We start from the raw sequence: 134,382 nt of genomic DNA, 5'->3' as shown, positions 1-134,382 counted from the left end.
AAGTTAAGCAACGTCGGGCGTGGTCAGTACTTGGATGGGTGACCGTTTTTTTTTTTGCATTTTTTTTTTCCGTTTTTTTTTCATTATGGTACGGAACCCTTCGTGCGCGAGTCCAACTCGCACTTGCCCGGTTTTTTTGAAAGAGGGAGGAAGGGGTTAGCGAGGTTGAGACTGAGACTGCCCAATTCGAACTGGCATTTTGATATCAAATTGATGTAATTTTGTCATCCTTCGCGCGTGTATTTCGCTAGAACTTGTTCGTATAGTCAGCTACAGAGATAGTTGAGCCCCCAGCCGGCGTATTAAGGATGGCTTTATCCATCTTTATCCACGTGATAAAATAACTGTCACTTTTTAACACCGTGGGGTAGAAAGTGACGGACACCGTTTTTTCACGCTGTCACGTAGACAAGAACGACCATCATATCCGTACTGGATAGAATTTTATTTTTATTTTATTTTTATTTGTAACTATCTCTGCAGCTTAGATATTTTGAGTTAATTAGATAATTTAGATAGTCACGCAGTACTTGCGCCTCAAACGACATTTATTGCAATGTTAATGTCGTCTTGCTTGTTACCAATTTTAAGCAATAACTAGTAAAGTTTTTGACCGCATAAAGTAAAGCAACTCCGAATCGTTACCATAAACTAAAAAGAAAAAACACTAGATAGAATTTACTGGGTCACACTTTTGAATACAGAGAGGCAAACTTAGATTTGTTGAACGTAGAACCAATTTCATTTAGGTGGCGTAAGATGAATATGGTTTATGTTGCTCGGGGCAAGACAAAGAGTATGAGGATTCCATAAATTGTTTGTCTTGCCCCGGTAATTCTTATCTCACCTTACCTTACGTCATGCAATTAGGTCAATATTGTTTTATGTGGTGATAGAGGTGATAACAGTAACTCACACTTGTTAGAAAATTACATGATTAAAAAGATTTAAGGAATGAACTCAGAAATGCCAATTTGATGCAAAGGAATCCTTTATAATTATGGTTTCAATTTGTGACCCAGGAGACGTAAACATGGCAACCAGTTGAGCAAAAAAGTTGTTTAAGCCATTGATATTTTAGTTAGTCAAATAAATCTTAATATTATTAGGGCTTTCTTTATATAATAGCCTTAATCTTAATTTGGGGGAGGCCTATGTCCAGCAATGGACGTCCTCTGGTTGATATGATGATGATGATGATGATGATGATGATGATGATGATGATGATGATGATGATGATGATGATGATGATGATGAATATAATACCCGATTGTGTACAAAAAATTCTCAAGTGTGATGCAGCTGTCAGAAGTTTTATTTCAGGTACATTTCATAACGTACGTAATGTACTTTTATATAAAAATTGATTAAAAATATATTACAGTTTTTTTAATTATACTTTCCTGAAGCTTTCATAATCAAGTGTAAAACGGAGATTATGTAGATAACGGCTAATTAACTAAGTATATACACCTGTAATTAATGGTAATTATTTATTTTTATTTTTAATACGTAAGTTTCTTGCCTTATAATAATTATGAGTTCAATGCTCTTTTAAAGTACTTTCCACAGGTTCCATAATAGTCATATCAAGTTACCGTTGGTTATTTTTGCAATTTTTATTTGGGTTCACCACGGGTACACGCATATACACTTCCTCTGACAATTATAGGCAGTTAGTAAAAAAGTTGTTTGATGATGTTCAATTGAAATATTAAGGTATCAGATTGCGTTCCACATTGCTTCTTAACATCAAGGTACTTAAACTTAATGTTTCTTTTGAGGCGGATTGCTAAAAATAATACCGTCAAGAGAGCTTAACAATATGTTGAGTTCAAAGGAGCTATATGTATTTATTTTTAGAATATACCTAATATTACCTTTTATATTTTAATGAATACAGTATTTACCGAAAACAAAATTAAGGATTAATAATGGTATATAGGTAGTACTTTATAAAATAAGTGCTTGCATTCAAGCCGATGATCAAGGCATATAAGAGCTTTATCGCATTAGCATTGCCATTCAGCGAGGGAATGCTGCTAGCATTTTTGGCACAATGCCGCGGGGCCTTATTTAGACCAAAGACATATGTAACTTCGTATAAGACGAATAAAGTCTAAGGAAAAAACGTGCCTCGGAATTCAAGCAAAAGTCATTCTCGAATAGATGGCGCACACACCTTTAGCCTATCCTCGGCTAGATGGCGTGACGACACCGTTTCATATTTAACAATTTTAACACATGAATGTCAATGTAACATCAGTGAATGAACATGGATCAAAAAGATATAAAAATAATAAAATCATTTATCCATATATATACATTTTTTGATAACTTTATACGTTTTCATTTTCAGTTTTAGTCGTGTGTCCATAGATGGCAGTAAATTTACAGTGACTACAAAATTTACAATGACAGGACCCCTCTATACTATCTATTCTTTTTGTTTAGACGTACCTATTTTAATTTAGATTAGTTTTGTTTTTAATTTTAGGTACCTATTAACTTTATTATAAAGTAGTTTTATATAAGAGCTAAATCGTGTCCGTATAAAATTGATGTTTAAAACCTTTAGGGGGTCTCTACGCAACAATATACATAAACACGAATTATCCAAAAATATACAATTACTGATACAATTACACAGTATCAAGATATTAACCAATTTCCAGCCATTTTCGTGTGTTGCATTGCATCAATCAACTTGTACACCTATCAACATACATGAATCATTATGCATCTTAATTAGAACGGAATAAGGGCTATCGAATTGCTAATGTAAGTTGTAGACTGTACGTCTGCAACGGTGTTATGATGACGTAATCGGATTTTAAACAGTATGTCTGAAATGCTTACTAAATATAGTAGTACTGGCTTCAATAAATTCATACAATTTTTACGACCCGTATGTCCATATGTACACTTTTTCTGTGGACATAAATTACAAAAATGATTTACAAAGTTTAAAAGTATAGAAGCTAAACGCAATACAAAGGCTAAAGGAAGACTTTCTATCGAAATGTACATTTTGAGTTCATTTATAACAACACAATTTATTTACAAAAAAAAATATTTTGTTACTGATGTCACACACATGTATACACGAAATTCACAGGGAAATAATTATTTTCATACAATTGATTATTATAATACGGAGCTACACGAAACTGATTAGAGTCGGACCCAGCTAAGTTTTCAGCCAAGTCGCTGGCCCAATATTACAGGGTTCTATGTTTCACTTTTATCGAACTGAAATTTGAACATTGTCATAGTCGAATTTCAACTATCTTGAAAATGTAACATAGAATTTTGTAATGTTGAGCCAGCGAAGTGCTACGTCAAGTATGGAGTTTATAAGCCCCGTGCATCAAAGACATATGTAACTCCGTATAAGATGAATAAAGTCTAAGGAAAAAACGTGCCTCGGAAATCAAGAAAAAGTCATTCTCGGATATATGGCGCACACACCTTTGGCCTATGCTCGGCTAGATGGCGTTGACGACACCGTTTCATATTAAACAATTTTAACACATAGGTATCAGTGAAAGAACATGGGTCGATATGATATAAAAATAATAAAATCATTTATCCATATACCTATATAAAAAAATTGATAGTTGTAGGTAAACATTTTCATTTTGAGTTTTAATCGTGTGTCGATAGATGGCAGTAAATTTATTGTGTCTACAAAATTTACTATAACAGGACCCCTCTATACTATCTATTCTCTTTGCGTGCATGAACTATGGATAGCAAAGGAACCGTCAGATTTTTTGCGCCAGGAGTAAATGTGTCGTTTATGCTTCCGATGGCAGAACCTACTACGCACAAAGGAAACATACCGACAAGAACGGTTGATGGTAGCACTTGCTTTGGCAATGTACATGTGCACATATGTTTCCTATTCAGGCCACAAGATGACAGACCCTTCAACGCGCACGGTCTCTATTGGGTTTTTATATTACTGCCAGGTTTGCCAAACTATATTAAAATTCAGAAAGAGTTGGTCACCCTACTGTCATTACTAGTGCGCGACGCGTTGCGTGTGGCTCCACACTCGCCGATTTGTCGGATTCACCAACATAACTGTTTGCTTTAAAACTTTTCTAAAACACCAGAGCACTCGCAGGTATTTAATGAAGATCATTTCGGTTTGTGGGCTCTGTTATTATTTCCCCTACTAGAATGAGAGTTCGATTGGCCAATCAGCTAGCATTTGTACGAATCTAATACCTTTAAACGAGCAATTCTTGTTTATTTATTTATATACTAGTGGCTCTGGGAGCTGTAGACCTCGCGAGCATAGCTTATTGGGACCGACCACGATGACAGCGCCAGATTTTATATATATTTTTAAATATATATATTTCGGGGATTTCGAAAACGGCTCTAACGATTTCGATGAAATTTGCTATATGGGGCTTTTCGGGGGCGAAAAATCGATCTAGCTAGGTCTTATCTCTGGGAAAACGCGCATTTTTGAGTTTTTTATATATATTAGAAACCTCAATATCATTTTTGAAGACCTAACCATAGATACCCCACGGTTTCAGTTCTAAGTATGGGGAACCCCCAAAATTTATTGTTTTTTTTTTTTCTATTTTTGTGTGAAAATCTTAATGCGATTCACAGAATACATCTACTTACCAAGTTTCAACAGTATAGTTCTTATAGTTTCGGAAAAAAGTGGCTGTGACATACACGGACCGACAGACAGACATTACGAATCTATAACGGTTCCGTTTTTTGCCATTTGGCTACGGAACCCTAACAAGACTTAGAGTTAAACCAAGAAAACCTGGGACGATTTTGATAGCACACGCAGTGAAGTGTTATTTTAAACGTCAAACTTCTATGAAATTATGACGTATAAATAACACTTGCACTGCGTGTGCTTTCAAAATCGTTGCAGACTTCTCTTGGTCTAGTCTAGACAAGAATAAAATTTGTCGTTTATCTTATGATGGCGCTATCATACTCGGCTTGTCAAGTCAGTGCAGAGCTAAATGTTAGGATGCAAAAAAATGCAGTTATGATGTTATGATGTGAAAGACAAAAACATAAAAATAACAACAAAAAGTAAAGTTTTTGACACTTGCATATTACCGATTTTAATGTATGGCAGTCAAACATGGAACATAACAAGAAACAATATTAATAAATTTACCATTTCTCAACGAGCTATGGAAAGAAGTATGCTAGGGATCAAGATGATGGACAGAATAAGAAATACCATTATAAGGAAAAAAACAAAGATCCAAGATGTAACCCTAAAAATTAAACGGCTAAAATGGAAGTGGTCCGGTCACATGATAAGAGGAAAAAACAAATGGAGCAACATAATCACTCAGTGGTACCCAAGAGAAGGTCAAAGATACAGAGGCAGACCGCTGAGCAGATGGGATGATGACATAAAAAAAGTTGCTGGGAGTAACGTGGCATCAAGTGGCAATGGAACGACAAGAAAGGAATAAGTAGATTGGAGGAGGCCTTTGTCGAGAGACAAACGGATCTACAGAAAGTGGCCAAGGCCCAAATGATATAATACATATAATGGAATAAGAAATGTTCACTGTAGACTCCGAAATAAAGGCTATATATGATGATGATGATGTTATGCAGTTGTGAGATCTGTGCCCACTGTAAATTAGCTCAGTACGGTCGGTTTGCAATTTCGTAAAACTGCAACCAATATGCAATATTTCGGTTTCTTGGCAGTCGAAATGTAGATCATCTGATTTTATCTTTAGTCAAAGTATCCGGCTCATCTTGGCACTTTCCCAGTTTCTTTATAATGAAGACTGGTGCCTTCTTCTTGTTAAAAAAAAAACAACTGCAATTGGCCTTATTGCGAGTACATAGATCAATTTCCTTAAACGAAATAAAAAAAACTGGACAAGTGCGAGTTGGACTCGCCCACCGAGGGTTCCGTACTCTTTAGTATTTGTTGTTATAGCGGCAGTGGAGTCTTAGTAATAGGCTCCCGTTTTTACCCTTTGGGTACGGAACCCTAAATATGGTAGCTAATGCATCTAGTATTTTATACCTACACCTTCAAATAGTAAACCTTAAGTATGAAGATTAATTCTAAATTTTATGCCTACAGTCATGGTTATAGCTATCGGTGGCGGTCCTATTGCTAAATGCCGAACATAAGTTACGAACGTAAGGGCGATTGTGCACTACAATGAATTTTACTGTCCGGCAGTCTGAGTTTTGCTAAATGCCGAACATAAGTTACGAACGTAAGGGCGATTGTGCACTACAATGAATTTTACTGTCCGGCTGTCTGAGTTTTGCTAAATGCCGAACATAAGTTACGAACGTAAGGGCGATTGTGCACTACAATGAATTTTACTGTCCGGCAGTCTGAGTTTTGCTAAATGCCGAACATAAGTTACGAACGTAAGGGCGATTGTGCACTACAATGAATTTTACTGTCCGGCAGTCTGAGTTTTCGTGGTCCGATATGGCATGAAAAAAACGGATGATTGGCTTGTGCACTTGTCCGTCTTTTTACTTGCAGGTGCGGCGCAGTGGCATGAGACACACACCCCCCCTAGCCCGCCCCCCCGCCCGGCCAAGTCATGAATAATACTAATTCCAGACGCAGTGCACAAGCATAAACACGTTTTTCATAGCTGTCATCTCGGACCGGAAAAAAACGGTCCGGAATGCGGAAAAGTAAAATGTCGGACGGTAAAATTACGTGTAGTGCGCAAGCTACTATATACATTGAATGGCGTGCCATATCGGACCGTAAAAACTCGGACTGCCGGACAGTAAAATTCATTGTAGTGCACAATCGCCCTAAGTTGGTGGACCCACGATGTTTGTAATAAAACCGCACTGTATAGTCAGCAGCAAAATTTGCTAAGCGGGCGAGGTTTTCAAAATTACCTTGACACGCTCTTATTCTCTTTACAATAAAGTCGCGTCAAGATCATTCTGAACACCTCGCCCGCTTAGCAACTTCTGCTGCTGACTGTACCCCTAATGTAAATTTCATTCAATATCGTTACGTGACGTACGCGTTTGCGTTAAGTGTAACTTTGTATGGGATTTTGAGTTTCCAAAACGTCCCGCTTGGCGCGCTGTTCAAAATCCCATACACAAATAGATACAACGCAAACGCGAACGCACGTCACGCTATCTAATTTATTTAGTTATTTAGAAATTTAAATCGGGCAACAAGGCCCATATTACAAATACTGTACAGACTAACATACCTATATCCTATAGTTTTAAAGTTTATAAAATAGATATGTATGTATTTTATAAACTTTAAAACTAAACACTATTTAGGCGACGAAACGGCGTGGCTCCGTTGCATCGGCTTCTCTTGTGTCGGATTCGGCAGTTTGCCCCGGAACCTCCGAAACACGACACCTTGCGGCCAGAAGTCTGCGCAAAAGCAAAGTGTGCTGTGAAATTCACACTAGGGTTTCTGAACCACTCTTCCCCCGCTTGCTCAAAAGTACTCGCTGTTATATTCATATTTAAGCTAAACAAACTTTGCGAAGCATTGTTGAACGTGCACGTAAATAATGGCCGTTTTCTCTCGTCTTTTCAATATCGCGAATAGAAAGCGCGGTCAGAGCGGATCAGCGCTCATTATCTCAAATTGTTGCTTTTCCTGCGCACGGCGATTGGTAGAAGTGTTCAGACAGACCAGTAGATATAGTATAAGTTGACTAAGTTGTCTTAATTAGAGGGACAAACTCGACAAGGCGATACGACAGAGACGGTGACAATTGCAAAGACAGTTACGACAAACGCTTATACTTGTCGCTGGCTAGTAGAAGTATACAGACAGACCAGTACAGTATACATAAGTAGTAAGTTGTCCTAACAAACGTGACAAGTCGACACGACAGAAATGGTGACAATTGCAAAGACAGTTACGACAAACGCTTATACTTGTCGCTGGCTAGTAGAAGTATTCAGACAGACCAGTACAGTATACATATATATAAGTAGTAAGTTGTCCTAACAAACGTGACAAGTCGACACGACAGAGACGGTGACAATTGCAAAGACAGTTACGGATGTAGTGCATAATTGTTTTCCATCGTTTTTTTTTTTCACGGAAACGTATACGAACGTGTCTTGCTGTTTCAGTCAGTCTGACGTTGACTGAAGTAGCATGACAATACGAACGTTTCCGAGAAAAAATGATGAAAAACAATTATGCACTACATCTGTGGAGGAACAAACGTGACAAGTCAACACAACAGAGATGGTGACAATTGCAAAGGCAGTTACGACAAACGCTTATACTTTGTCGTTGGCAATTCATAATAATTATGATGTTTTAGACTAGGTACGCTTACCTACTTCGTTAAAACCCAAACTACGAAATCATTATGTATTTTAATTTTAAACGATTAATCTCACAGCTGATTTTTACATATCTAAAATTCGAGAAACAGGGATTTCGTCTCCGTGGAATTCAGTGACCTTTAAGAGGCCGTAAAGCCAGGAAATTAGAAAGGAACAAATGATAAGGCGCGCCGCACGAAATTTGCGATGGAAGATTTCACGATCGAGCGCGTTTTAACGTTCTTCCTCAATATACTTCTGTTTAAAAATACCTAGTTATACTCTAGTAAGCCAACTTTGTTACAAAATCGCGAAATTCAAAAGTTTTACGGGAGAGCGATCTTTTGCGCCTACTTTTTTAAATTTGCCGCCTTTTCCTACTGACAAAGCTGGCTTGCCAGAGTATAAAACCCATTGTAACGAAAAAAAGTGGTTCCACTGTAAATTGTTACGCTGCGCACCACTCCGCAGATTTATCCAGGAGCGCCTTACACTTTCAGAACTGTTTCAAGCATTCGAGATAGCATCAAACTTGCCACTCGACTGTCAGACGTTAATTGGATAAGTTTCTACGGCGGCTACTTGAAAAATTATACCCGTACATAATGAACTGAATATTTTGGTGCGATCTACGTTTTATCACGAGAATCTGGGGTAGTAAGTATTAGCCAGACCAGAGTTAAGGGATTCTGGAAATACTGCGAAAACTTTGAAAAATAAGTAGGTAGTGAGCGTGCTTATTTTCCTGAGCGTTTTCACTTTATAGTAGGTTGAGTAAGGTCATTTAGCATGCACTTTAGTCTCAGGTCAGGCGATGCCGTTTGGCACGTTTTTTCCTTAGGTCAAACAAAGCTGATCTGGCCCGGTAGCCGGGAGATCGTACTATGCAGACCCCCCAAAAAGGGGGGGTGAAAGGGTCGGCTCCCCATGTCCAATTTATGCTATATTCCTTCCTAGTCTTAGCAACTAGGGCAAGTTATATATCATTTTCGTATAATTTAGTGACGGGGAATTCATTTTAGAAATAATTATTACACCTTTCCATACAAAAAAAAATATTTTTGTACAAAAAATTCAAATGTTATGTAATTTTTTGTGACAATTTTGGGTGTTACAATCACAGTGTGGCGATTTGCACTAAATAAAAAATGGAACGATGTAGCCCATGTATTCTTTATTCTGAAAAATATCACTGTATAGTAGGCATCATACATTTTATTTTCGTAATAAAAAAATAATTTATAGCGCGTGGCGGTAACGATTTCCATACAAATGGAACTATGCCCAAAGTCAAAGATTAAAAATGTTTACTAAAACACTGAATTTGGCATTTTAAAAGTTTAAATATAATGTTTTATTGATTTTTCCATGCGTTTTTGCCGTTTTTTGGTACAAATTTGTTGGTTTTATTTTTATTCCATACAAACTATCTCCCCCCCATTTCCCCCTAAGGTATATGAAAATTATATATAACGTGCCCTAGCTCCTAGGAGTAGGAAGAAATATAGCAAAGATTGGACCTGGGGATCCGACCTTTCCCCTCCCTTTTTGGGGGGTATGCACGGTACGATCTCGTAGCTACTGGGCCAAATCAGCTTTGTTTGACCTTAGGAACAATCGTGCCAAGCGGCATCGCCTGAGTCAAAAGTGCATACTCACTGCACTCACTTAGCTTACGAGCTCAATTTCAAATAAATCTAAATTTTGAAAGCCTTTATCTCGGAAACTATTCAATCTACAGAGACAGTTCTAATCTCGTATTGTAGCAAATTTAGTCTTCTTTAAAAACGTTTCAGGAAGGTACTATTTAAAACTAGTCCTTTAGGATTAGAATCGCCCAAAACTAATTATAAACCGAAATTTTCGCATGTTTTTAGATTTTTGACAAAGTTGCGTTCGGCGCTCAAGGTCACAAACTTGGATTATTAATTGGGCCAATATCATAAATGAGTCTGCAAAAAATCTGAATCCGGTAGTTCTGTAGTTGACGCAGAAGAGCCACGTTACAAAATTTTACAATTTCACTGGATTAACTAGCGAAGGTAAGGATTTACGGTATTGCTCGAATTTTATTGTAGGCGGTGAGTGTGAGAATGATAATCATTTTGTTATTTTGGATTTTTATCTATATCTATATTCTGTATCTTTAGGTACTTAAACAAAAGTAAACAAATTATTTGTACATTTTCGGATAGTTATAACATTTATTGATTAACCAACCAAATACAATACCACCTGGATCTGATACTGAACGACCTGACATTAACCTACATTATTTGATCACGTAATGTTTTTATCTACCCTCAACTGTCTTAAGAGGCCATTCCGCAGTGACTTGGTGTATACTGTCATGCTGTGTAACTTATTTGAATAATAAAATAAATAAATAAAAATAAAATTTGAGGGTAGATTTTGTTTACTCTTTTGTAACTAAGTACCTAAAGATACAGACTATATGTAGGGAGGTATAGTCAGCAAGCAAGAGCAGCCGATGCAACGGAGCCACGCCGTTTTGTCGACTAAATACATGGTATAATAATATACTCCGCCTGGTACTCCATTCCCGACTTTTCTAGGTCACCTAACTGACACGGGCCTACGTCATCATGCGACAGCGCTATATGATAATATGCGATAGCGCTATATATAGCGGCCATGTTGTTGTGACGTAGGCCCGTGTCACTCTGGGAATGGAAGACCATGTTTTATTAGACTATGGACTAAATAGTGTTTAGTTTTAAGTTTATAAAATACATATGTATGTTAGTCTGTAAGGTATTTGTAATATGGGCCTTGTTGCCTGATCAAAATTTCTAAATAAAATAAATAAATGCTACAAAAATCTCTGCCACCCGGGAATTATTTTCCAAATACAGATAGGTATATTTACAGTTCACGTCCTAAAATATATGTCATAGTCTAATTGTTCTACATGCAGGGACTTTTATAACAGTTTTTTAAGTTATCATGAAAATGCTAATACAGCTAGTAGTACATGTAGTACATAGTTTTGACACTTACAGGCCTATTCGGATTTCGAGATAATCACAAGATCTTGAGACGATTTAGAAATCAACTAGATCTACATTAGATATCGACTAGATGTGACTTGGATATCTAAGTCATAACTTGTCGAAATCCTACAAGAGGACCTCCAGAATCGCGGAAACGTCAAATTTGACATATCTATCTTACAAATATCTTAAATTATCCGTATCGTAACTTTTTGAAGTCTAGTAGAAATCTAATTCATTTTCCGAATCGAGCCGTTACGACGTGTTGCCTGATCTGTTACTTTTGGATCTGACGGTAGGTAGACGTTAATTGCCAATTGAATATTTTCTGATAATTTGTCACTATACCACAGAATAACTAATAAACGAATAATAATAACGAATAACACAGACCTTTTCTTCTTAATAAACTGTCGCTGCAACAACCATCTGCCAAGATGCTGTGGCCAATGATGATGATTCCTCTGCGCTTAGGTGGCGTTTAGCCTATCCAACTGAAGTGCATTTTTTTACATGCATACACGTTATGTTAGTTGAACGAGGTAGGTATAAAATTAGTTTTAAAATGCAAATACAGATGCTGAAAGCAGTAGCATTAGTTACGACGCGTGGCACAGGTTGTGTTGACAACTTGACAAGGATAAATTGCTGGGTAGAAGATTCATTGGGCGTGCCGGTGTTTGGCTATACTATTGCAGACACAAAGGTAAATAAGTTTTTGGCAAAAATTCCCTTGTTGGTACAACCTTTTATCGCTGACAGTACTTTTCTTTCCACAGATAATAATACTCATAGAGACCATTCTAAAAACCCCAAACACAATTAGGTTGCGTTGTTTTATCACGGAGTTCTTATGGCCACCTTTTGTCTCCATCATCAAAATCAGCTCGATGGACCATAATATTGCATTGTCATCCGACTTACATGTATGCAAATATTCAGCTTCATTGGAAGTCGGAAAATGGGTCAAATTTAGCCTGCAAGATTTGACCCGTACAAACATAGTTACATAACTACATATTTACATAGGTACATTGGAACTTAAATAAAAGCTTGTAAAAAAACACAATATTATTATTAACAGCATCTTTATCCTTTCTTAGCATTGTCACAAGGTAAACTGAAAACAATGTTCATGTTATAAAATGTTATAGCGTTAATATTAATGCATATTTATTAATCAAAACAAATATAATATCAGAATATCACAATGTTAAACGAGTAACTACTCGTAAAACCTTTACAACGTGGAATTATATTCAATTAAAATAAATCTATAACACACACTTAGTTTATATGCGTACGTACCTACCCTCTGACCTCCCGAGACCCAGAAGGAGTTGTTTTGATTTTGAATTTGGAACGCTTATTTACACAATTAAAGTTCAAAATAGATTGAGGAATATGTAAAAAAAAATGTACGCAGGATCTTAGGAGGTTAAAGATAAGAATGAGTATCAATTTATAGTCTGACCTCCATTACATAAGCTTTAATTTATTAAGGTTTGCGACCATGTATAAAACAATTAACTACTTACATAAAGAACAGGAAATAATATAGGTATATAGGATACATGTAGTACCCGTGGAAGATAGTAATAATATATTTTGTTGTTCCTTACGGTATTGTTTATTTAATTCTGCCAGCTAGACCCTTTTTTATTTTGTGCCTATAAAATAAAATTTTGCAGGAATTAAAAACGAAAACGATATAGGAGGATCTTATCATAAATGAGTAATTACAAATACATATAAACTCATATATTAGAAATGAAATTCCCATAGTTAAAAGATCAATTGGAACTCACATTTTTCGTAAAGATATAAATAATAAGGAGAATCAACAAAATGTAATTATGAGTAGCTAGTAAAAAATTTAAAGTACCAATATTATAAATTTACGTTTATAAATAATACATTGCGGTTATCTCATGGATAAGTACGCCAAGATATCAGTTACCTCTAAGTCCTCTAACTGTGCCACTGTGTAGTTTTTTTTTTGCAAACTAGCCTCAACTGGATTCAATATCCTTCAAATAGTAGCCAATTAAGAAAACCTTTATATAAATCACACATTGAACTCCTTATCCGTTCTAATCCTCAAGGTCCGATAGGCCCCATAGGTCCCCTCATCCAAGTCGTCATGTCGGTGCAAGGATCGGCAGGAGTGCGTGCGCGTGATCATGTCGTAGGACCCTATGTTGCCGCGCACGCGCACCGCGCTCTTGTGCCGCGTTCGCGCACGTGTTTCGGGCTTTAGGACTGTGTCGTAGTATTTCCGTTCTTGAGATTGCAGCCACTTTGAGTTTGAGAGGAGCTTCTTGGTCCATTCATCTGGAAATCATAAAATAACTTTGTAAAAAACAAGACTGACAGACATAGGACGCCCACACTTCACAGACTATGTTTACAATTTGATTGCGCTTTGCTTTGAGGCTTATTAAATTGAAAAGAGAAAATACATGGACTAGTCACTAGAGATAAAGATACTTACCTAAATCGAATATAAAATGTTGGACAAAGATATCGAATAAGAGCAAGACTGACGTTGGTATCAGTGGAATGTTTAACTATAGTATAAGCTTTTTTATTCTGTACATACGAAACGATTACGGTATTACAATAAATTTTTCGTAAATTAATTAATGAAACTGTAGGTACTAACCCTACTTACATATACTTTGGGAAAAAATCAACTTATTTTAACAAATCAGTGTTTTGAAGTAGTCACATTATATGTATTTTAATTATAAACTGAAATAGACGTTATATACTACAGAAAAAGTGACAAAGCTCTCCACAAAGCATAAGCTATACCAAAGTAGATTACCATTTAAATCCTTCATGGCACCCGCCTTCCCGCCATACTCATATGGCAGCCCTTCATCAGGGAAGTAGTCCACACCCATGGCCGTATTGATCTGTTCATCGCCCGAGTGTATCTGGACCACTTTGCGTCGCCAGGGGTACAGGCCCAGGTGGAGCAACAGCAGTGACATGGTCTTCAGGCGCTGGGTGTTGATCACGTGCACCTCGGAAAAACGGGTGGGGTAGGTTGACTGAAAACAATAGACGGCCGATTTTAGTAGGTAGTGTTTCTGACTATAGAGGTATAGTAGCGGTTGTAGGGCACTAGGGCAAATACCGGTAGCAAATATATTTTTGAGGATGCGCTTGAACTTTTGTTCCTTAACTATATTTATAAATCTACCTTTAATGTAGTTTAGTCATGTAAGCCTGACCTGTAATTTATATTATCAATAAAATATGAGTATGAGTATATCTGAACCAGTTTGGTGTTCGGAAATTCTAAATCTAATAGTCTGCTTATCGAATTACAGGATTTACAGGTTCGTAGCATAACAGAGCGATACTAATGTTATTACGATTAACAAATATTAACCGAACCTGTGGCAATTTTTATCATATCTTATCTATAGATTTTGTTTCGATTAAAGTGGTCCCGAATAAAGACAACGTCTTGGCTTTAATATCTACGCAAATGTTTCCAAAAAAGCACTTCGTGTATACTTCTATTTTCATCGTCAAACTGCGGTAGCAGACGGCATCCAAAGAAGAAAATAAATTGTACTTATACTGGTCTTTATACTAGTGTAGTGGTACCACAATCAAAACCAATAATTAAATTCCGTTTAACAAACATTATCTGTTACAAGTTGCGCATGAGCGGTAGACCCATCTCTCTGGCGCATGGCAATTATGGAGGCATTCGAGCGAGAAACCCACAGTCGTGTGCAGGCAATCTAATTGGATCTCATCTACGTGCTAAATATGTCATACGGCGCGATTCGGGAAATGAATTAGAGATTCACTAAATATGCAATAGTAAAGATATGTGACGTTCCACGGCAAAAGGTACCTTATGGCGGTTGGCGCTTACGCTGTTATTAACGCCGCTCCAATATTATTGCGGCCGCCATAAGGTACCTTTTTTCGTGGAACGTCACATATCTTTACTATTTCATATCTAGTGAATCTCTAATTCATTTCCCGAATCGCGCCGTAAGACGTGTTCTAACACTTCTAACCTCTTCTAAGTTAAATTAAGAACCCTCTCCAGCCGGCGTATTATGGATGGTTTTATCCACGTGATAAAATTACTGTCACTTTTTAACACCGCGGGATAGAAAGTGATGGATCCGTTTTATCACGTTGTCACGTAGACAAGAACGATCATCATATCCATACAGCAAGGAGGAAAGATGTTGAAAAGTTTTCGACTGTTCGTTGAAAAGGCGTAAGTATTTTTGTGAATTAAGTCGCAGTTTGACTTAATAGAAAACATTATATAAGTAAGGTGTCTTGCTGTTTTTGTGAATACTTTACGATTTTCGGTGAAAACACAAAAAAATAACAGGAAATTGCTAATTAAAAAAACCGGACAAGTGCGAGTCGGACTCGGCCACCGAGGGTTCCGTCCTTTTTAGTATTTGTTATAGCGGCAACAGAAATTCATCATCTGTGAAAATTTCAACTGTGACAGACAGACGGACAGTGGAGTTTTAGTAATAGGGTCCCGTTTTTACCCTCAGGGTACGGAACCCTAAATATGATGAGGGATTTATATACCTTCATACACCAAATGAAGTCCTTCCAGTAGGTGCCTTTAAAATGATTCTTGATATGAGCCGGCTGTAAGTCACTAACATCTATGAACACCACTTCTTCTCCAGGGGTTGGATCTTCCCGTAACCTGAAATGATTAGGCATAGGTTAATTTGATTTATAAATTGGTATTAAGGTCGGCTACAAACGCAACGATGAGTTCATCTTTCATTTCCACTCTATGAGTTAAAATATTAAAATTGAGTCGCTAGAATTTTAGTTAACGTATAATTAGGGTTTGCAATCCGGATCCGAAATGTATGAAATTATCCGGATCTGGACCCGGATCCGCGGATATTCCCATACATTTCGGATCCGTCGTGCAAACCCTACGTATAATTATACGTATAATGGTATTTTTGTAACAATTTAATATGCATCCTATCCAATTTATTAGATATCGCTGGTGCGACATGGTGGAGGCGATCTGCGCGAACTTCGGGTCAACATTTTATTGGCGAGAGACAGGTCGCACAGGACCGAGAAAATTGGCACTGTCTTGTGTCGGAGGCCAAGTCTGATGTTGGGTTGCTGAGCCAGCGGAGTAAGTAAGTAAAAGTACCTATTAACTTATTATCCATCAAAGTAGCCCTTTTTGTCTACAGTGATTTAAGTTGGCAAGTTTGGCACATAAATTCTCTGCCTTTCGTTAATTTTACCCGTCCCAAAATAACTATGCCATTAAATCACCAAAGTACCAAAATAATTGAGATAGACTCAATCTATTTCAACCAACTAATATTAAGTTACGAAAACAACATTTATTCAAACTGTTATTATTTCAAAAAGCTAATATTATAATGTAAACAAGCTACGATAGGCAACAAAGAGACTATTGTATCTTTTGTCTGACCGTTGTAATAAGCGAAGCTATTGGAAATTCGCGATAGAGAAACCAGACTTTTCGCACAAATAGGTTTACAAAGGATATGTACAGTCAGGATAGGACTAACGGCACCGTATTTACAAAATGTAATAGTTCATTAATTTGCCGTAAGACGAGCTATTTTTTAGGGTTTATCCAATGACTGCTAACGGGATCTATATAGTTATTCGGCTTCTTATACATCACCTGTCTATCTTTTAAAAGGGTAAATGTTTATATGGTACTTTAAAAATTTTATATAGTACATTAAATGTAACAAAAACGGATCACTTTTGTAACTTTTCATAGAAATTACAATCTACTCCTGATTAATTTCAAAAACTGTTCCCAATGTTTTTATTACGCATGATATTATGAGCCCACAGATTACCAGTTCGCCGGACGATATCAGCCTGTCAGTTAAATGCAAAAGGTGACAGTTCCGAACAACTGACAGGCTGATATCGTCCGGCAAACTGGTAATCTGTGCCCCTTTAAGTCTTACGTTCTGATCAAAATGACAACATTGTGCTCATTGCTCACCGTATATCTAAGACCATGAGCCAGCGGGCCAGCAGCGCCCTCGCCGAGAGAGGCCTGTCCAGAGCAGTCGGCGCTGGTAACCGCACCAACGTCATACGTCGTCCGCCGACGCTGCGCGCTCGGAGAGGCACTATGTAGCTGGAAAAAGAAACAGACAAGTTTTTGAAGTGAAAACTTTTTGTGATGGGGAAAAAATGTTAAACTCGCGACAGGTCACGTGACCGTAAGGTTTGTAAGACGTAAGACGGACACGTGACCTGATCGAAAAACTGTTACAATGTCATTGAGTTTTCACTTCTGCCGGCACTCCCGGAGTGCAACCCGTTGTTTTTTTTTATTAATTCATTCATTCATAATCATCATCTCAGCCGAAAGACGTCCACTGCTGGTCAAAGGTTTCCCCAAGGATCTCCACAACGAACGGTCATTCGCTTCCCTCAACCAACGGTTTCCCGCGACTTATTCATTTCTTTAACACAATATTTGTATTGCTTGCTTGACGTTCAAAACTGAAAATCAGAAAATTAATTTTCGCTTCAATACCTGTTCGGTTAGTTTTTAAAAGAGTCGGTAAATTTTATGATGCTCCTGGAGTTACTAGCGTTCGTAAGCTACTGTAACCGCATACCATTAGATGGTCCCTATCCCTGTTTGTTACCGAAATGATATTGAAAATAACAATTTCCAAAAAAAAAATCGTTCATAATTCAAAGAAATCATAGATAAACTACAAATATGACATAAACTTTCGCTACACTATTCCAATATCTTTATGAAATGTGCTGGTTCGCTCAAGTATGAAGCTCTTTGTAAATGTTCTACAATAATGGGAATGCAAAAGCAATTTCATAGCAATATGCTACGACGCTTGTCATAGGCGAGTTGAGACTTCTACGTGCATATGTATGCTCCGTTCATCCGTATTTACTGAAATGTTACTTTCAAAGAGTCAGGGCACCACGCTTTAAAAAAGATTGGGATAGTTTTGGAAACAAGATTTGTTTAAAAATATAAAAAGTACCGTAAAACGGGGTCAACAGAAATCGCGGGGTGAATAGAGAAATTTTGAACTTTTTCTTTCAAGTTGTTATATTTAAAAACGTACATCTCTAAAATTAGATTTTTTGGAACACGTATATAGTAGACTATTTATTCTCTAATTTCTCTACAGTGATACCAAGAGAAGTTAATCAAACTGCCTAAAAGTTAGATTTTTTTGACTCTAAAGTAAGGCTTCACCGAGGTAAGAAATGAAGCCTGTCTGAACTTTGTTCTAGCGGTAAATGTAGTGACATTAACGTAGTTAAAGACAGTTAGCTAACCTGGTAATATAGTATCTGTAGTACCTAATAATAAATAATATCATCAATTTTATCTATAATGAAGCATTTTTTTGCAGAAAACAATCAACAAGCAATATTACGTAAAAAGGGGTCAGTGGACACGCATATGGGGTGAATAGTTACGTAATAGGGGGTGATTAGATACTAGGGGTGAAAAAACACGCCTTGCGGGTTAAAAGACACGAAAAAAATTTTTTGTATCAAAAAAAATTTTTGTATCAAATAACTGTTTAACAGATATACTATTTGCCAATAGAGTATCAACATAATAATGACCAAATTCGATGCCTATGACAACTAAAACTTCATATTTCTATTCACCCCTTTCGTGTGTCTATCGACCCCGTTTTAAGAATATGGAGAAAACAGGTAGTTTTCTTTGATTTTCTCTGAATTGGGTGGGTCAAAATTGATTTCACAAATACAAAATTGAAGAACTAACCAAGACTCATAAAATGATGTAAAAATTTTTACTTTTATAATTTTGATTATTGGTGAAAATCATCCTTGAAGTTAGAAATCGTGTCTTTTCACCCCGTTTTACGGTAGGCATTTACACCGACGTATTATGGATAAATTTAATAATTTTTCCGGTTACTTAAAAAGTAGTTTTAGACATGTAAAAATATAAGAAGAACATACATAAGGAAGTACAGTAGGAACCTATATCTTAAAGTTACGAAATCAAATAATAGTTGGTTGTTACTGTCATTATTTTCATGAATAATAAACACCTATTGGTGGAAGAAGCGAGGGGAGGCCTTTGCCCAGCAGTGGGACACTTAACCAGGCTAATATAAAAAAAAAACACCTACATCTCTAGCTTTATCACAAATATGCAAGAAAACTGGGTCGACCACATACTTTGTAACCAACTTCTACCTACATTATGGAATGCTTCCTATTAGCATATATACTTAACATTCACGACAAATGTCGAGTAAAACTTAAAAAAGCAAGCTCTGTTAGTGTTTGTTCAGTTTTCAAAGCTCGTTTTCAGCCACTTCTCATATTTTATGATTTGCAGAATATCTAAGGGAAAGCACTGAGTTTGGTCATTCGAAGTATATTCCGCTATGCTCGTATCCTATCGTAGTTCAGAGATATTCATAAAGAAAAATGCAGGCAATATTCGATACGCGCACCGAGTGCTTGAGTATTATTCTTATTGCTTATCAAGCACAGGCGATATAATATTTAAAACTTTCGCGTTTTGAACACATTTTAACTCACATTTATAGACGGGTCTATCAAGAATTTATTTTATTACCGTTATTTACCGACATTTCGACACAGGTTTCACTAAAACTACCAACACTACAATAGGTAATAAATTAAATTCGCGATAGACCCGTCTGTAAATGTGAGTTAATAAGCACTGGCGAGTCAAATTTATGTGGGAGGAGGAACGGTAACTGATAATGTGCCCAGTCAAAAAATAAACTTTAATTTTACTTTGGCTACGTCTAAACGAAAAACAGGAATATTTGTAAATCATTGTATGACCTAATGTGTGTTCTATATAACACATTGGGTCATAATAACTTATGGCTTATCCGTACGGATTTCTACTTCACTTCTACTTCATGTCATCACTCATAATCACTTAAATAAAGTAAAATAGTAAAGATAGCTACACTCTGTATCGAGTGACACTTGAAGTTGCTGCTGCAAGAGTTTACCCGATAGCTACATACGTATTTTTTAACCCATTCAACTCCCACTGGTGGAATCGTTGGCGATATCTTTTCTGCAGAAAAGTTACCCTGGTCTCTCACCGTCGTCGTCGCAACACGCGATTTTTTAGAAACTATACATATTATAAAGGAGTTAAAACACCTAGCAGTTTTTGAAATTTCGTTCGATGTTTTCAAAGTTTTAATGAGTTTAATGTTTTACACGACTTAAGTCGCTGCCTAGGTAAGATTACTGAAGTAATAAGGTTTTCAATTTCCCGTGCTAAATTACAATGGTTTGGTTAAAAAGTTTAACTATCGCGCTCTGATAGCAACCGTACAGCCTTGTCTCCATACTTAAGCCCGAGTCGACCATTACGATATTCCCGAGGATATTTTATACTTAAATGGGACTAAACTTATGCGTACTTGTTTTAAACTCTTAGAGAGATTGTTGCGTAAAGTTATATCATACAAAATGCACAGTAAACATTATAGCGAACGGAAACTGGAACTTAGTTGAGTCATTAGTCTTTAAACTGTCGTAAAAGCGCCGTATCATCCGTGATATTAACAATTGTAACTTTGTGGCTGCTACCGGGATAGGCATTGTTTTAATGAGGGCCCTACAATTTAACTTGTCAGGAATGTGGTACACGTATGGTCGCCCCGAGTCTCATCACTCAAGCGTACTTAGCGTTCTTGGAATAACTCCAACTTAGCTAGTTAATCAAGAAATCTAGCAGAGATGTGGTAGTTGACCAGCGTTGACCAGTTGTGGTAGCATCATGACAGCTAGACAGAATCTCATCATCATCCAGATGTAGCTTATGCCATAGCTCAGTTAGCCCACACGCCTTTGGCCTCGTAATACCGTCTGACACGCTTGGTAGCCTCGCGCTCATCTCCGCTGCAGGTGGTCAGCAATAAGTCCAACGTAGCTAGTTTGTCAAGAGACGCATTAAGGTTGTGCATTATTGTTGACTTACGCATCTTGACAGCTAGATAGAATATCCTCGTCGTCCGGATGTCGTTTGTGCCACAACTCAGTGAGGCCTCCCGGGCCTCTGGCAGCATAATACCGCCTGGCGCGTTTGGCGGCCTCGCCTTCATCCCCGCTGCATGTGGTCAGGAATAAGTCCAACGTGGCTAGTTCGTCAGGCGAGGCGGCGCGTGTGAGGTTGTCGCGGGCCCATCGCTGGGAGAACGAAGCTGCCGGCGACATTATGCTCCTGGAAAACAAGATTTATGCTAAATTAAATATTGTTCACATTTTTAATCGACTTCATAAAAAGGAGGAGCTTATCAATTATCATTCGATTTTTTTGTATGTATGTTAGGTACCTGTAGGTACCTCATAAATCCGTCATTTCTGAACCGATTTGGGATTTTTTTTTATTGTTCACAACGCTATTTATTTTGTTATTTTTGAAGTCGGTTTTTAATGTTTTAAGAGATAAGTTAAAATTTTAATAGTATTACATAATGACTAACCTCTTCTACCTCTCTGTATTTATAGTCATGAACAGAAATCCTCCTATTAGTAGATACCAAGTTTAAAATATCTATCCCTGACTCTATATGTCACTTATTACTTGATCCAAAGGTTGTCTGGGAGAGATCGCTCTTCAGCGATAACACCGCTTTACCTCTAATTTTACTAATAATTGTGACTTGTACTGTTTTTCTTATTTGTTAAGTGTGTGAAATAAAGAAAATTTAGGTATGTTCATGTTATGTTATTACCAAGTTATGAATTTACATAATATACTTCAAATAAAGTATAATAAGAACATCCTCTTATATTCTACTTTAGTCTGCAGTGACAAAGTTTGTCGAAGTTTAAAGTTTCTCAATACGAATATTTCTCATAGTTTGCAAGTTCTGTTTGCGTGCTAAAAACTTCTGGAATGTATTTCAAAGTAAAAGAATTAAAAAGCGGGTAATAAAATGTGTACATATTTGTGTTCCTTTAAAATAAATATCTGGGAGACCGAGTTTTGCTCGGAAAATATATAAAAACTCAAAAATGCGCGTTTTCCCAGTGATAAGGACTAGCTAGATCAATTTATCGCCCCCGAAAACCCCCATTTAGCAAATTTCATCGAAATCGTTAGAGCCGTTTCCGAGATCCCCGAAATATATATACTTATATGTACATAAATAAACAAGAATTGCTCGTTTAAAGGTAAATTAGATATTTGTCCTCTTAACCCTTTACTTTATGATAGGCATTTATAGGAAAATATTAATTTTTATAAATATTTAAATACAAATCTTAAAATAACGTTTAAATCTGTTTATTTTTTAAGAGTAGCCTCAAAATATGGAAGCATCAGGTGCTTCCACGTTTCAAATTGGTTTTCTTTTTGAATATAAACGGGTACCTTATTTGCTTCCCCGTTTTAACCGACTCTCCCCTTTATAGTTATTTCGCACACAACTTCCCGCAACTGTACCAAATGGAAATATACGACAATCTGCCGTATTCGAACTTCAAGATATTCACAAGAGACGACACGTACTAGATACGTTATAGTTTAGATATTAACTAGTTCTCTTTTGCAGCGCAATTCGCGCAACCAATGTCACTTTTACGTTAGATAGAGTTAAGATATCTAATAGATGTGAATTGGATCTCTAAGTCATATCCTGTGGAAATCGTTCAAGGGTATCTCCAGAATCGCGCAAATGTCAAATTTGACAGGTTAGATCTTAAACATATCGTTATCGTATCTTGGTGATGTCTAAAAGATATCTAATAGATGTCTATTTCAAAATCCGAATCGGGCCCATAGACGACGCGTTCCAATATTTGCTCCTCTTGAATCGTGGCGTGTACAAACAGCAACACTTCTAACTGTACATCGGTGGACCTTATTAAAAAAGGCATAAGGTCAAAAGATGTACAGTTAACAGTGTGGGCGATGGTGCCCATTTTTTGTGGGGAAAATGTAATGCATTGACATTGCTTCTAAACCTTGACGCTTCTTTGGTTTTGGCTAAAGTTTTAAGAGTCAGCGTTATTAAAAATATTTTATTAAAATAAGTAAAACCCATCATAAGACTTCTCATAAATTACAGTTCAATGAGTAGTGTTTTAGAGTCCAGCAGCCAAAAAAAAATGGTGTGTGTTTCTATGACAGTCACCATCTGTATGTGGGTAACGGTGTTCACAAATATCAGAACAAAGGCTCTATCTATTATTAAAACGCTTATGTGCACGTCCAGATATTTTTAAACACCTTGTCAGCAACACTCCTAACTGTACATCGGTGGACCTTATTACAAAAGGCATAAGGTAAAGATAAGGGGTAAGATGTGCCGATGGTACCTAAAATGTTTCCAGACAGCTTTGCGAGAAGAAGTTTATAACTCAAGATATAAAATTGATGAAATTTGAACTTAAAATAGAATTATATAAGGTTAAAATTTCTTCGATACTTCTTCCCGCCGTGTATGTAATTAGACTGCAAATACTTGTCAATCCGCAAATTTCTTATATCTTGAACCTGTATTTACCACGTGCCGGTTTTTACGGAGTCTGTCCGCCTTTCACGGCTAGTGCCTTCGCCCTTGGGTTTGGCTTGAACGGTCTAGCGCACCCAAGGGATTTAGAATATATGGTTTCATCTACAAATTTTAGAAGGTAAGTCCAGAGGGAATCAAGGAGCGTGTGTATGACGGTTTGGCGTTGCTGTACCTAGAGTTACATGTAACTATTAGTAACAGGGCTCTGAGATGCACATTGCAAGCATAACAGGGATGTTGTTAAGCAATAATGTGTCAACCCACATTTATTTTGCAGTATGATCATACTCAAAAAAGACGCTTAAAGTTGTAATTTTATTGCAAAATGGATGTGGGTTGACTATTATTATTTTTTATATCAAGATGATTTTAAACTTTGATACACCTGGTTGAAAGTAGAAGTGTTCATTCATAAATGTAGGTATTACCATAACATTTAAATAAAACAGCTTCATGAATCACTCGCTAGCCATGGACAAAAAATATTTCCTTTGTAAAAACTGATCACGAGATTTGCTAACACAATTGAAATTAAGTAGTTTAATTTAAACACCTTTAAATGGTGATGAGGTCATTTTTGTTATAGAAAAAGTTTTTTATGAATACACAATCAATTTGGTGCAGTAAAAAGATTTACCAGAACTATTTAATTGTTTGTGGGATGTTATTGAAAGGTTAAATACCTACTTTGATAAACGTTAAAAAATACGATTTTAGGTAGTTATTACTCATTAATAATAATTATCTTGGCATAACGGATTAAATTAATTACGAGTATAAAATATTGAGTAGGTACTATATTTTTTAACTTACTACATATTTTGGCTCAGCGATCCAAAGAGAATCTTGGCCTCCGAAACGAAAGCGTGCCACCTGCCCCGATCCTGGGCAACTATACTACTATAAACTGAAATAAATGTCATATACTAAGAAAAAGTGACCAAGGCCTCCAGTGCCCCAGGCTGGAATCGAACCAGCGTCCTCTGCTATCGCGGCAGGTGCCTGAACCACTCGGCCACCGGGCCACAGCGACATTAGTCAAATTTTCCAAGTATATGCACTTCCTACTGAAGGCTTGTGGTGGGAAAATATTTTCTGAAAAAAATAATTTAATTTGTTCAAATACTTCATAGTAACTATACTACTATTTATGACTATATTTTATAAAAATATTATTTAATTGCACGTTATGTTTATTTATGTCTGTCTATGGACGGGAACCCGATTCTGATTTTGATTGAAACTGTTTTGGATTTGATATATCTTCTCGTCTCTCGTTGTCTTCTGTCGTTGTTATCTGATTTTAATTAAAACTGTTGTGTCAAAGACAAAATAATGGACAAGAAAAAATAAAAATAAGTTAATAATTTTATATTTTACCACGTCTCATTCATTAAATTATATTATATTTTGTTGCTCATTCATTCATCATAAATTTAATTTAAAAAATAAATGCGTGTTGTTTGTAGTTTTATTGTTATAATTAATTAGTATAATTTTTAGATTTAATTGTATAGTTTTAGGTTAAGTTTGATCTCACTGCAATGCTTTATCAATGTTATGTATAGTTGAAATTTTTTAAATTGACCATTTAGGACTATGAGAGCTCATAGTTTTAAACGGTCAACTTAAAAAAAATAATTATACCTACTCCATAATTGTCATATTGTATGTCATATCTGCCGTGTCACGCGCATCTCATGTAACTTTAAAAGGTGAGTTTCGAGATAATTACGTTTAAAGTTTTAAAGATTCAATGCTGTTATCGTTGACGGTTCATCGTATTTTATTTATTTTTTTCTAATCTACATGTAGGAAATATGGTCACAGAATAGGCCCTTTAATTTTTTTTTCGCATAATTGAATAGTTTTCATTTTATTCGAATTAAATGGTTCCGCATGATCAACTCTTCCATACTATAGTGGTCACACGAAGTCATGTAAGTCAAGTTACATGACATACGCGTTATCAAACGTGACACGTATTACTTGACCAATATTGTTGTCGTATAAACCAAGCGCTCGGCCAGTCATGCCTAACTCCGGCAACTTAAGAAACGATGGTGATATTTTGGTTGTGTCAGTCATGCAACTCAAGTTAACTGAGTTGTGCCTGACGCCATCGGCAAAAAAATGAAGTTACATGAGTTAGTCATATGCTTTTCTCAGTAAATAATGAAGATTTTCAAAATTTTCTTTTAGAAGATATATCTTTAATGGTTTTTAAGACGATTTAGACTGGTTATCCGTAACTCATGTAACTCGAGTTAACGGAGTTAGGCATGACACGGCAGATATGTATCAGTATTTATTACCTTGTAAAATGTTTTTAGCGTAAGTTATAATATGTATGATGTGGGTGTACTTTAATAAATAAACATAAACAAATCTATAAGTTTCCGATCAAGAAATCACAATCAGGCTTCAGAGATCTGCATTTGTTTTGAGGTTGGTCAGTATTAGGTACTATGTTAAAATGATACAGTTTAAAAGCCGGTTAAATTGACTCACCAAACAAAGACTGATATATAAAAACACATTGAATGACCTTAGAATAACAATAGGAAGTCGAGCTCTTAACAGCACCATCGGCTTCACATAGATTTTATCGATCACAAAACTACGCATTATTTTGTACTTTAAACGCTCATGATATCTACTCGTTGAATTGAAACTTTAACTTAACAGTACATATAGTGTTAGTTTACCGCCCTAGTGCGGTAATTAGCACTATACGTGCGTATGTCAAAAATTTAAAGGGCCATATGTACTGTTTAACATTGTACAATACCTGTGCGAAAAGAAAACTCGCAACTCATGTCGATTTAAAACACTCCCTTCGATCTTGTTTTAATTTATTGCCACTCGTTTCGATTTTCCTGTTTTTCGTACTTGTATCGTAATTTACTAATTATTGCCCGAAATATTATTTACTATTATCACACCACCAGTAATCGAGAGCTGGTAGCTTCCTCGCACAAATAATAAATATTACGATACAGCGACGAGGAAATGCTGCCAGCATCTACGGTACCATGCCGCTGGGGAATAGTTTTTAGTTATATTTTTTTTATTTATTTAGAAAACAAACAGCCTTTTACAAATAAGTCTTACAAAAATTACTAAAAGTAGGCCTAAAATTTATTTATTTTAAGATTCGTTTTATTTATTATTTTTAGATTTTGTTTTTGAGTTTATAGGTAAGTTATTTAATTCTGTTAAATTTATAAGTATATAATAATATGTTGAAGTGTAAAAGAGACGTTTTACTAACGCTCTTTTGGACTGTGAGAGTTCTTCTATCGCAATAGCACTAATTTAGTTAATAGAATTAATCACTGATGCGATGCTCCTATTTCAATGTTACAAAAGTTAACCCTTTTCTAGGCCTCACCAATCTACAAGGGTTTCCCAAAAAATCTAAATATATTTTAATTAATCCAGCTTTGATGATTCATTTGAAGGCAAGTCACATTTCCCGAAAGTGCAATCTAATTTGAACCTTAAATCGGAATGCTAAAGTTGAAATTCTTTTGGCGCGTATGTGGTCGATATATCGTACTATGCATGGAAAAGGGTTACCTAAATATTAATCCTGAATGAAGTCTACAGATTCGTATTGATCATAACGCAACCATAATAATTATCAACACTAGCGACCCGCCCCGGCTTCGCACGGATTAACAAATTATACACCTAAACCTTCCTCGAACACTCTATTGATAGGTGAAAACCGCATGAAAATCCGTTCAGAAGTTTTTGAGAGAAATTGAGGACAAGTCAATTGACGAACTAGGATGTTGACGTACTGGGAAATGGACGAACAGAAACTGACTAGACGAACGGGTAATAGGACGAACTGAGCAATTGACGAAATGGGAATCAGACGAACGGAGAAACTGAAGAACCATGATATTGACGAACTGAGAAATGGACGAACGGAGACCGACTAGACGAACGGAGAATCGGACGAATGGTGCAGAATTGTTTTGAGTTTATCGTGAACATACAAACAAACACAAACAGACAGACGAGGCGGGGGACTTTCGGCCCGATTCTAACTTTAAGATACGTCAATTAATAGATCTAGAAGCGATATGGATTAGATGTGTCAGAATCGAATGTGACGTTTATTCAAACAAAAACGTCACTTTTGACACTGACACATCTAATCCATATCGTTTCTAGATCTATTAACTGGCTTATCTTAAAGTTCGAATCGGGCAGTTTGTTTCATAAGATGTGGTGATGATAATATCGTGTCGTAATTATCTAATTATACACAACATGACAGCAACACATGCGCATAATCACAAGAACGACACAAATTTGACACTTGACACTCAAATTCCGTGGCTCAAATTAGCCAATCCGACCTTTCCGTGTTGCAACATCCCGGCATAGACGTGTAATGTCAAGGGAATGAGATAGGATATGCATTGTTTCGTGCTCTTTGCATTTCCTTTCCAATTGCGGGTATTTAGGTCGGTTTGTTTACTATTTACAACGGTGGAAAACAAGCAGCCTGACAGCCTGAGCATAGTGAAAGCATCCATTTTAATTTAATTATGTCTTAGTGCCACTTGCACCATCCTACTAACCCGGGGTTAACCGGTTAAACCGTTACCCCAGTGCCAAATTGTACGGGTAACCATGGCAACTCTAGGTTTAACCAGTTAAACCCGGGTTAGTGGGATGGTGCAAGTGGGTCTTAGTGCGTTAAAGCCAAGTACCTATGTGCTTTGTTGTTTTAAGTTCCTTTTTCGAAATATTTAGGCCGTAATAATGTTTCAACAATTTTCTTCACCATGGTAATGACAACTACTAGAAATAGCTTATTTACCAGGTGGCCAGCGGAATTACCATTCCATTCACCTCCGGTGACCGTTGAGACTGCTGATTACACAAAAGCATAGATCACTCACCTACTAGATAGAATATCAAAGGTACCCACCGATCGTTCGGATTTAGAGTAAGTAATTTCCTCGACAAAGCAGCGATTGCTGAAACTAAAAGCAATCGCTGCATTGCCGAGAAAATTACTTATTGTTCTAGAAAAAAACGCTTGTTGACGAAATTTCCCGCATAACGGATTTGGTCGCATTGATCTTGTCTTACACCAGTATTACTGCAGCACAATTGCAGCGCGATAGTACTAACGACTCCATGGCGTTGGCAACTGTCAAAGGTTTGCATACATGACCTCCTCATAGCTTGATGCCCCTTTCTCTAGTTCAGTTCTATGAGATTTGGCTTAAAAGGGCATCCAGGGCATAAAAGACCATTAAAAAACAAGAATTTGACACTATTGTAGGGATTGTTAGGGCAAGCTATGCTGGCGCCATCTGCTAAATACTTCGGCCGGCCAACTCAATTACAACCGCAAATTTCAAATTCCGGGTGACATCGATTTTGACATTTTCAGCAGCACAGTAAAGGCGTGCGCAAACCGGCGGAGCGCAGCGCAGATCACTTTAAAATTATTAATGTATTTTCTACCCTATTTCAATTACCTTCAAGTATAAATTTAAATGCTTTGAAAGCGACCTCGGAGCATCACGGAGGATTGTTACTCCGCGGCATCGGGGAGCACGTTAGAGGATACCGCTGCGGTAGGCGCCGGCATGCCGCGGTATTCGCCGAGGCCTCCCGAGTGCGCCGAGGTAGCGCCGGGTCGACGAGGGAGAACTCGTGCACACTAATCACTAATCCCTTTTGATAGAGTGCACGCGACGGCATGCCGCGGTATCCCCCGGCCTGCGCCGAAGTGCTCTCAGGTGTGCCGGCCGCCAGCGCCGGGCTGGCGGCCGCTCGCGGTATCGCCAGTATCAATCGTCAGTAATGCCGCGCTGTATTACTGTTGCAGTTATGCTGCCAGTCGGCAATGCAGTGCATTACTGCAGCAAATGGCAAAATTACACTTCCAAACTATATTATTGAGTAAAAACTAAAAAAAATAAACTCAAGACCATTCACCATTTAAAAGTTCAACCGGAAAATCTCCTTGTAACTCTTGACAAAACTCCGTCTATTGAAGGTAGTCTACGCACAAAAGTCAAGAAAACTGTCATGTCGCTCGTTTCGACATATTTCAAGTCATTAGACGAAAATTGCACAATGAGTCATGGGCTTAGGTCGTTGTCCTCCGGTCATTATTGCCTCTGTCATGTTAATCCTTCAAACATCACATAGCTGTTAATCTACGCTTGTAAAGATTCAGGTTAATGGATCGTGAAAAAAAAGCAAAAAAAGGTAGGTAGAGTTAGACCAAGAAAAGTCTGCAACGATTTTGATAGCACACGCAGTGCCAGTGTTATTATAAACGTCAAACTTCTATGAAATTATGACGTATAAATAACACTTGCACTGCGTGTGTTATCAAAATCGTTGCAGACTTTACTTCACTCTAGATGGTTTTAAATATTCATAATTATATTATAATAATATCTGGGAGACCGAGCTTTGCTCGAAAAACATATAAAAACTAAAAATGCGCGTTTTCCCAGAGATAAGACCTAGCTAGATCGATTTATCACCCCCGAAAGCCCCCATATAACAAATTTCATCGAAATCGTTAGAGCCGTTTCCGAGATCCCCGAAATATATAAATAAACATGAATTGCTCGTTTAAAGGTATTCTATAGATGTATGTATATTGTATAAATATGTATATAGTATTTTTTTTTATTGCAATGTTAAAAAATACTCTAATTAGGTATGTGTTAGAAATCCGCAACGCAGGCTTCGTCCGGTGGTGTATATAGTTAGCAGTCGTGTCACCATTATCGCATTAGTGATAGGTCAGAATCCATTAATCCCAGATAATGGGCGAGTTACTCCGTCTTATCCTGCTGAGGTCACGTTTATCGCGGTCACGTAATCTAATGGTCAGCGGTGTACCGAATATTACGGCTCGATTCGGAAAATGAATCAGATTTCTACTAGACTTCAACAAGTTACGATACGGATAATTTAAAGATATTTGTAAGATATGTCAAATTTGACGTTTCCGCGATTCTGGAGGTCCTCTTGAACGATTTCGAAAAGTTATGACTTAGATATCCAAGTCACATCTAGTCGATATCTAATGTAGATCTAGTTGATCTCTAAATCGTTTCAAGATCTTGTGATTATCTCGAAATCCGAATAGGCCTGTGTGTGTCGTTTAAAACTAGTCTTCTGAGTTGAATGATGGAAGTCCCTTTCTAACAAAAGCTGTCAAAAAGGGACTTCCACTTGTACTACAAGTTACATGCTTTTGATAAAGCACAGGGGGTGATATTTGAATTTCGATCGCTCGATTTCGTCACTTGAAAATAGGTGGAAAACGGCGAAAGGCAAATTTTTCGGGTTCCGTACCCAAAGGGTAAAAAAGGGACCCTATTACTAAGACTCCACTGTCCGTCTGTCTGTCACCAGGCTGTATCTCATGAATCTAGACAGTTGAAATTTTCACAGATGATGTATTTCTGTTGCCGCTATAACAAAAAATACTAAAATACGGAACCCTCAGTGAATGAGTCCGACTCGCCCTTGTCCGTTTTTTTTTAATTCGAGCGATAGAAATTGGGAATCTAGTGGTATTGACCACTCGTTTTCAATTCTATTAGTAGAATTTAAATACCTAGTAAAAGAGATATTGTTGAACCAATTCATTATTAATCAACTGGTGCAGGAAATCACCTCGGTCCGACCTTCCGACTGGTACTTGTTTCGCGTTGGACGGCTCATATAGAGAAAACGTTGTTGTTGTGACATAATTTGTTTTTAATTTATAACATTACTAGCGACCCGCTTCGCACGGGTTACACCAAATAACAAATTACACACCTAAACCTTCCTCAAGAATCACTGTATTGATAGGTGAAACCCGCATGAAAATCCGTTTAGGATTTTTCGAGATTATTGCGAACATATACACAGACAGACGCGGCGGGAGACTTTGTTCTATAAGGTGTAGTGAAGTGATAAACTATTTACCACAAAATTGAGCAATTAACTCTCCCGTAGCTATTATTCATAGTGGAGTTTTGTTCTTATAGTTGCTTATTTACGAACATCATTGAGACTTTTTATTTAATTTGTCTGAATTAGAAATTTAATTTTACAATTAGGTCCACTATTTACCTATCTACCTTACCTTAGGTCCTACAATTAGGGTAGGTAGGTACAGTCGCCATCAGATATATCGGAGCGGCCAAGGTGCTCACAAATATCGGAACACGCCTCTATTGTCAGGGCGTTAGAGCGCGTGTTCAGATATTGTGAACACCTTGGCCGCTCCGATATATCTGATGGCGACTGTACTTCACTTTTTATTTATTTCGAATACCGAGCTCCTACTACACTGAAAAAAAAAAACGTTTTAACAATTTTATTGAAATTGCATTAACGTTTAATGCTTTAAACAGTTCCATATGAGCCTATCGAACCAAGCAGTAAAGGTTAGGTACTGTTCGTACGTTACGTACGTACTGTACGTACATTAGTTGATATTGTATATAGCAGTTAATCTTAATTAATGCTCTTTAATGTGTGCTCGATAGATCAAATTTTTTTCAGTGTAAAAAGTAATATTTCTCTAAATACTCCGTTTACATGATTAAAGTGTTAAGATGAGACAAAGATTTGGCATTGGGTGCCATATTTTAACATGTAAACATACTAAATATAGTACGTAACCTAGTAATACATTTCCCGTAATTATACAGCACTCAAACAGAGCGATATGTAAACAATTATCAATGCCTCAGGTGCTGCCTTATCGATCAATGGAGCCCTCATTTGGATACGCTAATGATCACTAATTTGTGTACACTATTACAGAGTTCACTAATTAGTACAGAGTATACCTACATAATACACAACACTATTACATAATACCAAATTAAGTATTTCTAAGTAAGGTAAACGTACTGGTGCTCGACGCGGTCCCAGTACCTACTACATGTCATCTTGAAACTTAAGTTATTGTCAATAGAGGTGACAGCAAGGTATCATCTATGGGCATTAGCATGTCGAGCACTAGTAAGTTTACCTTATAGCAAAATAAAATGAAACACGGAACAAGTGTTCGGTTTTCCCGGCGCGCCTTTTCTGGTAGGTATTAATATCTCACATAATAACACTGGCAAAACATATTCTAGTCACGTATCAGGAAATATACCTGTTTCAATTGAATTTCAATTAGAATGCACTCATAAAATACGTATTTTTAAACTCATATGTATTTAATCAATAATGAACTAAAATCGCAATAAACCATCACCATTTCACCCCAAAATTATTTAAATCATAAGTTATAATACACAAAACAAAGGTCCAAAATCACAAAATACTATGTTACCTATTCTCATTCAAGAAATCACGCTAAGCAAAACAAAACAAAAACAAAACAAAAGAACATACCGAAACGTGCGTGCGCGCAGACGCTGCGCTCTGAGCACTACTGATCGATAGTCACTTGTTCCACTCCTGAGTCACTCCGCCCTTGACCTTACCAGAATTGGTGCATTTGTAGTAGAGCTTAAATAACACAATGCTATTTTTTACTATCGTGGGTCGTGAAATCTTTTATTATTCAATGTTATTTTATGCTTTGCTTAAGCTATGATAAGAAATTAAGAGTAAAATAAATTAGTAGGTACTTACCTATTTTTAATTTTGCTTTCAATTGTATCGGTTGACATCTCATCTTCCTTGCGTATGTTACCCAACTTGTATATTTCTCCAGTTCCTCAACTAAAAGAAAGCTAAAGTGTTAATCCAAGGAACACACAAAAAGTTCCCCGTAATTGGTTTCCACAGGGAAACGAATTTGGCCTTATTTTATGACGGCCAGGAATCGGCAGGCCATTTTCTTTGATTAAATTCGACCGTCTCTTGGGGATCAGCTCTAGCATTGGAGGAAAAGAAGTACCTAGTTGAAGTTCGAAGGTCAATTTGAACGCTCATTTTTAGGGTTCCGTACCCAAAGGGTAAAACGGGACCCTATTACTAAGACTTCGCTGTCCGTCCGTCCGTCCGTCCGTCCGTCCGTCCGTCCGTCCGTCCGTCCGTCTGTCACCAGGCTGTATCTCACGAACCGTGATAGCTAGACAGTTGAAATTTTCACAGATGATGTATTTCTGTTGCCGCTATAACAACAAATACTAAAAACAGAATAAAATAAAGATTTAAATGGGGCTCCCATACAACAAACGTGATTTTTGACCAAAGTTAAGCAACGTCGGGTGGGGTCAGTACTTGGATGGGTGACCGTTTTTTTTTTGCCGTTTTTTGCATTATGGTACGCAACCCTTCGTGCGTGAGTCCGACTCACACTTGCCCGGTTTTTCTACCAGTAAATGTCATTTTGTAATCATTTTACGCGTGCGTTTCGTTCGTAGTTGTTCGTACATGTATATATGCGAGCGAGCGAGACGCACGGGCGAATGAAAACAAAATGATATCATTTATATACTTAAGTATATCAAAATGTACGTTTTAATTGTGCTTCTGAGCCTTATAAATAAATACCTACTCTAAATAATGGTAAAGTATTATTTTTCAACTACCGTAATTTAGTTTCAAAATCAAAAGTATCAACGACTTTGGCATGTAGATGGTAAAATAGAAAAAACCGGACAAGTGTGAGTCGGACTCGCCCACCGAGGGTTCCGTACTTTTTAGTATTTGTTGTTAAAGCGGCAACAGAAATACATCATCTGTGAAAATTTCAACTGTCTAGCTATCACGGTTCGTGAGATACAGCCAGGTGACAGACGGACGGACGGACGGACGGACGGACAGCGGAGCCTTAGTAATAGGGTCCCGTTTTACCCTTTGGGTGCGGAACCCTAAAAAGGAACATATTGTAAACATGACTCAAAAACTTAACAGAAACTATAAAAATACCTGAAGGCAAATATTAATTTATATACTTAATGAAGTCTGTAGTGTCTGTACCCGACAAGGGGCACTTCTTGGGCTATCCAAGGTGGATCCGTGAAGTTCAATGAATACCTTAAGGTGTATCTGATTATCTGTCAGCATTGAGGTCACCGTCCGCAGATCAATAAAACTGCCAAAACTCGAACAGCTGGCGGGACCCGGGAACCTGACGCGCCTGCGTACAACGGAGTTGCCAGTGTAGAGTCGTTGAAAAAACTTGAATATATTTTTTTATGTGAATACTCGTTTTTATGTGGATATTCAGAATTTTTACGGCGGATTTATTTTATTTGTTATCTTTACAGCAAATATCTGTACATGAGGTAATATCCAGGATTTGCAATTTTTCCTTTAATCGTTCTAAACATTAAACAAATCACTTGGTTGGCAGTCCTCAACTGTGCGTTACTCCAGAAACTTCCTGTCTCGCACAGCTAAACTGATGATACGACCTTCAAAGTTTCAAGTAAAAGCGTATACTCTGATCTTATAGTTAAAAAATATTATTCCCTTATTTTTTACACCGTTGATTCCATTGTATCTCTAACCAATATTAGGTACTTACTATGAAATCGGTACGAGTATAACAATATTTGGGGCTGATTTATACGGCGCGCGAACTAGCATGCGATTTTAGTTACATTGCGGACTGTTGGTTACGTCCAATTCAACCGACCGACCAAAACCCGCAATGTAATGAAACTCGCATGCGAGTTCTCTAGGGTGATTCACTTTTGTATGGAGAAAAAAAAGTTGTAATATTTTTCCTGACTTTGCTCACCAATGGAGCCTCCCCACACTAAAAACTATCTATTTCAATTTTCAAAAGAATCGAATAACGTTTAGAGGTTGCACAAGTTGAAAGGGTAGAGTGAGAACCCCATACATTGCGTGAAAATGAACTATGTTCTAAAATGACAAAATATAATGAACTGATACTAAAATCGAATGAGAAAACTGAATTTTGCGTCTAAAACACGATAAAAGCACTTTTCCTTTGGAAACAGGTGGAAAAAATGAAAAATCTTAATTAGAACATTTACCGAGTAACCAAAATCCAAGTTTATTACTAATTTTAAAATTTATTTATATGTAGAAGGTTCAGTATCACACTACTCTCCGCTTTGATGGTAGCCGCTTAAACCATTTTCTACCCTCCGATGTAGAGTCGTTGGTTATTTGAAAAATCTTTGTTGATGTTGTGCAACCTCTAAATGTTAACCGATTTTAATTTCTTTTAACGTATAATATTTTTTTATCAGTTAGAACAAGAATTCGAGCAAAGTCAGATGAAAATCGAAAATTCGGAAAAATGAAACACCCTAGAGTTCTCGTATCGTCTAAATGAGCCCTTTAATTATGTTTCCAATATAATCAGAAATGCAAGAAATTACGGTTGCCAGCATTCGAAACTCCAAGATTTTGTAAATGGTCAACGTGGCAACACTGTTTCAAAGTGTCAATGTCGCGAAATATGGAGCGAATCCACTCCAAATTATTTTGTATTTGCATTTATTTATGAATGAAAATGGAACATTTCTGACTTAAGTCTATTATAATACACCGTGTTAATTCATTGTAAACTATTTATTATAACCAACATGAGTGAGACTAATTTTTCTGGATGTTGATAAACTATGGTTAATAATTGTTGTTGTTAACAGTAATTGTTGTATTAGATTGTTGTGAAATTGTTGTTGAATCTAGTCTTCCGCGAGTTTTAGTGATTTTGAGCTTGTTACTTATAATATCAAGGCAAAGAGTTGTGTCGTAGGTTGTGTATTAAAATAGACATCGGTGTTATTTTTAAAGGTGAGTTATAAACTTAGGTAGGTAGTTAGATTACCTGAAACCCTTTGCTTCTGTAATGGTTTCTGAGACTGAAGAAGTCTTCTGAAAATATATTTTCTAATGTTTTCGTTCAACACAAACAGACAAGAACCTAAAATTTTAAGATTTAATTTGGTAATTTTAGAATTATTTAAAAGATTTTCAGGTGCACAAATAATGTATGTTACACATAAGTAGGCACATTTTTTAAAATATCAATGTTAATTTACTTATTTATGCTAGCAGGGCTAGAAATGTGTTGTATGCTGCGTGTATCGCGAAATAGTTTAAAAAATAAGAAAAATAAAGATTACCTAAGTAAGATACAGAACAGCAACAGTAGAAAAAAGATAGTTTGGCACTTTATTGCCAGAAAAAAATGTAAAGTAGGTATATGTCTAATTTTTACTCTTCTGTGACTCGATAGCGTCAGTTAACATAATTCATGGTCAGCTAGCTAATCAACATGTAGGCAGTTTGACAGCCGGCTTTGACCCGACACCCATAATCCCCCGTCTCGACCAAAATATAGCGTGCCCTCTGAGCTGGAAGCAGTCTGTATGTATTCAATCATTAGACCAGGCGGTCTAGCATAAGTTGCGTTCTCGCGCGCGAGTCGCGAGAGAACGCAACACATGCTAGCACGTCTGAGATGACATACAAAGAAGACATCTAGATGTTTCAACTTGCACAAAATTGACATGCTTTCGTATACCCAGCTGTTCTCCTCTACAAGCCGCATATTTCAACCGATTCTCGTGAACTTTTGTGAATAGGTTTCGATACTGACATGGGGTTTTCCTGTCAATTCAGATTTTGGAAAAACTTCAAAGTGCAAGATTGTCCATTTTTTATTATTATTTATATAGCCCTTTATTCTGAACATGTTTGTTGATTTAATAGTACCTACCTAGTATTTTTTAGTTTTGAATGTTTAAAATATGAAGTCTTTTAGTTCAGTGTGCCTGTCGGCAAATGTCTCCTCCACCTCCTTCCCGTATTTCCTCTCTCTTGCCACCCTTGTCCAGAGTGGTCCCACTGTGAGATTATCCTAATGGAATACTTATTATTACCAACCTGAGCCTCGCTAGCGTGTGTCAACATAGCTCGCGATCGGTTAGCTAATCAATATTGGCAGCTGTGTTTGGCAGCCGGCTTTGATCCGACACCCATAATCCCCTGTCCCGACTATACCTAATCTAGCGTATCTGGGCTGGATGCAGTCTGGATTTATCCGTCAATTACTCGTCAATTAGATCAGAGACAAAAGTAAAGATTGTCAATCTGCTTCAAAAACCGTTTTCCATGTTATTGTTATGTATGGGCTATATGTCTTATGCAGAATTTCAACCTTTACTTTGCTATGGTGATGAATATTGAGTTAGAGTTTTTTGTTATTATTTAACCAAGTGTCATTATCGCTAATTAAGTTACTTTAAGTATTAACAAAACTACTAAATTAGTTGTTCTGTGAGCCGTAGACCTCGCGACCCCTCGGGGCTCCGCCATTTTGAAAAACTTCCAAAAACTGAATCGAGAAAAAACCATAGCGTTGAATTGAAACTACTCAACCGATTTTGAAGAATGATTTGTCAATCGATCATTACCATTACCAGGCTTTTGAACCGAATATCAAAATTGAGGAGGCCCTATACGAAAAACATCCGTAGGCCGGTTATAGTTTTTAAACTCTCTACTTTTGATTCAGTATATTTAAATGTAGATTTTTAAATTTGGCGTTTTATTTAGCAGCAACTGCAAATTCCCGAGCGCCTGTGGACACCGGAATGGCAATTCTGCCCGCGCGGAATCTGTAATCAAGCCAATTGCCCGTTCAGGCGCAAATTCTATTGTCTACCAAACGCGGCTGTTAATTTGGAGCAGGCTGCCAAAATAGTCATCGGGTTACAATATATTCACCGTAGCTCGCGAAAACAAATGAAACGACTGATTGAAATGTGTGGCAGTTAAAATTATTCACCCCCTTATTTCCTAACGCGCTACAAACCTCGATTAGCTAATAATCGTTTGTCTTTATCTGTCATTTTGACTTATATATTTGCAAGAAAAGGATAAAACATATAAAACATATAAGTAATTTAACTAAATCAGGCCCGTAAATTTCTATGAATAAGGGGTTCAATATTTACATCAACACGTACCTGTATTATCTAAATATCTGAAACTTAACTAGTTTCAGTATTTTGTTATATGATCAGCTTCGTTAAGTAATATAAGATAGTAATTAAAATAAAAGACAGAAGTTACTAACATCTATAATAAAACAATCGAAACACTCTTTAAAAAAATCTCTGAAAGAATAGAAAAAAAACAAGTAGAGTTAGAACATAGAAGATTGATGTTTAAAATAATATTTGCAACAAAATCGCTGCAGACTTTTCTTGGTCTAACTATACATGACATACCTGAGATACATTGTAGCATGTCCCAACTATGAAATTGGAGCGTGAAAAAAATAAGTAGTTTGCGCCTACATTGACATAGGTACCCTAAAATCACCAAACTATGATCCACTACTTAGTACTACTAGGTATGATCAATAAGTTCAATAAGTGTAGGTATTCAAGTATTAATACTTATAAGTACAATAATAATTACCAATAAATTGTGTATTTAAAAAAAAAAAAAAAAAAAGTCATTTATTGTCGCAACAAAACTTACAGCAACAATCGAACAAAGAGAAAACAAAAAAGGCTACAGCTTACAGCTTATTTTGTTTCAGAGTTGATCCAAATCCCAAAATTTTCCTGTAAGTAAATCACGATTTGCCAAGATTCAGTTCAGTAAAGTTTCAGCTCACCTATATAACAAAATTAATAAAAAACTAGATATCTATCCTTTACAGCTATTTAAATGTAAAAAAGTTGTGACAGATTGGTTAAAAACACAAAGCTATGATGAAATTGAGTCTCTCTTATTATAACACATAACTATAACATATAACATATAACTATATACCCACCAAATATAAAATAGACGTACATTTGCTCACACTCTCACACTCACGCACGCGCACACACACACACACACACACACACACACACACACACACACACACACACACACACACACACACACACACACACACACACACAAACATTTTTAGGATATTTTGTACTAGATTATAATTTATTCAAAACAAAACTAATTAAATTGTATTAGAAATAGCAGTAGCTAATTAGTTAATATTCCCAATAATAAGTTAATTATATTATTTTTTCTTAGATAACAATATTGTATATTACCTATATTTGTTAATTAAGTTCTAAGCCCTAGATATTATGGAAGAGCGGAGTCTTCTGTCACAAGTATTTTATACTTACTAGAAGACTTCAACCTTTACACCTGTACCCTCTGTGTTAACAAATAAACATTTTTTCATTTTTTTTTTTTTCAAGTAGGTCATAAAAAATTGTGCCTGTCAGACCAATTCGAACATAATGCACTGACAATACTGACATCAGAATAATATTAAGCTTAGAATAAATTTAAAAGTGGAAAAATTACTGTCTTGGGTGAGAATTGAACTCACGGCCTCTGGATCGATACTCCAGCGCTCTGCCATCTGAGCCACCAAGACCTCATCCATAGCCAGCAAATCTTTCCACCATATTATAGGTCAAGGGGACCTTAGCGACATCTACCTCAAGAGTGTTACACTTCTTAAACGGCTACCGGAGTTTCAAGTCATATTGGAAATTCACCAGTTACGATGTAGACGTTTCTCATCATCATCGTTTCTCGTCATTCATCGTTCGCAGACGTTTCTGCTTGTTAAAAATTAAAATCAGAATAATATATTTTTTTACTAATGTTATTTACTTAGTTATCTTATCATTTATCACATCATTTAGGTATTATTTTGATGACACAATGTAAGTTTAGATTGGCCTCCAGAGGCCTATAAAAGGCCCTCCCATGCCAATGTATTTAGAATCTTCATTGTGGCAAATTAAAATTGGATTGTCTTTGCAAGTTATAATTTGTGGCTAGAGGTTAAAGACTAACCCCTTTATTCATAAAAAAACTTTACGGGCCAAATTTAGTTAAATTATGTTTTATCCCTTTCTTACAAACACATAAGTCAAAATGACAGATAATGACAAACGATTATTAGCTAATTGACGTTTGTAGCGCGTTTGTGAATAGGGGGTAAATAGGTACAGTCGCCATCAGATATATCGGAGCGGCCAAGGTGTTCACAATATCTGAACACGCGCTCTAACGCCCTGACAATAGAGGCGTGTTCCGATATTTGTGAGCACCTTGGCCGCTCCGATATATCTGATGGCGACTGTACCCAATTAGAATAGTTCTAATTCTGGTCGCCTGACATTTTATAATAATTTGATTCCGAAGTTGATGCCCATCATAATTATCCGAATCAAAACTACCTAACAAGTCCAATAGACTCGAGTTAGCTAGTTAGTGTGCCAAACTTATACAATTTAGATTTGACACAACTTCTCTAACGAGATTGGATCCCAGTTGAAACAATTGTAGTTATGACAACGTCTAGCTTGTAATTTGACTGAAAGTTTGTTAGCCCATATTCATATTGATTAAAATGTTTGTGAGTGGAATGGTTGAATTGTTGAGTTAACTTTTGCTTTGGATTGCTTTCTACATTAGCGTAAGGAAACTGTGGTTTGTGAATCGATGGCTTAATTTTTAGCTCACGTAATCATCTAACATTGTGGAAGCGCTGGTGGTCTAGCGGTAAGAGAGTGCGACTTGCAATCCGGAGGTCGCGGGTTCAAACCCCGACTCGTACCAATGAGTTTTTCGGAACTTATGTAAGAAATATCAGTCGCTTTTCGGTGAAGGAAAACATCGTGAGGAAACCGGACTAATCCCAATGAGGCCTAGTTTCCCCTCTGGGTTGGAAGGTCAGATGGCAGTCGCTTTCGTAAAAACTAGTGCCTACGTCAATTCCTGGGATTAGTTGTCAAGCGGACCTCAGGCTCCCATGAGCCGTGACAAAATGCCGGGATAACGCGAGGAAGAAGAAGTAAAATCATCTAACATTGTCTATAGTTCAATCGTATTATACCTAAAAGAACATTTTTGTACCTATTGCATTAGGATATACGACTTTTACTGACATGTCGATACGACTGTTTGCGTGTATTCTTATTGTGTACTCGAATCTAAGTCGTAACTGTACTCTAGTTCTCTACTTTGCATCGAACTTCTTCTATACTGTCATCTACAATACAGAAACAGAACTGTTACGTCCTATATTTTGCTCAATATACCTAATACTATAGTATTTTTATTATTTTAATTGTATTTGTGTTGTTGCAGAATCCATAATGCGGTACAAACGGCGTACGTCCCAGAGCACGAGGAACACACGTCACTGCGACAAGAAGTATACTATCCGTGAGTACCACCAAAGAGAATAGATAGTATAGAGGGGTCCTGTCATAGTAAATTATGTAGTCACAGTAAATTTACTGCCATCTATCGACACACGACTACAACTCAAAATGAAAACGTATAAAACTATCGAAAAAAATTATAGATATGGATAAATGGTTTTATTATTTTTATATCATTTTGACCCATGTTTCACTGATACCTAAGTGTTAAAAATGTTAAATATGAAACGGTGTCGTCAACGCCATCTAGCCGACCATAGGCCAAAGGTGTGTGCGCCATCTATCCGAAAATGACTATTTCTTGATTTCCGAGGCACGTTTTTTTCTTAGACTTTATATATTCATCTTATACGGAGTTACATATGTCTTTGGTACCACTGATGGTTGTGAAGCCATAATCATTATCTTATTAAATCAACAAAATTAACCTCTGTTTAAATAAAAAGATTTCTGTGCTGTAAAATACCAAAACTAGCAATAAATGATATCAGACTATGTCCAGAATTTTGATACTTGATTTCAAATCTCACTCCCAAAGGTATTCAATGACACGATGTCATTGAATTTTTATCGTGTCTTTCATATTCAAGCAGAGCTGCTATATCACTTTGATATATATAATAATAATGACATTAAAGCTCTTCCAAGGGGCCTCTACGTGTTGGATCTATATCCCCACGCAAGCCTATCAAAAGACCGGGATTTATAGGCCCGTGAAATCCAAAATGGAGTTACAAATAATAATAATAATATTATAATAATTTCGGCCTATAAACGACCCACTGCTGGGCACAGGCCTCCTCTCATGCGCGAGAGGGCTTGGGCTATAGTCCCCACGCTAGCCCAATGCGGATTGGGGACTTCACATACACCTTTGAATTTATTCGCAGATGTATGCAGGTTTCCTCACGATGTTTTCCTTCAACGAAAAGCTAGTGGTAAATATCAAATGATATTTCGTACATAAGTTCCGAAAAACTCATTGGTACGAGCCAGGATTTGATTCAGAAAGATGCGCATGTGCTTGATAAATTATAAATGTTGGGGAGGATACCATCATCGTCAGATCACCCGGCACATCTCTACTTAACTGCTGAACTGGTTTTTATCCAATACCCTTACACGACCTGCCTCTATCCTCATTGGATATCCAGAAATTTTTACCACATTAAATTGTCGGCCCACTGTTTTGGGAGGGTTAGACCGCAAACTCTCCATTACAAGCCACTGCGGATAGAGAATCGCCACAGAGAATACAGTCACCATCAAAGGTATGTTTACATTTTTCATCTGACCCCTTTAATCTTCTTCATCAACCTAGCGTTTTCCCGGCCTAGCGCCAGGGTCCGCTTTCCTGCTCCACTTTGCCACTGACCCCTTTGTAATAAGGTACAAAATACATCTTACTCGGGATCTGCCTTTTAGTGAATCATTAGTCATTAAACAACCCAAACATAAATAGATAAAGGCTCACCTTGCTTTATATTCATATTCGCCAGGAAGCAGAGAGCTATGAAACAGGGCAATAAATGTTACAGCGCACTAAACTGGGTCCGGCCAGCAAAGCGTTATGTAAACAACCACTAAATGAAGGCCTTTTGTTACACCGTTGCGTATGGATATATATTTTGTATATTACAAAAAACCGGGCAAGTGCGAGTCGGACTCGCGCACGAAGGGTTCTGTACCATAATGCAAAAACGGCAAAAAAAAAATGTCACCCATCCAAGTACTGACCCCGCCCGACGTTGCTTAACTTCGGTCAAAAATCACGTTTGTTGTATGGGAGCCCCACTTAAATCTTTATTTTATTCTGTTTTTAGTATTTGTTGTTATAGCGGCAACAGAAATACATCATCTGTGAAAATTTCAACTGTCTAGCTATCACGGTTCGTGAGATACAGCCTGGTGACAGACAGACGGACGGACGGATGGACAGCGGAGTCTTAGTAATAGGGTCCCGTTATACCCTTTGGGTACGGAACCCTCAAAATTACTAAAGTCAGAACAAGACTGCAGCGGATTTGATAGCCCACGCAGTGAAAGTGTTATTTTAAACGTCAAACTTCTATGAAATTATGACGTATAAATGACACTTGCACTGCGTGGGTTATCAAATCCGCTGCAGACATTTTTTGGTCCGACTCTAGTCAACCGTATGGTAAAACAAAGTCTACAGAAAACCAGTATCGTATGCCGTTATTCTAAGCTTAATAGCATCGTTCGCAGAAGTTTCTGCTAGTTAAAAATTAAAAATCAATACCGTCAGTTTTATTTCCTATAGATAAAAAGAACACTCAAAAACGAAAACAGCAAACAGCAGCAGCAGGCAACTCAAAAAATATATCAGAATTAAGAATATACTTATTCCCTATATCTAAATTTTGCATCAATGATGAAGTCCCGATTAAATACTTAAGTAAATCTAGCTTAATGTCTTATCTCTGGGAAAACGCGCATTGAGTTTTTATATGTTTTCTGAGCAAAGCTCGGTCTCCCAGATATTATATTAATTAGAACGTGATGATCACTATGATAAACGATGAAAGCGCGAACATCATAATGGTCTATGGTTCTATATTCTGCTTCTAAAGAAGATAAATTATGATGTACATGTTACGGCCCAACTATATAACGGCCCGGACTATAGCCCAAGCCCTCTTGCGAGTGAGAGGAGGCCTGTGCCCAGCAGTGGGACGTATATAGGCTGAAATGATGAATGAATGAATGATGATGTTACGGCCCCGTGTGACGGAAGCCTTGCGCTGTTAGCCTGGCCGAACAAAGGCTGTCTAAAGTCAACTCCAACCTTCATTAAACCTTTGCCTCGTATGTAACGTTTGCTGATGTGCCCTTGCTATATAATAATGTATACTAGTACATCTTTTCAATAGAGGTTAGGTACTGTAATGGAGAAGTGTATCATCTTGGGGCGAATAAATGGCAAACGCGCTCAAGGTGGGGCTCGTAAGAGATGGTCTGACGCCATGAAGAAGACGAGTGGCGGCAGCCTGCACCGTGCGGTCCACTTGGCTTATGACCGCAATCAATGGAGACGTGTTGCATGTGGTCGCGATCCTCAGCATTGAGGGAACGAGGAAGAAGAAGAAGAAGAAGGTACTGTAAGCTCTGGGTGGGTAGCCAACGTGCAATCGTTAACGCTCCGTAGCGAACGAAAAGCAATTGTCACTGTCGCACTAGTGTAGAAGAGCGATAGAGAGAGATGACTACGATACGCTAAGGAACGTTACGGATTGGCCTGAGATGATAGAAAAAAAATACTGAATCGATTTTAATAGGAAATATTACTATGGCCGAATATTTCTTTTACACGAGTGTCAAGAAGAAAAAGTAGAAAGAAGTTTATTCTACGGCTAGTTGTAATTTTGACAGCATCCCAATATTCCCAATCTGACCCTTCCCCTTAAAATCACATTCACCTTTTTATCCTTTGGGTTCCGTACCCAAAGGATAAAAACGGGAACCTACTAAGACTCCACTGTCCATCTGTCCGTCTGTCTGTCTGTCTGTCTCTCTGTCACCAGGCTGTATCTCATGAACCGTGATAGATAGACAGTTGAAATTTTCAGAGATGATGTACTTCTGTTACCGCTATAACAACAAATACTAAAAAGTACGGAAACCTCGGTGGGCGAGTCCGACTCGCACTTGTCCGGTTTTTATATTTGCCCCGAACATGAACTTTTTCATTGTTTCATTTTAACAATGTAAGAGAGCGTCTTTATTTATCTTATTCATCCGGTCTTGTTCTTTTCTGTCTAATGAACTAACAAGTTTCTACAAACTAAGGGACATTTGTTCTGCAACGCTGGACCGAGTCCAAACGTTCCCCGCCCCCGCCTGGCTGGCGTCTTGCTAACTACTAATTCAACCGTCTTCTCTTACATATGTGTCTAAGTCTAGTCAAAGGTCCCACACGTCGCTTACCATAAGGACGAGATTTGCTTGTATTTTGATACGAATAACCTGTCAAAGCGTCCTTATTGCAAGCGACAAAGTGGGACCTTTTGCTTGGAAACGACACATACATATAAGAGTGGTATGGTATACTCTTTCCTTCCATTCACCCTCCCCTCCTCGCGTCGGTTTCCTCAATGCTGAGGGTCGTGACCATCTCGTCGAAATAGTTTTGTGTGGACCACTCGGCGCCACACACTTCTATCTGCTGCCTCGTGAAGAGCGTCGTGTACGGTGGTGTCGAGGGTGGTGCGAACCTGGTCAGTCCAACGTATCGGGCTCCTGCCCCTAGGTCTGAGAGAAAAATTAAATAATCGCTCTTCTTCACCTTAATCCAGTGCAATAAGGTGAAAAAATGTATACATATACATAAAATTAAAAGCGAGTTTATGGTAATTAAAGGTAGAAATAAGGGTCCGGCGAATGTGCCTCCTGTTATGTTAAACGGAAAACCGTGTTACCCATTTCAAGTACCTAGGTCACATAGTGACAGAGGATTTAAACAATGACATGGAGATGGAGAGGGAGAGGAGGGCGTTGTCGGTTCGTGGCGGTATGTTGGCGCACAGGTTCGCTAAGTGTAGCACTGAGGTCAAAATTACTTTATTCCGTGCATATTGCCAATGTTTTTATACTAGCGGCCTGTGGGCTCATTTTAAGCAGAAATCCGTTGACTCTTTGAGGGTCCAGATAACAACATTTTCAGGGCCCTGGTGAGGCTCCCGTGATACTGTAGTGCTTCTGGCATGTTTGCGGACGCGCATGTAGATGATTTTTATGCGATTATGCGCAAAAATATTGCATCAGTGGTACACCGTATACGTGGGAGCACCAACGGGATCCTGAAAAGGGTGCCCCTTAATACGCCTAACATTAATTGTCATAATATGAATTCGCATAACAGATTTGGCATAACATAATAGTGCATAACATTGAACAGGCATAATATTAAAAAAACATAACACGTATTGCGCATAATAATGAATCCGCATAATTTAAATATGTGTAACATTATTAACTATAATTTTATTTGGCACAAAATGAATTAGCATAATTTAATAAACCAAGAGAATTAGATGGATTAGGGCAAAACCGCGATAAAAGCGAAGCTTTTTGTAACAAATAATAATCTTTTTGCTGTAAAACATTATTAAGGCGTAGTAAGTTCGTGTTCTTAATTTTTTTTAATAATTTTAGGTTTTTGAAATAATTTTCATATTTTGTTTTTTTGTGCAAAATTTTTTATGTGCATTTTAGACCTATTTTAGTAATTTTTTTTATCGAGCAAAAGTCAAAAACTCAGGATTAAAATCGCTGAAGTTCCTAGAGAAAGGCCGCAAGATGGCTGATTATTTTTTTGGCAACCGTATTGTGATATTTGTGATCTAAAAAAGCGCTACTTTTACTTAAAACATCGTTCTCTGAACCTACTGCACCTTAATTCGAGCCGCTCTGTCTACATTTTTATTAATTTGCCTTTTATATTTATACAATTTAATAATTATGCAAAGTAACTTTATGCTTATCATATGTATTTAACCCAAGTCATCGTTATGACAATTTACGTTATGCGCATTAGCATTATGCGTACTCAGTTATGCGGAATAATGTTATGCGATTTAGAAGTTATGCGTAATATACGTTATGCCAATTTGAATTAGGAGTATTAAGTTATGCGAATTAATATAGACCCTCCTGAAAATGATAGCCGAGCGGTTTGATTCTGTTATTTTGGGACGATATATCGGATTACATGTTCACAAACATGCAAGTCGGTAGATCGGCCACAATAATCAGCCATATATTAAGTACCTAACTAAGTAAGCTATCTAACTTCATTTATGTAACGTAGTGTATTGTACTGTAACGTAACATAGCCTGCAAGTTTAATACTAACAACTATGGACTGTAATTGTCTGAAAATATTTTTTTTTAATTATAAACTAGACTGTACAAGTGACCAATGTGATGAAAACTCAAAATGGCATAACAATTAAACTTTGTGACTGCTGTAGATTGTTAGTCCTTTCGTAGATTCAAACTCAATCGCAGTAATCGTAACTGATTTTTTTAAATTAAATATGGCTAAGTACATTCAAGTATGCCGCTCTTATCAATACATGTGCACTCGTCAAGCGCTGCCACTAGGCATGTGTCGTTCACGAGCGAGTGATTTAAATGAACTGTATGACTAAACCCAGTGCAGATTAAACTCGCTCATTTCGCTCAGTGTTTCTTCCTCGCTCTTTCCCACTCATGATTCGAATGAGCCGGCCGAGCGTGACGACTGAGTGAGCGAATGAGACGTTGCGAATAGGTTTCGGAGCGATTCGGAAGAAATCGGAGGGTGTCGGGAAAACATGGCGAGATTGTATCGCGTGATTCGCCATCTTGGTCGCACTTATGTCATCTGATTGATTGACATCTCTCTCTATTCACTCGTGAACAATATAGCTTACAGATCCACTGAGCGATATGAACGAAATGAGCGAAATGAGTGATACATATTACCGCGAGCGAAAGATATGAATCAATCTTTTCAACACAGTGAAGCGTTTTACGCATCTCTCGCGATTGGCTGATTAGAACCGGACTGTCAGTTTTGACATTTATGTTGCAAGACTTAATAATTGTAGCCAAAAGATTGTAAAATGTGAAATTATTATTTAAAAATCATAACAGTCCCGTGTGAGTTTGCAAATATTTGGGTGACAGCCAAAAACCGAAGCGGCCTACGTTACGCCTCGGGAAAACAATGGACGAGAGGCTTAGATCCCTTTTTTTACCCGGAGGCTGAATGTAAAGGCAAAGGTTTTTTGGAATGTAGCCCCTACACTAGGTAATATATGTATTTTTTTGGATCATTATATTCTGTTTGTTTATTCATATAATATGAAATAGAAACTTATCTCTAATTATAACTGAACTAATTTTGTGATACAACGAAATACAATTATTAGGTAAACATAATACAAAACAATTATAGGTCTCACTTGTCTACATCACTGCGTTAAATAATGACACTATCTGATAGGTACAGTCGCTATCAGATATATCGGAGCGGCCGAGGTGCTCAAAAATATCTGAACACGCACTCTAACGCCTTGACAATAGTCGCGTGTTCAGATATTTGTGAGCACATTGGCCGCTCTGATATATCTGATGGCGACTGTAGGTACCTACAGGACGCATAATTCCGAAAAACTAATTTCAATGTTTCAACGACCCTCCTGCGATTTAGTTGAAAATTGGTTTGGAGATAGTTTGAGGCCCGAGAAAGGACAAAGGATAATAGTTATCAATATAATACATATATGGTTATCATCTGCGTGGGATACGCAGACGAAATCTCAGGCAGAAGCTAATTAAAACCAAGGCTCGGAACCGGTTTTTTTTTAAATCCCAAAATTGACAAATTTTTAATTATAAATTAATTATGCTCTTTCCGTAGGACTGAATCATGTATATTTAGGTAACGACTTCGTATTATTAGATTGACCCATCAAAATGAAATAATAAACCAAAGAACGAAAAAGAACGTAATGATACCGGTATTTTTTGTGTGAAGAAAAAACCGGTTCCGAGCCTTGATTAAAACATAACTGAAGTTGCTGAAAAAGTTAACGTCCTGTAACAACATTTCAAGGACTCAGTTAAAAGTTCAGTCATTAAAAGTTTTCGTTTGCTGAAACACGATATCTCATATCAGAATCAAGGTTTCAAGAATTTGGTGAAAATTTTTTGAAGACGTTACTATTAATTAAACTTCACTGACATTTTTTAAGAGTTCTGTATTTTGATAATATATACCTAACGAAAATATGATTACAAATTGTATAATCCAAAAACACACCGGTATGTCAAATAAAACATATCTTATACTTTTAAACGAGCAATTGTTGTATAATTATATATCTATCTAAAGGGGCCCACTGATTAACAGTCCGCCGGACGGTATCGGCCTGTCAGTTGTTCGGAACTGTCAAATTTTTGTTCTAACTGACAGGCCGATACCGTCCGGCGGACTGTTAATCAGTGGGCCCCTTAATAAACGAGCTATTCTTGTTTATAATATTTATTTTATTTATTTATTTATTTAGAAATTTAATTCAGGCAACAAGGCCCATATTACAAATACCTTACAGACTAACATACATATGTATTTTATAAACTTAAAACTAAACACTATTTAGTCGACAAAACGGCGTGGCTCCGTTGCATCGGCTGCTCTTGTGTCGCAAGATAATAATAAAGTTAATAATAAATAATTAATAGTTAATAGTAAAGTTTAATATGCATTTCGGGGATCTAGGAAACGCTCTAACGATTTCGATGAAGTTTGCTATATACCTATAGGGGTTTTCGGGGTCGAAAAATCGATCTAGCTATATAGGTCTTATCTCTGGGAAAACGCGCATTTTGGAGTTTTTATACGTTCTCCGAGCAAAGCTCGGTCTCCCAGATATATATTAGTTCTTATGCGTAATGGGGTCAGTTTGAATTTGGGATTATTGAATGGGTTTTCCTACATATTATTCCCACTTATAAGCTTACAGTACAAACCCAAAGAAAGAATTAAACTTAGCAAGCATGTACAGGCAGCAGCAGAAGTTGCTAAGCGGGCCAGGTTTTCAAAATGATCTTGACGCGACTTTATTGTTAAGAGAATAAGAGGTTGTCAAGGTAATTTTGAACACCTTGTCCGCTTAGCAACTTCTGCTGTTGACTGTACATAGCTTATGTGGTGTGGATGTCACCGTAAAATTGTAAACACTCGTCAGTTTATAATATCGCTAGTTAAATTATAAACTGACGGTAGGGAGATTACAAACTAACCTAACCTACGTTAGATTGTAAACTAACGGGTTGTCAGTGGTAAGAAAAACATATAAGTAGCAACAACTTGTCAAGTGGGCATTTCCTTGTCATTCCCCCCTTTTCCCACTGGGTTTATACTTTATACTAGTTTATAGCGACATTATTTATTATTTCTCTAAAATTATCGCTAAATATCTAAATTTTAAAGGCGATTGATAAAACAAGGCAAGTTTTAATTAATGTGGAGAAGTTTTAGACGCCGCCAGGCGCTTACAGCTGACGATTTTATTAAAACAAAACTGACTCCAACTTTGTCTTTTAAGTGATCAAATTAGAAACTTCGTAATTTTAAATATGCTTCACTGGGAGTTCACGAATTCTTTAAGTAGTTATTTGTGTTATGACAATTCTCCTCTAATTTTTAGGGTTCGGCACCCAAAGGGTAAAAATGGGACCCTATTACTAAGACCACCGTCCGTCTGAATCTCATGAACCGTGACAGCTAGTTGAAATTTTTACAGATGATGTATTTCTGTTGCCGTTATAACAACAAATACTAAAAAGTACGGAACCCTCGGTGGGCGAGTCCGACTCGCACTTGTCTGGTTTTTTTACCTGATTGATGTCTGAATTCCGTAAATAGACAGGAGATACCTAAGCTATTTAAGTACCTTCAGAGTCAATAATTATGCAAGTTATTTTTTGTTGGAAAAAGGTAAGCATTTGACCACAATCTCACCTGATGGTAAGTGCCGATGCAGTCTAGGATGGAACATGCTTACCTAAAAGATGTCTATTCACTCTCAATTTAAAAAGATCCAAGTTATAGTGGACTGGCGGCAAGTTGCGGCAAGTTGCGGCAAGGTTCCGAATTGTAGGAAAAGTCCACTCGAAATAAAAAAAAAATCTTTCATTTTGGAAATGGTACGTAATTTCGATTCCTGTACAAAAACATAAAAGTTTCCGAATTTTTCCAAGTGGGATTTTCGCAATTTTGACAACTTTCGGAGAGAATATCAGTAATTTCAATGTACATTATTATTAGAGGTCACAATAATTATTATTGTATATTGATTTTATACTTTATTATTCTTTGTAAGTATATAGTCTTAGTTATTGTACCTATATAGTCTTATTGAATAAGAAATAAGCATTCATGAATATATTCAAATACCTTTATTATCATTTACGTTTTTACATATTTGCCTTGATAGATGATACTTTGCTTTTAGAAAAACGTGACTCATATGTATAACTTTGATATTAATATTTAAGACATTATTTGTATATTTTAGTTTGATCGACGGTTATAAATAGTAGCCCGGCCGAACAAGCTTTAGGTGTGTTCATTTCGTCTCAGATATGGGTGAATATGGTATTCATTAATTCAGTATAATGCCCTGAACACAAATATATTAATGTCCTGAATGCACTGACACACCAATTAATTTACCCATATCCAAGGCGACTAGAGCGAAAATCGATTTCTAGAAGACTTTTCGTGAACGGGCCGGGCCTCTATAAATTTTAAACATCAAACAATCTACTTAATAATTTAAATACAGAGAGCGAAATAAAAACTACCTCAAAATCGCCTGACTATAAACATTATTCAAAAAACTTTTTACTCGAAACTCGTTAACGTTCTTTATTTAAAACTTCCAACAGAACAATGGCTCTGCTAGTCACCAGAGCTTCGAATATTGAGCTTCAATCAAAAGAGAACTCCTGCAATTGACAGGTCAACCTAACTTGGTCGTACCACAATTTGCAGACTGAATGGAGAATCATTAGGGAAAGTGCTAAATTGCTTACAATGAGGTTGTATTGTTTAATATTCTGGATAACATTGTTGATTTTAAGCGAATATCGAACAACGTTGGTTGATTGCTGAACATAAGTGGTTTCGCTGTCTCGGCTAAGACTCGAACGTGCGACTACAATAGGTATGTTTTACTGATTTGTATACTATAATATGTTTTATTGATATATATGTAAATATAAAAGTACGAATATGTTTGCTAGTAAGTAATATGTAAAATATCGATGGCCAACATAGTATTCGTTAACAGATGTTCCGCCACTTAAAGTGACTAGCGATTTTATTAAATCGCGAATTATAATATGACATACGTATTTACAAGACGATTCTCAATTCGATTTTTTTTCGGACCGTGAAAAAATACCCAGGTGCAAACGTGCATGGCCACTATATGAATGAATTCCATCCATCCATGCAATTTCGGAGTTCGCTGTACACAGTAACCTTAACCTGTGAAAATATCTGTAAAAGAAGAACCGTGTTAAAAGAAAAAGTTCCTCAAATAAAATTTAATTTAAAAGTTTCCTTTGTAACACGTTAGGCCCCACATTCCCCTTTTAGGCGAATCATCGGGTTTGGAAACTTTGCACATTCCGTGTTTTACCAAAACGGGAAAATGTTTTGCTGTTTTATTGAAGTTATTTCTACGAAATCAGTCAAGTGGATACAGACTATAAATAGACGGTAATATGATAAAGTTTTAATTCGGTGTCCTTTATACACGGTGTGGCCTGTAACACGAGCAAATAATTAAAACATAGATTGTACTCCTCAAACGGTGACACTTTTGTTCTACAACTTTTAAAAATTATGAAGTATTTAGACTCCCTATTTTTCATACAAAATGAATATTATTTTCAATGGACGCCATCGCCACGCCATATCATTGTGATTGACGTTGCTTGTCACGCTTTAAACATAAAAAAAATTCGCAATATATTGCGTCTTAGAATAAACTTTAAAGTGTATTAAAAATCAAACCCCAAGTTATTTTTAAAAGTCGCTGAACAAATGTTGGTCAGTATGAGGAGTACAGCCTACAGTTTAATTTTTTGCTCATGTTACAGGCCACACCCGGTATAACTATGAACTACTACCCTAAAATACCTCGTCCCTTAAGTGATTTGCTCCATCCTTAAGCTCTCGACCCACGTCACACCGCCAATTAAGAGAGAACGCAGGTGGTTACTTAGGAAAAATGTGAGGAAAAGTGGCAGTGTCTAAGGTTGAAAGGTTGAAACTAAATAACGGTATATTTTGCACAAACCTAGGGTAATAAAGAATAAAATCTTTCCATATTATTATTATTATTTGTATGTCTCTTACAAATTCTCGGGTCCCGGGCATTTGGAAGGCGTGCGTGGGGCCGAAGCCAACACGTAGAGGCCCCTTGTAATAAGACAATTTACTCTAAATGTAATGTGACACCAACCGACGATTATCCCTGTTTGAACTATAGTAGTGCACCCAAGGACAAGCCCCGGTTAGTGTAGGACTATTGTAAGAAAAAGGTACAAAAAGAAACCGGGCTGAGTTGTATTGGGTTGAGTTGCTAGTGGACTAGTAACCGGGACTATGGAGGAGACTATGGCACCTGCCCTGCTCATATGTTAAATAAACATGAAAAAATGGGCCAGGTGGTGACTCGCCAATTCACAATATGGGTCCCCGAAAACGGCCGCTCGCACGGAGCGACAAGGGGACAACATCATGTGAGCGGCTCAGGGCGTGGAGAGGTGTGCACCGCTTTCTACCCAGTGGCTGTAAGCAGCCACTGTGCCAACTCGCGTCTTAGGCATATTTCACTTCCGCCCTGCGAGCATATAGCACTGACACCCACTCTGGACGGCCGGTTAAGGCAAGCCGGAGGTGAGAGTCCTGCGGCTCCTGCTCAGTGTTCACTCCAGCCGGCCAATTAAGGCAAGCCAGAGAGAGGGGCCTGACCGACTCTCGGGGGTATGGGACCCAAGGGACGTCACTTCCCATTCAGCTCGCCACAAGCTGCCCTGGGGGCTTATTATTATTATTATTCAGAGCTCACTGTGTCCCACTGCTGGGCAAAAGCCTCTCCCCTCTTCTTCCACTCGTCTCTGTTTGGTGCTATATCTGGCCAGCCTCTCAAGAAGGAGTTTAATTTATCCCGCCATCGCCGACGAGGCCTGCCGGCACCCCGGTTAGACTTCCAAACTTTCCATAGTAGAAGATGAATCCGTAGTGTCTGAATTTAATTTAAATATAATATATTTTTGAATTGAAAATCTCTCAGTATTTTCATCGTGCACTTTTTTTTATTTAATATGCATACGGCATAAACATAAGTTTTATCAAATTACCGAAAAAGTTACATTTCATTAACCGATTATTTTACATTTTAATTAATTAAGTACCTAACTCATAAATACCTACTTTATTTATACACTCTAATGTTAAATCGAAATATTTTCCATAAAATACTGTATTATAGGTAGCAACAATCTGATTAAAATTTCAGTAATTATAAATTATGTCGAGTGCCTTTTCCTCTCGTTATTTTTATCATAATAATTAAAGGGATCATGATTAAATTCTTTAGTGATTATAAAATTAGTGTTTTTTTATTTATTTTGTAAAGTATAAAATAGGCCAGATTTGACTTTCGGGGCACAGTTTCGAATTGTGTCACCATGGCTCGGGTAGTGCCGGTATTTTTCGTCACTTTAAGTGTATTATTTCAAGCAGCATGGGGCTCTGGTAAGTACTTAAACAATATTTTAATATGTTTACTAAATCTATAAATAATAATTAATTATGTCCAAAAAAGTAAGTGTAGGAATAATTCTAACAAATTTATTTAATCTTAATAATATGTAAATTAGTCACGAGGACTTGAAAATATTTTTTTATACAGCTATAGGTTTCAAGAACGTAGGTGTTACTGGCGGCAACGTCATCGACATTGAACAAGCACCTTACATGGCCTTACTGTACACCCAACCGGACGCGCCCTGTGGCGGGGTTATCATAGACGAACAGTATATCCTCACCTCTTCGGCTTGCTGCAATCAGAGAACGTAAGTACTGAAAGGCTTTATATTATATTCTCTTGATTGCATAGATATAAAGAAAACGTGTAAAATTCTCGAGCAAGACTCGAGCGACTCCGGGATATTAGCCCGCCGCTCTACTAACAGAGGTACCGAGAGTTACCCATTCATTGACATCGAATAATTCTACCACATTCTTGTGTGCCTTTGGGGGGCGCCGAGCGATATCTACCGCAAGAATGTTACATATCTTAAACAACTATTGATGGTTGAATCGGAGCATGACTTAGGGTCAATATGGCTAATTCCGTCATAGGGTCTATTCCGTCCGCTAGCGTTATTCTCGAACAACGAACAGCATTGATATTTTCGTCGACAAAGCAGCGATTGCTTTTAGTTTCAGCAATCAAAAGCAAATGTTTTTTTTCCTACGATTAAAAATCATAGAAATATACGCTCGTGGACAGAATATGACGGAATTATCCACATTGACCTTACACTAATTAAATCCAGATTTTTTAAAATCAAATAAGTACTCCAGTTCTGTACGTGTACGGACGATCAACAAAAATATATGCATGCACTACACATGTTTAACTAGATTCTTGTACGCTTTAAGCACGCAAAAAATATAATGTTACTTCTAATTGTTTTCTAATATTATGTTCACAGGGAAGACCTCTATTGCTTCGTAGGTACAAATAGGAAAGAGCAATTGGGACGTGCCGTAATAATTGATAAGATCTTCAAGTACCCCAGGGATTTGAAGCCTAGTATTTGTTTAATAAAACTCCAAGAGCCGTTGCGATTCAGTGATGCAGTCGCTAAAATAGAGTTGAATGACGGCAGTATTATACTTTCTAGAGATACAATTGCAACTCTAACAGCATTTGGTGCGGAGAATAGTGTAAGTTCATCATTACCTACCATATTTACATACTCACTTAACTGGTCTTTGTTACATAAAGCTTATAGTATTGCAATAAACTTGGCGATATGTCAGTTAACTATTTGGACCTTTAAACCGTTAAAGTTTAAACCTACCTTAGGTTTAAACTTTTAAATGTGTATTATGGTAAAAAGTGACTTCAAACCAAGGTTGTGCTGTACATGGCAGAAAAAGTCGTTCTCAATAAAAAGAGACAATATGTATTGAAAGAAAGAAGAAGAAAGAACAGTCATTCATTCGATAAATCACAAATACACAGGACAAAAAGATGACAAAGAAAGAAAAAGAAAAGGATAACAACAACAATACAATCGTGCAATCCATGCTCATTTTCCCGTAAACGTTGAACTATAGGTAGTTCTTACATTACCAATCTACCATACCATACTTTTGCCTACAATTCTGCCAACATGACTACCTTATCCAAACGCTAAACATTATTACTAATTAGAATCCGGATAAGCATAACAAAACTTATACATTAACGCAAAATTAAACATATTTTATGTCGTTTTAGAATGATGTATCACTAAAGGAGCTACGTCAGGGAGAAATCCCCATCTCTGATGTCGACTGGTGTAAGAAGGAGGATAAACGCTTAGGCGACCTTCAACTCTGCGCTGGAGATCAGGACCATAATGGCTGTTATGTAAGTACTAGCTTTTGCCCGCGACTTCGTCAGCGTGGAATTATTAATTTGTATTTGTATTTGTATAGCCTCTTCTTCTGAACTTTGAACTATTTGCTTGGATTGATTTTTAAATGAAGTCTCGTAGTTCAGTGTGCCTGTTGGCAAAGGCCTCCTCCAACTCTTTCCAGTATTTCCTCTGCCTGGCCAGTCTTGTCCAGAATGGTCTTACAGTAGTTATTATTTCATCCTCCCATCGTTTGAGTTGTGAGCCTCTAGATCTTGACCCGTCTCTTGGGTGCCACATAAGGATTCTTTGGCTCCATTTTTCGATCTTAAACCTTTCGTAAGGTGTAAGATCGAATTATTAATTTAGGTAGGTAGCTATTATTTTATTCAATCTGCGTTTTGTTGATTCCCCTTACAAACTTCAACCAACCTTTTCACCCCCTTAAAGAGTGATTTCTTGAATGAAAACTACCCTTTGTCCTGTCCCGGGACTTAAACTATCTCTATACCAAATTTCAACTAAATCGTGCACCAGCGCCGGTGTTACACCGCGCGGGTGGGACAGTTCCTATTGACAAAGTTTATTGTGCAGTTGTTGTTAAGTCCCCATACAAAATTCCACCCCTTTAATGGTTTTTTATTAACAGGACCTTTATACAATTGTAAATATCGGCCCTTTAAGGGATGATTTCTGGGATAAAACTATCCTATGTCCTTCCTCGGGACTCAACAATCTCTATACCAAATTTCATCTAAATCGGTTCAGCGGTTTAAGCGTGAAGAGGTAACAGACAGACAGACAGACTTCCTTTTATAATATTAGTATAAATATAATATAATTATGGCAGCACGATCTTGACGTCTTTCGGAAAGATTGGCCTAACCATAGAAAAATAAAGTAAGAATAGAGTGCTCACTCCATACATCAGTGCTACCAAAACGACTATTATTTTCGCAATATATATATCTAACATCGGGTAGCGGAATTATCAGTATCGCTACTTGATACTAGAATTCTCTAGAGTCGCGACTCGCGAAAATTGTATTGAACAACAATTTACAACTAATATTAAAAGCAGATACTAATATTAGAGCGGTGGTGGCCGAGTGGATATGACGTCCGACTTTCAATCCAGAGGTCGCGGGTTCAAATCCTGGCTCGTACCAATGAGTTTTTCGGAACTTATGTACGAAATATCATTTGATATTTACCACTAGCTTTTCGGTGAAGGAAAAACATCGTGAGGAAACCTGCATACATCTGCGAAGAAATTCAAAGGTGTATGTGAAGTCCCCAATCCGCATTGGGCTAGCGTGGGGACTATAGCCCAAGCCCTCTCGCGCATGAGAGGAGGCCTGTGCCCAGCAGTGGGACGTATATAGCTGAAATGATGATGATGATGATGATTAAAAGCAGAAGGAGTTGAAAATAGAGTTGATCCGGTTATAATATCAGCTGAAAATTGTTGAGCATGAGACTTTTCGGTCGTCGGAACATCCATTGTCAAGTAGCAGTACTGATAACTCCGCTACTCGATGCTAGATGTCGACTACGAAAATAATAGTTCTTTTGGTACTAAAACTGGAGTATGGAGTGAACACTCTATGTATTTTTTTCTCTATAGCCTAACCTAACATTGTCATAGACAAAATATGAGTGAAAGTAAGATTAAATTGTAATGTTGATTTTTCTTTGCAGGGAGACGTAGGCGGAGCCCTAACCGTTGAAAACACTCTGGTGGGAGTGTTGGCTGTTGTACCAAACGACTGTAAATATCAGCCGTCGCGTTTTGCTAGAATTAGTTCTTATAAACAATGGATCGACCAAGTTATAAGGCAGAACTCTTAAACTATCGAACATACTATCAGAGAAAACCTGTAAACTAGACAGTTGTTGACGACGCAAAACAAAATACTTTAGGTCCTGTGCTCTAAAAATAATCATTCGCTTTGCCTTATCCCATTTTACTTCAAATGACGGCATATTTTGTGTATTCTTTCCATACTTGACCCATTATTTGACACACAATTTCCAATTGTTTTCTTGGCTTCATTTATGCCTTTAATATTTTTGGCATAATGTGATAATTTTAGCATTTTTATTATTCATGTATTTATTAATAAATTCAACGGACATTTACTATTTAAAAAAATATTTTTTTAGGTAAATATGTATTTACTTACAGACCAATATAGTTAGCAATACATTTCAAGTATTATATTCAACATACCTACTCTTATTTTTTAAAAGCAGACTGTTTTATTTTAGCTTGTAAAATAAATGCTCCCAATGATTTTGCATTTTTGATATAAGTAAATCCCGATTTTGAAACCCATGGAAATTTTGGACAATATAAATCCTAATTAGTTAAATTATGAGTTAAATTTCTTCATTTCTTGTAACTGGAGACGTCTGTACAAAACAGTCTGCCGATTTTTGTGGGGGAGGGGCATGTCAAATGTATGGTTATTTGTAGGTATGTAGCGTACAAATAGCCATGTCAGATAAAACGTCAGTCCATACAAAAGTTTGCACAATTGTGCAAGGTTTTCGGCAGAGGGGTAGGCTCTTAAAGGCAACTCCAGTTATTAAATGCTCTAAGCTTCAACTACGAAAGATGTCCAGATTTCCGTATAGTATCGTATCGTACGTAACCTTTCATAGATTACAAATTATATATTGTGTAGTAAATATACCAGGTATTATAACATTTATAAAGAATATTAAACGTTCTCCAAGCAGCCTACAGCTTAATGAGCTCGTACGGGGTGTAATAGGATCGTTAATTAGTCCGCCGAACGTGACTCCATGTAAGATAAGGGTAGATGCAATCAGTGTAGCCCCTCCTCGTCACTTCTTGCTTTTCTATTTAGGACTTTATACGGTAACGTACAAGAACTAATTTCAATTAATGTTGGCTAGAAGTAAGATAAATTTTTAGGTTTCGAGTTAATCTGCAAATGTGTTAATTACATATAATGAAAGTCGCAGTTAATACGATGAAGTGAGAAGGTTCTGTCACTACTTAATTTAGAGCCTTATAGTCATGATACTTGCTTCAATTCGGGAGTTCCTAACGTACGGGTCATACACTGAGTGAGACTTTTTAGTATGAGTTAAGATTATCTGAATTTCCCGTAGACATTATAAAATAAATGAAAAGCCCAATTTTCTTTAGGCATGTTCTGTCTTAGGGCCACTTGCACCATCCCACTAACCCGGGGTTAAGCGGCTAAACCTGGAGTTACCGTGGTTACCAGTACAATTTGACACTAGGCTAATGGTTTTACCGGTTAATCCCGGGTTAGTGGGATGGGTGCAAGAGGCGCTTTGTAAAATGTACCCAAATCGTTAACTTTCAGAATGTCCATCGGAAACACGCCCATTTTTCCCATTTCTCATTTTTTGACCTGCACTGACTCATAGCTCATAGTCAAATCTAGACCCGTTTGTTGAATGATGTTAGACATCTCTGAAACTAACTAAAACCCGCTCCTCTCGGTGGGCATAGCAAAGCAGCAATGAGGCACGGAAAATCTGATCTCTTATAATGATAACCTGTAACCCACAAAAAAAATCACTTGATGCCAAAAAGTTTGGGTTGATTTAAAAATGTTGTCTTTAATCAAATAAATACCTCTCAGTAAATCCTTTTGAAGCCTCATAATTCTATAACTTCTGGTCATGTCAGAACTTGAACATGTATTTATTTATCTGACTTCCAAGTATCACACAGAACAAAAAAAACTTTTTTTTTTCGATAGTAAAATCCGTTCAATTAGGCTTACATATTCATTTCGCGAAAATATTCCGACGTTGAAAAAGTATCCTGTACCTTTATTTAGAACAAATGTTTTATTAACGAGAAATAATTTTCTCCCCGAAGCCGTGAAATGTTAATGGAGCGAGAGGGCCTCTTAATGTTTGTTTGCTTTCATCTAAAAATGAGATAATAGTACATTGTGCAACGTGGGGGGTAAGCGAGATTTTGTAAACGAGGTCTATAAGGGAGTTAAAGACTCGAGTTTACAATATGCTTACCCCCGGAGTTACACACAATGTTTTTCATCACACTTGCGAAGAAAAAACTAAAATTTAAGCGAAATAATTCTTAAATACGGTGACATTTCAAACATTCGTCCGCCATATTGTCTTGTTTTGGCAGGTTAGGATTCGAAGGCACAGACCCACCCGGATTCAGCCATAGGTAATCGAAAATTGTGTAAAAAATAATTTGAACGGCTATTAAATTAATCAAATTAAATATTTTTAAACATGCACATAAAAATAATTTATAAACGTCAGTATTTTCTATGTAAAACTCATTTAAACTACTTTTTTCGTATAAATTATTGACATAATTAAAAAAAAAACCATAACTCACTCGTGAGTTATAGCTTTTTTTTCAGAATCTATAACTCCCGCGGGAAAATATAGGCCTTTGTCCTTCAGTACACCTGCATGAAATAAGATCTTTTTCGAGCAAGTGTGATGAAAATATATTAAATACATATATTATTCTGTGAACCCTGTACAAATAGCACATACTCGAAAACGCTATCGAGAACGTACCTAATTTACTTTCTATGCATCTCGCTCGTACTCGCGTATTAGTGCGAGCGAGATGTATAGAAAGTAAATTATGTCAGTTTTGACACCGTCAGTGACTCATGGTAACAGGGCGAACAGTATGATGTCTAGATTTTGCAACATGTAACCAAAATCATGTAACGGCGATGTCTTCTCAAATTGAAAAAAATAACTAGCCTAACGCATTAAGTACCTATTTATTAAAAAAATAACTGAATTAAGGAATACATTTTGCTCAATATCATACAACCGAATTTGTAATATATTCCGATTTGTATTTGATGATTTGTAGAAGTGCGTTTTTTGTGTTGGTTAGTAATAAAATATTTTCTCACTATTAAGCAAACATTTCTTTCAGTGTACAGAATAGTGCCATTGCCATGCAATGCTGAAAATTAAATTTGGTAGTATTATGTGTTTGAAAAGAATGGGTCTCCTCATTTGTGACGTATTGCGTACTATGTTTTACAGTACATTTCGCAATTGTATCGTAAATAACTATTTTTGCGGCGGTTAGAACAACACTTTACAACTTTAAATAAAACCGGGCAAGGGCAAGTTCCGTACCATAATGCAAAAAACGGAAAAATAAAACGGTCACCCATCCAAGTAGTACGTTACCCCACCCGACGTTGCTTAACTTCGGTCAAAAATCACGTTTGTTGTATGGGAGCCCCACTTAAATCTTTATTTTATTCTGTTTTTAGTATTTGTTGTTATAGCGGCAACAGAAATACATCATCTGTGAAAATTTCAACTGTCTAGCTATCACGGTTCGTGAGATCCAGCCTGGTGACAGACGGACGGACGGACGGACGGACAGCGGAGTCTTAGTAATAGGGTCCCGTTTTACCCTTTGGGTACGGAACCCTAATACCTGCCTATCTATTCGGTGATCCGGTCTATCATTGACATCATTGTCTAATGGTTCTAAGAATAGAAATGTTACACTTAAATGTATATCTCTACAGCTTTCAGTCAGTGTTTTCTTATTTACTTATTTTCCGGCTAAAAGAACCTCTGGTTTTCAGGGTTCCGTACCCAAAGGGTAAAACGGGACCCTATTACTAAGACTCCGCTGTCCGTCCGTCCGTCCGTCTGTCACCAGGCTGTATCTCACGAACCGTGATAGCTAGACAGTTGAAATTTTCACAGATGATGTATTTCTGTTGCCGCTATAACAACAAATACTAAAAACAGAATAAAATAAAGATTTAAGTGGGGCTCCCATACAACAAACGTGATTTTTGACCGAAGTTAAGCAACGTAGGGCGGGGTCAGTACTTGGATGGGTGACCGGTTTTTTTTTGCATTATGGTACGGAACCCTTCGTGCGCGAGTCCGACTCGCACTTGCCCGGTTTTTATTTTAATCCGTTTGCCATTCGAAGGTTCTTTTTAAGTCTCGCCTCATCGTAATGGGGGATGAAAGAGATGTCACCCTAGTGACTACATGTCGCGAATTTTATGGACGTCCTGATATTTAGCCACAGATTTTTTTCCAACCCTTGAATGAAACTGGGTTAATCTAATTTAATACAATACAGTAGCTACCTACATAAATTAAATAAATATTATAGGACAATTTTACACAGATCGACCTAGTCCCACAGTAAGCTCAATAAGGCTTGTGTTGTGGGTACTAGACGACGATATATATAATATACCTACACATATATAAATACTTATTGTATACATAGAAAACATCCATAACTCAGGAACAAATATTTGTGATGAACACACAAATAAATGCCCTTACCAGGATTCGAACCCGGGACCTCCTGCTTCGTAGGCAGGCTCACTACCGACTAGGCTAGGAGGTCGTTAATAATAATAAATATTTACGTGTCCCGATTTTTTACTAGAAAACCTCTAAAACTCAAATTGTAAGAATATATCATGGTCCCTAAAATAATAATTTGGATTTGGTAACCCTAAGAGTCAAGCAAGGGCGGTGGATAAAGCTTTTTTGCTATGTATCCTAAACGTTAATCCGACTTATGCCTTAGGGATTATACTCTTGGCATACCTATTTAAGCTTTTTTGAGAGTTCTGTAGTCAAAAAGAAAGCCTTTTACATTTACTTTTTCCGCCTACCTACCTGTTCTTCCACTGCTAAAAACGCCTCGACGTTCAAGCCAGAAATTTGTGACATTTGACACTTTCCACCTGTACGGTTACCATCAGTTTGTCACTGACATAAACGCCGTCGAGAACGTAATTTACTTTCTATACATCTCGCTCGCACTCGCATATTAGTGCGAACGGGACGTATAGAAAGTAAATTACGTTCTCGACGGCGTTTATGTCAGTGACAAACTGATGGTAACCGTACTGTACAAATATGAATGGGGACTTCCGGTTCGAGCGCCACCTTGATAGTTACGCGTCGTGATTAATTCCTTTGTTTTTTGCTCATTAATATTGTTTAAAGTGTATATAGATAATTTAACAGTACCTAAACTAATGTGTACTAAAGCAGTGAATGGAGAATTAATCTTGAATGAATCGCGTTTAGCCACCATTTTGGAGTCAACGTCCGGTAGTCCACGTGCTAGGTACTTGTAAAGGCCAGCTACCGTAGAACGGGGTGACTTTGGAAAATTTGGGGTTACTTTGATAGCTTTAAAACGGCCATGGAATTACCATTATTCATTATTTACTGAAAATGTTCCTGTAACTAGTTAGATTACTATATATTCATATTCACCAACTGTAAAAAATCTCACATAAAAATATATTATGACTTAAAAACTAGAATTTTAAAGTCGCCCCTGCATTTGAAAGTCACCCCGTTCTACCGTAACTAGCTAAGAGCTAATAAAATCACCGTACACTGTCTTGTCCTAACCGTACAATATTACCTTGCTCCTAATATCTTGATACTGGCGAAATGGTCCCACTGGGCTGAAGCCATAATTTTAAAAGAATGAATGAAAAATATGAATGAGCATCAATTGCTTAATTAAGCCTCTGTAGCCTACCAAACGATTTTCTTTCTTTTTTTTACGAAACCAAGGGATTTTCTTTTTTTGCGTCCAACCCATTAGTCGTTTTTGTTCCTCGTAAATCTCTTTCTCAGTTAAATTGTCCGTCAAATATTGCCGAATATTAAACTTTAAGTGATAGAATTTCTTATATTTTTTCCGGAGTATATTACGCCACAAAAATGTACTTATGCCTAATCCAAAAAATATATAAACGATAATTTCCTCTATACTCAAAAATATAATGAATGTTGTTCTCCAGCTTTGAACAATATTTCATGCATGGAAATGACGCCAATGGAAAATGTTGTTTCGAGTTGTGTATCTATTGCAAATTGCTGTTTGCCAACTTTACAAAAGCTTAACTGGATTTATGAGAGTTCTCTTTGTTTATAGAGCACATGTGAGGTTTATTAGTGTCACTGTGTTTGTGTGTTTAAGAGGAGAATGGACATTTCTTCTCCATGCAAACGTATAAGTAGTCCCCATCTTTCTGAATATATTGACATTATGGAATAGTTATTTGACTTATTTGTTTTACAACAATGATATTTTATACAAGATACGTCATACACTAACATATCAATCGAAAAAAATGATGCCAACCAATGCTGCCAACGTCAGGGCAGCATCAGTTACAATTTGTTTACAACTTCATACGCGAATGCGTAAAAGAGACGGCACAATTAAAAGAATACCTAAGTAAAAAAGAGACGGCTAGTGTTTGTCACTTGCGCGTGAATTTGGTAAATCAGTGATACCACCATAACACAACGGCAAACAGTGAAGATGGCGCGAAACGTAAAACTTATTAAGAAAAAAAATATCAAAGAATAAGATATTTGACGGAAGGTGCAAATCATTTTAGTGCAGTTAGTCCTATGTAGTAATGTACTCGCTACCGAAGTAAAAAGTTTTCACATTTAGTTATGTAAATAAAAGATATTATATTATACTTATCATTGTTACTTTTGTTAGGTTTGTTTTTTTGAATAGAATAATAATTGTACACATTGAGACTATTTTCTTTACCCGAGACACTGTGGGTTACTTAGGCGGGGTATGAAATACCTAATTAAGTTAAATAGGTTAATGGTAATGAAACGTTCTAAAACACCTTTTTTCCCAAATTTACATAAAATTATATAGAATGAATTTTTAAATTAAAGCAAACTCAATAACAACAAAACCCTTTATTTTACTAATATTTTATGTTATAATCATTGTTATTGTGTGAGAAAATGAAATGCCTGACAATAAATACTAATTTTGTAGTAATTTTTGTATAAACAGCAATATACCTATTTACTTAATTGACGCGACCCGGACAATAATATGGCCTATAATAATCTTTAATTTGCCAATTGGTGTACTTAAATACAAGAAAAAATGCGTTCAAGTAAATAACTTTAATATTAAAGTTGAAATCTATATTTCTTCTATTTGTACGACAAGCACCAAACAATGAATGCAACTTACCATGACGCGTCTGCTATGATAATCTATGTACGCAGTTGGTGCGTCCTTGTCATTCTCGCTGATGAGAACATAAATTTATCTCGTTCTGTCAGTCGGCGAAAATGGCGGCTGGGTTTATTTAATTCAAGATTAAACCGAAGAAAAACGGATTATTTCAGCTTTTACTTACCAATGATATGTGACGCCGTCAATTTTTTTGCGCTTCCGCGGATAATTTGAGCATTTCGACATAACGCAGGTCGGCATTTTGTTGCTTAATACACGTTATTTGTGGAAAAATATTAACCGGTGTACACCTTCGCGCTTGCGTCAGGCAGACTGAGACAAACTCGTACACATGACACGAGGTGAGTGCTTCAATTTTGGAACGTGTATAACACATCTTGTATAAAAGATCATAGTTTTACATGGTGGCAAAGTTGTTGTTTAACCCCCCGTGCTATTGATACCCAAGCAAGCGAAAGATTCCAAAATTGAACTACGAGTGAAACGAAAAATGGAATTTTGAGCGTTGCGTACGTTTCAAGGCACGAGGGTTAAACAAATTTTGCTATCGTGTGAAAAACAAAATTTATCACCATACCAATGCGAGGAAAATACTTATTGTAAAATATTACAAGCCAAGTCAAAATGAACGCAATTAATCACTTAAAAGTCATGTAAGTATACCAGCCAACATCAACATTAGGAAACAACTCAAAATTTGCATGAAATTGATTAGCCCATCTTGTGGATAAAATGCAACTTTCTCTTACGTTTTTGATGAATAATGAGAGCCTTTAAGAATTGGTGTGGTTAAAATTCGTTTTACGCAGTTTAATGTATTAATTATCCACATAAAAAAATAACATTCGTCTTCGTTCTTTAATTATAAACTATAAAGTGGCCTAATGATTAACTGTTTGCCGGACGGTATTGGCCTGTCAGTTAGAACAAAATTTTGACAGTTCCGAACAACTAACAGGCCGATACCGTCCGGCAGACTGTTAATCAGTGGACCCCTTCAGAGTTCGGAGCTTCCAAAAACATGTTCACATTTTTGTCGATTATTTTTATTTCGAACAATGCAAGAGATAAATATTTCATCTGTATCATATTATTTGTTCAATCTGTATAAGTTTCCCGCTGTTTTACGCACGTGTGTTAAATTAGGGATGGCGGGGGAGAATCAGATTACACGTGGAACTGTATTAGATATTATTGTATCCCTTCTCCTACCCTTTGAAAAATCATCCTATAGGGATTACTCGAACCGTTTTTAGGGTTGCGTACCCAAAGGGTAAGAACAGAACCCTATTACTAAGACTCCGCTGTCCATCTACGTCTGTCCGTCCGTCCGTCCTCCGTCTGTCACCAATCTGTAACTCATGAACCGTGATAGCTAGACAGTTGAAATGTTCACAGAAGATGTATTTCTGTTTCCGCTATAACAACAAATACTAAAAACAAAATAATATAAATATTTAAATGGGGCTCCCATACAACAAACGTGATTTTTGCGTAATGGTACGGAACCCTTCGTGTGCGTGTCCGACTCACACTTGGCCGGTTTTATTTATCAAAAGCTCTCTAAAAACAAAGGTAGAAAAAAGAATTCAATTCAATCTTTGGGTATTAAGGCTCCGTCGATACTGTTGATGATTTAGCCAATGTCAAAGTGGGATTCACATGGGATCGAAACAATACTTTAGGTTATAAATAAAATGGGCAAACGTAGCTTAGGACGCCCTCAGACTAGATGGAGCGATGACCTTCGCAAGGCGGCTGGCAAGAGCTGGATCAGAGTTGCTGCAAATCGTGCTCAATGGCGTGCAATAGGAGAGGCCTATGTCCAGCAGTGGACGAGAGTATGCTTATGATGATGATGATGATGATGATGATGATGATGATGATGATGATGATGATGAAATAAATTCCAGTCAGTGTAGGTATAAAACTAATTATTAATAGCACTATCATGAAATCAAAGCATACAACAATGAGAGGTGCGGTAGGAGTCTAAACAAAGGCTTGGCCGGACCCATTTAATTCCATTGTTCTATACATCCCCTATTAAACCCAGAGGGATCAGATTCTAGATCTATTGTTGTGCTAGAGAATCAGTGAAACTGAAATAGGGGTGTCATCTTTAACATCTCTAAAATCAGTGGAGAGACACTCCTCGTTTCGGGCAAACGTGGCTCCATTCGGCTCAGCATTGCTCCGAGCAATTATTAGGGTTAGCACCACTTGACGTCCTTTTGCGTGCACGACCACAGATAAGATAATCACTTGAATTTTGACAACCCTAAATAGCCGAAAAGGATAGTGCCATACATTAGAAAGGGATAGCATGATTCGTCCCTGAATCGCTGTCAAACTTCGGATTTGAAGGAAGTGTCCTTTCTGAACGGTAGTACTATTATTAAGAATGAGTAAGGAATGTAGAGATCCGTCGCCAAGGTGCATGACGTGGGTTTCGTCATTACCAAACTAAAATGGAATTGGGCGGAACATGTTGCTAGGCAAAGTGATGGCAGGTGGACTAAAATGTTAACAATGGTTGCCGCTTTCGGATGAAAGATGCGCCTGCCGTCCGTTGGCACCTTGGGTGGACGACTCAGGACCGGGACAAGTGGCGTACTGGAAGAGAGGCCTTTGCTCAGCAGTGGGCGATAAAAGGCGGATATGATGATGATGATGATGAGTACTATTATTTATTCCGTGCTAAAATGATGGATCGATGGATGGATGGATGGAGCGTCCATAAGAGTGCGGCACTTAAGCAAATGACTAGTAGTCCAATGCGACAGCGGCAACCGCGACCGCATAGCTGGCAGGAGAACGTAATGGGTGACAATGACAAGGGTGGGAAATTAGCGCGCTGGTGTCTCAATTCTCGCCTTGTGTGAATAAGGTTAATGTCAAGGAGTGTATGTCAATGTTTTTTCACGCAAACAAGTTGAATCTGAATTCTAAAAACAAAATATCCTGTCCCTTACACTGGTTGAAATCACGATGTTTTCAATCGCTTTTAATAGCTGAAGCATCGAATAACCGGATTGAGCAACAAGCAAATATTGGCATATTGGCGTCGAATAACATGAAATTTTTGTAAGGGCACGCACGAGTGATGTGTGTATTAGTTTAAGTTTGTGATAAATAAATTGGACAGTCTTAGTAATCTTACACAAGTGGACCTAGACCCACAGGAAGCTCATTAAGTGTAGGTACACTAGGTACCTATTATACCTAGAGTAAGATCAAGAAAAGTCTGCAAAGATGTTGATACCATACTCATTGCAAGTGTTATTTATACGTCATAATTTCATAGAAGTTTAACGTTTAAAATAACACTTGCACTGCGTGTGCTATCAAAATCGTTGCAGACTTTTCTTGGTCTAACTTTAATATAAAATATTAGCAATATAATCTCGTTTTTGGCCAGGAACACTCACTGTCGGAAAGAAACAAAAAGAAAATTAAATCTTGACAAGCAACTTCAGTTATATTAAAAGCGGGAACTGAATTTAATTATCGGCTCAAGTTCGCTATTACTTGTTTTATAGCGATCACACCTCCTGAATACAAATTGGAAATGAGAAATGTGAGATCTTCTTCAATTTGGCTCTGAGTTTGATAAAATTAACAGCAATATTTCACGGATTAATAAGACAAAATGGGTGAGTTCAACGCTGCGTTTTTATCGCATAAAACAACTGCGCGCTTGAATGTAGTAAGGTGTATTCGGACAAATCCTAATAGTTTACTTGCCGGGTTTTATTGGAAACGGACTCTTAACATGGTGGTATTATGCAATTTTCAATTTAAAAACCATGAGACTCGTTTTAATTTGTTTTAAATGTCTGACTTTAAAAGAAAACGTTATTAAAATGAAGAATAAATCATCTGTTAGCTAATAAAGTTTTTTAGTTCCGATTGTGCCATTCGCGGGAACAGCGACGGGACGTCGGGACGCGGCAGTCGCTCCCGTGACGTCGTTGAGGGACGCTCGCGTCTCTCTTGGCAAACTCCCGCCAAAATTACGCGACACCGGTAATTTACGAAAAAATTACGCGACACCGGTAATTCACAACAAAATTACGCGATACCGATAATTCACGGCATAAATTGCGCTTGGGTTAGGGAGGTATTTATTTATTTAACAGTATGGCTATACATAATGTCGCTTGTTAACTTTAACATGGTGTCAGTGAATCTTTAAGTGTAATTTAATAAATATCTACGTAGTTATTTATCTGTGTTCATATAAATAAATAATAATTTACAAGGAGTTATCAGAATATATCCTTATATGCAGTGTAAAAGCGATTAATACCAATAGGTACTTTTAATAAAATTGTGGACCGGATAAATTGTTTATGAAGAAAAGTGTTTTCGAATTGTAAGAGAGCGAAATAGTTATCAAAACATGAACGTGTGTGCTTTATGAAATAAAATATTTAACTAAGATATAATGTATAAATATATCGAGTGTGTGTGGTGCCGGCTAGTTCTGAGATGAACAGATTTGAAAACACGACTAAAAGGGACAGAGAAGATGAAAATGCGAGGGGAAATTGTACGAAACAAACAAAAATTCTTGGTAAGTCGCTGAGAATAATTTTGGTAATGTTTATTTTTTTATACTACGTCAGTGGCAAACAAGCGTACGGCCGGCCTGATGGTAAGCAGTTACTGTAGCCTATTACAACTCCAGAGGTAATATGCGTGTTGCCGACCCTAACACTCCGTACCTACTCTCGTTGAGCTCTGGCTACCTGGCCAGTTTTCCCGCAATTGTAGCATTTTTCATAGGTATCTAGGGGACCCGAGATTCCGTGACCAAAATTTCAGCGCGCTAGGACAAACTTGAAAAAATTAAAAAAAAGTCGGCCATATTGAAAAAACATGGCCGCGTCAAAAACTGCCAGGGTCCCTCTATGACATTTGGTCGAGCACCCCTCACCTAGGTCTGACCGTTTGTCCGGGCCATCATACATTTTTCTGACCGGAAGCGGTAGACCAAAAGTCGGAATTTTCTGGGGGTAAGGATACTACACCTAAACTATCGTGAATATTCATGGTATAAACTACGATAAATAAATAAATTCTCGTTCTCGAGAACATTCTCAGAAGTTACCGAGAAATTCTCATGTGGAAAGTTTCGCAACTTTGGAAAGTTCTCGTGCGTGCATTGCTACGTATGGCCAGCCCAAACTCTCTTGCATTAGAGGAGGCCTGTGCCCATGGTATTCAGTGGGGCGTACCTATATATGCTATTTTTTTATGTTTTAATTCAGAACCGCTAGTGTAAGTTTCATTAGATAGCGCGACGTGCGTTCGCGTTTGCTTTATGTTTATTTTTGTATGGGATTTTGAACAACGCGCCAAGCGGGTCGCTTTGGAAACTCAAAATCCCATGCAAAATGACACCTAAAGCGAACGCGTACGACATGAAATTTACACTAGGGATACTGACATAATTTTGTTGTACGTCGTAATAATAATCAATTATATTCGTATTAATATTAAGTGGGTACGTTTGAGATGTAATTGTCGAACGTCAAATTCCTCATGTAAAAAAATAAACTAAAACAGCCAGCAACAATTCAGATATTATAAGTTTTTTAATGCTTTTTAATATTCGGGTCCTGTCCCCGCGAAGTTTACAGGCGGCGGAATACGTAAGGCCTGTGGAATTTATGGAGGTACCACACAGAAATATATCACTACTATATTATTATTACTGCTTATATTTCTGTGTGGTACCTCCATAAATTTCATAGAGTGCTCACTCCATACATCAGTTTTGATGCCAAAACGACTATTATTTTCGCAGTCGACATCTAGCATCGGCGGAGTTATCAGTACCGCTTCTTGATACTAGAATTCTCTAGTGTCGCGACTCACGAAATTTGTATTGAACAACAATTTACAACGAATATTAAAAGCAGAAGGAGTTGAAAATAGACTTCCGTATAATCCCGAGCAGTACTGTTAATTCCGCTGCTCTATGCTAGATGTCGACTACGAAAATAATAGTCGTTTTGGTACTATAACTCATGTATGTAGTGAGCACTCTATGTATTTTTTTCTCTATGGTATGTACCTACATAACTCTTATGAAATACCTATTATAATAAAATTATAAGTAAGTTCCTATTATTCAACGCAAAACATTTACAAAATGTACTTGAATAAGCAATACTGACAGATACCTAAAGTAGATTCTTCGCTTCTTTAGTGATTTACGAGGGTAAAACAACTTGTCAAAATAATGGAAATTTAACAAAGGATTTCAGATCAGTGAACAGTTTCAGAAGTTGACACCGCTACGCTTAGGGCAAGCCTTCCATTTGAGTATTTATTTACTCAACAAAATATAGCTGCCGATTCTTATTTCAAAATGTGTTATGGTTGTGATCTTGTTCTGATACAACCTTGACGCTGATTGGTGCATTGGCGAAATGCAATGGAAGGCATTAGTCAACTCGTTCGCACTTATTGGTGGATGAGCACTGTCACCACAGAATAAATAATAGTACTACTGTACAGAAAGGACATTCCTACAAAACCAAAGTTTGACAGCGATTCAGGGACGAATCATGCTATCCCTTTCTAATGTATGGCACTATCCCTTTCGGCTATTTAGTTGTCAAAATTCAAGTCATTATCTTATTTGTGGTCGTGCACGCAAAAGGAAGTCAAGTGGTGCCAACCCTAATATTTGCTCGGATCAATGCTAAGCCGAACAGAGCCGAGTTTGCCCGAAGTCAGGAGTGTCTCCCCTTTGCTGTCACTGAACTGTGTACCATTAACGGCCGATTAGCAATCGTCACAAAACTGACGGTCAATGTCAAATCCCATATATTTTGTCAGGAATGTGACGGTTAGACTGAAACACGACTTAAGTCGCGCTTTAAAGTACTTAAGTTTAAATGAAAATGCCCAGGCACGGGTGAGATGCATTATAGTGGTGACGTTCATCAAGGTTGTATAAAAACAAGATCAAACCCGTGACAGATTGTGAGATAAGAATCGGCCTCACACTTTACATAAGCAAGGCTCGCCCTCCTTTTATGACACAAAATAATAGTACGGCTACCACCAGTTTTGACATTGACATAACGCTCACGTTTACGTAACTTACTTTCTATGCATCTCGCTCGTACTCGCATATGCGAGCAATAGTGGAAGCGAGATGTACAGAAAGTAAATTACGTAGACGTGAGCGTTATGTCAATGTTAAAACTGATGGTAGAGGCTCGGGTACCTGATCTGACACCCCGGGCGTGAAACGTGATTACTGCCAAGTTGTCACTTCAACCAAACAATAAAGGCATGATTTTCTTCGTCATTGACGGCAGATAATATTTGGAGCTGCCACTCATTAAAAAAACCGGCCAAGTGCGAGTCGGATTCGCGCACGAAGGGTTACATACCATTACGCAAAAAAATCACGTTTGTTGTGGAGCCCCACTCAAATATTTATTTTATTCTGTTTTTAATATTTGTTGTTATAGCGGCAACGGAATTACATCATCTGTGAAAATTTCAACTGTTAGCTATTTCAACGGTTCATGAGATACAGCCTGGTGACAGAGAGACAGACAGACGGAGATTGTTTTACTTAAAATTATTATTCAACTTTAAAGACAAAAAAGAGAAATTTATTTTTAGGGTTCCGTACACTAAGACCTTTTGTGTACGGAACCCTAAAAATAAATTTCTCTTTTTTGTCTTTAAAGTTGAATAATCATATTAAGTAAAACAATATCTAGGTTTAATTTGACTTATAATGAATTAAAGTATTAATGCAAAACCCCTGTGTTATCGGTGTAAACCTACATGTAAATTTCGACGTTTTTAATTTTTCATTGTGTCATAAGGAATCAGTAATGGATTTATTAAGCTTCCAATTTACAATCACATTTTCAATTTCAATCATATAAATTCAACATGAAAGCCTACGTCACAAAAATGGATAATTCCATTCATTTCTCTCTTTGAGGGCGTGTTAATAAATTTACTTTCAGGATGAAAATAGAATTTTATTCCTGCATTACTTCGCAATTTAATTTTACCTTTGTGAGGCTGAAGTAGATTGTTTTATAGTCACTTCACTTTTACGAATTGGTGTTAAGAGTGAAAATAAAAAAAATACTTACTGGATGAAAAACCAAAAAGCTTTTTTCATGCCTAATATTTATCGTCTAACATTTGATAATAACATTATACTAAGAGTATTGTGTTGCTTTAAATATAATTATGAAACGTTGTTTAAAGTTCTACATTTCCCGCTACCCGAAAGGTTGTCTGGAAGACGATTTAGCGATAAGACCGCCTCTTGTTACCTAGTTATATTTTCCTTTTATTTTTTTTTGTAGTTCTACATGTAAAATTTATTGTTATTAGTGCAATAAATAATATATCGACGCTGGAAAGGAGAAATTGGATAAGCGACATTTTCAGAGATATTGAGTTATATACATCGTTGGAATCGCCAGATTTTTCTGCATCGAATGGACTAGGTTTCGTACCCATCTGACGACTTTAGTGTCGCTTATCCAATCGGTGATTTAAAGAATCACTGGTACATTTAAGTTACTAAACGGCTTACTTTACAACATTTTTTTGAAAAGTGGAGATTAGATGAAAAGTTATTCGATGTAATGAACCTTAGAGTTTTTTACTTATTTGCCAGATCAGCTTAAGCTTAGCTTGGATAATTTTGCCTTATGACAACTAACCTTTCAGTGTCGGTTAACTATTTTTACCTGGCCGAATAATAGCTTTCTATATCATATGGATAAATTTACTTAACTGTCAAATGTGAATTATTGGCGTTTATCATTATTTACCTAATTTCAGATATACATTTTTTGTCGTTTATTCCATTTAACCTGAAATTTGTTGGAAGCTACCTAGTAATTTTTTTTAACTTAAGTACTTTCTTTTTGTTGTTATTTTTCATAATATCAGAAAATGCCAAGTAACGGAAAAAAAAAATTAATCTAAGGTATGAAAACACGAGATAATATTTTTTTCCTATTTTGGTTTCAAATATAAATTTCCCATTCTTACTGGTACCTCATAATTAAGTTGACCGTTTTAAGCAATTTTGATCTCAAATAGAAATGGTACACTTGTTATCTTAAGACTCGTTACATAACTTCTTATTTGAAATAAAGCTATACAAATTCCTTAAAGGGCGTTTTTTTTTATATGCGTAGGTATGACAATCTTCCTTGTGGTTGATAACTATAAAACTCATAGAATGTAGATGTATTACCTATAGGTTGAATGTGTCGCATAAGCAGCTTATCGAGTTTGAAATTGCGCCTTAAAAAGTGTTAGATAATTTATCTTGATTTGTTTTTTGGAAAGTTTTACGTATATACTTTTTTGCTTGACTATAAAATAAGCATACTTTGCAATAAGATCAATTCTGACACCAAATTTACCTTGGAATTTTTTACCTGACTAATTTCTTGTGAAATATGTCGGTAAGATAAATTTACCTAAATTTATTTTTACGACCATTTTGCTTAAGCGACACTAACTTCTTAAATAACTCATTTGAAGGTAAAATAATAATAGGATAATGTAGAATACATCACTATAACCATATAAAATGTCTAATTTAGGAAATACGTCATCATTAGGAATTTTAATGATTTTTTTTAGAAAGTCTTGCAGTTTTTTGGCTCCCCCGTAAAGTTAGCTGCGTGTCGCTTATCCAATTTCTCATTTCCAGCGTCGATATTATTATTAGTGCAATGCAAAAATGCCACAACAAATGCTGAGATAATCCCTTTTGCCACACCGCTTGTTATTTTCGGGTTTAATATAGTCTGTATCTTTAGGTATTTAAATAAAAGTAAAAAATACAAATGGCCCCTTAAGAAAGTTGAGGGTAGATGAAAAAATTACACGATCAAATAATGTAGGTTAAAGTGTCATTCTATGGAACTTGCTAACTACGTAAACAAAAGTCACTAGTAAATTCATCAGAGACAATTTCAATATGGCGGTTTGTTTACATAGTTAGCAAGTTCCATAGAATGACACTTTAAAGTCATATCAGGTCGTTCAGTGACAGATCCAGGCGGTTATTTATTTAGTTGGTTAACCAATAAATGTTATAACTACCCGAAAATGTACAAATTATTTGTTTACTTTTATTTAAATACCTAAAGATACAGAGTTTTAGTTTCAGAAAACCCTGTTTATTTTTATTATTTTTTCTGTTTTATCCTCTTGTTTGTGTATGACTATGTCAGTGGAAATAAATCATTATTCAATAATTTTCTAAGAACTATTATTCAACTTAGAAATGTTTGATGTTGTACTTGATGGAGGTTTAACGATGACAATCTTTGAACGTCGAAGACGCCTAAAAGGCTTTGCATGTTACCGTTCGCGCAGCATCGAACACAACTTTATTATACTACCAATACCTATATATTTACGATATATAATACGAGTTAAGGCATGCGCTATCTATTTCTGGTTTCTTTTTAAGTTCTTTGGCCAGATGTTCGATTTTTACTTGTCCATGTCTAAGGACGTCATACCTGCCGAAAAATCTAACTAATATACCTATCAAACATGGTTTAGTATAATCCTCTGAAGAGTTATTATCATTAAGTTTTTATTGAAAATTAAAATAAATAAATATGATAGCACAATCTTATACAAATCTGCAGAGTTTTATATAAAAATAGTGCATAAACTCAACAAGGCGTGTTGGTGGGCTAAACAGAAACAGTTTGGTGCGTAGGATTGTCATTTATAAACATGAGATTCAAATCTAGATAATAAATAGACCTAATACCTATATGAAGCATCACGTATAAATCTAGTTGCGCATGTTTTTGAACGAAAGTTTGCTTTTTATTTGAGCTTTAGTGATATACCTACGTAGATAAATTATTTCACAGATGAATTGCCTGGCAGCTGAATAAGTTTTTAGTACTCCACATATTAAAATTTGCGAATGTTTTTGAACGAAAATTTGCGTTTTATTTGAACTTTTATGATAGACAGAGTATTTCACAGACAAATTGCCCATCAGTTGAATGGGTCATTAGTACTCCATGTATGAGAATCAGAATCAGAATCATCGCATTTATTCGTGATAAACTATAACATATACATGTACCTATAGAATAACAAAGAAATTTAAACATAAAATAAATAGTTTACCACGAAATGGTCTCAGCATAATGCTAACCCAAAAGTCAGCGCTGATCTTCCGGTGAGACCATTTGTGGGTCACGAACGCAGCTGTACGACACGGCCCCATCATAAAACTGAACGCGACTTAGCGGCGGGGGCTATGTAGATATCATAGTCTAATAAAACATGGTCTTCTCTTCCCAGAGTGACACAAGCCTACGTCACAATAACATTGCCACTTTGTATAGCGCTATCGCATATTATCATATAGCGCTGTCGCATGATGACGTAGGCTTGTGTCAGTCAGGTGACCTAGAAAAGACGGGAATAGAGTACCAGGCGGAGTATATTATTATACCATGGTAGATATTAAAATGTGTATTATGTGGTTGTTCCAGAGTTGGACCTGGATTATTTGGAGCGCGGGGGAGGCGGCACCATGACAGTGGGCGCGCCGAGCGTGGAGCCCAGCCCCGATAGCTTGGATCTCATCAAAGTGGTGCTGCTCGGCGCTCCAGCAGTGGGCAAAACAAGTATCATACAGGTAAACGGATCTTTATCTACCCTCTTTTTTCTTAGCTCAAAAGTAGTGGTAACTAGGGTTTCTGCGGTATCTAATATTACGATACAACAATAACGACACTATAATTCAGTGCATAGTTACTCAGATTTACGTTTTCAAAAATATCTGAACATCGCCTCTTTACCAAGACGTTTTAAGTGCATTTTCAGATATCTTTAAGCACCTTCGCCGCTCCAATACCTATAAGATAGCGACTGTATGATTCAATTCCAAATGCGGTCGTAAAAATTGCATACTGTCCGCTCGGCTTCTTAAATTATTCTGATCAGAAGTTTATCGTCTCACTGGGAAATAAAAATGAAAGAATTGAATGGCACTTATGTTCCGTATGTTATCTAATATTGTGAAGATAGTTATCTTTTATCGAGTAATAAGCTTTTGTGTTCTGCTGAGTAAAGCCTTTTAGAAGAGGATGGTAATATAAAAACTACACTTTATAAAACAAAGTCCCCCGCCGCGTCTATCTGTTTGTGTGTATGTAAATTCGCTATAAACTCAAAAACTACTGAACGGATTTCCATACGGTTTCCACCTATAAATAGAGTAATTCTTCAGGAAGTTTTAAGTGTATAATTTGTTAAGGTTTACCCGTGTGAAGCCGGGCCGGGTCGATAATAACTGGAATTAAACACAAAATCTAGCTCAAGTTATTCATTATAAGAATTCAAAAATTAATCTGACGATTTATTTAAATCCCTAATTTAGTTTAACGAAAAAAAATGACTATTTCTTTACCTATATTTCTATTTATTCAAAACCATTAACGTATAAAATCTCAGGACTGGCCTTACGGGCAAAAAGAATGGGGCCAGTACAGCGGTGTGACACAGCTACAACGCGATTGGTTGATGAGTTCGCATCACGCACGCGATTTGTTGATGAGTTCGCATCACGCGCGCGATTGGTCGCAACTAGCTGCGTTAGGTTGCGCGATTGGCTCGAATTGGTGAGTCACACCGCTGAACTAGTACCATTTTTAGTGCCCGTAAGGCCAGTCCATAGATATAATACGTCAATGTTCAAAACTTATTTCTATAAAATGTTGGAATAAGCATTCGCAATTTTAATGAAACGCACTTGATGTTAGCCAAATACTCGCATTTCTAAAATAAAGAAAAATAGGATAACTTTTTCTATATTACCCGTATATTCTTTAGATTAAGAGCAAAGTTTACGACCCCCTTTTATGTGAGTTGAGTTGAGAGGAAATGACTTATGAGTGCCATCGATCAAACATCAGACCCAACCTTTTTCTCCATTGTGAAACGAATTTATGCGAATAGTTCCTTTTCGGAGGTATTTTTTGGTTCCGTAACTTCATTTTAATATCGTTAATATCCTTTCTTAAAAGGATGTTTTACATTAGACAAGTACCTACTTTTAAGGTAGGTATATTGACTTAGGAACCACAGGTTGACCAATTTCTAATAGCATATCAAATATTTAGAGATTTAAACAGGTGTAACGCGATTGAATTCCATTATTTGTACCTTATCCGACGTTTTAACTGGCTTGCACCAGCTGTGAACTTAAATCCACAAACAGAATCCAATGAAATTAAATCAGAAAATATAGCTACTCAGAATCACGAGGACTGTTAAATAAAAAAAAACATAACTATATTTTTTTCCTTCTTTAATCGATAGTCATTATGAGTCGATAATGTCGATATGCCTAATTAATGTCACTTTTTCGAAAAAAATTAACCTTACAATTTTTCTTTTCGATTTGGAATTTTAAATGGAATGGAAGGTTATAAAAAACGCCATTATTAATAAGTCAAAAATAATACTTCTGTCTTGATAGTTATACAAGACCAATGTTGTTAATATTCATACATTTAGTTGAAATTCCCGAACGCGACTCTCAATATCTCCTGTAATGGAAATGGATACTAAATTGTAATTTGATGCGACATGTAATATAGCAAATTGCTTGCGTAATAACACATCTTGTACGTGGCGGAGAATGTCACTGACAAGTATGTGCTAGTTCGATATGAATACAGGGGCTGATTCTAAGTAAGCAATTTGTTAAGGTTTTTGATCTTGTTTTACAATGTGACCTGCTTACACTAATTGGTGTTCTGAAAATACAACAGTCGTATCAAAATAACATCAGAATCGGTCTCCAGGATGATATCAGAACGCGAAATAAATCGTTAGACGTGATAAAGAATTTAATTTGAAACTGACATTTGAAAAACAAAAATGACAAATCTCGAAAATTTTAAAAGTTTTTCCTTTAAAAATATTGATATAATGTGAATTTCTGCGAATTTATAGATTTATCGCGGCACTCGCACCTAGCCCTACCGAGATTATACCGCAATAGGCAATCCGCGGCGAAACCTCCGCGCCGGGACCGCAGCCCGAGGGCACATAATACCTACGCCTCTGCGTTGCTGTGCCGCCATGACAGATGGTTGTCAACAAAATGTTTATAAACAAGATATATCTTTAATACATGTTTCTCTTCGCGCTTATTCTATAAACTGTGCTGTGCCCTTCCGATACACCGTAATCACATTGCTACGCATAATAGACCTGGAAGTTTTGCAAAGGATTAATTCGCCACAGACTGACCGGTGCCCTTACCCCACAACCCCAGGAGATCTTACAGGACAATTGTGTTACCTTAATTTACGATTATTTTTTTACATCCTTTATATATTTCTGTAAGTTTCATATTTTATTCTACTTTATCTATAAGTAATTTTTGTTTATAAGTAGCTTTTTGTTCAATATTCTATATATTAAGTGTGAATGCAGCCCGCGACGCAACCTGCCGGCAATAGCACGTCGTACATATGTCAGTTATGCCAAAAGTCTTTTAAGAGCACTAAAGGGCTTAATATACATACAACAAAAGTCCACAGACCTTGTCTCACACAAAATATCCCTCCAATAGACAACAGCCAAATTAATCCGCCTCCCTTCCTCGCAGCCGCCCAACCTACCACTCCATTTCATCTTCACCTCAGCCATCTTAAAAACAATGTCTCCATAGTCAAAAGAATACCTCGCGGAGCTAGAATAACTGTCGCGTCACATCTTTCTCATCTCATAAACAAATGCACCGAAAACAATACTACCGCAGACTGGCACAACCTCCTTCTTTTTCCCTACCACACCCTGCACGCCCAAGATGATGACCCGAGCATATGCCTGACCCAAAAAATAAAAAACAACTGCATTAACAATCCACCGCCGCCCACATATAAAAATAAGACAAATATAATGTACGACCGAAAGAAACACATAGAAAACAAAATAAGCGACGGCGACCTTAAAGGTGCCGCCCGCCTCCTTTTCTCTAACGACGTGCTATCGCCGGATACCCCCGACACTCTTTTGGCCCTACAGACAAAACATCCCCCAGGTCCCACCACCCCGCACTTTTTGGACCCACCAACGGCAAACCAGGCCGGCCTACAAATAAAAAACAGAGACGTAATTATAGGTATCTTGTCATTCAAAATCGGTTCTGCTGCAGGCTTGGACGGACTCTCACCCCAACATTTAAAAGACCTCACTTCCCATTCCGTGGGCGACGCTGGCGAGCGTCTCGTCGACTCCCTTACTAAACTGATCAACCTCATGTACACAGGCAACGTGAACCCAGAAATAGTCCCGATCCTATACGGGGCAAATCTCATCGCACTCACCAAAAAGGACGGAGGGGTGCGACCGATTGCCGTTGGTTCTGCTATAAGACGTCTCGCCTCCAAAATTGCAGTCAGGTATATCATTTCCAAATTAAAACCACTTTTCGAACCTGTTCAGCTCGGTTTCGGCATAAAAGGAGGTTGTGAGGCAGCCGTCCACGCCTTACGTACTTACCTCTCAAATTCACCCTGTGATGTGCTGGTCAAAATTGATGTTCGGAACGCCTTTAACTCAGTAAACAGGGACACCTTGCTGACAGAAATAAAGAACAACATTCCCGAAATATACAACTATCTCTTGCATTGTTATGCTGACCCTACAAATTTGATCTACCGTGAAAATGTTTTATCTTCTGAAGTCGGTTGTCAGCAAGGTGATCCTCTCGGGCCGGCAATATTCAGTTTGGCTATTAACCCAATTATTCAAAATTTAAAATCAAAATTTAACGTCTGGTACTTAGACGACGGAACCCTGGGAGGCGACCTCGAATCAGTACTGTCAGATCTCTCAACTATAAAATCAAAATTTGAAACAATTGGTCTAGAATTAAACTATAGCAAGTGTGAACTTTTTATTAACAATACCTCTTTAAATTTTTCGGATATAAAACCAAAATTTGATCTGCTTACACCAAACATCAAAATAACAGACAAAGACTCTCTCTGCCTCCTTGGGTCTCCTATCTTTGAAGAATCCTACTCAAAATTCACATGCGATACTACCTCTAAATTTCAAACTTATGAAAGTCGTCTTCTCGAAATTAGTCCGCATTTCGCTTTAACTATTATCAAATTCTGCCTTTTTGTACCAAAATTAATGTATGTACTTCGCTGCTGCCCTTTTACAAAATTTCTAAATTTATTAACCCCTTTGGACGACTTGATAAAAACTAATTTGGAATCAATTTTGAACCTGCAGTTTAGCGAAGAGTCATGGACCCAGGCATCCCTTCCCATTCGCCACGGTGGATTAGGGATCCGCAAAATTTCAAGTGTTTCTACACCGGCGTTTTTATCTTCCGTTCATAGTTCAGCAACTCTCATAGGTAAAATCCTGAGGGCCTGTCCTCCAAACTATGAGATAACTGGCTTAACGGAGTCTAAAAACGCCTGGTCCATCGCCTGCCCGGGTAAGGATTTTCCCGAAAATCTAAATTCGCAAAGGGCCTGGGACGACATACAATGCAAAATTACTTATGACTATCTTTTAAGCCGCAGTACAGGTTCTGCACGCGCCAGACTGCTAGCAGCCGGTTCCAGGGAGTCCGGCGCCTGGCTGCACGCCTTCCCATCGGTGCATACCGGCACTTTCCTGGAGCCGCACACTCTGCGCGTTGCGGCCTGCCTGCGACTCGGCGTCCGGGTCTGTGCTCCACATAGGTGCCCCTGCGGCACTGACGTCGACGCCTTCGGACACCACGGGCTCTCCTGCCAAAGGAGCGCCGGCCGCTTCTCTAGACACGCCGCGCTTAACGATATTCTCCGCCGGTCTCTTACCAGCGTCAACGTACCGGCTCTTCTCGAGCCTCCTGGTATTGTAAGAGACGATGGTAAGAGACCAGACGGAATGTCACGAATTCCGTGGAAGATGGGTCGGGTGCTGGTGTGGGACGCCACCTGTGTGGACACCCTAGCCCCGTCTCATCTCCACGGCACTACTTCAAAAGCCGGCGCGGCAGCAGAGGCGGCCGAAAAATTAAAAAAGACCAAATATAGGGGTCTCGGCCCCGAATACGATTTCGTACCTTTTGGTGTCGAGACCCTTGGCCCGTGGGGTCCGAACGCGTCTACCCTTTTTAAGGAACTATCAAAAAGGATAGCTGACGCCACTGGTGACCGTAGATCTGGCAGCTTCCTCGCACAAAGAATAAGTATTGCGATACAGCGAGGAAATGCTGCCAGCATCTACGGCACCATTCCGCAGGGGGATATTTTGTAATTTTTTTATTTTAAGTTTAGTTTTATTTATTTTTAGATTTAGTTTTTAAGTTTTGTAGGTTAGTTATTTAATTATGTTTTTTTTTTTCTAGTTATGTATATTAAGTTTGTATGCACCAGTAACTACTAGTATTAATTAAATATTGATAAAACTGTAAAATAGGTATGTATTTGAAACTGAGTTTGATACCAAAGTTCCCAGCAGAGCTGCTATATTGATATTCATATTCATAAACAAGCAAAATATACAAAAGTACACATAATAATATTTAATCATTAACAAACGCGCTCAATATAAACAAGTTCTGGTGATGAATTAAAAACTTTAGGAGTCATTGATGTCATTTAGACACTTAAGTATATCGCAACGCCTGGCAAAGTCAGTAGACATTATAACCACCCCTCATGGCGTAACTCTAGAAATATTTTCCCATTCGCCGATAGTCTGAAGGCCTGCCGCGAAACACGTTCGACGTGTTGTCCCCCTGTCACACTTACGTACGAATTTACAAGTGCGACAGAGAAGCAACACGTCTCCTCTGACACAAAAGCAATAAAATAGTATATGTATGTGTAGTAGTGTATGTACATGTATGTAACAGGAAAATAAGTTTTATGGTATAAGCCATCAACAATATTGATGATATATTATATGGCGTAGTTTACATGTCGTAACCGTGTAACCCTTTAGGGCTAAGATGGTCGGCTCTTTATCATTTGTCACCATGCCTGTCCCGTTCTAACAAATATGTAAGTGTGAAAGTGACACATGGCATGACAGGTGATAAAAATGCGATAAAATGATAAAAATGATGATACCGCTTCTGTGTATAAAGGAAAAGAACAAATTTTGTCTGACGTAAAAGCTGCGTCAATATGAACACCTAGACAAATTAATCTTCTACTGAAACAAAAGTACACTAGTGGCTATGTAGACCTCGCGCACAGTCCTCCATTTTGAAAAAAATAATCAAAACTGAATCGATAAAAAAAATTATAACGGCTTGATTCGGGAAATAAAGAGCCGGCCATCTTAGGCCTTCTGATGTATTTCTCGCATTTTTCAACTGTTTCTTGTGAAATTTTGTGAGCAGCGATAATTATACTTACGGCGCGATTCGGGAAATGAATTAGAGATTCACTAGATATGAAATAGTAAAGATATGTGACGTTCCACGGCAAAAGGTACCTTATGGCGGCTGGCGCCGCGATTCGGGAAATGAATTAGAGATTTACTAGATATGAAATAGTAAAGATATGTGACGTTCCATGGCAAAAGGTACCTTATGGCGGCTGGCGCTTACGTCGCATAGCGCCGCAATAATATTATATCGTATCTAGTTAATCTCTAATTCATTTCCTGAATCGCGCCGTAAGTATAATTATCGCTGCTCACAAAATTTCACAAGAAACTGTTGAAAAATGCGAGAAATACATCAGAAGGCCTAAGATGGCCGGCTCTTTATCATTTGTCACCATACCTGGCACGTTCTAACAAGTATGTAAGTGACGCATGGCATGACAGGTGATAAAAACGCGTCCATGATACCGCTGCAGGACATAAAATACGTAAGAATTTGATACGATTCGCTCGGTCAATAATTAGTCTACAACAAAAATACAAAAGTAATTCAAATCTAGCTTCTTTATCAGGATCTTCATCGTAAGTAAACAATTCCATAAAGGTGGGATCAGACGGTTCACTCGAATGAATGTTCACTTGAGTGAATGATTCATTTTTCTTTCATTGCATATTCACACGGTGCTGGTGTTAAGATTATTCACTTTTTATTTTCTTTCACGATGGCGTAGAATGAAGTTGTGCGTCTTGGATACATTTTTATTTGTGATAATTTAATAAAGATGTTAAAAAGCAAAAAGCAAAGAAAACGTCGGCGGTGGTGGGTGCGAGATTCGAATACATTAGGGAAACTAGCCATTGAATATCCTGAACTGTATTGCATTCATTTGCGGATGAATTTAAGTAATTTTGAAGAACTTCTACTATTCGTTGCATTTTAGCGATGGCAGCATGGTTCCATTTTTATTGCCTGTTAGCCGGTCACTATGCCCGTCACTTTCGCACTTACACACTTATTAGAACTTGACAGGCATGGTAACAGGCGACAAAAATGCGACCGTGCTACCGCCGCAGTATATGTAAGTACCTAGCCGAATAAATCTTCAAATTTTACTGCGATACCTTGCTACTGGCGATTGTTTTGGAACTGTAGAATATTTTTACAGAATACCTACAAATACCATATACTGCTTTTTCCAAGAAGTCTAGGTAGGTACTACTACTCACAGGATACGAGAAAAATATGAAAAATCGGAATGAACATTCACTCTGTGTTCACATTGTTCATTCGGAGTGCGAGTGAAAGATGCCGAATGAAAATATCCAACACTGTTGGATTATTTCACTAATGAATTTTTGGGTCATTTTTCACTTTTGGTTCATTTTATGTTCACACGTGTCACTTTGAGTGAAAGATGAATAATGAAACGCGAGAATGAACACAAAATGTACCGTCTGATCCCACCTTAATAAACGAAACAATTCCATTTTGAACAATGAAACAAAACTTACACAAAATTTTAATTCCATTTACAGTCACCACACGGGATTGTAATGCCATTTAGGGTTCTAGCTAAATTGGAAATTATATAGCGTAAGTATTGAACAACCAATTTAGCTAGGACTCTAAATGACGTAACAATCGCGGAGCGTGATGGTACAGTCAACAACAGAGCTATGAATACAGGCATAGTGCCAAAAATATGTATACACGACCTTAATGTACAGGCAATAAAGTACTATATCCATATTTTTGACACTTTGCCTGTATTCATAGCTCTGTTGTTGACTGTACCTACTCCTTTACCGAGTACAATTTATCCATATAAATACGAGGTTGGGTGTTATCTCACATGAATTCGGGCGCCTCGCCAACGGCGTAACAGCGTTAAAACACCCCTCAATGCTCAGCCTTTCATCCGACTAAGTCAGTGCCAAGTTAGTCATTCTCACAAGTTTCCCGTTCTATGAATATTTTATTTTACTCCATCCATGCACAATAGGAGCTGTCAGACCAACCGTACTCTAGGAATAGCTTTTTGTGATACAAGTGTAGATAATAAGCAATTTCCAATGAATGATTATAATACAATTAAGATGCTTCATATTGCTTAGGCTTGGACCTAATTACTAACATACAGTGTTAAAAAGCAAGTCCTGGATCATTATGAACCATATTTATTTAAACTGTTGTAGATTTATAGTAGATTTGTTAGTACAATCAATAAAACAAATGAATAAATAAATGCATTACCATATATTATATTATATTGCATATACTCGTAAATAAATGACGAACCAGTGATTTATAATTTCATATCAACCAAATAGGTATTAATCATTTAAAATTATTAAAAGGAAAAAACACTTGAAATACATTTTAAACAAATAGATAGAATACTTTGGAACACCCAAGTAAAAGAAAAAGCTTAAGAAAGAACAATTTATTCAAGATAGAACCAGACAATAGGCAGTTAATATATGAGTAATTAAATGTGAATATGAAACATAATTATACACTTAATAAAAATAGAGAAACAAAAGAAAATTATCATAAATTAAACTACTCAACCCACAAAAATTTAAAACTCCATTTTTAAATTTGTAGCCCGATGAAATGAAATCTCGGTAAAATAAATACTGTAAAAACATTCCAACTAACACTGTTGGTTGGCGTAAACCCGTTTACAGGCAAGGCTAGTAAATAGAATAATAAAGCAGTCCTTTGTTAAAAATATTAATCTGGTTGCCAGGCTTTATTCATGAGCTCGCGCTGTGTCACTATAAGTTTTTCCGGAAATTGCTCCCAGCAAAATAGTGTCCAACGATATGTGCACTGTATTTTCTCTTTATTACGTAGAATTTATTAACCCCTTGTCGTAGGATAAGGATCCTGACTGAATTTTTAGTCCTCATTTTCCTTTTTTTTTCGAGAGCTATTTTTTCTGTACATAATACATGAAAGGTTAAACATTTTTTTTGTAAGCTGTAGTGGCGACCTAGTTTCCGAAAAGCTGCCAAGTGGCGCCTCCGTTTAGCCACTAGCCTCTATGTTTCTTTTTAATTTATGTGCATTCGTAGTATAAAATGCAAATTGTTCTGGTTGGCTGCATAACATTACTTTAACAAAAAATTAAAAAAATAATCCAGAAAATGACTGTTTGAGTTAACTAGGTACCATATGGGTAGGATAAAATAATTAAATTTATTTAAGTATTAATTCGTTATGCTAACGTCTTAAAATACTAAAGGTTTATTTAAAATTCTGTTTGAAATTGTACTCGCTATCATTAACGGATTTGCAGTAGGTACATACTTATTGCACTGCTGCTGTAAAATATAGTAACTACAGCAGCAGTGCAATATTAATGATACCATCGAAGTGGTCTGATGAAGGAAACGGAAGGATTTTTATACTAGTGTGTAATAAGCATTACGATTATTTTCTTTGATTTCTCATAATACGATACCTATGCAATAAATCTGTTAATAATTCCATTTGAAAATTTAACATTTATAAATTGTCCTCTTCTAATTGTCAGTTAGGTTACTTGACAATGACATGTTTGGTTAACACTTTCATTTCTTTCCAGCAATTCGTCTGGAGCGACTTCTCCGAGGAGTACATACCGACGGACAAGAAGCACACGTTTTATCCTTCGGTGATCATCAACGAGCACCTCTACGAAGTCAAGATCACTGACGTGCCAGTCATCCCGTACTTCCCCATCAACTCGTACTACGAGTGGGCACACTACCGCTTCTACGGCCTGAGGAACGCCACTGCGTACATCCTAGTCTTCGATCTGTCGAACGTGGAGACCTTCCAATACATCCGCACTCTCAGAGACCAAATGGTTGAGAGCAGAGACATGAGGAATGTTCCCGTCCTCGTCGTTGGGAATAAACAAGACTTGTTGTGCAGTAACACGCCGTCAGCCGCAAGCGGTCTACAACAGCTAGCCATAGCTGAGAGCGCTTGTGGAGATTCTAGAGAAAAACGACGGAATATAGTCAATCTTGTTCGCAAGCATTGGAAGTGTGGCTACGTGGAGTGCTCGGCTAAATATAACTGGAGGGTAATAGCAGTGTTTAAAGAGTTAATGGAGATGATTGATGCTCTGGAGTGGAGCGGAGGGGGGAGGAGTTCCGAGCCCCCTCCCGACTCCTCGGCGGGTGGTGCGTCCGAAAACAGATGCACCGTTACTTAGCACCATTGCAAGACTTATAAGGAACGCCTGAAGCTAGAATGGAAAAGGTTTTGTTAAAATTGGACAATGTTTTAGCATAAGTGAGAAACGCACACTAGATTAGTGTTATCGATGTTAAAATACAGTTGTTGTAATAGGTTCAATGTAAGAATTTACCAAAGTTATTTGAAAAAACACTATTCAGCTTAATAATTATTAATTCTGCTGTTAGAAATTTGAACACGCGTTATATTTTTCTCTCAAAATAAATATTTGCTCTTTGTGTATCAATATTTATCGAAGCTTCCGTCTCATTTATATACGTTCTAAATTTATCAAAATGAATAAATACTTATACCATCTAACTATAAGACAAAGAAAGAAAATACAAAAGTTATTATGATTAAAGCGTATTAAAAAACTTATACTGAGAATAATTTCCAATTTTTAATCTAGTCTGCAAGGTTCAGTAAACAACTAAAGTATGTTTTCAATACTACATTCCGAATAATTTACATATTGCTTTTTTTACTTTTAATCAATTACTTACTTCATAAAACAAACTGTAGGTACTTCTCGAAGTTCTTGACTTATGAAATTTCAATAATAATTTAAAAACGTTCTTTCCAGGGTACTTTTTGTACTTTTGTACCTACTCTAAACTATCAAGTATAAAGTACCTCTAGATAAGGATGTTATCTATGTTAAAAATAAATAACAGTCATTAAGTATTAGGTCTATTCATAACTGCGAACTTTACCGATTCTTGAATCAAGGACAACTGTTACTAAACTCAAACCGTAACACAATTGATAAGTCTTGTATTTAAAAAGCATAAAATGATTAAAATGTTATTTACCTAAATCTGAATGTCGCTTTGTATTAATGATAATTTCATCTTAAGTGAAATGCGCCCATTTGTAAATAATGCGCTTTTTCTAGAATAACAAGTTTAAGGAAATTACTTCCACGTTAGACCCATCCATCCATTCATCCATCCATCCATCTTCCATCCATTTACCCATCCATTCATCCATCAACCATCCTTCCATCCATCCATCCATCCATCCATCCATACATCCGGCCATCTTCTTGTATATTTGGAGAAAACGCATTATATTTGTCCCATAGATGCAATAATTCGGTTGACTTAAACGAAAAATTGTTATTTTCTTACTAAATTTTACAAAAATAAGGCGGTTTTTCTAATGTATTAATACAAAACTTTAGCCATAACAAAAACAAAATACACGGTTTGGACAAAGATGTAATTTCTCGCTGTACGAGTATTAATAAAGCCCTGGTATTAATGGCCCCACACCAAATCAAGTAGGTACTGTTGCGGTAGAACGAAGTACGTATGCTTGTACCGCTTTGGGTAACCGCATAAAATTTATGGGCAAAGTACGGAGCCAAGACGGTAGAAATTCTGTGCGAAGCTGTGTAAAGCTAATCTTTACTAAGTGTCTGCCGCTCTGGTGCACTATATATGTACATGCAGTGGCGTTCAAAAGTGCATGGATAGATGTCGACCGTAATGCCTTAATATTACGGTTGAAACATGTCCATGCACTTTTAAACGCCAGTGTACAACAACTGAACTCTATTAAAAAGATCCGCCGATCCTTTAAACGTGAATAAATATGCTATACTCATACTCATGTTGGTTTTTGAGCAGCTACATTTTAAGTAGGCTTTTAAATTTTATTCATTGTCCTAGAGGACACCTAAACTTTGAGTTTAGAAATGAGGGGTTTGAGAGAATCGTTATATAAAAGTACTGCATAAACTGCATTGTTATTCTAACCATTATTAAAAACTCAAAGTTAGTTTCAGAGTCAAATGTTAAAATAAATTATGTGACTACAAAGTTCTTAATACAATAAGTTTCTAAAACACTTACTTAAAGCCGCCATCACATCTTGTTATATATACAGTCAGCAGCAGAATTTGCTAAGCGGGCCACGTATTCAAAATGATCTTGACGCGCGCTTTTATTGTTAAGAGAATAAGAGCGTATCAAGGTAATTTTGAACACCTCGCCCGCTTAGCAACTTCTGCTGCTGACTGTACAACAATACGAGATGTCATGAAAAACTTAGTAATACCCTACAACAATGCAGTAATTTATTCTTGTTGCATTAAAAGCATATTTAAGATTCATTTTAGTGTTCCAAAAGTTTATTACCGATGACATCTCTTGAATTCAAAACGCAACCTAATCAAACCTTGTAAGGTGGAAATGATCCATTTTGGTCTAAGCTATAAGTAGATACTTTATTTAGGTATCTGACAATTTTTCTAAAATCTTTAAGGGCTTGTCGTAATGCCTGGACTGTTGCTAAGAACATTTCTTTACACTTGGGATATCATATAACTGACAAGGCCTTAAAGTTGATCATTTTTGGACCATATTTGTATCTTGAAAGGCGTAGCCTGTTAAATACAAGAAACTTTAAGGTGCAGTGAATTCAGGTCCTTCTCCATATCTCGCGGATATCACTGTTATTGAATTGTTATTTTTTGTTATAAAAAAAGAGTTCGATCAAACATTAAATTACACATTCTAAGAAACAATTTTCTGTAAAAATACCTAGTAAATTTTGTTATTTTATTCCTTTCTGTTCTTTCTAAATACTAAACGAAAGTTTTATAATGAGGTTTCGAATCGATGAAGTTACTAGAGAAAAGAAAGGCCTCAATATTGCTGTTCATATTTTTGGTGACCTTATTTGGACCTAAAAAGCGCTACGATTTTACAAACACCCTGCTGGCTATAATATTTTTCAAACTCGAAGGGTAGGATAACACCTGTCATTTCAATACAATTTTGCGAGATTTGGCGTGTTAAGGCTGATTTAGACATTGCGGACTGTTGGTTTAATTACGTCCAATTCAACCGACCGATCAAAACCCGCAATGTAATGAAACTCGCATGCGAGTTCTCGCATCGTCTAAATGTAGGTTATAAATTATATGGAGATGACAGGTGTCATCCTACCCTTTGAAAACCTAGTTTTAAAGATATTATAAACCCACTTGCGCCTTAGCGTAAGCGCCTTTAATTTTTGAATTTTTAGCACCTTAATTTCGCTTACTCCGTGTTGTGCTTCTTCTGCGTGCTTCCTCTAAAGTTGTACTATATTTAGAGCTACTTATACTAATTACTTTCTGCAATCTTCATAATAATATGTGATAATTTGTAAAAGTTATTTTTTGTATGTAAAAAACAATTTGGAATTATTTGTAAATGTTTTAGGCTAAATGACTAAACAAGTAAACACACAATTACTTTTCAATACAACTATACCTATTGCCAAATAGAAAGTTAATGCCAAATATCAAAAAACTTAAGAGTAATTTAATCGTTTCAACATAGGTAATTATGTATATTTTTTTTAAATAAGTGTTTAAATTATTGAGTAAGTTTCAATAATTTGCACTTTTTAAAACCATAATAGATATTGTGTAAATTATCGCTATATGAATAATACATAGGTAACAATGTTATATTCGTCTTATTATTTTTCTCCATTAGTATTTTCTAATTTAATAATTTGGTTTCATCTTTATTTCCTAAGATTTGTATTCTTCTATATAATTAAACGTTATTTTTATTACCTAATTAAAAACTAAACTTAAATATAAATATAAACTAAATAATTATAATAATAATTTGGATTCATTATATTTTGGTGTTTTATATCACTTCGTGAAGTAAATTAATGACAAGCATATACAACTACCTGTTTAAAAAATAATATTTTTACCTATTGCTCTGTCTATAATAATGTTAATAGTTTAGCCAATTCTTTAATTAACTTTCTAACACTTGGTTGCAATCCCTAAGATTATCTGTGAAAGAAAATAAATCAGTAGCTTAGCTGTTGTTAAGGTTATATTTAATAAGAATGAAAAGCAATTGTCTGTTTCTTTTCACTTCTAAAATTTGCATTTAATAAAATGTATATTTCAACAAATACCTACACACCAGAAAAGGTATTTGCACTGTAAATCTATGTATTAGTGTTAAGGTAAGAAAATCATAGTTTATTTGAGTTACTTTGACTTTTTACGTGCATAAAAGTATATGGCATGTTTTGATACGTACATGTTGTTGAGAAAATGTTGTACAAATTACCAAATTACATTTCTCTTGTACAGTTTTACTATTCAAAAATAATATTATGTTTTGCTATCTATAAGTTACTGTCAATTTTTAATAATTGTTTTTTGCAGTAACTAAGAAATAACTGTTCATGAATGTTTGCCATCGTGTTTATAGAGTTGGGCAGAATGTATCTAAAATCTTTAATTTCACTATTACAAGTTGCCTTTTCGTCATGTAACCGATAAAAATCCAGTGTGTTAAACCAATTAATAAATACATCTACGTTCACCGGATTTACCAAAAATCAGTTTCAATTTAACTTGTTAAATAGGCAAAAGTCAATATTTATACAAATATTCTTTCTGCCAGAATAACAATATCCAAAATTACCTACAATAAAAGCACTCACATTTAAAATATTAACAGACTTAACCCCTTGACATAAAGCTTTGCGGTCTACGAAAAATGTATTTAAGTAAAATGGTAAAAATATTAAATATATAATGTGAACTGATGTGTTCAGAATTAAATCATATCTTATTATTTAATGTGAGGACAATCCTCATAGCTATGCATTCTACCCGACTCTGTCTGTTAAGATCTTTATACAAAAGTTAAGCGATACAATAAAAGCGTTGTGAATAACTGGTTGCTTTATTGATCCATCCAGACCCCTGGCTCCAATTTCACCACGGTGACAGGTGCGACAATTGTAAAACATCACTGTTGCTGACGTCACAGGCATCCATGGGCTACGGTTACCGCTTACCATCGGGCGGGCCGTATTCCTGTTTGCCACCATCATTGTTTTATTAAAAAAACTTTATTATATCGGAAAAAAACAGAGATTTCTCTTGCTAAGTTTATGACAATTGTCACAAGAAACACTACAATTGTCACAAAATTCCGACATATAACTCATTACCTGTCAAGAATTACCTACAATTCTTCTAAATCTTGACAATTGTCAGAATTTTCGCAAAAGAAATATCTGTTTTTTTCCGATATAATAAAGTTTTTTTAAATAATACAATGATGGTGGCAAACAAGAATACGGCCCGCCCGATGGTAAGCGGTAACCGTAGCCCATGGATGCCTGTGACGTCAGCAACAGTGATTTTACAATTGTCGCACCTGTCACCGTGGTGAAATTGGGGCCTGATAATACTGTGACAATTGGGAATATTAGGCAAAGCTCTGCGTAGGTGGCACCTTTGTGGCACATACAGTAAACAAACCACATTGACACATGGCCTACCGCGAATCATGAAAATCGAAATTTCGTTATCTAATCTCTCTATCACTCTTGCATATTCGAGCGATAAAGAGGCAGATAACTAAATTTCGATTTTCGCGTTTACCGGTAGGCCCTTGTTAACAAACCGCCTTGATGCATCGATGTCATATTTTATTGTCTGTGAAAACTTGTCAAAAAACAGTTTAAGGCACAGTATGTATAAGTTAGTCTATGAATTTACTGAGTCGGTAGTGCTGCACTCTGGCGGCAGAACATTGCAGTAATATCCCCTATTGTCACAGAATAAATAATAGTACTAGGTACAGAAGACTCACTCTCTAACAAAACGCGTCTGTTACTATCAGGACAGGTATGGCCGCTAGGTGGCGACAGCGCCAGCGCGGCTTATGGCTAGCCACCAAAATTGGTGTGGAACGGATGTACTTTTAGCTACCTGTAGCAAAGCGACGAAATCGCGGAGTGAGCCACGCCTGCCTTTGTGCAATGACAATTCGCCGTATATTGCTAGTCCAATGGTCTTAGAGCATTTAGTAACTGGAGACGCCTTGGCTGTCATTTTCTGTACAAAACAGTCTGCCGATTTTTGCGGGGGAGGGGCGCGTCAAATATATGGCTATTTGTACATGTTTTGTACGTAACGTACAAATAGCCATGTCAGATAAACGTCAGTCCATACAAAAATTTGCACAATTGTGCAAGGTTTTCAGCAGAGGGGTAAACTCTTAAAGGCGACTCCGGTTATTAAATGCTCTAAGCCAATGGTAGACGACTTTTAAAGCTACGAAATCTGTCTAATTAGTTTACTATACTATCCTTATTACTAGATCCATCTGGCCGCTGTTCATCGGTGGTCTATGTCGTCATCAGCTTTACTTGTATTTGTATCTTCAAAGTGAAATTTTTTTTTGAAATGAGAAAGAAAAACACACGAGCTAGAAGTTCCGGCGAACAACGCAATATCCGGGACAACCTTCGCCGGAAACTAACTGGGAAACTACGGCTTCCGGCCGCTCTTAATAAGGGACGGGATAGGCTTTTAAGAGGGGGCTAACGCAACATTGTGGTTTCATAGGGTTATTCGCGGACGGTATAGAACGCAATATGACTAGTGTAACATTTTGCCTAGATCGCTCTTAGTCTACATCGTGAACGGTCCAGAAAGCAAAATGCCTACATCATTTTCGTCGTTTTATCTTTACGTTAGCGATGTCGATGAAGCTCCGCTGCCGCGGGGCTCCTATTCTATGCGGTTTGGGCTTCGGCCATTTGAAGATAACTAACGAACCTAACCTTCCTGTGTGATATAAAAAAGTGGTCATTTTGCGTTCTAGACCGTTCGCGATATAGACTAAAAGCGATTTAGGCAAAATATTACACTAGTCATTTTGCGTTCTAGACCGTCCGCGACTATACCGTTTCATATTGAATGTATACACATTTTAAGCTAGAGCAAATCAATGACCTTTTATTTATGTAGACGTGTGACGTTCATAGTTGACAAAACTAAAATTTGATCCAACGATTTTGACAACTTGACAGGTTGGCGTCACCCATACGACTAACTAAATATAGGTTCCGGAACCTATATTTAATGGCTCACAATCGTGCGCCTGGTACCATATCTACCTCAATTTACTTACATCTATGGAGCAAATGCTGTGAAAAAAATCACACGGAAACTAGACTATGATTCAAGCAGTTCAAGCACACAAGCACACATGAAAGGTTAAAGTTGGCTTGATAGAAAAAAATATATTTTCAGATGCATATCGTTACCCTGCATGCCATAGCAATATAAGTTTAGTATAAAATAGCAAGCTATATTGCCGAGGGATTTAACTAGATGTTTTTTAAACGTAAGTTTAACCCGCTATGGCCATTTTTACTGTCGCAAGGTTCGCTCAGCGCGCCATATTTTTAACCCTGTTCTAATTTCCTGGCTTAACGCCGCCTCTTAACAGATTTGGGAAATGAAGAAACGGTGGGCTGTATTTGACAAAAACGTTTTTTGGGTAAAAACAAATATTTATCAGGGGTACCTAATGATTCTCCGATAAACTTTTAGCAGATCATCGATTCGCCGACAACGATTCGCCGAACATCGTTTCGCAGAGTCGCAGTGTCAATGTAACTTCTGGTCAACTAACGTTACGTAGACTCTTGGTTCACATACCGTTCAGTTTGCTTCTGTGTAAATTCGCAGAACTATTATTGGACGATTTCCATTTGGCAGAGTAATCGTTTCGTTTAAGCAATGTTTAGTCGAATAACGTTTCACATTTTACATATAAGTAAGTCGTTATTTTCGAAACAAAAGAATGAAATAAAATATTATCATTTTCTTCCTCATGGATTACAACATCAGATCAGAACCAAAATTATTATGGGAATACCTCGCAGGTAACTTTTTTCAAACAAAAAATAATAACTCAAATCGGACCATGGGTGCTGGAGTAATCGCTAAACATACTACTTTAAAAAAATCATCATCATTATCATCAACAATCATCATCATCAGGCGCACTTCATCAATAATTGAAATCTCACCTTATTTTATATATTTTTTTAGCATTAGAAAGAAGGTAAGCGACGTTGACATGTCTTTAAACTGAAAAACGCTTTTTAAAAATCAGTAACTAAGAATATAAATGATCGTATTAGATTCGTGAAACAAAAGGCAAAATCTATAAGACTGCCGTAAGACCGGTCATGTTGTACTCGTATGGTTCGGAGTGCGGACTGCACTTAAGAAGCACGAACAACAAGTGCATACGGCAGAGATGAAGATGCTGAGATGGGCAGGTGGGGTAACACGCTTGGATGAAATGAATACGTCAGAGGATCCTTTAAGGTAGCCCCAATAATCGACAAGCTGAAAGAAGGGAGACTCCGCTGGTATGGCCACGTAATGAGAAGGGAGGAGAGCTACTCTGTAAAGACTGTGCTCAACATCAAAACACAGCCCAGGGGAAGAGGCAGGCCACCTGCCACGTGGTGGTCAACTGTCGAGAGGGATCTAAAGGCCCAAGACATTTCGCCAATGACAACCCGGGACAGAAGGTCCTGGAGCCGCTGCACAAGGAGGCCCGACCCCAGATGTCCTGGGAATATGGACAAGGACAAGAAGAAGAAGTATTAGATTCGTGAATGTTACATATTTGCCATGACTTATTTTTAAAAAGAGTTTTTCAATTAAAAGACACGTCAAGATTGTTTACCTTTATTCTAATGCTAAAAAAACGAACATTCAATATTAATGCCAAAGGAACATTCGACCCATTGTGTTTCGACCAATGGTTTCTCGGGTAATTACGACAGTTACTAAATGATTATTCTACGAATAGTAAATATGCGTATCAATGTTCTGCTTATTGACTACTCTCGCAAATGACTATTATGCGTAACGAGATTCGGCGAATCGTTACTCTGCCAAACAACCCGTCTGCGAATCGTTGTCGGCGAAACAAAAATCGGCGTATTTTTTTTCGGAATATTAATAGGGCACCATTTATCAGTTTTGAAATTTAGCTCCGACAAATAAATTACACGATACAAAAAAGGTACGCATTTAAATAATGATTATTTATTCAAGCCTAAAGTAAGGTTGATTCACAAAAGCGAAGATTTTATATGAGACTAGCGACCCGCCTCGGCGTCCCAAGGGTTACACAAAATCTTAACAAATTAACCTTTCTCAAGAATCACTCTATTGATAGGTGAAAACTGCATGAAGATCCGTTCAGTAGTTTTTTCATTGGTATAATACCAATATCATATATCTTCAGGTATTATTGGTTAGTTTAAAAAAGGCATGACCTCTTAAATCATTATACATGTACTTACCTATTTATATTTTTTCTTACGACCTATTCCAGTTGTTTAATCATCTCTACTCTACCTCAACTCAAATTAAGTTCAATTATGCCCATAACATACATATTTTTGCTATGGGCAAATCTAAAGTTATTTTTCTCCTACCAAAAGTACGCAGCGATAAACAACCTCTGTCACTGCACCACGAGGGACCCATTTGGCGCAGCCCTCCCCATTCATTGTTAATTGTCCTTTTTGCAGGCTCTTTTCAAATGACACTAGGGACCAAATACCTGGCACTATGTTATTTATTAGTCACTCCGCGATATTTTGTGTGGACTTGAAAAATGTCGGCAATTTTTCTAACCTCTAGCCATACTCCCATATGGAATATTTCCCAAGGAACCAAAAAAGTTCCTCTATAAAAAGTTTCGATTCCCTTTGAGTGAAAATTCTCATATTAGTGTTCCATACAAAACTTTGTTCACACTTATTTTTACTTTTGGAATTAGGGGTCATCCATTAATTACGTCACACGAATTTCTAGGTTTTTTTACCCCTCCCCCCCTCCTTGTCACACTTGGTCACATTTGGCAAACCCCTCCCCCCTGGTGTGACGTCACATTTCTTCCACGAAATCGGCAAATATTTATTTAATATTTTATCAAAATATTTTTGATAAAAGAAATATTAGTAATTTTATAACTCAAAACTGCTTAAGAAATAAAATTAAACGTATAAAAACGATTATCGTTTCAAAAACTTGTTATTTAAATGTATATTGGCGTATAAAATAATTTAAATAAATTTTCGGTTACTGATGAAGTTAAAGTGACGTCACAAAGTTTGTGACCCCTCCTCCCCCTTGTCACAACATGCGACATTTTCTTGACCCCCTCCCTCCCCCTAAACGTGTGATGTAATTAATGGATGACCCCTATAGTGAAAGGTGTTGGATACCGCAAGCGCCCTAAACATAAACATATATTTTTTAAGTTAGTAAGAGATTAAAACAACATGACAACAATTGATGAGCATTACTAGAATCAGAATCAGAGAGACACAATTTTTTGATTTAGTAAAATGGTTTTTTTTTAACAAGAATATACTTTAACTAAATAGTAAACTGCCTTCCTCCGAAGTCTCCGAACCTTACTTGAATACAAATTTAGAAAAGTTATAGCTCCGTTTTTACGGGTACCGATCCCCACGTCAAGTCGTAGACAACTTTATGAGCACCCAGGATAGTTATGATGTTACATCTACCAACATACATGTATCATACGAGTAAATTACTACGAAGCACCTCCATATCCCGATATTATCTGGCGGCAACGTTAAGGACCCGAAATTATCTTTCAGGAAACTTGAGTACGGTAAATACCAGGCTTGCTAAGTTCTTAGGTAAAGTCTATTAACAGCAAATAAGCTTTTAAGTGTTAGCTTCGAAATTTAAACGAAAACGTATCTATAATACCGACCATCTTCTCAATATATCTGACACATGTTATTGTGATGTTATTTTTTTTCCTCCACCACCATAATCAGTCAACTAAATGACTGGAAGTTGTATTCAAAAAACGTACCTATACATATACCGTACTTACTTTTGCTCCCTATCATGCAATAAAAAGAGTCGTGTAAGTATTTTCATAGTTAGTGAGTATCTAGTTACATTCAGTAGTATTTTTAAACTAGAGTATCTTAACCTAGCCCTAACTTCAATCACCTTCCAAGTAATCGGGCGAGTCACCTCGCTAAGGCTTAAAGGCGTGATCACGCAAGTGACAATGACAACAATGTTCATTTTCAGAGACAAATCCTCATCGATTTGGCAATGATTGAATTATGGACGCGTATCTACGCGTGTGAGGTATTCCTGAGCGCGTATTTTGATTGTTTAAATACAGGGCGTAGGTGAATATAATCCTTAGTGAAGGTATATTCTGGCCTCTACGAGTAATTCCGTAACTACTAGATATGTATAAGTGAACAGATAGAGCACTTATATTAGCTCCTCTATATGTTGCACTCGCCTGTGCTTGGGAAACTATTACCCCCCGATTACCTAATCTAGACTTGGTCGTCCAACGGCTGATTGAATTTCTGATCAGCTCATTTCGTCCCATCTGTAGCACCTAGGCTACATAGTTTAGAGGGAGATAATTAAATTCAGATGCGAAGATGGAAATAGTTTCAAAGCAATTAAGTTCTAATTACTTTTAGAAATAACATTTTGGAGTAGTCTGTACTGTCTAGCGGGTGATATGACCTTCTTCTTCTTCTTATGGTGCCGACTCCTGCCGGAGGTTGGCTGTCATTAGGGCTATTTTCACTTTTGACGCTGCAGCTGGAAACAGCGATCTGGTGCTCATCTTGAACCAGCACCTGAGGTTTTTGAGCCACGAGGTACGTATTCTTCCACATTTTCGTTTTCCCTGGATTTTTCCCTGTATTATTAGCTGAAAGAGGTGGTATTTGTCATTTCGTAATGCATGACAAATACCACCTGCTAGACAAAAATAGATAGCTGTGACTTTGGTGTCTGAAAACATATTAGATTTTGCCTGAAAACGTTACTTTAACGAGGCAAGATTCCACAAAGCTGTATCAGCACCATCTACAGAGGTCCGGAATAGTCCGGATCGCTGAGTAATTGCATCCCGACTTTCCGAGTGCCGCTCTCCAATTACGGCGGTTATGCACTAAATGCACTCAGCGCGGATCGGTTCGGAGCTCAGCTATGACCAATATCTACACATACCTTACCTATATACAGAAGTCTACAATTTTGGAGAGTAGTCTACACGTTAAAAGTATCATTCTCTATACTCTGTATCTTTAGGTATTTAAATAAAAGTAAACAAATAATTTGTCAATTTTCGGGTAGTTATAACATTCATTGGTTAACGAACCAAATATAAAACCGCCTGGATCAGTTAACGACCGACCTGACTTTAACTTACATTATTTGATCATGTAATGTTTTCATTTACCCTCAACTGGCTTAAGGAGCCATTTGAGGGTGAGGGTAGGTTTTGTTTACTTCTATTTGAATACTTAAAGATACAGAGTATAATATCTTACACTTTTGACTTTGACGCGAACTGTAGTGATTTTATATCTTAAAGGTATTCTAGGGTGGCAAATACTTTTGGCGCGTTATTCCATTCGCTACTAGGGTCTGTTCGAAAAGAGAAGAGTCGTGGAATGTATTGGGTCCATACATTGCACGACTCTTCTCTTTCCGAACAGTCTCTAATAGCGAATGGAATAACGCACCAAAAGTATTAGCCACCCTGGAATACTTCAGAACAGACTCTATAGATGTTGGCTATACGGCACTAAACCCATGCACATCGACACTGATTAGGCGATGTAAGTTTGTAGTAAACTCTTTCTTGTAGAAAACACATAATATAAATACATACATACATCACTGGCTCAGTGACCCAAAGAGGATCTTGGCCTCTGACACAAGAGAGCGCCACTCTGCCCTATTCTGCGCCACTTCACGCCAGTTGGGTATTCCGAGGGCGGACAGGTCTTTTTGGGCTTCGTCACTCCAGCGGTATCTGGGACGCCCCAGATACCGCTAATATAAATAACAATCAGAAAATACATAATCAGGAAAAGGGTTGAAGTTTGTCATGACATATCAGTATTATATTGACGAACAGAAAGGACTTTTTTTCTGCGTATGTGTAACCTTTCAGCACAACCTAACTGCGGCTAGCTCCATAATTGCATCACGAGTGCCTCTCTCCAATTAAGGCTGTCATGCACTAATGCACTTAGGTCGGACGGGTTGAGAATGCAGCTATGAGCAATATACATACCGAGTACCTCACAATAACATACCTACAAAAACAGCTGTCCATAATTAAGGTACAACACAAAACCACATTGAAACCGATTTTAAGTGATGTAAGTTAGTCGCAAAATGACAATAGGCTCTATTCTCTTTAAGAACAGAAGCGACAACTTTTGTTTTTCCTGCGTATGTGTGCAACTCAAAAATTAAAAAGTTATGATGTAAGGGCTCAAGGTCTCTTTCACAATTATTCAATACATTTAGGTACAGTGACATCATATAGGTGATTGTTTTTCAGATGTAGTGCATAATTGTTTTCCATCGTATTTTCTCGAAAAACGTTCGTATTTCTCATGCTACTTCAGTCCACCTCAGTACTTTTTGTACCGAGACTGACTGAAACAGCAAGACACATTCGTACGTTTCCGTGAAAATAATTATGCACTATGTACATCTGTAATTGGTTTTGAGTATCATTGATATGTTAGAGGACTGTACGTGTACAAGGAGACGGGCGCGTATTTAATAAATGCTTGAAGCTTTATGAGTTAACGGATGACAGGTATTCAATAAATGCTTGAAGCTTTATGAGTTAACGGATGACAGGTATTCAATAAATGCTTGAAGCTTTATGAGTTAACGGATGACGGGTATTCAATAAATGCTTGAAGTTTTATGAGTTAACGGATGACAGGTATTCAATAAATGCTTGAAGCTTTATGAGTTAACGGATGACGGGTATTCAATAAATGCTTGAAGTTTTATGAGTTAACGGATGACAGGTATTCAATAAATGCTTGAAGCTTTATGAGTTAACGGATGACGGGTATTCAATAAATGCTTGAAGTTTTATGAGTTAATCGATGACAGGTTATTTAGCACTTGTGTGTTGTGTGTGATATTTTTCCATGCTGGATTGGTTTTATACAGTCATATCTTTAGCCCTTCCTATGTCTTAGCACTGATCAGTACGCATGAATTTAAATCCATTGTTTAATACAATTAGTTTAAATTCATTCGCACTTATCAGTGCTTAGACCAGTGGTGGGCAAACTTTCTTGATGGGGGGCCAGAAAATTTAGGAAATTTAAGTGGAGGGCCAGAATTGTAGCCAAAATTTGTTTTGATTTGCGATAATCGTGGGTCAATGCCATATACTAATTATTTCATAGGACCGGCGGCGGGCCGGATAAAATCCATTCGCGGGCCGGAGATGGCCCGCGGGCCGTACTTTGCCCACCACTGGCTTAGACATAGGTACCTAAAACTGTAAAAATATAACTTACTCAAAAATATGTCCCATAGTTCTTAATTTACTGACATAAGAGTTATGGGACATATTTTTGAGATGAATTGTACACCCATATTTTTACAGTTGACTGTACGACAGGTTAAAAAAACAATAAATATTTTATTGGTCATTTAATGCAAAATATTATATATCTAATGTACAGTCTTGCAGAATATATTTCAAACCAATTTCAGGGAACGTAGCTTCGTGTCACCGCGTAATTGCATCCCGAGTGCCTCTTCAATTACGGCGGTTAAGCACTTAATGCACTTCAGCCCGCCGTGTTGAGAATGCAACTCTTGGACTGACGGCCGGATTCGAACTTTAAGATACGTCAATAATTTGCTTAAGGTACGTTATATGGATCGGATATGTCAGTGTCAAAAGTGACGTTTCTTCAAACAAAACTAATTTATATCGTATCTTTAGCTAATTTTTGACGTATCTTAAAGTTCATTTCATTTATTCATGCTAAATAACATAAATATACAAAATATACACGTCATATTATTAAACCCGGGTGGGGCATAGCAGAAAACTTATTATCTAGAACTTAAAAACTAAATTATCCTGATTACAATAAATAATAAATAACATTAAATACAAATCTTACGCGCACTAAACATCTTTGTCCCTGAAATACTCCTCTATATGATAGTAACATTTGTCTACTAAGTTCTTTCTTAATTGTTTAAAAAATACTGTGTTGTTCTTTTCTCCTTTTAAGGTGTCACTCAATTTATTATAAATTTTAATTGTCATGGCGTGTGGACTTGTGCTGTGTAATTTCATTTCATCCTGACACTGTAACTAGATTATTTTTGAACCTAGATTCGTAACGGCGGGTCTGATCTAGGATAGAAGTGTATAGTATAGTGTGTTCTAATCGTCCGTCATGACCTAGCACTCAGAAAGCAGGAACATGCATAAAAACTAATATATTAAATATGTTACTATGCTTGCTTAATAATGATCAATCTACGTGGAAGTTTATAATTCTTTGTGGTTCGATAGTCTAACTAATGAAATTTCAGTATTCCCCGTGGTTCGATGCTGAACTAAGTGGAATATAACATTTGTAACATTCTCTGACAACAGACCCATGTCGGATAAAGCTGTCGGTCCACGCGGCCGGAGTGCATTTTTCGGCTCACAGCAATGACACATTTTATGAACCGAATATACAGGGTGGAAAGGCACGACGATCCTTCCCGGAAGTATTAGGTCGTTTAAGTGATACAGAGACTATTGGTAATGGTAAGAATCGTTAATTGAGTAAAAAATAAAAATTGCAAAAATACTACTTTTTAACTGTGGTGATAACCCTATAGCATGTGCACATGACGGCTTTGGTACACCATATCTTTTACACAGCCCCACAAATTTAAATAGCCACGAGCATCTAACATTTTTATTTGAAGAATATGACATTCAATAAGTATAGTTCAATGAAAATTTAATTTCAAACATCAGACGTCTTGTCTATTTCCTACCACGCAAGAAGGTTTGTTAGTTTGGTATTGAAGAAGTATTTATTCTTGATTTATTCTTAGTATTTCATTTTTGCAAGTTCATTTGGTGCAACTAACACAACCTACTTGCTATTTTTAATTATTTTAGATAGTTTCCAATTATTCGAAAATAATTTTGTGAAACGTGTTAAGAAACTAAAACCTTTTTATCAGTCAAGGAAACCAGAGATATTTATAAGACGATTGCGTACTTTTGAGTGGTTGTCAATGTCACCATTTGAACTGTCGTTGTAAACAATGTTGTGGTTAGTATTATTAATATTAAGGAATAACATAACTATTTCATTCAAGTATTGAACAAGTGGAACCACTAAGAAAGCGAAAATCCTGCAATGATTCTTACCGTGCTGTAAGCAGACCTAAAAATGGTTAGATGGCAACAAATTAGCATAATTTCCTGTCGAATACTGATTGTTTACAAGTAAGTTCATTGACCCTGTCACCTGTTAGGGTTAGAACAAAGTAGTTTTTTGCGTGGATGTTTAAAAGGTCATAATTTAGAAACGGTTGCCCATATTAACATAGTTTCTATGGAGAAAATATAGAGCTTAGGCTAAACTATCTCCCATTTCCGGAAAGGATCGTCGTGCCTTTCCACCCTGTATATTTTTTTGTACTCATAATTATCTTTATGAATTATTTTATATGAAACAACTTCCCAGAACTACCTATGATGGAACCAATAAGCGCATTACTACTATACTGGCAGCAAGTTTATAATGCTGTTACCTGGGAGTAGTGTTGTTCGATCATACGTTACGTATCTTATGTTATTGCATCCGCAGACGCGGCCAGTGATTATGAGACATCTATGATTGAAGCCTGCTAAGCTTTCACACAGTTGAGTAGGTATGCAAAGCAAGGTACGCCAGGGATTGTTGAGGGTTGCCAGAAAAATACCGTTTATGAATAAAATATGAAAAATAAAATGCCTGAGAAGACTTCGCAGTCTTTGGGAATCGTTTGAGGCACCATGAAATACCGAACCAGCTTCAAAGCATACCTACAGGTTTTATAGCGGTAAAGACCGATGCACCGGACCGATAAATTTTCAACAGAAATATTCGTTTGAATTTCCAACTTGGAAATATATAATATATATATAGGTAGTCGTTGACGTGTTTATTTCAATAGGTACCTACAACAAACTTTATGTTGAGATAGACCTAATAGAGGTATGAAACTGTTATTATTATAATAAAGAGCATCCTTATATTGCAGAAAGGACTTACCATTAAAACAATAAAGCTTTATAGTGCCGTACAGTTTATAGTCCATATTGGTTTTCATATCAGGCGTTATTTGATGCTGCGGAGCATAAAATAGTTGCCGTTGCTTGGAGACTAAAAGCTCATAATAAAATTAAAGTAAATACCAAAGGCTTATTCTAGAAACGCCGTGATTTAATATCTTTTTCTTTGACAGTCCGCCGTCAGAAGAATTTTTAGGGCTTATTTGACTCGAGACGGCACGCCTGACATAGCTGCTTTCCTTATTATATAACGTCATGTCACATGTCACATCAAATTGACAAGTAAAGTCTAGCGGGCGTATGGTAGTCAGAGTTTAACACGTGGATGACAAGGGTAATCCTCTGAGAATATGTCTGCGGTTGCGTCCAATTACCGCGACTCTTTTCATACATTTGTATGAAAATAAATGGGTCGCGGCAATTTGATATATTTTTTGAGAATGACCGATAATGCAAACGCCACTTTCGTCCATAGGCGATGGAGACTGCTTACATGGAGATTGAAACATCAAGACATATATACTTACATTGGTACTACAGGATGACCCAAAAATACCTTTAAGTACTAAGATTTTTTACTTTGCATAATTTTAACAAACCTTTGAGTTTGTGTAGGTAACAATGCCAACGATTTTAGTTTTAATTTTTAATAACATTTTGTAAAATACGTGTAAGAAAGAAAAATACCTATTCACTAAAAAAAAACAACGGGTTGCACTCCGGGACTGCCGGCAGAAGTGAAAACTTCGATCAGGTCACGTGTCCGTTTTACGAAGCGTCTTACGTCTTACCCTGTCGCGAGTTTAACATTTTTTACCCATCACAAAAAGTGCACAGTTTTCACTTTAAAAACGACTATTTATTTTTAAGCCACCTTACGATGTCACGTACAAAAGTGCCATCACATATACGTACAGTGCTGTACAGTGCTAATTCAAAGACCACTCATGAACACAAACATTAAGACGAAACAGGAGCTGAGTTTTAAATATTTTAGGTAAATATACCCGTCTCGCTAACGGAAGCGACACCTAAAAGTAGTGCGATAAGGACAAGGCGAAAAATCCTGCGTAAAAATCTCAAATCGAGGTTTCGTACTCCTCTGTTTCCTCCTCCAAAACTTAACCAATCGTAACCAAATTTGGAAATCTAAATGATTATGAAATATCTGTGTCGGACCGTTTTGCTTTTTTGGCTAATTGATATCAGTTTTGAATGCCACGCCTCTCATTGCGGCATAGTCAATTAGGCCATTTTGGCCATTTTTGAAGGGCTCTAGCGCCTTAAAAAACAAAAATATCAAAAAAAGCAAAACGGTCCGACACAGATATTGACAATATTAATCTGTGTTGAAAAAAACATTGCTCTACCTTCAAAAACCACGGAGGAAAACGAGGAGTACGTTTGTATGGAGAAATTACCAATCCTGTTGGCTCTTAACTCTACATTTAAAATTGAAATAATTCGCCTCCAATTTACAAGCTCTTTGAACAACTTTAATTTCAAATTAAGTAAATATTTAATTCGGCATATCTTTGGAGGGATCATTCTTCTGTAATTATGCCAGTCTGACCTCATTTCATCCCTTTGGAGGGTGAATGAGCCACGGACTCGTAAACTACTGCCACTCTTGGTCTCATAAGATTTGAATTGAAAAATAAATAAATATTCGTACGTTTTCGAAAAGAAAGCTACGAACGCGGAAAATGAAGGCGGGGTTTGCTATACTTTCGCCGATTAAAACCGAAGAAATGACTTTGCCTTATTCTAGGGGCTTACTTGGTGGGTCCTTGTTCTTCTCTCAGGCGTAATCCGCAGGAAATCTGGCCTTTGCTGGTGGAAGCACCTGGTAGCCCGCTCGAATGACGAAAACACTGTCACTTCTCGGTCTATATCACAAAATCCGATGTTGTCTTCAAAATTCACAACCCCGGGGCGAAATATATCACAAAAAAACACTAAATAGTTAGTAAATGCGGTGCTACGGCGGCGATGCAATAATTTGCTTGCAGAACGTAGGAGTATCGAGCGAAAACTGATTTTAATCATGGCCGCGGGCGTTTACGCCGTGTCACCCCTAGGTGGCGCTGTCATACTCAGTTTCAATAGACGGGTATAGCATTGGCTCGAACATAGCCCCGGCCTTGAAAGGTTCCCTTTTCAAAAAAAAGAAAATTAGGAAAGAATATATAGGCATTACAGCTAAAGTCAGAAGGACCGCTTAAACGGCCGAGGGAATTAAGAATAATATTAGTTCTATACATTAACCTACTTTAAATTAACCTACTTTACCTACACTAACCTTTTTTTTTTAAAGAATAACAGTCTAAGGAATATTATTAGGAAGTGGACACAGACGCACTACCGGACGCCTGTACGTGCCGTTCTTTGTTTTGACTAAGACTACCCTTATCGCGCCGTCTTTTCCCGGATAAGTTTCCATAACTATGCCCATCGGCCAGTGCAACGGCGGGGCGTTGTCCGTGATAATAAGAACTACAGTCCCAACGGTGATAGGTCGCGAATCAGTGTTCCATTTCTCCCGTGTTTGAAGCGTATGCAAAAACTCTAGGGACCAACGACGCCAATAGGATTGTACCAGATTCTCGAGTAAACTATAACGAGATAACCGATTAATACGCTCTTCCGTTATTTCCGAGGCGGGTAAGGACCTTAAAGGTACGGTATTCAAAAAGTGGGCCGGCGTGAGCGGCGCGGGCTCTGCGGGATCTGCGCTTAAAAGGCCCAAAGGCCTACTGTTCAGGACAGCTTCAATCTGGCACAAGAGCGTGTAAAGTTCGTCATATGACAATATTTGAGCGCCAATCACCCGAAACAGGTGAGTCTTAAATGATTTTACAGCCGCCTCCCAGCTGCCTCCCCAGTGTGGGGCGTTGGGCGGGATAAATCTCCATTTTACTTGATTTTCTAGAAGCTCCCTTCGAAAGGTGTCCGAAAAGCCCTGATTAAGGAGTTGTTTCAAATGAGAATCAGCTCCCACAAAATTCGTTGCATTATCCGAATACATAGTATCTACCGGACCTCGCCGGGATATAAACCGTTTCAGTGCGTTAAGGAACGTTTCGGAACTTAAGTCTGCGCATATCTCTACATGCGTGCTGCGCGTGGTCAGACAAATGAAGACACAAACGTACATTTTCTGACTCTTAGCACCCCGTTTTCGTACCAATGTAACGTTGAGCGGTCCACACAGATCCACTCCAGTATGAGCGAAAGCCTTGGAGATTTGTAGTCTGCATTCTGGCAGATTCGCCATTGCTGGTGGCGTTATTCCCTTTGGACGTGCCTTGAAACACCGCAAACACGAATCGACTCTGGAGCGCACGATCACTCTAGCAGACAATATCCAATACCGAAGCCTTAACAACGACAACAAATGCTTTTCCCCTGCATGGCAATTCTTGCGGTGCGTATTATCTATGATCAGGTTAACGACATGATCCTTCCGTGGCAGCAGAAACGGATGTTTGTGATCAAAGGTGAGATTAGCGTTGTCCAACCTACCTCCTACTCGCAACACTCCATCTACTAGGATGGGTCTAAGCTTCCGCATAGCCTTCGAGGCTGGGGCTTTGCCAGTCGGACTGGCCTCGAAATATTCCGGAAAGTGCACAGTCTGAATAGCCTTGATAGCGGCTAACTCAGCCGCCTCCGTGTCTTCTGTCGTAACAGCGCCTTTGGATGACAGCAATTTTATAAAGCGTAACACGTAAACGATAACGCGCAGGTATCTAAACCAGGATGATATCCTTTTGGACAACGTGTACAGCACAGGCTCCTCCGCTGGAGGGGCTACAGTAGCTACAGTGGGTAGGGCTATTACCTTTTGTTCTGGTACTTCACCTTCCGAGCTCGCCACGAAAGGTTTTATAGGCCACTTTGAACGTTCCAGTCGAGCCCACGATGGACCTTGTAACCACAGCGGATGTTCCAATAGTTGGGAGGGTGTAAGCCCACGCGACAGGCAATCACTTGGATTCTCCTTTCCTGACACGTGAAAGAAACAATCCGATGACAAATTCTTTTGGATCTTTGCCACCCGATTCGCGACGAATATTTTCCATCGGTGGGGGCTGGAATGAATCCAGTGTAGGGTCACGGTCGAGTCCGAAAACGCATAGATATGAGAGAGTGAGATGCGCGTGCTATAGTTATCCATAACTACACGAACCAATTTCGACATAAGCCAGGCTGCACATAATTCCAAACGGGCCAGGGACACAACCTTCATCGGGGCCACCTTGGATTTCGCGCACAGAAATCGCACTGATATGCTTTGATTAGCAACCACATGTAAATACAGTACCGCACCGTAGGCCTTCTCACTCGCATCTGCGAAGGCTAAAAGTGTAACCGTGCAGGAAGACGTTACACCTACGTGACGCGGTATTCTCATTTGGCTCAGAAGCGGTAAATCTCTAACGAAATTAACCCACGCGTCAATAACAGCTGAGGGTGGGGTTTGATCCCAGTCGATGTGTTCCAACCATAGTTGTTTTATCATAAGTTTAGCATATAAGATCACTGGAGCCGCAAACCCTAAAATGTCCCACAATCTTGCCACCACCGATAAAATGTTGCGCTTGGTGCATCGTTCTGTATTCGAATTTACTTCGAATGAAAATGAATCGGATCGCGGCTCCCACTTTATGCCTAAAACCTTTTGATAAGACCCGTCACCAAACTCAACCCAACTCGGGTGTAGATATTCTTTAGGTATGGCCTTGAGGAGCTCTGGTGAATTACTCGACCATTTCATCAGGTCAAAGCCACCCGCCTTGAACATATCAATAATCTGTGCCGCCGTTTCAGAAGCTATTTTTTCAGACGGTGCACTGGATGCAACATCGTCCATGTAGTAATCTCCTCGCCTGATAAGTTCAGCCGCGCGTGGATACTGGGCTCCCTCGTCAACCGCTAATTGTTGAATGGTTCGTAACGCCAGATATGGGCTCACGGATAAACCGAAACAAACACGCTCAAACTCGTATAATTGCAAAGGATCACCAGGTTTGAACCTATACAAGATTCGTTGATATTTCCTAAACTCGGGGTGCACCTGAATTTGAAGGTACATTTGTTTAACGTCGGCACAAAAGGCGACGGGAAATAATCTGAAATTCAACAGGACTAGAAATAAATCCGACTGCAGATTAGGACCTGGATTTAAAATTGAATTCAGCGAAACGTTCTTGTCGGTCGGCGCACTAGCGTCCAGGACCAGACGCAACTTGGTAGAAATTTTGTCGTTCCGCACCACTCCATGGTGGGCAATTACATAACCTTCCTCTCTACTGTCCCCTGTTACGATGTTCAAGTAACCCTTCTCTAGGTACTCTCGTACGATGTCGTCGTAAGCGGTTCGCAAGGCTGGCGTGGAGCTAAATTTCCTTTCCAGCGATAAAAAACGTTTCTCGGCAAGAACCAGCGAGTTCCCAAGTTCCTCTGGACTGCTCTTAAAGGGTAATGCTACCGAATATCGCCCCAAGTCATCCCGAGTGGTAGTATTCTTATAATTTTCCACACAGGCTTGTTCATCGGCGCTCATGAATGTGGAAGTACAGGTAGGTACTTCTTCTAACTCAAAAAAGTTTTCTACTAATTTGTTTAGCGGTGCCCCCGTGAACGCACATAATGCTACGGATCTTGGCTTAGACTGTGGTAGTGCTACGGGAGTCTTCCCCATTACTAAAAACCCAAGTGTGGATTCCAACACGTCAGGTGAGCCGGGTGGGCCGTGAACGCGACCGCTCATAAGCAAGGTCCCAAATAATTCGACTCCAATAAGTAGGTCGATGTCTCTGGTAACGTGGAACTCATCATCCGCGAGCGGCACTCCGGACAGGAAAGTCAGCGCGGCGCGGTCAACTCGAGCGGTAGGTACGGGCAGCGCTATGCGGTCCGACACTAACGCCGTTATGTCGTAAGTTACATCCTTCCTATAGCAAGATCGGATCGTAAGTTGGGCTTTACCCTTAGTAGCATTAGGAACCCCTCCAAATCCACTTACTGTCGTAGGTAATTCTTTATTTAAATAACTTAATGACAGCTTATTAAAGGCAGCGGTAGTTATGAAATGATTTTGTGACCCGTTGTCAATCATACAACGCAGATAATGTGTTTTCCCATTTTTGTCTATTGCGGTCACCTTGGCGGTAGCTAACATTGCTGTCGTTACTTCGGGCGCGACGTTTGCTTGTAAATAATTATACGACACATGTACGTTATTTGTAGTATCCGCTCCCGAAGCAGTCGCAGAAACGGGCGAATCCAAATGCGCGGGTGAGTCCATTATCGCGGACGAGTCCACGTGCGCGAGTATCTCAGCGGCTGTGGGAGACAGAGAGGGCGCGGGGAGCGCGTTGCGCGCGCGCGCTCCGCCGCACTGACAAACTGCGCGATCTCCTATCATTGCATTACTTGGTGTCACAGCCAACGAAGGGGCAGCTACCTCAGTTGTGGTTAGCGATGTCGATATATTTTCCACGAAATGTAATAACGAATGGTGAGTATTAGCATTACAGCTATCACATACTTGATTGGAACGACAGTTCCCACTCTTATGTTTGTGGCTAAGGCACCTTACACACGCACCATATTTTTTAATTGTATTGTAACGTTCACGCGGATTTAACTTTTTAAACTCTTTACACTGATAAAAATGATCGTGTTTTTCGTTGCACAATTCGCACGTAGCCGTGTTTTCCAAAGTTGTTACAAATGATTGAGTGCGCTTCGCGATCGGCTGTTTACCCTGTGACTTTCCCGTACGCTGGGTCGAATTCGCACATGCTACATTAGAGGCGGGACCCGGGTCCCCGCGACGTTCCAATATTTTGGCTTGTTCCTTAATGAACGTAAGAAAGCTAGCGTATTTAGGCAGTTTCTCTGAACGCACGGAATTTTCGAACATACGCCCGGTTTCGGGATCGATCTTCTTTAACGCTAAATATAAGAATATGAACTCTTTCTTGTCCGATATTTCCAGTTTATCGAAGGCCGCGGCAGATGTTACAAAACAATCTACAAAGTCATTTAATCCTTTCGCCGACGGTGATTCTAACTGTTTAAAATTGAACAACTCGTCCAAATATGACGTACCTAACAACCTCACGTCTTCATATTTGTCCACCAGCGTATCGTAAATCAATTTATAGTTTTCACCACAAGGAACAATTCCAGCTATTGTTGCTAACGCCTTACCCGAAAGTTGACCACACAGGTAAAACACTCTTTCCGCATCCGTAATGGCCGCATTACGATGCACCGTACTATTGAAGCACTCGAGAAACGAAGCGAATTTTTTTTGATCGCCATCAAACGTCTGAAGAACAATGGGAGGAAGCTTTAAATTAGGTTTAAGATGCGCCGGCGAGGCTACTGGCGCCAGCGGCAGCGCCCCATCGGACTTGCCGGGCGTCAATTGTTTTATGACATGTTGAATGTGCGAAAACATTTCCTCAAAAGCTTCCCATGTTTGAAACGACGGTACGTACTCTTCATCAGCTTGCATACGAGCAGCATTAAGCTGTTCTACCAGGTTATTAAATTCCGAACGTAGTACATCTACGCTTGCCGATTGCGACATAAACCGTTCTTGCGTCTTGGCTGTCGCGACGTGCGACGCCAAGTCATAGATACCTTGTACTCGTAATCTACCGAAATAGGCCTGAATTTTAGCTTCTAATAACTTAATATTAGGCCCTACTTTTTCCTCGGTAACGGACATTTTTAACCAACACGTAAAAATAGTATATAAGTAGACTGCGTATACAATTATAACGTACAATGATACCCAATTTTGATCTGCAATGATTTCAGATACCTACCTATTAAAATACGTATATGAAAGCACGCGTAAGTCGATAAGTACCTACAGTCGACGGTAACCCAAACAGCTGACCGTGTAATTGTACCGGCCGGCGGAATATTCACTGCCTATATTTATATACCTACTCCCAACGTAATGTTTACTAGACGACGACTTAAGATGTAAGTAAGTATCGATTCGAATGTGAATGAATTTACTATTTTGCAATGCAACGCGTCTTCTACTTATTTCTTACAAAAGTATTTTACTGTCCGCTATTTAAGTACCTACGCGTAAGAATGGCGTGGGCAAGATGGAACCCTAAATTCGCGAACTATACGGAAGTAGATATTTAGGTAAATAACCCTAAATGACGACGTAATTAGAATTAAAACTATATCAAAATACGCTTTATTGCGAATAGGCACGTACAGAACGTCCGATACTAACTAATAGGAATGTATGTAGTTTATAGGTTAGTTTGGTATGTAAGAAATATACCTTACTTATGTGTATTTAAAACACTGAACTGATAATCCAAGGGCGAAGGACCATTAATTTGAATGAGCCACGGGCTCGTAAACTACTGCCACTCTTGGTCTCATAAGATTTGAATTGAAAAATAAATAAATATTCGTACGTTTTCGAAAAGAAAGCTACGAACGCGGAAAATGAAGGCGGGGTTTGCTATACTTTCGCCGATTAAAACCGAAGAAATGACTTTGCCTTATTCTAGGGGCTTACTTGGTGGGTCCTTGTTCTTCTCTCAGGCGTAATCCGCAGGAAATCTGGCCTTTGCTGGTGGAAGCACCTGGTAGCCCGCTCGAATGACGAAAACACTGTCACTTCTCGGTCTATATCACAAAATCCGATGTTGTCTTCAAAATTCACAACCCCGGGGCGAAATATATCACAAAAAAACACTAAATAGTTAGTAAATGCGGTGCTACGGCGGCGATGCAATAATTTGCTTGCAGAACGTAGGAGTATCGAGCGAAAACTGATTTTAATCATGGCCGCGGGCGTTTACGCCGTGTCACCCCTAGGTGGCGCTGTCATACTCAGTTTCAATAGACGGGTATAGCATTGGCTCGAACAGAGGGAGATAACGGTAACTTGAGTTCCAAAGGTCATTAGCAGAGGGCGGCGGACACGTTTTGAGGTACAATGATGCTTGTAGCTGATTTATATTTTGTATTTGGAGCCAGCAGCGTTGCTGGTAACAAACTTTGTATGGCTCCTCTACACGATGGGCCAGCGCCGGCCACTCCAAGGGACGCAACCATGCGGTAGAATGAGATAGCAATATTACTTGCTCCCTCTAACGCATAAATGCGGCCCTTGGAGTGGCCGGCGCTAGCTCATCGTAAATAGAGCCAGTAGAATCGTTCTTAAGCTTTCAAGTTTTATTATAAATAATAACATGTATGTTTCAATTTATATCAGCATATAAACTCAGACCATGTTTGAACGAATACATAATCACAACATATTTTTCCTTTTCATAACGAATGTAACGAATATTCCCCACTGCTAAAGTGACACACAATCCCTCAAAACGTAAAAACGATGAATTCACTGAAACAAAGATATTCTAAAGTCAACCTTAATTCAACGCTCTACGGCTGAATATCGGTTTTATAAATTAATCTGTACAATTCAATCGGTTGAGTGATTTTATATAAAAAAGAGATTCATTTGTCCACTTTATAAGTCGTCCAATTTTCCACGTATGGAGCTGAAAGGAAGTACATGTTAAACCATCTATCCTATTTAGAGATGTTCAATATTATAAGTACTGGCCATACGAGTGAATTAGACAGTATAATGTAGGTATAACGGCGTTGTCCGTTTTTTTGGACAACCTTGGGGGCAATCAATCTATAAGGTTCGTGGCGATGTCCGTTTTAACGGACATCCTGAAAACTCTACATTCAGAATGTTATAATTTTTTTTTTCTAAAATCACTAAAAACATTCCAAGAGATAGGTGGATACATTATGTAGGTAAGTACTTAATTAGTTACAGAAGACTAGAGTCGAGCCGAGGATGAAATTTTAATAAGTGAAATAATGCTGCAGTTTGCAATTTATTACTTCCCTTTTTCTTGCTTTATTAAAAGCATGAATTAGTAGTCAAACAGAACGTCAAAATTCTGTTACGCATGTCAAAAACAGTAGTCTGTATCTTTAGGTATTTAAATAAAAGTAGACAAAACAATTTGTACATTTTCGGGTAGTAATAACATTTATATTGGTTAACCAATGAAATACAAAACCGCCTGGATCAGTCACTGAACGACCTCTGGCTTTACCCTACATTATTTGATCATGTAATGTTTTCATCTACCCTCAACCGGCTTACGGAGCAATTTGAGGGTAGATTTTGTTTACTTTTATTTAAATACCTAAAAATACAGAGTATAAATAGGTTATGTCACAACTAAAGTTAAAAAACTTATTGATGAGCATTTCTCAAAAAGTTTGTACATTTCGATCACATCTTAGATTTCTATAAAAATTGGTATGCTGGTAAAGTACATGAAGCTGAACAACTTCCACCATATTTCCCAAAATGTCCCAGAAAGTTTCTATGAAACATTCCTTTTTGTTACCAGATGTCCTTACACATTTGGTAACAAAAAAGGAATGTTTCATAGAAACTTTCTGGGACATTTTGGGAAATATGGTGGAAGTTTAATATTTTAAACTTTCGCGTTTTGAACACATATTAACTCACATTTATAGACGGGTCTAACGCGTCCCGTCTATAAATGTGGTAATATATGGTGGAAGTTGTTCAGCTTCATGTACTTTACCAGCATACCAATTTTTATAGAAATCTAAGATGTGATCGAGATGTACAAACTTTTTTAGAAATGCTCTGATATATTTACGGGTCTTTTGAAACCTAAAACTCACATTTAAAGGGTGTCCCTACCGAATTGGCGTCCTCAGAACTACGTTTGGAGGTTTATTTGACACCGGCTTTTGAAAGGAAAAGGGATAATTGAAATGGTAATTTACCTACTAGATATATTCCAACTCTGACGTGAATGGGTCGAATGATCATATGAGAGTCGGTCTATATTGGGTCACATAATAATTGATTGTCTTAATGTAATAAAACTCATTTCGCACAATTGTTATTGTGCTGAAACTAATAACATTTCTGAAGCATTATAAAACAAACCTAACCTATTCTACCCTATTCTACACAACCTATACAAAATATTTTCGAAAATACTCTTTGATTCAGCTGGAGAAAAATTATGCGAAAAGAATTTCATGCGTAATATTACATTAGTACAAACAATTATTATGCGACGAGATCGGCACCCGATCAATCGGATCTCGGTGTGTGTACTTCGTGTTTCAAATATTAAGAAAAGTTGTACGAGTATGTAATACATAGCACTCACCATTCATTATTGTTTTAAATGTCAAATTACGTTGTTTGGTGAGTTTTTGACCGTAAACTATGTTTTTACACGAAAGCGACAAACCAAAACAGCAGGATTATTTTTTTATATTGACATAAGAAATTGATATTAAAAAGATCCAATGAAGTCTGACTCAATCCGCGAGTTTCTGAAATAATTTAGAATACTTGTTAAATGGGCATTCCAGAAAAGTGTCGAATAAGTGGCGCTTTTTTTTTAATTAAGCTATTATGCCGATATTTGATAACTTAGATTTTAATTCAACGGTGTATAATACAGATTTCTGTAGCTTTCTGTGAAATGCCCCTAAAGACGTCAATATCCAAAGAATGACGGTGGATCTTATTAGCAAAGAGAATTTAGTATAGGCGTATTGTGAAAGTAAATTTTGTCGTCACAGTAAATTTACTGCCATCTATCGACACACGATTAAAACTTATAGAACGCCATTTGACTTTGATCCTTATTCTTTCACTGATATGTGTTAAATTTGTTAATTTAACATTCTCTTTCTTATTAGTGACCTGATAATAACTAGCGTAATTATATATTTTATCTGTCTTTAATAAAATCCACTAAATCCAGAATTTATTACGCGTTTAATATAATTATAATTTGAACAGAATGGTTATTCATTAATCGTCTCAAACCTCGGCTAACGATGAAATATGACGCGCCTACGACGTGTATAAATGACGGCATCTTGCAAACTGTCGGCGGTTGGCTGTGCCAATTTGTGCGTGAAACATTAGGGAAACGTGGTGTGAAGTTTATAATACTGCTGAGATACGAAGAAGGGTAAAGGACGACACGCCTCACGCTAGACCGGGCCGGGGCCGAGCCGGAGCTTCTGGTTCTTCGTTTTCTATGGAAAGCACCAGGTGATCACCGATCAGCCATCATAGAAAATGGCATGTCGGACGCCTCGGCCCGGGCAAGGCCCGGTCCAGCGTGAGTCATCCTTAAATAAAAAGAAGAAATATGCTATTACGACGCGACGTATCGTATGCTTATGGTCCTTTCAAATATTTTTTTGTATTTTTTTTAGATGGAAATCAGAGTTACCTTTACTTTTTACCCTTGTTAAGCTCCCACATTGGCTGTCTTATAATGTTACATAACATCGTTTGACAGGGACAACATGATAGTATTTAATTATGTTGTCCCTGTCACACAATGTTGTATAACATTTTATAACAGCCAATGTTCGCATCAGTCGGCACAGGTGGGTACAAAACGTTCAGGAAAACTGGCGTCTTATCTGTGGACATTACAAAAGTTAACGATTTGGATACATTTTTCCAAGTCGAGACAAAAGTCATATAACTTTGAAGATGGTACATTTTCAGACACTGTAATGATTTAAAAAAATACACTAATACGGCAATTCCACCTTCTACTCGTATTTATCTACGTATAGCTTTTCAGGACAATATCTTGAAGTAAATAACTAAGTTGCAGAGAATACTCGTAGTTGCGAATCTTAGGTGCCTATCTATCTCAATAAATCTATGGAACGACAGCTTATTGTCCCAAGTTCAGTAGTAAAACTACAATTTATGACAATCCTAGGTAACATTATACTGTGAATCACATATTTATATCTCACTTTTGGCCATAACTACTGTACTTTAAAGAGTCCAATAGTTTTGCAGTACCTAGGTGGCTTAATTTTTGTCATTCATCTCATTCTCCCATTGTCTCTCGCTGACTGTACCTAAGAAACATTTTTTGGATTTCCTCAGGGAGTAGGTTTTTTTTTATAATAAACTGATCGGCGATTGGCTCTAGTCTCACCTGATGGAAAGTGAAGACAGAGCCTAAGATGGAGCTCACCGGTTCAGTAATAGCCTATTCACTCTAGCTTTAAAGAGATCGAGGTCATATTTCTCAGGGAATACTGATGACGAGAGCGCATTCCATTCCTTAGCCATCCCCACCAAAAAGACGAGGCAAATTCCGCATTTGACGTGATCTATAATCTACAAATACATCAATCCTTTTAAGTGTCTCTTAAAACAGTTTTAATTATCCAGAAGATCTACTTAGTTCAATAGTTCAATAGTTTTTTTTGTAAAACACAAATTAATACGTTTCTGCAACAGATGCACTTAACTTACAGATTGCTAGATGCACTTAGTGCATTCAATTCATTAAGCTCGCGTATCTTCTTGTGTCTAATTAGTACTAAGCCATTTATCTCTAGCCTTGAAAATAGTACATAAATATAATTTAAAGTACATTAAAAGCTACCGTCAAATAAATAAGTTTTTGGCAAAAATTTCATTTTTGGTACAAGCTTTTATCGCTGACTGTACTTTTCTTACGACAAACAACTAATACTCATCGAGACAATTCTAAAAACCCCTAACACAATTAGGTTGCGTTGTTTCATCACAGAGTTCCTATGGCCACCTCCTGTCTCCATCATCAGATCAGCTCGATGGTACCATAATATTGCATTGTCATCCGATTTATACATGCATGCAAAATTTCAGCTCAATCTGAAACCGGGAAGTGGGTCAAATTTAACTTGCAAGATTTGATTACAGACAGACAGACAACGGTCAGATGAAAGTAAATAAAAGCTTGTAAAAAATAGTGACACGCACTTTTATTGCTGTTCTTCTCATTTGCAAATAATAATTTAAATTGTATTTTTTCTTATTTACTCGTAATGCATGTTAATTATAAGATGTAATGTTTTGAAAAGGTGTGTCCCGCCGAGTTTGTTGCCGGTCCCATATTAGATTACCCTCCTCCAACTGAGGGGGGACATAAATCTTCTCGAGGCAGAGGTGTAGGGTTGGGGCCGGTGTAGCTTTATTTGACGTTCATAAGCGCATTGTAATATGCCTACTTGAATAATAAACTATCCATTGAACTCAAATTCGATGTGTTTCTATTTTTTTTCTATTGAGGAGTTTCTTTGGTTACCTTCCGACTGCATCATCAGATCCGCTCCATTTTGAAAAAAAAAACTAAAAGTCAAACGCTACAGAACAAAATATGCAGCAGCACTTTACAGCCGCTTCATGGGTACTAAAATATCGGCACCGATACCTATAATGTGAAACCGATAGAGCCAGTGTTAATACCCACTGCCCGATTCGAACTTTTAGATACGTCAATTAATAGATCTAGAAACGATATGGATTAGATGTGTCAATGTCAAAAGTGACGTTTATGTTTGAAGAATCGTCACATTTGACACTGACATATCTAATCCATATCGTTTCTAGATTTATTTATTGACGTATCTTAAAGTTCGAATCGAGCCGCCAGTCTTGAAGCACAACTTTTATTGCTTTTCTGTGAACTATCCACAACAAGATTAGGTTTAGCCACCATTTATCTATGCTTTAGGGTGGTATTCCATTTCTCCAATATCTTGGTCCAATGTGATAGTGTCTCACTCTCTCATTAAGCAAAATGTGAGACAAAATGTGGTATTATCTATGAAAAGGGACCTTATTGTCGATGGCGCTTACGACAAAGACTTCGATGAATAAAATACGTAGTAGGTTGAAATTGGATATTCTGGCCCATTTCGGTTCGCTCGGTCCCAATTTAGCAATTAAGATTTTGTGAATACTGGAACATTAAATTTAGCTGTCTATCCATTGCGCAGGTCAATTTATGTTATGTGACGCTGATTAACTGATCAGTCATGTTGTGTTTGAAAACAAATCGGGTTCAAAGGTCCCTTTTTATAGTTATTTATAAATAACTCGTAAACCGTGGCCTGTAGCAAAAAATGTTCTTATACATAAGTAATCTACATAAAATTCTCTACATTAAATATTCTATACACTTTTTCGCTAGGATCAATATTTAAAAAAATATTTAAGGGAGAAAGTTAATTATTAATATTTTTAATTGTTAATATTTATATTATAAAAATATTTTACATAAGTAATCTACATAAAGTTTTCTTTATTAAATATTGTATACAGTTTTTCACTAGGATCAATATTTAAAGGAGAAAGTAAATCAATTGTTAATATTATTTGTAAATAACTCGTAAATGGTGGCTTGTACAAAAAAATCTTACACATAAGTAATCTACATAAAATTTACTACATTAAATATTCTATATACTTTTTTGCTAGGATCAATATTTAAAAAAATATTTAAGGGAAAATGTAAATGGAGAAGTGCACTGAGTTGGCCGTTTTATCCCAGGCGATGCCGCTTGGCACGATTGTTCCTTGGATCTGACTTTATTGATATAATGTCTTAAGGATATACTCTTTGCTTCCACCCAAAAAGGGAGAGGGGAAATGCGATTCCGGCGGTACAATGCGGTCTGTTTCTACCCACCTGTAGCTGTCAGGTCAAGTTTGGTATCATTTTCGTATATACCAAGGACAAGGAATTCATTTTGAAATAATCGTTTTACTTTTTCATACCCATAAATACTCAAATACCTATTTCAAATACATTGAAAAAGTGTCACTTTAAACTAGTCGTTCATACATTCGCACGGCGGTAGTAGATCCCATACAAATGGGACTATGGCCAAGATTAAAGAAAACACCAGGCAAGTGCGAGTCGGACTCGCGTACGAAGGGTTCCGTACCATAATGCAAAAAAAAAGCAAAAAAACGGTCACCCATCCAAGTACTGACCACTCCCGACGTTGCTTAACTTTGGTCAAAAATCACGTTTGTTGTATGGGAGCCCCATTTAAATCTTTATTTTATTCTGTTTTTAGTATTTGTTGTTATAGTGGCAACAGAAATACATCATCTGTGAAAATTTCAACTGTCTAGCTATCACGGTTCGTGAAATACAGCCTGGTGACAGACGGACGGACGGACGGACAGACGGACGGACGGACGGACAGCGAAGTCTTAGTAATAGGGTCCCGTTTTACCCTTTGGGTACGGAACCCTAAAAATGCTAGACGAAGTATAAAAAATGACATGCTATAGTTTATTAATCAGTTTGCTATTTATGTTATAAATTTTACCAAGGGAATAAGTTGAATAGGTACTGGCATATAAAATAAGTGACGCTCTGATTTTAATCAACATGTTTAATTAGAAAAAAATAACTTTAACAAAAATGATTTTGTAGTACGCAACTCTTAATAAGAATCAACAAAAATATAATAATTATGCTTAAACATAGTCATAAGAGATCAAATTGAGTCAAATAAATTTAAATATAATATTTTAAGTTATTACTACGCTAATTTTTACCACAGGATTAAGTTTAATACTTATTTTTACACACAATAAGTGAGTCTCTGATTTTAATTAACGTGTTATATTAGATAACAATAACTAACAAAAATACCTTTAGTTTGCAAAGCTTAATAAGTAATCATAATCAACATACATATATTAATTATGTTTAACACAATTATAAGAGATCAAATTGAGTCACTTAAATTTAAATAAAATAGTTTTTTCAGTCTCAAAATCAAAGACAAAGCTTTGTAAGAATTAACCATAAGGGACCTTGTCGAACGGTAAATGTTTCGTGATGAGAATGATAATATTTATTCAATATACGTTTTATTATTTTTATTTTTTATTTAGAACAGTGTAATATAGATAATACCATATACCTATAATTTACTCCAGCAAAACAGTTAATCCAATATGAATAAACGGTCTATTCCCATTTGTATTTTATTTTATTGCCCCACGTGACCTCTGCCGTACATGACGGCAGATGGGAATGATTCATATGAATGCATGCAACCTGTGCCCGGCGAGGACAAATGGGAATACGCCGAATAAACCAAGTTTTATTTTGTTATGATACGATCATGAGGCTTATTGATGGTGCGAGCAAGGTCATTGCAAATCGTGTTAAGGCATTGACTTATACATATATTACTTCGTAGACGGGCTTTAAGGACGGCACGAAGTGGGCCAGTTAATTGGTGCACAAATTGCACCATGTGCACTAAATGCGAGACAGTGGTGCAATCTAACGCAACTAGGAACAAAAAACCTTAAAGTTCATTTGTTTCTAGTTCCGTTAGAGTGCACGACTGGCTCACATTGGTGCCCATGACGCAATATGCGCACCAATTTACTGGCCCACTCATGCCATCCATAAGGACCGTCTTTACGAAGTAATATATAAGTTAAGGTGTTAAGGCCGTATCACAACAAAATCAAATACGTTAACAAATATAAAACCTGAGTACTGCTCTAAGAAAACTGTTAGCCACTAAGTAATCAAATTAATGGGAGTAAGCTAAATATTTTGCAGTCTCATTTTATGGTTATACTAAACTATCTGATTGACGTTTTTTACAATAATATTTTCCATTTCTAACTTGATTTCGGTGACCTGACTGACCGCAGTAAGAGCATGTAGGTGTTTTTCTTTTAGGATTTGGAAGAGAAGTTCCTTGTTCTGCATTTGAAGGAATTATATGGGACTCTCTTCGCTCGTCGTCATTGGATAGAGTATTACCTTCGTTAGTTTCGTCACACACTCGAGGATCTTGTGGTGGTTCGGATGGCGAGATTACCTGATTTTTCGGCAAAGGGCAAAGAACGTCTTTTGATTCTTCCGAAACAAAGTTGCGAATTTTTTCATATAAATATTTTTGCCTTTGAAAGGAAAGGCCTTCCGGCAAGACAATGTTAGGTAATGTATTGTTGAACGATGTGTCCTTGAAAATGTTTACCTCCCTTGAATACTCAATTGGCGATGATTTTGAGCATTTTAAGACACCAGGATTAGATGATTCGGTTTTAAAATGCATACACGATAGAAGATCGGCTACAGGAACAGGTTTATTACCTTTGAAATAAGTTTTCCAGTCATAGGTCTGAACGTGGACATCGTCACCCGTCTCATTACCAACCATTACGGCAGTAATAGAATTAGAAATCCTACATGCTGTTACCGCGATTTCACATACATCTTTTATTGAGTTAGCTACAGTGTGTCGAAATTTCTTCTTAAAAAGGCCAAAATAAAGATCCGGTGCGAATTTCGTGTGGCCTACCGGCAAGAATGAGAGCTGAAAGCTTTTGTGTTTGTCGGTCAAAACACGCCAAACTGCATACTGCATCATATAGTTATTTTTGTTTTGGCCTGTGCAGTTATCAGCGTGACAAATCACATCCGTTTCCCCCAAACCGAAATTGTCAAAAAAGTGGTGGAGTAGTGATATTACTACATTAGAACCTTTGCCAACAACACACGACTCTGGTATAATGTATAGCACGAATTATTGTAGCGGTTCAACCGCAACTCCGAATAGTGCCACTTTATATCCAGTCAAAAAATACAGTGGACCGACTTGTTGGGAATCATGCGGCAGGTGAATCTGCTGGGCAAAATCGAACGAGTAATGTACCAGTCCATTATAAGTACAAGGGCTATGTAAACCTAGTGTTTTGCCTTTTAGTAGTGGTGCAATATCTGCTATAACATTTTTGTAGTAGGCTCTTTGAGATTGAACTTGATTTAAGTGATCTAATGACTCCTGTATGCGTTGAGTTTTAACATTTTCGTTTAAAGCCTGCATTTTCCCTAGAGTAGTCACAAGACTTTGACATGTACTACATAAATCGGTTCGAGGTTTCTGTACAACTATATGTCCACAAAAATCACTCCAACATCTATACCATGACGCCTGGCTTACCGGTTGTTTACCGTTTTCTTCGGCAGCTTTAGCATATTTTTCATAAACATACAACTTGGTCATGCTGCTAGGTAAAATATGCAGGTCTGTGTTGCGAAAATAAGGCAATCGCCCAGGCAGCACGAGGGAGTTTTGTTCCGAAAAGTTATTTATAAACTTAACCACTTCGGATCTTTGTTCTAATGTTAAATGGCGTAAATTTTTTTTACTGGACCCATGTTGCTGTGCTGCCACACCATTTGCTTTGAACTGATTCAAAACATGTTTGAACTTTTTGATTCCTATTCCGTGAACAAATAGGAAGAAATTTCGACACACTGGAAACCCTCTGAACAAAAAATCAGCACGAGCTCTTTGCCTGCTTTTTGGTTTATGTGCTTTTTGTGACGTTTCAGGTCCTATTTTCGTTAGTACATCTAATTCGCCCAAAAGTAGGATGTTAAGATGATTGAAATGATGTTCACAATTGAAATCTAATTCTAAACAATCAAGCCTACATTTCAATATTACGTCACGAGAAAACAAATCAGTACAATTATTTTGACATCCACACCCTGTAGAAAGAAACAATTCTTCGTCAGGTAATATCTTGCATTCTTCTATTTCTTTGTTTTCTAAAAAGTCTTCATTTTCATATGATTGTATTATTTCCTTTTCAATTATTAATTCGGGTATACAATTTTCAAAATCAATGTCACTATTGTTATTTTGTTTCTCGATATCGCCGTGATAATATTCATTCATAAATTCTTTTACTTCTCTACTACAGGTACATACATATTCGTCTGAAATGATAATTTTACTTAATTAATTTTTTGGCGATATCTTTTAATAACGTCTAGAATATCTCTCATGCAATCGTATAAATCTATAGTGTTCAATTTTGATATTTCCTTTGAAACTAATTTGCCAAAAAGATCAGCGGTGTCGGTATCATCACGTAAATTCCTTAATTGTATGTCTGAAGAATCTATAACATAAAAGCATTTAGGTAGGGTTAATAATTATCCAAGAAACAAGTAACCTTCACCTACCCTTTGACTGTTACAAACTCACCTACTTGCACTGCGGTTGAAGTCCCGCTCATTCTAGGCTTTTCTTGATCAAAGCTATTAGTTTCAAGTTCATGACGAAATTTTTTTGGACCTTAAACAACAAATTGAATACTTAGTACATTGAGAAGTGTAAGGGCTATTAGATATTATAAACATAAAAATGATTGGCAAGGTCCCTAACATTGGACCATCCACAAAATCGGCACAAATGGTTATTTAATTTGTGCCTGAAGTGCGGGCTACATGAGAAATTAAAATACAGGTGCGGATTATATGCCTGTTCGATTGAGTGGAAGGTGGTCCGTATTAGTGAGCAAGAAAGAGTACGCCCGTCAATTACAGCTTTTACACTCTTTTTCACATGATGCTTATAATCTGCGCAAGAGCCTTTCAGTATTCATCTATATATTTGTTGCCGTACAAAACTTTGAAAACGTGTTTTCCTTGTTAAAACCAGAGATGGGCATCATTCGAATAAACTTTTATCTAAAAATTTGAATTTTGCGCCTTTTATTTGCCCATATAAATCCATCAGTTACCCGTGTACAAGATGCATGTAACTGTGTCGAAATATCGGGGGCTCAAAAATAATTAAAAAGGTAATCACGATTCATATCCCGGTTGATATAAGTCTAGTGAAACTAACCGTGAATCATTCAAAACTGTTATCAATCTTATAAGCCCATATTATTTATACAAATTAAAAAGAAACTAAACCTATCTTAATCTATGGGGTCTAAATTACAGTTAGCTGTTAGTAATATAATACCATTAAACTTAATATGCAAATGTTAGTAAGGACACATTAAATTAGAAATAAAAGTTACCATAAAAATAGTTTTCACTTAAAACGGAGATTTACGGTAACATACTGTTTCAAAATTTTCAAGCTTTAAATACACGAGAGAATGTTTTATGTTTAAGTTTAAGATTTTAAAGTAGGTGTACTTACTTGACTCATAACTATCGGAATCATAATTCACCACTTGTGCATCTGTCCAATTCTTCATTTCACAACTCTCCACGGAGTCAGAATCAGTTTTTGTTTTTGATTCGATGGGCTCTACAACAAACACAAAAAATGTACGTAGGGCGAAAATACCTAAAATATTGAATAAAAATACAGTTGTACGAAGTTATTGAATAACATATATTACCTGATTTGTCAGAACGAAAAAGGTCGGTTGACTTCTCTGTGTCGCATTGTGTAATGTTGTCCGATTCAGTATCAGGCACGAATACATATGGACGCCCACCGGGGTCTAGATATAAATAAAAATGTTAATCTATGGAATATAAACGAATTATTTAATAAAAAAATCAACGCAACTACAAAACAACACATGACCTTGAAATGAATAAACCAATTTTGCTGAAATATGTGTAAAAACTATCACTAGAAATCATGATTTCAAATAAGTAAGTTTTTTTTCAAATTCATTTTTGGTACAAGTTTTTATCACTGACTATACTTTTCTTTCAACAGGCAAATAATACCTACTCATCGACACAATTATAACAAACCCAAATGCAATTAGGTTGCGTTGTTTTATTTATCAGAGTTCCTATAGCCACCTCCTGTCTCCATAATCAGATCAGCTCGATGGTATCATAATATTGCATTGTCACCCAAGTTACATATCCATATCCAACTTATATAATTATGTATGTGAAGTTTCAGCTCAATTAAATAATGGGAAGTGGGTCTAATTTAGCTTGCAAGGTTTGACACAGACTAACATACATACATACTAACAGAGCAAGTTAAATAAATACCGCATGCTAAAGACACACACATAGCGGTCAAATGTATAATTATAACACTCTTCTTTTTGCCTCGGAATTAAAAACGAAGTAGAAAATCTAGTCGTAATAGGTAGGGCAAATCGTTAATTACTGGCCGCTGTTTAATAACCAAACATCGGTGGCGCATGGCATTAAGGTGCCATTTGACGTTTTTGACAGACTAGGGATGAGACCATGTCGTTCTGTACGAGTCGAGCAAAGGAATCATTTAATAGGTATATAATAACAATTCGTGATAGACAATTAATATTTTTTCTAAATGTTTAGAAGTTGTCTTGCGTCTTCTATATGAGAAAATCTACGTAGTGTAAGAAAAAATATTTCGGCTTCGACTGACGTGATGAAGTGATCGGTAAAACAAGCATTCTTCTGTAATGCTGCAGCGTTATTGGCGTTCTCTTTGATTTCAAATTCTAAATTCTAAGGTTCGCGACAATCGCGAAATATCTCGTAATAATTACTGAATCAATGACAATGTCGTACTATTGACATTGATGTTTTTTTTAATACCGATCACACCCACAGTTATGACTTATGTATGTTAAAACGATGCACGTAAGTAATAGGTATTAATTTGTTATTTTATCGTACCTGAGAAGACATTTTAAAGATGTGTCTCATCACTAGTGTTACCTAACTGTACGGTTACCATCAGTTTGTCACTGACATAAACGCCGTCGAGAACGTAATTTACTTTCTATACGTCCCGTTTGCACTAATATGCGAGTGCGAGCGGGATGGATAGAAAGTAAATTACGTTCTCGACGGCGTTTATGTCAGTGACAAACTGATGGTAACCGTACTGCCCTCAATTCTATTCACCTATAAACAGAATTCATTTTAGTATAAGGTGTCAATAACTGGCCACCCTTTAATAACTTATAATAAAATTTGTAGGTGAATATAATACATTTTTAGTATAAGGTGGCTAGTTATTAAACAGTGGTAGTAATTGACGATTTACCCTATTTATCTAAAAACTAATGGCACTAAGGCACTTTGCGACAACGAGTTTTTATTGAAAAATCACCGTTACAACTAGTTTTCACAAAGGCGTTTCAGAAAACTATTTAAAATACGTTTTCGCCAGGGCATTACGAAAAACTAGTGTTCACTTAAAACGAGTTTTTACGGTAACACATGCTGTTTCGAAATTTTAAACTAAAGACAGAGTATTTTTATTTTTAAGTTTAAGATTAATTGTGAAGTCCCACGGATAAATGTACCTTATGGCGGTTGGCGCTTACGCTATTAGTAACGCCACTCCAATATTATTGCGGCGCTATGCAACGTAAGCGCCAGCCGCCATAAGGTACCTTTTGCCGTGGAACGTCACAACTATATGCAGTTACTTAGTTGACTCATAACTATTGAAATCATAATTCACCACTTGTGTATCTGTCCAATCCTTCATGTCACAATTCTCGGCGGATTCGGAATCAGATTTTTATTAATTCAATGTGCTTTACAACAAAAAAATGTGCATAGAACGAAAAGGCCTCCTAAAATGTTGAATAAAAATTAACAAACGGTAGTATAAATATATTGGATAACATAATTTACCTGATTTGTCAGAACGAAAAAGGTCTGTGGACTGCTCTGTGGCGCATTGTGTAATGTTGTCATTGTGTAATTCAGAATCAGGCACGAATACATATTGACGCCCATCGCCATCGGGGTCTAAACATTTAAAAAAAATGTTAATCAATAGAATCAACTAATGAAAAAAAGAAAACCAACGCAACTAGAGCACAACTCGTGATCTTGAAACGAATGAGCCAATTTTTAATCTAAGTCACTAGAAATCCAGATTTCAAATAGGAATGTAAATAAGTTCTTGTACAAAAAAAACCATTTTTGGTAAAATATTTTATTGCTGACTTTAATTTTCTTTCAACAGACAACTAATACTCATCGAGACAATTCTAACAAACCCAAACACAATTAGGTTGCGTTGTTTTATTTATCACAGAGTTCCTATGGCCACATCTTGTCTCCATCATCAGATCAGCTCGATGGTACCATACTATTGCATTGTCACCCAAGTTACATATGTATGCGAAATTTTAACTCAATCGAATAATGGGATGTGGGTCTAATGTAGCTGGCAAAATTTGACCCGCACTAACATACATACATACTAACAGGGCAAGTTAAATAAAAGCTTGTAAAAACTGCATGCATAGACACACACATAGCGGTCAAACTTATTACGTCGAAAATCTACAGTTGATAATAGGTATTTATCTAAAAACTAGTCGTTTTGTGAGCTCTAGATGTCGCGTTAAGCTTAGAAAATGTCATTGTAAATGTGATAAATATTGAATCACCATATTTTACTTCATCATAGAATATAGTCATAAAATTTCACGAGAATCGGTTGAGATTGGCAACCTGTAGAGGAAAATATCCGGTCATACGAAGGCAATTTGCTCGAGTTAAAACAGAGACTTCGCTAATGCCTTAAACAATTACCTAGTGATAGCCAAAAATTTTTAAATTAATGTGCCGTGCAGGTATCAAAATCTATTAAAATAGGTACAATTCTTTACAGTAGGTACGCCAGTCATATGAAAATTTAATGAAACAAATTGTAATTTTACAATATCTAGGTAATGATAACATTTTCTACTCACCCGTGTTATGTGAAAAGTCCATACTATTAATCTTTTCGATACTCGTATATCTGTTGTGAATAATTACAACCGAAACGCACAAATTTAGCACATTGCGCACGCGTAAACACACAGCAGTCCGATCAGAAACTGACGGACGAAACGAATGAACATGCGATTGCGCCGCGAGGCCCGCGTGTGAGTGAGCAAAGCGAGTTGATGCCACGAGCGAAAGAGGGAAAGAGAATCCTTCGATGTTGTGTCGCTGCAGTCACGCGCCGACTAGACGGTGGCGGGCGGGTAGCAGAGAAGTCTATAAACCCGATGTACCGACCGCTCCACAGTGATACGTGTAGAACAACGTAGGTAGTCAAATTTATTTTTGTTATTTACGCTTACTTTACATATTTTTGGTTTAAAAGAAATAATTAGAAAAATATACGGCAGAGGGGGAGGGAACAAGAAAATACGAGATAGGTACATTTTGAAAAGGTACTTTAATATCTAAAAGTGACAACGTTATGACTATAACTATCACTACACCTTATAAAACAAAGTCCCCCGTCGCATCTGTCTGTGTTTGTGGGTTTGTATTTGTATGGTCGCGATAAACTCGAAAACTACTGAATGGATTTTTAATGTGGTTTTCACCTCGAAAGAGTGATTTTTGAGGAAGGTTTGGGTGTATAATTTAGGCTTTGTGTAAATTTGTTAAATATGACGTTTGCTTGAGCTTCAAATGAAATCGCTTTAAATAACATAATGTCGTATTTGATTGTTATATTTGAAAAGATTACAGTATTAATCATTATCGTAAACTGAAAATTTCGCACGTAAAATTCCACCGGGGTATTTTTCAAACAGCATGGGTACGCTGAAAGATATCATCATCTCAGTACTACTTTGCGAGATTTTGCGTTTTATGGTTATAAATTATATGGCGATGACATCGTTCGCCGTACCCCTGCTGTGGAAGGCGTAATGTTTTGCGTAGTGAAACATTTCAAAGTTAAAGTTTGTGGTGCATTTTTTTTGTCTTGTAGATAGTTGTATAATATAATTACGCTTTACTGCCCGTGCAAAGCCGGGGCGGGTCGCTAGTAAATAAAAAAAATCTAACCTACTTACCTTAGAGTAGCTTATACGTCTACTCGTATGAATTAATAGTTATTTTCTCAACCTTGCAATGAAATGTTGACCCTACTTACTTCAAATTTGGTCCGGAAATACTACACATACGGTGCGATGAGTGAAGATGATATGTTAAGGAATTTCATATAGCCTTCCCACACAAGCAAAAGCAACCTTCTTTTGTTTCTAACAGCAGCCGCGGCCCACGATTACTCGTACGCGCCCCGGCCGCTGGGGCCCGGCGGGTTGGTCAACGATACCTCGTAACTCATGAGGCCCTGGTACTTGCTCCTTTCTAAATTAAATTTTTAGACAATTTTTTCTCAATTTTGGTCACCTCACCGTAGCTTATAGATATTTCATTGCAAGTTTGAGAAATGCACTATACAAATATCGGGGAGAAACGGTGTTTTCGGTGTATATCTACATGGCCTACAACTCTTCGTTTCCAGGCGGCTTAGCACGGTCGCGTTTTTATCCCTTGTCACCATGCCTGTCACGTTCTAACAAATATGTAAGTGCGAAAGGGACGCGCATAGTCATAGTCGATAAAAATGGAACCGTGCTGAGCCCGCAGGCCTATATAGTAATGTACTATGTATTACGATACATTACGTTTTACAGTACATATGGCCCTTTAAATTTTTGAAGTAGTTATCTAGTTTGTTATTATTATCATCACCCAATGTGCTTATTATATCCGGGTGTCGTAATGTAGCACCTGATGTACTGTTAACAGTTTTTCACTATTACGTCTATGACATTTATTCATAAAGGCTGTTTGTTTACAGAGAGCCTACCTCGATACGCGAAAATTTAAATTTTGTTATTTGTTCAAATATGAAAGAGTGATAAAGAGGCAGGTAACGATATTGTCGTGTTTCGGGCTAAGCGCTCAGTTTGTGCTAGTGGTGCTTATTTAAATTAAATTAGCTAACCCAAGAGTTCCCATCACATTGTCATTGACCTTCACTTGCTCAGATTTTTTCCTCTATATACATTTGCCACCAAATATAAAGTTTGTAGGTCATCTGGAAGTGGGTCCCTTTTATAACAAAACTTCCGTGAGACACTGACATATTTATTTATTATTCTCTTTATTTATTTTTCGTCTTAAGTTAGGTTTGTTATAATATGAATATAAAATTAAAATATAAAAACACTTACAAAACAATAAAAAATACATATAAACACATTATAAAAAACCTAACCTAGGGTGCTGCCGGCAGCGGGGCTTGGCCCAAGCTGCCGGTGGTCAGGGCCGCAGAGTGAGGAACCGACGTACTATACGCGCCGTGTCCAATATTACCGCCTTCTGCATCTGACCCTTGATCCAACCACCCAGCGAGAGTCTCTCTAGGTGTTGGTCGAGACTCTTCGCTATGAGACCGTTCGCTGACACAACTATCGGAACAATGATCGTCGAGTCAACATCCCACATGGCGGTAATCTCGTGAGCTAAGTCTAGGTACTTGCTGGACTTGTCCTTCTCGGCCTTCACGAGATTCTCATCATGGGGGATGGTGACGTCGGCGAGCACGGCCCGGCGCTGCGATCGGTCTATCAGCACGATGTCAGGCTTATTGGCGACAATAGTCCTGTCAGTGATGATAGATCGATCCCAATAGAGCGTGGCACGACCATTCTCGAGAACAGGCGCAGGTAAGTACTTGTAGTACGGTACTTCGCGGTCCACAAGGCCGTATAGAAGAGCAAGTTGCTGGTGAATAATCCTGGCTACGAGATTATGTCTGTGCAAGTACTCACCGTTAGCAAGATGAGAACAACCGGAAATAATATGCCTGAGTGACTCTCCGGGACGGCGGCATGCCCGACAAATGTCGACCGTACCGTCCTTCAGGATATATTTCCGATAGTTGTTCGTCATCATCACTTCGTCCGCAATTGCACAGGCAAAACCCTCGGTTTCTCCGAAGAGGTCCCCGAATCGTAACCAGTTCACCGACGCGAGCTGTGTATAAAGAACACCAAACCAATGTCGTTAAGTGGGCGGGTTCGCTATCCGATGAGCATAGGTTGGATTGCGGGGTCAGGCAGGGGGGGCTTGCGTCGCCCAGACTCTTCAGCCTATATGTCAATCGGCTGATCGAGGAGCTTAGCAACACTATGGTCGGATGTTCAATAGATGGAATGTTCGTAAATAACATCAGTTACGCGGACGACATGGTGTTGCTAAGCCCATCGATCGACGCCCTTAGGACGCTAGTAGGTGTTTGTGAGCGGTATGCGGAGGCCCCGGGTCTCAAGTACAATGTCTCTAAAATCGAGCTGCTAGTTTTCAGAGGAAGAATAGTCAAATTAAACGACCAAATGTTACCTCCAGTGAGACTGAATGGCACTCCTCTTAAAGTAGTAAGAGAATTTAAGTACTTGGGACACTGGGTAACCGCATCGCTAAAAGATGACGTAGATGGGAAAGGGAGCGTAGGGTGCTGACAGTAAGAAGTAATATGTTGATTCGTAGGTTCGCAAGGTGCACTAGCAATAAAATCACCCTTTTTAAGGCGTACTGCCAGTCATTTTACACCTGCAGCCTATGGATCAACTTTACTCAAAAAACTTACAGCGCCCTACGCGTCCAATATAATAACGCTTTTAGGATGCTGTTGGGGCTGCCGCGCTATTGCAGCGCTAGCGGTATGTTCGCGGAGACGCGCACCGACTGCTTCCACGCCATCATGCGCAAGCGGGTGGCGTTGCTGGTGCGGCGCGTACGTGGCAGCGCCAACAGTCTCCTAGCCACTGTAGCAGACAGGATAGATGGCGCTTTCTGGGAGTACTGGAGTAGCCC

At 37.4% G+C, this 134,382-nt stretch overlaps 3 protein-coding genes across 4 annotated transcripts; 2 read left to right on the top strand and 1 right to left on the bottom strand.

The window, feature by feature from the left end:
• Positions 1-13,182: 13,182 nt before the first annotated feature.
• Positions 13,183-21,626, bottom strand: LOC134799772 (uncharacterized). The gene is made up of 5 exons (XM_063772182.1): positions 21,382-21,626; positions 17,374-17,511; positions 15,930-16,053; positions 14,170-14,398; positions 13,183-13,673 (listed from the first exon to the last, which is right to left on the bottom strand). Exons 1-5 carry the CDS (start codon positions 21,615-21,617, stop codon positions 13,408-13,410), a joined length of 993 nt encoding a protein of 330 aa, XP_063628252.1. The 5' UTR covers positions 21,618-21,626; the 3' UTR covers positions 13,183-13,407.
• Positions 21,627-36,319: 14,693 nt separating this feature from the next.
• On the top strand, positions 36,320-89,172 carry LOC134800245 (ras-like protein family member 10B). 2 transcript variants are annotated; one of them, XM_063772752.1, is made up of 4 exons: positions 36,320-36,667; positions 42,014-42,091; positions 77,935-78,080; positions 88,399-89,172. In XM_063772752.1, exons 2-4 carry the CDS (start codon positions 42,022-42,024, stop codon positions 89,014-89,016), a joined length of 834 nt encoding a protein of 277 aa, XP_063628822.1. In that variant the 5' UTR covers positions 36,320-36,667; positions 42,014-42,021; the 3' UTR covers positions 89,017-89,172. The 2 variants fall into 2 exon arrangements, with proteins under 2 accessions (XP_063628822.1, XP_063628821.1); XM_063772751.1 differs by lacking the exons at positions 36,320-36,667; positions 42,014-42,091 and adding an exon at positions 70,736-70,958.
• Positions 55,372-59,166, top strand: LOC134799771 (trypsin-1-like). Its single transcript, XM_063772181.1, has 5 exons — positions 55,372-55,438; positions 55,596-55,758; positions 56,404-56,638; positions 57,198-57,329; positions 59,017-59,166. Exons 1-5 carry the CDS (start codon positions 55,372-55,374, stop codon positions 59,164-59,166), a joined length of 747 nt encoding a protein of 248 aa, XP_063628251.1.
• Positions 89,173-134,382: the final 45,210 nt, after the last annotated feature.

This window comes from Cydia splendana, chromosome 19 (genome assembly GCF_910591565.1).
Source record: "Cydia splendana chromosome 19, ilCydSple1.2, whole genome shotgun sequence".
In the NCBI taxonomy this organism is placed as follows: Eukaryota; Metazoa; Arthropoda; class Insecta; order Lepidoptera; family Tortricidae; genus Cydia; species Cydia splendana.
This window is presented reverse-complemented; position numbering and strand designations above follow the sequence as displayed.

Excerpts from the sequence above, each read along its gene's own strand:
- LOC134799772 (XM_063772182.1), bottom strand. The coding sequence starts at position 21,617 with ATGTCGCCGGCAGCTTCGTTCTCCCAGCGATGGGCCCGCGACAACCTC. Across the intron at positions 17,512-21,381 it reads CTATCTAGCTGTCAAGATGC|CTACATAGTGCCTCTCCGAG; the intron begins GTAAGTCAACAA and ends TTCTTTTTCCAG. Across the intron at positions 14,399-15,929 it reads ACTTCATTTGGTGTATGAAG|TCAACCTACCCCACCCGTTT; the intron begins GTATATAAATCC and ends TATTGTTTTCAG.
- LOC134799771 (XM_063772181.1), top strand. The coding sequence starts at position 55,372 with ATGGCTCGGGTAGTGCCGGTATTTTTCGTCACTTTAAGTGTATTATTT. Across the intron at positions 55,759-56,403 it reads GCTTGCTGCAATCAGAGAAC|GGAAGACCTCTATTGCTTCG; the intron begins GTAAGTACTGAA and ends TTATGTTCACAG. Across the intron at positions 56,639-57,197 it reads CATTTGGTGCGGAGAATAGT|AATGATGTATCACTAAAGGA; the intron begins GTAAGTTCATCA and ends ATGTCGTTTTAG.
- LOC134800245 (XM_063772751.1), top strand. The coding sequence starts at position 70,874 with ATGAACAGATTTGAAAACACGACTAAAAGGGACAGAGAAGATGAAAAT. Across the intron at positions 70,959-77,934 it reads GAAACAAACAAAAATTCTTG|AGTTGGACCTGGATTATTTG; the intron begins GTAAGTCGCTGA and ends TGGTTGTTCCAG. Across the intron at positions 78,081-88,398 it reads GCAAAACAAGTATCATACAG|CAATTCGTCTGGAGCGACTT; the intron begins GTAAACGGATCT and ends ATTTCTTTCCAG.